Source organism: Monodelphis domestica, chromosome 8 (genome assembly GCF_027887165.1).
Source record: "Monodelphis domestica isolate mMonDom1 chromosome 8, mMonDom1.pri, whole genome shotgun sequence".
In the NCBI taxonomy this organism is placed as follows: domain Eukaryota; kingdom Metazoa; phylum Chordata; class Mammalia; order Didelphimorphia; family Didelphidae; genus Monodelphis; species Monodelphis domestica.
The window spans coordinates 4,150,217-4,293,601 of NC_077234.1; the positions used below are offsets into that span (position 1 = coordinate 4,150,217).

Below are 143,385 nucleotides of genomic sequence, written 5' to 3' on the forward strand. Positions count from 1 at the left end.
GCTCCCTTGTGGTTTGCATGTTGCCTCCCCCATTAGAATGGAATTTCCTTTGGGGATGGATATTTCTGACTTTTTATATATTCTCAGTGTTTAGCACAGTGCCTGGAACATAGTAGATGCTCAATAAATGTTTGCTTACTGACACTGTGGGGTAGTAGAATGAACACTGTACTGGATAACAGGAGTCCTAAGTTCAAGCCTTCAGTGGTTTCCTGCTTCCTTTCTCTATGATCTTCTACATACCACTTTCCTTCTATGGTCTCAGTTATCCTTTTTTAAAAAAAACTTAAATTTATTTGTTTTCACATTAAAATACCATGTTAACTCCTTCACTTCTCCTCTTCCCACATTAGAGAAGACATCATTTGACAAAAAGATATATGAATATATAAAACTATGTCTAACTCATTTCTGTTTCTCAGTTCTTTCTCTGGAGGTGGACATACACTCTTCAAACACTATTTCTATTGATGTACATAATGTTCTTTTTGTTCTGTTCATTTCACTCTTCATTACTTTATGTACATCTTTACATGTTTTTCCAAAATGATTTTCTTTGTTAGATGAAGGGGGTGGGCTGACTTCTAGACTTCTTTCCAACACCTTCTGTCATCCCATGTGGGACCCAGTTGCCTGTGATGAATGCCACCTATGTACAAGCTAATGTGCTGCTCCAGTGACTAGTGGTAATGTTGAGAGAGGCCATGGAGTGAGTGATTTGTGAAGAGGAATGTGGGATCAGAGACTGAGAAGTAAAGGTGCATTGAAATTTTTTTTATCCAATCCCTCACTCTGTGGAGTAGGAACCTGAGGTTTAGGGTGATGGAGAGATGACTCTCGCTCTTTTATATGTCTGTCAGATATCTTTTATCTTGAATATTAGACCTTTATGTAGAATATTTAATGCAAATATTTTTTCTCACTCAACAATTTGTCTTACAGCTACTTTGATTTTGTTTGTGGAAAGGCTTTTAATTAGAAAGTTGAATTTGTGTATTTTCTCTAACATAATTGTTATTTTGCGGGACTCACACTCCTTAGATGGAGAAATGAGGGTTGAAGGCAGTGAGGAAAGGGTTGGTGAAAATGGCTTCCCTCACTACTCCCTCACAGAGTCCCTAAATTACTTGAGGGAGACAAAATGGAGATCTCCCCTCCATGAAGACTTGCCCCTTGATGGCCCTGATGGCCCTCAAGGATGGTGGGAAAAGTCTTCTCTACAAGATGAGGTATGTGGGACCTTAATATAGATATATGTTGCTTTGGGGCACTCACAAGCCCCTTCCCCCCATATCTTCTTGAAAACTGGTAACAAGATGGAGTTTGCCAATGGGCTTACTCTCTAGATACAAATAAATGAAGATTGAATTCGCTATCTGACTGCTTATTTGATTTAATTGTTGATTGGGGCAAAGGGTAGAGGTTAGGGGGTTGTGGGTCACCCTAAATCTCTTTCTAAATAAAACTAATTACTGAAGTACAAAGTTTTCTTGTGGGCAGGGGAGAGGTAGAAAAAAGGGAAGAGAGTACTGCTCACTAATTTGAGTCCAGTATCTTAATAGTTCATGCAATAAAAGTCTTTGAAGAAATTAGGTGTCTTGATAGGAACCAGTGATGTTTTAAACAGGAATCCATGATGTTAAGCTTTCTGTCAGTGTCAGAAATCCCCAAAGTGTCTTGAATGGCCTCAAGAAACAGTTCTTCCTTCTACTCCCTTCTGTGTCTCAGTCCCCAAGACTCCCTCCTCAGAAGAATTTCCCAGAAGTCTTTGTCCAGTTTCCAACTGTTATTCCTGCCTCATGCAACTATAGAGCTCTCAACATTTCCATTTCCCCCAAAGGTTCTTTTGTCCTACTCCCCATCATTACATAATTATTCTTGTTGAGAGTGTGGCTAAGACTTTTCTATTTTAGCCATAGTTTAAATGATACTTTCTAATTTTTGCATGAAGTGACCTTTTCTCTTGATTTCCTTTATCCAATTGGACAATAGGGTGATCTGTGGCTTAAGATGTCAGTATAAACAGTATGATTTCTTCCAAACAGCTTTTCTTATAATTCTTATTTATTTGTTAAATAATACTTTATTAAACCAATAAAATGTGGGAACTTTAAACATTAAAATGGATTATCTTAAAGAGAAAACTTTTTAAAAAGTGGTAATTTGGGAATCATCAGGGGGAGGGGGCTCCCAGAGCTCCCATCCCTCAGACCCAGAAAATAAGCTGAGAATAACATCAAGCAAGGACTGAAGTTTAAAAGGGTACCCCAAATTCCTAGAAATCAGAGCCTACCTATAATTAGATAGGAAAAAATTAGGAAACAACCAAAAAAAGCAACTAACTGTAAAGAATTTTTATGGAGAAAAAGAGCAAGGTATAGGCACAGAAGGGGACAGTGAAAGCAAATGAAACACACACAAAGTCCAAAAGAAAAATATGGATTTGACACAAATTCTCAAAGAGCTCAAAAAAGACTTCAAAAACCAATTACGAGAGGCAGAGGAAAAGTGGAGAAGAGAAATGAAAGTGATGCAAGAAGAAAGGAAAGTGATGCAAGGAGAAAAGAAAGTGATGCAAGAAGAAATGGCCCAATTGAAAAAGGAGAACCAAAAACTGATGGAAGAAAATTGGGCCTTAAAAACCAGAATTGACCATCTAGAAACTATTTATCTCATGAGAAATCAAGAAACAATAAAGCAGAATCAAAGGAATAAAAAACAAAGGAAAACATGAAATCTCTTACTGAAAAATCACTGACATGGAAAATAGATCTAGGAGAGACAATTTGAGAATTATTCAACTACCTGAAAGCCATGATCAAGAAAAAACCCTGGACATCATATTACAAGAAATTATCAAAGATAACTGCCCAGAGATCCTTGAACAAGAAAATAAGATTGAAATTGAAAGAATTCACATATCACTTCCAGAAAGAAATCCTCAAAAGCCAACTTATAGGAATTTAATAGCTAAATTCAAGAGCCACCAAGCTAAGGAGAAAATTCTACAAGCAGTCAGAAAGAAACCATTCAAATACCATGGAGCTACAATCAGGATCATACAGGGCCTAGTAGCTTCTCCATTATAGGATCAAAAGACATGGAATATGATATTCAGGAAGGCAAAAGATTTGGGTTTACAATGCAGACTCAAGGGGAAAAATAGGCATTCAATAAGATAGAAGATTTCCAAGCATTCCTGCAGAAAAAGCCAAACCTAAACAAAAAAATCTGAAGTCCAAACACAAAACACAAGAGAAGTCCAAAAAGGTAAAGAAGAAAGAGAAAATTTAAGGGACTTATTAAGATTAAAAGGTTTATATGTCTACATGGAAAGAGGATTTCTGTAATTCCCCCAAATTACTCTGAATAGTAGAGAAGATAGAAGGAATTTCCTCAGAAAGAGGGTGGAGAAGTAAGCTTATTATGATGATATGATGTATATGATTTATATTTATGTGTGGTAATATGGGATGATATGATATATATGCATATGAATGATATGTAAAAATCAATCAAGGGCTAAAAATGGTAATTTGTTTTTTTCAAATTTATTTTCTATTTTTAATAACAAATTTTCACATAAATTTTCTGAAGTTATATGATTCATGTTGTCTCCTTCCCTTCTTCTGTCCTCCCTCCTAGAGCTGACAAGCAATTCAAACTGTGTTATACATGTATTATCACAAAAAAACTATTTCTATATCATTCATTTTTGTAAATGAATAATCTTATAAAACTCAAACCCCAAATCTCATACCCAAATAAACAAGTGATAAATCATATGTTTGTTTTCATCTGCATTTCTACTCCAGCAGTTCTTCCTCTGGAGGTAGATAACATTCTTTTTCATAAGTTCCTCAGAATTGTCCTGGATTGTTATATTGCTATTAGTAGCAAAGTCTATCACATTTGATTGTTCCACAATGTTTCAGTTACTGTGTATAATGTTCTGCCATTTCTGCTTATTTTACCTTGTATCAGTTCACATAGGTCTTTCCAATTCTTTCTGAAATTGTTCTGGTCATCATTCCTTATAGCACAATAGTATTCCAACATCATCATGTACCACAGTTTGTTCAGCCATTCCTCTTTGAGGGGCATCCCTTTAGCTTTCAATTCTTTGCCACCACAAAAAAAAAAAAAACAGCTATAAATATTTTTGTACAGTCAGGCCCTTTGCAATTATTTTTTATCTCTTTGGGATATAGACCTAGCATATTATTGAATCAAAAGATATGCATTCTTTTTACAGCCCTGTGGGCACAATTCTGAATTACTCTCCAGAATTGTTGGATCACCTCACAACTTCACCAGCAATGCATTAGTGTCCCAGTTTTGCTACATTCCCTCCAACATTTATTATTTTCCTTTACTGTCATATTGGTCAATCCAATAGGTCTGAGGTGGTACCTCAGAGTTCTTTAAATTTCCATTTCTCTAATCAAGAGGGATTTAGAACATTTTTCCATGTGATTAATGATAGCTTTGATTTCTTCATCTGAAAACTGCCTATTCATGTCCTTTGGTCATTTATCATTTAGGGAATGACTTGGATTTTTTTTAATAAATTTGACTTAGTTCTTTATATGTTTGAGAAATAAGACCTTTTAAGATCTTTATCAGAGAAATTTCTTATAAATTTCCACCCCTACCAGTTTGTTGTTTCGCTTCTAATCTTGGATGCATTGGTTGAGTTTGTACAAAATCTTTTAAAATTAATATAATCAAAATGATTCATATTACATCTTGTAATGTTCTTTACCTCTTGTTTGGTCATAAATTCTTCCCTTCTTCATAGATCTGACAGGCAAACTATTCTGTGTTCCCCTGATTTACTTATAGTATCACTCTTTATATTTAGATCCCATACACATTTTTGAGCTTATCTTGGTATGATGTGTGAGATATTGGTCTAAACCTAATTTTTGTCAGACTGTTTACAATTTTTCCCAGCATTTTAAAAATGATCAAATAGTGAATTCTTATTCCAAAAGCTGGAATCTCCAGTAGTTCTTGATGAACAGGTTGTCCTTTCTCCAGTAGTCTGTGTTCTTGTGTGCATTGAACACCAAGCTACTATGGTTACTGCCTGGATCTGGCTTCTCTAGTCTGCTGCATGAACCCCATGTTTCGATTTCTTTAACCAGGACAAACTATTTTTTAATTATAATTGCTTCCAAATCTGGTCTGAGGTTTGGAAACGTGATGCCTTCTTCATTTCTATTCCTCTCTCCCCATCACTGCCCTTGGGATTATGAGATTCCCAATGGGTGTTATTGTTTGCTATCACTACAGCGTCTTCCCCGTCTGACTGTCTCTAGACCATAACCTCTGCTTGTTACTATAACAGATACACTTGGACTGATGTCACGAGAGTCTTTCTTGACCCTGGCTTTTCCAGCTGGGTTTGGTAGAGACCCAGATCTCCACCATAGCCCCCTGGGCTGCTTTACAAGTGGGATTGGGCTTTTGAGTATGGCTCTTTTTTCCTTCTAAGTATAGGACTAGCTTATGTGAGAAGCTCTTTTTTTTCACTTCAATGAGGTAGAACCTGGAGTCAGAAGCACTAGATGTTTGGATGCCGGCTAGGCACTAGAACCTGGATTCTTCCCTGTGTAGACAGGGAGGAATGAAAACACATGAACTAGTGGCTACCAGAGTTGTGGTGAGGAAAGTGGGCTTAGCAGTCTCAGGGTTCTATGGTAAGAGGAAGTATTCTGATTTCCAAATCTTCTATCCTCTAGTAGTGTATTTGTTCCCCAGAACAGGCGAGGACTGAATAAAGGAGTACCCTGAAGTCCCTCTCATAGACTGGAACTTGAGTAGCTTCTATCCACTGACTCTCTTAGCAAATTGATGTCACTACCTGGATATAAGCGGTTTATTGACACAGCTGTTGTCTGACTTGAATTCCACTAGAGATATCAAGCAGCTGGGGTTCACAATCCCTTTCTTGTGCCTGGAAATGTTGCTTTATTTCCCAGGAATTTTTCTTCCTTGATTAAATAGTAAAATGATTCCCTCCAAGCACAAAATTCTGCACTTTTACTTTGTGTATTAAAATGCTATTTTGCAATAAAACCTCAATTTAATTTTCATTTTCTGATAATGAGAAGTTGTAAAGTTCAGAGAATGAATGTCATATAAAAGTTCCTAGAGAAAATTGTAATCATTACAAACCTTGCTTTATAGAGGACTTTTACACTGGCGTTTTTGTTCCCGATTCTGACACTTCCCCTACTTCCCAAACCCCTCGCTGGCACATAAACTCAAAGAGGCACCAGACTTCCAGATATCTAAGGCTTCTGGTTGGAGCCCCACGGGCCCTTTCCCCACCCAAGCCCATGGTCCTTTGGCCCTTTTCAACCCAAGGTCTTTTGGAGGACTGGAGGACAGTGGGAAAGGGCATGGAGTGGAAGCAGAGGATTTGGGCTCATAGTCCAGCTCACTCTCAGCCTCTGGTACAAAGGATGTACTTAATCAAAGTTTCTCAAATGATTGCTATGAATTATGTCATCTTTGGTCAGCTCCTTCCACCACCTTCGTCTCTTTCCTTTTCCATCACAAATCTCTCCTCTGGGCCAATTGCTGTCTCCCAATTTGCTACTCTGTACAATGAGCATCATGATGCCTACAGCACTGTGAGGGTCAAGTGAGACAATGTCTTCCAGACTCCATAAGAATACCAACTTTGGCCAAGATCAATTTCCCCTCCTCCAGTTGGCTTTGCTTAGCCATGCAGACCGAAACTCAAACCTGAAAGTCTGGGCAAGGTCCAACACTGGCAGTGAGAGAGAGCTCCAGCACCAGTGTTCCCAGAAGTTTGCTGGTGGGGAAATCTGTGCCAAGTCCCAGAATCAAAGGGACAAGACTCAAATTGGCCAATCTGCACAAAACCCTGGGTGACTTTGGGGGGGGGGAAATGAGGCATTATAGTGGATGGAGTGAGTTGGAATCAGTTAGACTTGGGTTGAAATTCTACCCCTGTCATGTTAATCAATCAATCAAAAATGGTTTAGTAGGCATCTGCCCCGAGTCAGGCTCCTCCCAGAGACCAGACATTTCAAAGCTTTGGGGGTGGGAGTTCCCTAGTTTAACAGACTCACACGTCGGGTTTTCCTCTCTTCCTCTCTTTCTTTGAGAATGTGCCAGGTCCCGGAGATGTAAAGGCAAAAACAAACCAGACCTTGCCTTCAAGGAACAGATTCTGGTCTCTTGAGGAAAACAATTCGTATGAATGCAGTGGTTGTCAGGACCACGTTTCATTTCTGTGAGACCCAGAGTGGCCTCGAAGGATCCTGAAGGACAGTGTCAGAGAAGGGGAGACCCCGAAGCAGAGCCCCCCAGGGATGTGAGGCTGAGGAATTAAGGAGATGAGAGAAACCCACACACAGAAGCCACAGTGGAGGTCTACTGTAGGATGCTGGGAAAATCTCAGGAGTTAGACCCGGCACCAATTCCAATCCCTGGTGCTTCCCCTTCTCCATTTCTCTAGGGTTTCATCAGCCCATTAGGAAATGGGCCCCTTCATAGTGATCATGACATGGAGGTATGGAAGAGAATGTGGGGAGTGGTTGGGCCTCAGGATTGTTTTGTGGCTTGATGGCATTTTAAGGAGGCAAGTAGCTCCTGACTGGAATGTCTTATGAATTCGGTTGGCCGAGGGAGGGCGAGGGAGGGACGGCATCTCAGGGTCATGGGCCGCCTGGCCACTTTTCCACATTTGGAATGTGACTTTAGTGCTGCTTCCCTAGACCAGCCTTGAATCCAGGCCAGGGCCGATTTGCAGCACATGGAGGAAGAGGGAGAGTCTGAAAGCTCAGTGTCCTCTGATGAGGATTCTGGAGCCTCTGGGAAACCTAGCCAGACCACGAGGTACCTGAAGCATCCCCTTGGCCCGCCGCACGATAGGGCATTCGTCCTGTATTATAAAATGAGGTGACAATCAACCTTTCTGCTGGCTTGCAAAAAGCAGGAAACAAGCCAGTGGAGGGTGCTAGTCCCCTCCGAGGGGCTGAGCTGCCAAAGGCACGCACATACATACAGGAGTCTCACCGAGGAGCGCGGGAGGGGGCACGGGGAGTGCTGGGACACGCGGGCCTCTCCTTGGAGCCTGGGAGGGACCAGAGGTGAAGGAGGCTATTCCAGGCATGGGCGTGGGGCTGGATGGTGCGTGTGAGGGAAAGGTTGGCACAAAAGGCTGCTGTGATCCCGTAACAGCCCCAAGGAGGGCTGGAGCTCAGGATGGGGGAGCGCTGGGGGTGGAAGCCTCGGCCCCTGCCATGGCAGACAGTGTTCTTTCGAAATGACACTGGGAGAAGGCAGAGGATCAAAGAAGGAGCAAACCTCTTGCTTGGAGGCGATGGCATGATAACAAGCCGTAACGGAGAGGAGGCCGGCTGCTTCTGTGTGCTCTGCCCAAGACAATGACCTTTGTCCAGCCGGGCAGGACAGGCTCACGCCATCTGCTTTGGGTTCCCAAATGCGCAGATCAGAGCACTCACGTTTTAGCAAACTTCTTGATGGCATCTTTTACTGTCCCAGTGCCTCGGGAAGACACTTCCCGGCTCCTTTCTAAAACGTGGAGCCCCAGTCGTCGTCCCCCTTCATCCCCCTTCACCCAGAAGGCCAACAACTTCATAGGGGCTACCCGTGTGCAGCCCTGCAAGACATATTTTCCTATTCGTCAGGTTGGGAAAGGAAACACAGAGCTCTCCGAACCACATCAGAGCAGATGGATAGCGTGAAGAGTGGGCTTTCATCCGCGCTCAGACTCCGGTTCTCTCTGGAGAGGCCAAGGCCTCCGAGTGCTCTTGGGTCCTCCTGCTGCCTTTCACAGGTGATCGGCGCACACTGACCATTGGCAGAGCTTTCGCGAAAGCATTTCGTCCTCATCCCATCAGCAAGAGGCAGGGATGTGGACCACACCTTTGTCCCCAGCCGGCATGCTCCGGCCTCTCCGTCTCCGAGCCGGCCCTGCCCTATCTCCCTGGGGTGGTTCTAGGGGGGCTCGCGCTGTCGGGGTGTCTTCTTTACTGCCCTCATGTTTCCCCCACAGTGCTGAGGGCCATGAGGCCACTTCTCATCCACGAGGGACATTTCTCTTTAGGAGCAGTACAGGATCTGCTCCCTCTCCAGCACCTCGGAGGCCCGCTCTCCTCTCTACCGCCCCGGTCTTGGGGGGAGCACAGAGACAGCAATCTCGGTTCCTTTGGCCCCACCGAGTCATGCCCAAATGGGGCCTGACGAGTCCATGTGTCAGCAGCCTGGGACCGGAGGCCACCCCTGAAGTGCTCTCCTTGCTCCTGGGTCAGGCTGGCTACAAAAGGCAGCTTAGACATGAGCTCCCGGCTTCCGGGGCTCCCTCGGTTAGACTCTGCTGTCTTCACCCAGGATGGAAAAGAACAGGCTGAGGCCAAGGCTGAGGCCCATTTCCTGGAGCACATGAGGGAAGGAGGGTCTCTCCCTGACCTCGTGGGGGACAGAAAGGCCAACCATGAATGGGGCAGCCAAAAGGACCGAGACAAGAGAGCTAGGACAGACGCCTAGAAGAGTCCCCAACCGCTGGGCCAGCTGATCCATCCCAGGGCTTCTTCGAGGCTTACCTGCCCCCCCAAAGTGGGCTTCTCAGGGCCCAGGTGGCTCTGCTCAGACCCCCAACACCAGTACAGCTAGTTGTGGCTGTGGTCCCCTTTGAGGGCCACCGATGGTCCCATGCCGATGGAGTAAGAGGCCTGGCAGCGCGGCCCAGGGGTCCGGGCTGCTTCCTGGCTGCTTCCTGGCTTTTCTCCAGGACGTGGAGAAGAGCAAAGAGGGCGTGCTTGTCCCCCGCACAGCGGAGGGGGCACCAGCAGAGTCAGGACCCAAGATCAGGACGCGCTAGATCACAGGAGCCAATCGCATAAGCTGAGAGGCAGCAGCTAGAAACGTCCTCAGGACAGAAGTATTCCTGTGCTACGGCAGCCAACAAAGCCACTGCGTTTCCTGAGAGGGGCCGAGCTCCCAGGGGTGGGGAGTGGGGAGGCGGGGGACCCTCGTGGTCTGTCTGCATCAGGATTCTGGGGCTCCATTCTGGCCCCTCAGATTAAGGCAGGTGGGGTCCAGAGAGGGGCCAGCAAAGTGGGAGAGGCTTTGAGTCTATGGCACGAGACCCTCTGCTGAAGGAACTAAGACTATTGAATCTGGAGACGACTGGAGGGGTGCTGGAGGGGGCTGGAGATAGCCGAACCATGAACAAATGATGTGGAGGCGTGGTATGTGCATGTCTGTATGTGTGTGTGCATGTGTGTGCGTGTGCGTGTGCCTGTGTGTGTGCGTGTGAGGGCTGCAGGCATGAGTCTTGCTCGATTTGGCCCCAAAAGGCAGAATCAGGATCAATGGGGGGGGGGAGCTGCAGGAGCCATTTTGGGGGCCTCTATGGGTGGGGGCTTCCCCTCCTTCAGGGTCTTTGAGTCAAGGCCAGATGGCCCCTCCTTGGACAGGTTACAATGGGGATGCCTCCGGTGACAGGTTAGACTAGATGGCCCTGGGACGCCTTCTGATCTTCACATTCTGTGTGATGTGTCCAGAGAGTGGAGTACCCAAAGGGAAGAAGTATGTCATGGCCTTGGGAGGGGGGGCCTGAGCTGGGTCACGAAGGACCTGAAGTAACAAAGGAGTTTATAGTTATACTTCTGAACCTCAGTTTCCTCATCTGTACAATTGAGGCAAGAACCCCACAAAGGGCTGGGAAGCTCAGTGAGAAAATATTTGTACAAACACTGCAGAGTTGGTTCCTGCTCTAACAAGGGGGCCAGACCTGAGGATGCCCGAGACCCCCTTCCCAGCCCAAATCTGCGATCTTGAGACCAGGCGTCCAGGGTAGGTAAGGGCGAGCCCCACTGCTGAGCCTGGACAGCTCCTGTGGTGCTGGCGTCCTAGGGAAGGGCTGAGACAACTCCCTAACGAAAGACCATCATTCTAATCTCCCCCATCCTTCGGTCCATCGGGAAGAACTTTCAAATGGAGGTGCCGGGCTCTGTGTGTGAGGTGCCGGGGATGCAGCATCAAGAGTGGGGCGATCCTTCTCCCAGGGAGCAGAGTCGGGGGGTTCTTGCTGTGGAATCGCTGACAATCCTAGCTGGCCTCCCTACAGCTTTTGCTTCATTCCCTTGGTGTTCCACAGTGCCCTTGGGAGGGATGGCTCCACAGGTAAGGGTTGGAAGCAGGATTCACACCCAGAGTCGTCTCGGCTCCCCCTCTGGGCCAGGGACAAGCTTCTCAGGCATGGCTGGCCCAGGGTTCTCTCTAAGCATCCCAACTGGCTCGGGCGAGGGATTCTGACTCTGGGCCTCCCCCCAGGTCCTGCTGTGGTGATGTGAGCCTTCCTTGGGAACGAGGGCAGCGTTCTGACTCTCAGGACGGCATCCCCCAGCCCCTTCCTCCCCCAGTGGAGCTCCTGGTGGCCTTCCCCTCGATCTGCCCTCCTCCCAGGCTTCCAGCCAGCTTTCTTCATTGTCTTGGCCTGGCAGCCCCGGCCTGCCTGGCATCGGAGCCCTGGCATTTGCCTGGAAAAAGCGTCCTGCTGGGCAGGCCCAGGGCTGGGGGAGTGCTGGAGAGCCCCGCGCCAGGTGGAAGCAGCAGGTCCTTCCAACCAAGGTGGGAGGAGCCTGAGCTTCTTAGCATTTCAATGCACCAGAGGAAGGGCTGAGTGTGAGTGAGTGTGTGTTGGTGCGCGCGTGTGAGAGCCTTGAACTTGGCTTCGGCTCATTAACCGTTTCAGCGGCGGACAGTGCCAGCCGGGCCCTCTATGAGGCGGCCCTGACAGCAGAGCTTCCCCAGAAGGCAGCGGAGCCCGAGCCCAGCACGCCTTCATGGGGGAGAAGTATGGGAAGGGCCACCACGCCGTGCTCAATAGAGGAGAGGACAATGAGATGGTAAGTCTTCTTCCCTTCGGGGTTTGCCCCAGGAGCTTCTCGGGGGAGCCCCGCCGCCCCGAGAGCACAGGGCTCGCGGGAGGCTGCCGGCAGCTGACCCGGGGCTCCGAGAGGTAGAGAGAGAAGAGGGAGAAGCCCCCGCCCAGCCCAGCCCCACCATCGGAGGATCAGCTTCTGAGTGTGCCTAGTAGAGCCGGCTGGTCCGCACACGTCGGGCTAGACTTCAGGGAGGGAGCAGCGAGCTCCCTGGAGACGGGTCGGGCTTCCCGCCTCGAGGACCATCAGGGTCCCCAGACAGCCTTTCCGAGCCTCCTCCGAGGAGTGAGGAAGGAGAAGGCAGGATGCCGTCGGGGCTCCCGAAGCTCCCAGTTCTTGGATGTCCAGGAGGATAGTATTAGAGCCGAGCCAGGTCCGGAGGGTTCCCTCTCCCCCATCTTGTTTGGGGCTTTTCTTGCAAGGTAAATAAAGTCCCAAGTGGGCACCAGGATGTTTTTCACGCCTGAGCCGGCCCCCCACGAGGGACCGCTTGGGTCCGAGGCTTCTGCGGGGACAGGTGGGTACTGGGGGGACTGCCCTGAGGTTCAGAGGTAGCCAGGACAGAGCAGGACGCAGCCAGGAATGATTGGAAATGTCTTCTTGGGTGATTACCCCAGCCCTGATGATTGCATTCTTTGCGAGTGCTTAAACTGGTCTTTCGAGTCTAATCTGCTTACCAGCTTCTATAGCAACAACCTTTTGGGGACTTCAGGAACAGATTCCCTTCTTGCAGCTGTCAGAGCAAAGAGATGGGGATGAGAGTCCCAACTGTGCCCTCCAGAAGCCCTGCCAGCTGTGGCTTGGAGGGTGCAAGGAGAGCACCGGCTCTTGTTTACTCTCCGGATCTTGTTCCCTCCTGAAATGCTGTTCTTGGTTTCATCCCCTCCTTCCTGCTCATCTTTGCCCTCCGGACTTTATCTTACCTCTGGGATCAGAGATCATAGGGAGCCAGGAGACCTGAGAGGCCACCTACTCCAACTCTCCCATTTTGCAGATGAGAAAACTGAGGAGGCCCTGAGTGTTCTGAGATCTAAGGCTGGAAGGGACTTCGAGCCCATCTCATCTGACCCTTTCATTTTATGGGTGAGGAAAGTGAGGCACATTGGAGTGTCTGCAGTCACACAAGATGAATAAATATGCATGTATGCACACACAGAACACATTCTATATACATGTATAGTTTGCATTTATAGCCTTTTGTATCACATACAAAATACATAATTATATATAACCTTTATATGCTCACATATGTTATATATATGTTTCTGGTAAGGGAGTAAGAAAGTTCTAGAGACACTGTCTCTGAAAACAAGCACTATTGACAGAAAGAATCCCAAACTTATGGATCAGATTCAAGAATCAGAGGGAAGATTTGAACCCAGACCCTCTGGCCCAAAGCCAGTCCCTTTGTAATGCCTTCCTCTGGCCCTGCTCGGGGCCCCTTGATTGGAGCAAGGTGGCCAGCCTGCTCTCCTCTGCTCTCTGTTTCCTCAGTCCAGCCGTACCCCTAAACCCCCAGCCTAGCAGGTCCATTGCATTCTTCTGAGTCTCAGGAAAGAAGACTTCAAGGACAGTCTACCTGGCTGGTGCTCCCAGCATCCCCATGACAAGGAGGGGTTTGGTGACTGTTGCCCTTGCTGGATGCCTCGGTGAGCCTGGCCCCAGGTGGACAAGGCATCCCCACTCTCTGCTCCACAGATGTCTCTTCTGCCTGGGGCCATGTTGCTTCTCTGTGGAGACTGAAGGCTGGGCAGCCTCTTCATCCCCTTTCCCTGAAAGGGATCCGTCCACCAGAACCCGGAGGTCTAAGCCCTGGCCTTGCATCAAGCCTGGGAGATGGTCTGAGCAGAAGTCCTGGTCCAGCAGCCTCCCCTTCCAAAGCATCCAAGTGTGTTTACTGAACTGAAACATGGTTGAGGGAAGAATCCATGCTTAGAGGGCGACCAATAGAGCCGCTTCCCTTTTTAAACACCGAAAGCATTTGGCTCGCCTCTCCCTCCTATCCCTGATAATGAAGAAAAGGGAAAACCAGTTGGTCAAACCAATGGAGTTCAACACTCCAGAGAACATTCTGTACCCATAATCCCCCACCTTGGCAAAGAAGGAAAAGGACAATTTTAGGATTTTCTAGTCGAGTGAGCCCAAATGAACCATAGTAGCCCTCTGAATCTCGGTTTACTAAGCTTCTAATTTCTAATAGTTTCTACCTTTAAAATCCTTCTTGGAACTTCATTCTCTATGCTGCTGGGGCCCCTTCTCCTTGGGTCCTAGCACCCACAAAGCCCCGGGCTTTTGGAACAGGAGCTCAGAAGGCACCAGGAAAAGTCTCCAAGGCTAATGAGGGTGACACTTGGTGTATCAGAGAGGGAATGAGTCCAGACAGGTTTGGGGAGAAGAGAGGGGAAGATGAGGAGGAAGAAGCAGCTAGGAAGCTGCTACTAGGAAGTGTTACTCTCTCCTTAGTCAGGTCTAGGGCAGACCTGAGATTCTCCCAGGCTCATTTTCCCTGAGGATGCTCCCAGTTCTAAACAAGCTCATCTTCCCTTTCACACGCCACCCCACCCCACCTCCTGACACTTTTTCCCACTACAAAAACCTCTGCAGCTATGGAACTAGAAGTGAATTCTTGCTTGAAAGGGGGTGGGAGGAGGATGCCCCAAGTTCCTGTCTGATGCTACCCCCAGGTTCCTGGTGATCTCATCAGCACAGGCCTTCCTCATGTGGCTCCCTAACCTGATGGTTCACTCATAATCCATCTTTATTGGCAGGGCCAGTGCCTCCCATGGCTCTGCTGTCACCACCCAGGCGTAGCTGTTCACCGTAAGGTGTCTGCCTGTTCCTAGGCAGGAGGGGAGAAGCAGGAGAGACTTTCACTCCCTTTTGAGGGTTTTTGGGAATGCTGCCAGCCCAGGGCTTTTGGAACAGGAGCTCAGAAGGCACCAGGAAAGGTCTCCAAGGCTAATGAGGGTGACCCTTGGTGCATCAGAGAGGGAACGAGTCCAGACAAGTTTGGGGAGAAGAGAGGGGGAGATGAGGAGGAAGAAGCAGCTCGCTTCCTAGGAAGCGCCACTCTCTCCTTAGTCAGTCAGCAAGCAATAATTGAGCACAATTGGGTGCCAGGCACTGTGCTAAATGCTGGAGATACAAAGAGGCCAAAGACAGTCCCTGCCCTGCAGAAGCTTCCAGTCTAATGGGAGAGGCAACAAGCAAACATACCAGAGGCAGAGTGGATGGAAGATGATCTCAGAAGGAAGGACATGCCAGGGGCCCTTCTGGGAAAGGTCAGCTCCCAAAGGAGGATCTGAGCTGAAACTTGAAGCTGTCGAGAGGAGGTAGAAGCCCCAAGGAGGAAGGAGGATTCAGGGCTTGCTTTGACCTTCTCCCAGGGAGATTCCTCCTTCCTGTATATGATGGCAGGAAAGGAAAAGTCAGTTTCCTTCTCCTAGTAAGTGTCCTGGAGACATTGAGCTTTAAGCTGACTTGGCCTTTGGGAACTGGAGGTGGGACCAGAGGGAGGTGTGATGCTGGATGTAGAGCAGAAAGATCTCAGAGCTCTGCTTGTCCATTTGACAGATGATGGCACTGAGTTCCAGGCTAGTGTAGTTCCTTGTCCAAGGACCCAAAGGTGACCCAGACATGCATCTGGGATTGACACTCATGTCCCCCGACTCCCAGTACCTTGTCCTCCCATTGACTCCCATCCACCACCCTGCCTGGGCTAAGTAAGGCATCTCAGTGTCTGTCTGACCTTCCTTCTCTAAGTCTCTTCTTCCTTCTCAGGACAATAACCAAGTTGCACCTGATGGATGGAGTCCTAGGGGATTCCAAGTCTCCCCACCAGGCGGGACTTTATTTTCCTCATCTTTAGAATGGGGGTGGGACAGGTTGACACATCAGGTGTCTCTTGGCTCTCACATTCTGTTTTCATGCTGTAAAAAGCCTTGGAAGAGCAAGCTTCCCCTTGGATCACATCCCGGGGAAAAGAACAGATCAGGACGATCTTGCTAGCTTGTCTTCTCTGTCCTCTTACGCCTTTTTCTGTTCTTAACCAAACGGAGAACAATCATTTTCACTCCTCAGAGACTGGGTCTTAAAGTAACATCTCCATCCCTTTGACGTCTTAAGTCGCTTGTCAATGAGAATCGCTATGGCATAGCAAACAGGGTAGCCCTGTGACCCTGGGCAAGTCCCCTGCAACGGCAGAAGGAGTTTCTACACTCGCAGCTCCTTAAATGCAGGATCTCTCATGTCTGGACGAGGAACACAGAAGTCAGCAAGGATTCCACAGTGGTGAGAGACATCCTAGAGAGCCTCTGATCTTCTCCAGGATTCAGAAGAACAGAAGGGCGGATGGATGGGGGATAGGAAGTGACTACCAGAGGGAAGACATCGAGAAAGGATGGGAGGAAAGAGGGAAACAAGCGTTTATGGAGTGCCTTCTCCAAGCCGGACGCTGTGCAGATATCATGTCATTGAGTCCTCCCAACAGTCCCAAAGGGTGGGGGCTCTTACGACCCCCATGGAAGGAAAAGCTACATTTCAATGAGAGCTTAGAGGACAGAAAAGGGTTCTTTCCCCCCTCAAACTTCACAGACACATGAAATCCATGGTCTATGGATCAGCCATTAAACACTGCTGGTCTCGTCCAATCTTTCATTTTACAAATGGGGAAACCAAGGCCCAGGAGGTCATGTGATCTGTCTCCAGCCGTTTTCCGCCTTCATCCCCAGACAGGACCGGGGGACGGGGGTCTCCCTAAGGCTCGCTCCCTCACTGGGGGCCCTGCCTTGTCTGCAGGCTCTCATTCGCCAGCAGTTTGGGACTCTGGGAATGAGAAAGGCTTCGCTGGGACGGATGGGAAGGCCGAAGAGCGTGGGAGGAGGCGCCTTTCCCATCCCAACCTGGGGCTGGCCTGTCTGCCTCTAAGGATTGCCAAAAGCAGGGAGGAGGCCCTGGAAGGTGTGTCAGAGCCGCCGAAGCCCAGGGCAAGGCCGGCCGGAGTCAGCAAGCTGGCAAGAGCTGGGAGGCCCACGGGCCGGAGACTGTGTTTGGGGTCCAGCCACCCGCCAGACCACGAAGAAGGCCCTTCTTCCAAGGCCTCAGGGACGGGACGGGGCGAGAACCCCCTCCGGGGCGTGACGCCCCTCTGCTGCCTGCTCCCAGAGAGCCTCCCTGGAGGCCGGTGGTGGAGGCTTCTGGAGGTCTCCACAGCTGACCGGCCCTGACCGGCCCAGCTGGGCTTATGGATTTGCCTTTTGCTGCATGAAGCTCTTGGGGTCCATGCAGAGGAAGCTGTCCGCAGCTGCTCAGCTGGCCAGGGAAGGCGGCTTCTCTTTGAGCAGGACTTGAGGTCTCCTGAACCCCGGAACCGTGCTGGGCTGCCATCCATTCAACAGCTCCTTTTCTCTTTGGTCAGCTATTGGCCTAGTCCTGTGCCACTGCTCAGACCACAGCTGAACTGGTGTCCACCTTGTATCCAAGGCTATACGAACCGACTTTGTCGATTGCTTTGCTGAAATCAAGAAGACCATTAGCGGCATCCTGGTGGCCAGTCAGAGTGGTCTAGAGGAGCTCAGAGAAGGGAGAGGGCTAGTTTGGGATCCTTTGAGTTTGTGGGCAAGGCTATTTTCCAAGTCCTCTCAGATCACCTGTCTAACAGTCTCTCTCTTAAGCCAATACAGTTATTAAGCACCTACTATGTGCAAGGCACTGTTTCTGTCTCCTTTTTATTATTTTTATCTGAACTTGTGATTTCACTAATGTATAGAACTCTTACTGAAGAACTTCCTAAGGCCACTGAAGGTTGGTGGTGGTTTTTTTTTTTTTTTTTTTGCATTGTGGCCTTAGGGAACTGCCTAGGGCCCTGGTAGAAAAGACTTGGCCAAAGTCACATTGTCAGTGTGGATCAGAGGCAGGACTTGAACTCAGATCTTACTGACTCTGAGGCTGAAAGAACCTTAGTCTGAAAGAGGCAGTTAGTCTAGGGAAGAAGACACAACTCTCTGTCCATTTAGACTTCTGCTATTTGCCCAGCAGGCTGTTCCAGATGAGTCTGCTCCTTCCAGAATCTGTGTTTGCAGACCTGGCTTTTTATAATATTAAGCCAATTGGGGAAGGACTACTGAGCACTCTTGTCTTCTGCTGGATGGGCCCAACATGCATGGTTTAAGCTGTTTTCCTACTCATCTCTTCTTTTCTGGATTCCTCTCATGGACACTCTATTGTTGGATAGGATTATGGCATGTTGGAAAGATCCCTGCATCTTGAATTAGATGTCCTGAGTTTGAATCCTGCTCCTGCCCTTGACTTTCCCCTTTGTGACTTTGGACTGATCACTTACTCTGTGTCAAATGATGGAGATGGATTTTGTGGTCTCTCAGGTCTCCTCCAGCCTCATATTGAGCATCTGGTGGTCTGTACTAGCATAAGCCATGGACCAAATTTATTCCCCCTTGTCAATGCACCAAATGACCACTTTGGACTCAGTCCATTGGTTCATCTATTTCCTGGGTATTTACACAGATCCCATGAATCTATCTGAGCTTGGTGAGTTCCTTGGCTACAGATGAGCTAAAGATACAAGATAACTCTGTGAGCTGAGTTCCTAAGAACTCACCCTGGATAAGGAAGATGGTGGTCTTTGGCTTGGATTTGGCATGCGACCTTGGAGGGGAGGGCATTTGTTCCCCTCCCTGTAGAAATGAAGGGACCAAGGCTCAGAGAGGTTAATTGACCAAAGTCACAAAGCTGACAACTGATGGTGTTTGCATCAAGGTCCTCTGCCTTCCATCAAACTGGGGTCTTTCCTGGGCCATTGGCCTTTTCTGTTGCTTTACCCACCAGTACGACCCACCCCCAGAGTTGAAACTTGGGATAAGGGAGGTAGCCAAGGCCATTTGGGTGTACCGGGCAGAATGTGCTGATATCTGTGAGGCATCCTGTCATTATAACCTCCTAATTGATCTCTTTGTCTTTGGTCCCTTCCCTTTCCATCTTTCCTGTACCTGTCAAATGAGATTATTACAGAGCAGATCTGAATACATCACTCCCCTCTTTACAAGGTTCATTGGCTCCCTATTGCCTCTAGGATAGAACAAATAAATGGCCATTTCTATGCCTTGCAGTGCGTGGTATGGGCTCTTTCCCATATCAGTCACCAGTTATTGTGGCATCCATTCCTGAGGCCCCTAGTTTCTTCTAGCCCTGGCTAGTCTGGTAGGGGATGGATTGTCTCTCTCCTGGTGTAGCTGGGTACATGATTGAATTATGCCATGGGTGCCAAGCTCTCACCATGTTCAGACCCTCTGTTCTGTAAGTAACTGCTGGCACTGACTCACCCCCCCCTTCCCCTTCTCCTCCCATCCCCCAGCTGTTTTCAGCCTGAGTAAAGGTTATTTCTTGCCCACCCTCCTACTAGTCAGGGCTTGGCTCCTCCAGGAGGCATCTCTGACTTGCTCCACCCTCATTGATCCCTGGTCCTCATTCTTTGAAGCCCTTTCCTTCGAAGATCCACGGGACTCCTCTCAGCCAGAGGCTGTTTTGCAGCGTTGGTGGTTTCCTTTCATGCCTGCCACTCTCCTTTCCTCACATAGGTGAGCAGGGAGCAGAAAATAGGTCCTTGGTTCCCAGCTGAGTCTGACTGTGAGTTCAGACTAGAGTTGGCACTCAATAAAATCATAACTGATGGAAGGGAGCAAGCAAGGAAGGAAGGAAAGAAAGAAAAAAGAATGGAAGGAAGGAGAGAAGGAAGGAGAGAAAGAGCAAAGAGAAGGAAAGAAAGGAGAAAGGGAGAAGAAAAAGAAGAAAGTGAAAAAAGAGAAGGGGAGGGAAGAAGAGAGAAGATGGAAGGGAAGAAGAAAGGAGGGAAGGAAGAAAGGAAAGAGGGATAGAAGGGAGGAAGAAAATAAGGAAGGGAAGAAGGAAGAAAGGATTTAGGGAAGGAAGGAAAGAAGGAAAGATGGATCAAAAGAAGGAAGGAAGGAAGGAAAGAAAGGAGGGAAGGAAGGAAGGAAATAAAAATGGAGGGAAGGAAAGAAGGAAGAAAGAAAAGAAGGAAGGAGGGAAAGAAAGAAGGAAGAAAGAAAAGAGGGAAGGAAGGTTGGAGGGAGGGAAGGAAAGAGGGAAAGAAGGAAGGAGAAAAGGATGGAAGGAATGAAGGAAGGAAGGAAGGAAAGAAAGAAGGAAGGAAGGAAATAAAAATGGAGGGAAGGAAAGAAGGAAGAAAGAAAAGAAGGAAGCAAGGAAAGAAAGAAGGAAGAAAGAAAAGAGGGAAGGAAGGTTGGAGGGAGGGAAGGAAAGAGGGAAGGAAGGAAGGAGAAAAGGATGGAAGGAATGAAGGAAGGAAGGAAGGAAGGAGAGAAAGAATTATTACTTATTTGGGAGCTGTTCTTGAATTTCAGTACAAGCCCTCTTGATTAGTGCTTGGGATGAGAGGGGGAAAAGATGTGAAACAGTGAGTCCTGTGGAGAGTCTTGCTGAATTTCATTGGCAATCAGTGTTCCTTGTTTCCTTCACATTCAAGTCTCGTGCTCAGTGTGCCCGCCCAATACTAATGAGTCCAGAGCCAAATTCCAGGTTTCTCTCTTTTGTGAGATTGGAAAACATGGAATCCTTCTAGCTCCCTATGTGCAGTCTGCAGGATGACTGAATTTCTCCTTCTCCTTTTCTAAACCTCTCTAAGCATTTAATGGCTGCTCCCAACGCCATATATGAAGGGCTGTCACATTTTCCAGTGAAGCAAGAGAGGAGGAGTGAGGAGAGGGCATGGAGCTGAGGGACCTGGCAGAGAGACTACTGCCTTTTGATGCTCTGGGCTGGTACCAGGCTTTGCCCAGCAAATGGGACTCGCATCGCTATTGGTTTGCCAACCTCCATCCTCAGACCTTATTGCCTTGGGTCCTTCCACAGTGGAGAGCAGGGCCTCCTCTCCGGCATCATCAGCCTAGGATGATTCTGCTTTGTTTTCTTTTGCAAGCTCCCCACATGGTCTTGTCAGATGTGTTGACTGGGACATGTCCCTATGACTTGTCAAGCCCAGGGACAAGGATATTGGCTCCAGAAACCATTGTTTTCTGTTCACCCCTAATTGTCACCTGGGTGGAGTCATCCCTGTTTGTTTGCTGACTTACTTGTTTAGTTTCAGCCCAGTGGAAGCCAGTTAAAGGAAGTGAGTCCAGTCTGCTCAGTACCTGGCTGAAGAGGTGTCTCTTGGGATTGTCGATTAAGGCAGTACCAGGCACCTGTCAAAACAGGGTTTGGAAGCTGGGAAGGCTGTACTGGCTTCAACATGCCAAAGAGTTCTGGAGTATTGGAGCCAGCTTGGAGATGGCTGGGTATCCAGAGGGTAAGAGTTACCACATCAGTTGTTGGCTGGCCTAGACCTGTGGGACTGGTTGCAATTCTGCAGCCTGACTGGCCTAACAAGGCTGGAGTTTCAGTCCTACAAGCATCTTCAGTCATTAACACACTAAGGGAACAATATCTTGGTCTGAACTAAGAAAAGAACAAACAAACAAAACAATAGTCTGGTCCTCTGTAGGCTACTACCTACATCAATGTGATGTGGACCTGTTATCACAACATGGAGCCTGGCAATCTCCTCTAGCCTCCGGCAGCTCCTTCCCCTTTTGAAGGGAAGCCTTTGGGTTGTGAACGTGGGTGTTTTCAAAGCACAGTCTCAGGGGTGAGAGAAATAGGTCATGTTTAGGAGGTGTCATTGGAGCTGGACCTTGAGGGGAGCCAGGAATTCCAAGATGGAGAATGGAGGAGAGAGTTCATTCCATGTCTAGGGGAAGGTCTATAGATAGGAGATGGAATGATGGGATGGCAGGGATGAAAGTCCAAAACTGTAGGACTGGAGAGTACATGAACCAAATTCATATGTTAGAAGCCTGGGAAAATAGAAAGGAGAGCTGGTGATTTTGATCTTAGAAGGGAGAGGGAGACACCTTGAGTGTGGGATGGTCAGAGCTGCGTTTTAGGAAGATCATTTTGGTGGCTGTTTGGAGGGTGGATTGGAGAGGGGTCAGGCTTCAGGTAGGGAGACTGATCAGAAGGTTCTTGCCATAGTCCTGGTGAGAGGTGGTAGCCTTGTGATGAGAGAGAGAATGAACAAGACTCAGAAGCATCTACCACAGGACAGGTGAGATCAATTCTCACACATGTCATGTTGATGTAGGTGGCGGCCTGCAGGGTACCAGATGGTTGTTTTTTTTCTTAGTTCAAGCCAAGATGTTGTTCCTTTGGCATGTTAATGACTGAAGATGCTTGAAGTTTTCCTATATGTTGGCGCCAGACTTGAGATCTCTTTACCAAACTCTTCATTTATTTCTTCTCTCTGGCCAAGTGGTCTGGGCTTTCCTCAAACAACAGCATTTTTTTCCCTTTCTCTTTCTCTTCACCCAAATTCCATGCCAGTCAATCAAGTCAATAAGTATTCATCAACTCCTATTAAATGCCAAACACTCTGCCATGTTTCTTTCTTTGGCTTCCTGGATTTCAATGAGCTGGTTCCTGGAATTAATTACCAATAAAACAAAAAGTTTGTGAGTTATGGTTTGATCTATTTTCTGAATAACTATCATGCATAACAGTAATGATCGTGTGTTCCAGTAATGGAGCAGATTAACTCTGTTGTAAGTTATATTTGCTTACAACACTAAATGGTTCCTGTAATCTGTATGTTTCATGATTAGTTGCTCTGATGACATAGTCTCTTACTCACAATTAAAAAAAAACAATTAGATACAACAGTGAGTAGCCAGAAGGTTCCTTGATCATGGTAGGAGCTACCTGGGGGATTAGTCCACTCTAGGTCATGGGATTTTACCAAATTTTTGCTAAGAGACAAAAAAAAAATAGCCAGAATTGTCTCACTGAGAGAAAGCTAAGTGGTTCAGGGGCTAGATACTGGGCCAGGAGTGAAAAAGTCTTGAGTTCAGATATGACTTTAGAGCTATGTGACCCCAGGCAAGTAACTTAGCCTCTACCTGCCTCAGTTTCCTCAATTATAAAATGGGGATAATAATAGCACCTACTTAACAAGGTTTTTGTGAGGGTTGAATGAGATAACGTTTGTAAAGCACTTAGTACAAAGTCTAGCACACAGTAGGTGCTTAATAAATTCTTGTTCCCTTCTTCCCTTCATTATAGTAATGCAAGTGGGTGCTAGGTCAGAGAAGTGATGGGGAATATACTCACATGGTCACACTTAGCTGACAAGTAGTCAATCAGATGAAGAGATTAGGATAGGGAAGGTCTCATAAGCCTTGGAATGAGAGGTGGCCTTGGAACTGACATCTTGACTTGGACTGCCTTCCTATTGGTGCTGCTGAGCAGAAAGCATTTTGTACTAACCTCAGTTATTGCTCAGGGAATCACCAAAACCTTCTATGGCTTGATGCTATTAAAGCTCCATTCAGTTATTTATTATTGTTTTTGCTGTTACTAGTCAAGTTATTAAAACTGAAAACTGCACCAAGACTTTTTGGGACACCCAATATGCATTTTTCCCATTCCCAGAATGGGTCAGTTCTATTTAACTCAACGATTAAATAACTGAACACTATTTGAGGAACATCCCGTGTTCAGATTCCCTCACTTATATGTACATATAATCACACATGTGCTCCCTTCTCTGCTCACTGTCCCCAGCTAGTAATCAGCCTCACATCCCTGGAGCCCATTGAAGGTTCCATTAAAGGCACAGAATTAAGGAAGCAAAGGGGGCAGAGATGTCCCAAATATCGGACTGCTCTAAGGTGCGCAGCTTGGGGGAGGAGGGTCATTTGGGCAGTGCCATGATTTTGGAAAACCCTGGAAAGTCCAGTATGTTCTTGCTGTAGGATATCCATGCCAGCCAGCCCGCCAATCACAGACTCGCCCCCTCAGTAGATGTTTTCAGTGCTTGTTTCCCATCTGGCACCCATCCTTTTGGGATGAGTCTTCCTGAATGTTCCAGGCAGATCCCTGGGCAGATGATTCCCAATCTGTCGATAAGACTTTACTTGAAGTCTTTCTGCCTTGATATGGCATCCCTGGCTTGAGCTCTTCTGGCACTACCTTGAAGAGAAGGAAGGGAAGAAATATACATTTATTAAGCACCTACTACATACCAGACCCTGTGCTAAGTGATTTACTAATGTTATCTCATTTTATCCTTATGACACCCCTGGGAGGTAAATGCTAATAATACTTGTTTGACAGAAGAAGAAACTGGGCAGAAAAAAGGTTAAGTGACTTGTTCAGGGTCACATAGCTAATAAGTATCTCAGAGCAGATTTGACCAGGTGTTCTAGACTCCAGGCCCCGCCCTCTCTTCACCATGCCTTGTATTATGATTGCTATTTCTCTGTACACTAACCATCCACATTTTGGCCATGTAGCTGAGCTGACCATCCCAGCCGAGCTGAAGCTTAGCCAGGCCCCATCAAGATGGCCAGGCTTTGAGCCTGACTTCAGAGGTCCGGCTCAGTCTATCAGTCTGTCAGCCCATTTGTAGTCAATTAGTCAGTCCATTAGTCAGTTAATCAACTTGCCTTTATTAAGTGCCAACAAATTGCTAAGTCCTGGGGTACAAAGAAAGGTCCTCGCCCTCAGAGCTTACATTCTAATGAACAGATGGAGGGAGGGAGGGAAGGAAGGGAGACAACTCGCTAATAACTACACACATACAAGATACGTGCAGTGTCTGTGGAGGACAACCTCCAGGGGAGGCATGAGCAGAGGGGATGGGGAAAGGTGAGTCTAGAAGGAAGCCAGAAAGCCGAGGTGAAGAGAGAGCTTTCCAGGCATGGGGGCCTGCAGTGTTAGTCCCAGAGCTGTTGGGGAGCCTCCTAGCCCGGCTTGCCACAGCCATGATGGATGGAGGAGCCTGCTAAGTCATGCAGGGGCGAAAGCTGCCCCAGAAGGGGCACGGTGCCCACCAATAGCATCCTTTGGAGCTCTTGGGGCAAGGCAGCTTTTAGGAGTTATTTTGTAAAAAGAACAAAAAGCTCTGGATGGTCTGGAGGGAGGAGAGAGCCTGGGAAGCTGTGGCAGGAGAATAGCTGGGACTGAAGAGAACCCAAGGGTGGACAAAGGAACCTGGGAGTGCAGAGAGTTGGCTGCCCTCAAGGGAAGGGAGTGGGACCTGAATTAGAATGAGAGAGAACACCAGAATGGGGACAAGGAGAGCCACAGCCATACTCAGTGGGCACCAGAACAGGAGCAACTTGGCAAATAGAGAGGGACAACTTGAACTCGACCTGGGAGGAGACATTGAACTCTGAGATCCAACATGGCCCAGCCCCTGTGGGAACAAGCCAGGGAGAGGGGACACTTTCTAGAGAACCCCAGGCTATCCCCGAGGAGCCCCTGGTCTATGTAGGTGCCCCTGGTAAGAGAAAGAAGGACTTCTGTGATGGGTCACAGTGGCCCTCAGCCAGAGGTAGCACAAGTCACCTTGGAGAGTTTCCAGAAAGAGAGAGAAGCCAGGAGGGTCATGCTGTGAATCCTCACTTCTAGGTTAACCAAAGAGACAAAAATACTGACCTGAGATCTGCCAACCAGAAACAAAAACAAACAAATAGACAAAAACGTGTGATTTGAAGCTTCCTCAAAGTAGGAGGAGGACGTGGCCATTGGTCAGCAATGGGAATTCCTAGTGTGGGAACTTCTTTCAGCAATGTGCATTGCCACCCTTTCATGATTCAGTAGGCTATAGATCTAGTTGAGTAAAGCTCAGAGTGGTAAATGACTTACCCAGGATCCCCCTGAGAGAGTGTTGGGTGCAGGTATTGAATCGGGGTCTTCCAGTGTTTAAATACGAGGGTATCTCATCATTCAAGAAGCGTAACCCAGTGAATGGGTCCCAGCCTGATAGGGGTATCACAGATACTCTGTGTTTCGGCCTACCTTCTTGCTAAGTGGTCAGCTCCATCCCCTTCCTCCATCTCCAGCTCCAGCGTTCTCAGAGTCAACCATCCCCAACTTGGCTGGGTGCTTTGCAGCAGGTCTTCGAAGAGTGAATGCCTATGGGAGCCTTCTATTTACCCTCAGGAGGGCCCAGCCCTTGGTTCTCTTCCTATGGACTTAGAAAGCGTATGCTCCTGGCACTGGGCTGCCCAATGGGCCATGGCATGGAGGAGACTTTAAAGACCACCCATTGTATCAATCAGCTGATCAACAATTACTAAGCACTTACCATGGGCTTTGTAATGCAGATTTAAAAAAGGGACAAAAGTCCCTTCATGAGGGCTGAGAAGGGACACAAGACACTTCCTGCATGTGGACTTGCCAGTGTCCTAGCCAGGATTCAAACCCGTGTTATGGGATTATAGATTGGAAGTGACCAGAGGCCATCCTTCACTCCTTCATTTTACTGGCGAGGAAACGGAGATGCAGGAAGTCAGTAAAATGCCTGAAGTACCCATAGTCCGAGTGAGGATCAGATTTAGCCTTCGGACTCCCAATGAGTTGTAAGTAAATGCCAGAATTCTCACAGAGTGGCGAGCACCATTCTGGCCTTGTACTGGGGCCCATGTGCATGGACGGAGCCCCTCAGCTGATTTTCAAATATGGCGCCCAAGGTGGAACTGAGATGAGAACATTTCTCAACTGTTGCATGCTTAGAACCATATTTTCTTCAAGCCCCAATGCAGTTGGAGACTTCCCTTGCTCCAGGAGTCCTGCTCTGTTGTGGAGTTCAAGAGTTTGTTGTGTTTGGCCTTGTGAGGTTATCTCATTATTGGTGTGTTGTGAGAGCGTCTTGTTTCCCCAGCCCGATGAACTCTACTGGGGCAGAGGCAAGAACACTGCCCTGGCAGTCTGAGGGCCAGGGCTCACTTGGAATCCTATTGCTTCCATTGGCAAGCTCCCCTCCCCCCTTGTGGGCCTGCATTTCCTCATCTGCAAAATGAAGGAGCTGGACTAGATGGGCTCTGAGGTCTGCAGACTTTCAGCCCCTCATGCACTCGTGCCCTATATCTTAGATGCCTTTATGCAGAGGCAATATGGTGCAATGGCTAGAACATGCAATTTTGAGTTAGGGAGCCAGGGTTAGGGCCCCATTTCAGATAATGAAGAGCTGTGTGACCCTGGGCAAGTCACAGGGTCCAAGATCCAGAGCTAGAAAGGGCTTCAGAGGCCATCCAGGACAGGGTCCTGAGACACAGGGAAGAGATCAACGAACCCGTTCTATTTCCTATTCCATGTATGAGTCCACTCTCCTCAATTGGTTTAGAAGATTCTCATGGGCAGGTACAGTACTGTCAAACTTGGCTAGCTGAGAGTCACTTCATCTGTCTCAGCCTCAGTTTCCTTATCTGCAAGATGGGCACAATGATCACAGACAGCTATGTCTCAGGATGCTTATGGAGCTCAGATGAAATAACGTAGGTGAGATGCTGTTATTTTTCTCTTCTCTACAGAGTACCAGCAGGCAATCAAACGATGACGTTAATCTTGTACTCGGGGTCTCTGGGTTGTATTTCAGGAGATATTTGGTTATCGCACCGAAGGCTGCCGGAAGACCCTGTGCATTGCAGGCTACGTGTTTTCCTGTGGAATCCTGCCATTGGTGTTTTACTGGCGACCAGCCTGGGACGTGTGGGCCAACTGTATCCCGTGTACCTTGAGAGAAGCTGACGTCATCCTTCTGAGGACCTCGGTAGGTGCCCCCAGGGCTGGCCTTGCCCCAGACACCGTGTCCAGGATGCATTTGTCACGAGAGGCACCATGCATGTAGTCAGACATCAGGGGCTGCTGGCCAAGGCTTTGAGAGCTGTTTGAGGGGAAAGGAGTGGTTGGGGCCCATGAACTTGGGCTGCTTCTCAGAGGAAATTGTGAGCATTAACCTCCGACCCAAGGAGACACAAGGATGTGCCTTGAGTCCCCGAGCCCTATAGTTCAGTGGAAATTCCCATTATTGGTGTCTATCCCAGAAACAGTGTTCCCAGAGTCCCAGAGCTTGGCTCTGTGCGGTGTGTGGATGACTCTATGTGGTGGCCATAAGAACATTCTTGCCCAGATTAAAGACTTTTTCTATTAACTGCTTTAGTAGTTCTGTGTTTTTTCAGCTTGACATATTTGGAAGTCCCACGGAAATCCAGGCAGGCTGTCTGCAGTATTAAATGCCCTTCACCCCATAACGAGCAATGGCTTCGAAGTTTCTTACACTTAGCTGGCTATCACAGAATATGAGTACTATCATCTTTTTTTGTTGGCGAGGCCTTTGTATGATCTCCTCAAGGACTCAGTCTCTAAGTCTCTGCTTTGGGGTACAGTCTCTAAGGCTGCTTTTGCTGACCTAAAATTGATCCTCTCGGGGCCCCCAGCCCTCCATTCCTTTCTTTTCCACTTCTTCCTGGTGGAGAGAAAAAAATGGCTAGACTTGATGTTTTGTGCCCAAAGCATGGGGACCAGGATTAGAAGTCAGCCCCCCTCCAAATCCATCTCTCCATCTTCACCCAGCCACTTGCTAGCCTGACACGGAGGACGGGGTATGCCCGAACTGGGAATTGTGATTGTATTGACCTTATTGATCCTATTCTAGCTCCAAGGGAGGGTCTGCAAGAGACTGAGCTAGAGAATCTAGACTATTGTTGGTCCACAGATGGTTCCTATCTCCATAACAAACTCTGGTGAACTGATGGATATGCAGAAGCCATTTAGATGAAACAGGTCCCCTCCCCTTGGCATTATCTGCCCAACAGGCTGGCCTCAAAGCTCTGACCTGAGCCTGTAACTTGGCATAAGAAAACCAGGCCAACCTATCCACAGATAGCATTTGGGGTGGCTCATGGTTTTGCAATACTATGGAAATACAGAGTATTCTTGATGCCCTCTGGAGCTCCTTAACTCTCTTGCTACCAAGGGCAGTGGCCATTGCCAAAATTCCAAGGCCCTCATATGAGAATGCTCCTCCTGCCAAGGAAGATGCCCTGGCTAACCTTACTGCCCCAGCATATAGTGCATCTGCCCAAGAAAGTGTGTCCCAGCTTGTCCAGAAAAGACTAGGAGGAGAGGAAGACTCAGGACTGTGGCATGGTCCTTCCTGACTCCCTGTGCCATTCCAGGATGGAGGGAGGATTTACGTACTCACTGGGGGCCTGATGAGTCCTTTAACATAGCCTGTAAATATGGGTGGGGAAACAAGAAACCAGCAGCCAATGACCTGAATTTGTAACGTGAAATCTAGTGGGATCTCTCCTGAGTGAGGTCCGGTTAAGACTGGCGATTCCTCTGACCCGAGACCTAGAAGTCAGCAAAGCAAAAAGCCAGTCCTCATAGCTAACTCCAGCAGGAAAGTTCCAAGTTCTGTTCCTTTGGACACTTCCAACCACTTGTCTGTCCAGAGGGCTTTCCCAAGTTCTGTTTGCATATGTTCCGTATCAATGGACAATTGCAGAATGTGATTACTTCTCAGTGTGATGTTAAAGAATTTAGGAAAAGAGTAGCGGAGCCGATAATCTTACAGGCATAGTTGTAGTGGGCAGGAGATAGTTCTATTCAATCCTAACCATGATTGGAGAAAACTGCCATTTGAGGGGGGAATTAGACTAGCTAAAATGCTATGGAGCAAATTGATCAGTGATACGAGCAGCCCTCTCAAGGACTAGAAAACTGGCCATGACCAGAGAAGAGAGGAAAATAAGTAAAACGAGGGAGAAGTGATTCCCTTGCTTGGAGCGTTACGTACTGCCAGGTAGGAGATGGCACGGATGCACAGCCATGAGTAGAACCTTGCAGGTGCTAAACTGAAGTTCCATTCTAGAGAAGCCCGGCGAGCATCCTCAGCTTTCCCACAAGACAACCCAACCTGCAGTTACCAGAAGACTCCATAGGGTGTCTGAAGATGCAGGGATGGGATGGAGAATCTCAAACAACCAGCAGATGAATACTGCGTTTGTCATCCATCTGTTACTCCTCATGAGCCTTGGAAACTAGAGGGGGTTATGAGAATAATTGGTGAAGGCTTTAATGGTTTGTGAAACCAAATCTGGGCTACTTAGTGAGATTTGTGAGGTTTAATTTTGGTTAGCTCAGTAGTTATCGCTAGTGAAGGATGGCCCATGAGCTTGTTCCCTAATCACTTGGATGTGCTCTTCCATTTGGGATTCATTCACAAAGAGATCCTGAAAGCCCAGTATACACGAGGTCACAGGATCCCAAGTAACCTTCCAATAGCATTAGTGTGACTAGAATGGCTGTCCCTTGAGCCTGGTGACGTTAAAAATGATTTAAAGTATATTGATTTTAGATCCTCAGCGTTTCCTTCTCCAGAAGGGAGAAGTGAAAAGTCTGAACTGAACTCCTGATTTTTAATTTGGAGAATTTAACCTCAAGATGATTTGAAACGGAAATCGTTATTCGGCAACTGTGAGCTGATAGTGCCTGAGCAGGTCTTTTTCAATATGGCAGTAGTTCCATAGACTGCAGTTGGCCTGCAAACGTCTCTGGGCAGGGGGCAGAAAGGGGGCATCTCTGATTCAGCAGGGGGATGCCGCAGCCCCAAATGGGCGACACTCACAGAGGAGTCACCAAGAGCTTCCAGGATGAGGGCTCTGCAGGTTGCACTTGACAGGCCCCATCTTGACTGTGTCATCAGTTCTCAATGAAAGGCTTCACTGAAGCCTGGGATGGTGTCCAGAGGAGTCCGCCAAGATGGTGAAGGACCTCGAGTCCGTGTTGTATAAAGATGGAATGAAGGAACTGGAGAAGACTCAGGAGCGACATGAGAGCTGCACTCCAGCTGTTATGGAAGCTGCCATGTGGAGGAGGGATGAGCACATTCTCGTTGGCCCTAGGGCAGAACAAAGAATGATGGGGGCAATCTGTGAAAAGATCAGGAGGCCCGCCATCATGAGAACTGTCCAAGCGTGGGAGGCTTTGGAAAGGGCTGGCTTCCTCGTGGGTGTCATTGAACAGATACTGGATGACCCCTGTTGCTAGGTTACAATGGCCATTCCTTCAGTATATGGGCTGGACTCTGTGGCTGCGAGGACATTCCAATCCCCTTCCATACATGGGTCTAGAATCCCCTGTCAAACTGACCCCTCAGAGCAGACTCGTTGGCAGTGAAGCCCTGAATTGCCAACAGGAGCTGGACAAGGGACAGTGGGGACAGCGAGTGGTCAGTCCACTGTGAGCTGGAACAAAGAAACCGGTGAGGCCAGTTTGGAGTTTGGAGACCAATTGAAAGCTGGCCTGAAGAATCACTAGGAATGATGACCCATCAAAGGGATCCCAGAGCAGAGCTAGCCTTGCTGATCTTTCCCAGCTGCCATACCCTCTCCCCCTCCCTCAGTCCTTCATAAAGAAGAGTTTTGAGGGTCAGAAGGATCAATCCTGCTTATGAGGATGAGACATTCACATGCAGAGGAAGATGACTGATTTGGAAATCTGAGCCCCCCTCTGTGGCTTCCCCTCTATGTGATCCTTCAATTCATTGGGCCTCAGTTTCCTCATCTGTAAAATGATCAAGTGGAGTGAGGAGATCCCTAGGGTCCCTTCTAGTTCTACTACTTGTCATTCTCTGTCATGCTATTGCTTGCAGGCCAATAAAACCCCCAGAATTTTTTCACAGGGTCTATGTGATGCAGTGGTTAGAGCATTGTGCCTGGAGTCAGGAAGACCTGAGTTTACTTTCAGCCTCAGATGAGTGTGTGACCTTGGAAAAGTCACTTCACCCCAACTTGCCTCTATCAAGAGGGGTAAGAATAGCTCAGGTGGGTTGTGAAGTCCAAATGAATGAGATCCTCATTGTAAAGTGCTTTGCTAACCCTAAGGTTCTCCATCACTGCTAGTTCTTTGTCTCAAGACTGGTGCTCAGTGGCACATCCCCCACTCCATTTGCAGGAGGACAAGTTTTTGAATCCATATAAAGGTCAACCTTCCTCCCTGTTCAAGTTCTTCTCAGGACCTGGGAGCTGGAAGAGACCCAAGAAGGGGCATTGTGAAGGGGCTGGAGCCCACACCACAGCTCATGAAGGGGAGAGGAATGTATTATTGCTGTTGGATTTGCTATTGTTATTATAGGCATCATTCAGCTGTGACGCTCAGCTGAAAACCACTTCCTAAATCAGGGTACAGTCAGTCTAAGAATGGGAATGAGCCATCCTTCAGATCCAGGCCTTCAGATGCAAATGTAGGGGAAGGAAGGAGAATTAACATTGCTGGACCTGGACCATGAGGGCTCCATGTTTAGCCCATGGCAGCCGTGGACCCTTTGCCTGGGAACTCCTCGAGGGCAGGGACAGTGTTTTTGCCTTTCTCTGATGCCATTCCCTCGTTCTGCTCCTCTTAATCAGCATCAGTTCATGGAGGTCGTTCCAGTTCACATGGAATCCCTCCAGTTCATCATTCCTTTGAGCACAAGAGTATTCCATCACAATCAGATACCACAATATATTCAGCCATTCCCCAATAGAAAGACTCCCCTCATTTTCCAGTTTTCTGCCACCACAAAGAGTGCAGCTATGAATATTCTTATACATGTCTTTTTCCTTATTATCTCTTTGGAGTACAAACTGTGGAAGAGAGAAATTATAAGGCATGCAAAAGGACAGAAGCAGTGACTGAGTGATGACCTGACTGTCAATCAAATGAAGATTCTGATTTGGAATGTTACTAGGAAAGCCAGTCACAAAACCCAGCAGTGCTATGGCTGGATCAAAGGGCAGACAGTCTTTTAGCACCCTGGGGCATAGTTCCAAATTGCCCTTCAGAATGGTTGGATCAATTCACAACTCCACCAGCAATGCATTAATGTCTTGACTTTGCCACATCCCCTCCAACATTCATTACTTTCCTTTGCTGTCATGTTAGCCAATCTGCTAGGTATGAGGTGATACCTCAGAGTTGTTTTGATTTGCATCTCTCTGATTATAAGAGATTTAGAATATGTTTTCATGTGCTTATTGATAGTTTTGATTTCTTTAACTGAAAATTGACTATTCATGTCCCTTGCCCATTTATCAATTAGGGAATAGCTGGATTTTCTTGTACAATTGATTTAGTTCCTTATACATTTGAGTGATTAGACCTTTGTCAGAGGTTTTTGTTATAAAGATTTTTCCCCCAATTTGTTGCTTCCCTTCTAATTTTGATTGCATTGGTTTTGTTTGTACAAAACCTTTTTAATTTAATGTAATCAAGGTTTGATTTTATCTGCTAATCCTATGTAGGGTGATAAATGAGTACTTGTTGGGGTTATTGTTCAGTCTGGAACAAATTTACCAATCCTATCTAGAGTTATGGGTGGGGAGCAAGGATCCTTGAAGGTTTCATAAAACAAGATTATCAGGTCTATAGATTTCACAAAGGGTTTCAGAACACAATAAAGGAAAAGAGGTAGTTGGGTGCTGCTAGGATAGAGGTCTAGACCTGAAGCAGGAACACCTGCCTCAGATCCTTATTAGCTGTGTGACTAGTCTCTTCATTGCTGCTGCCTCAGTTTCCTCATCTATAAAATTGGGATCATAATAGTATTTACCTCCCAGGGTTGCTGTGGGGAGTCCAATGAGATAAGAATTGTAAAATAGTTTGCATGCTTTAAATTACCATGGAAATGCTAGATATTATTATCAGTAAACCACTTCTACTCCAAATTCTTGAAAATCCTCTCTTTCCAAGTCCAGTTTTCCTCTACTTCTCTATCTCAGATCTTAGACAGTCATCACTTGTCCCCAGCATTTCCATGATTTTATTCCCAGTCATGTATTAGATCTAGGATAGAACTCCCACTTTGTGGTTTTTCCACCTTCTGAAGGGTGCAATTGTCATTGGGGAAAGCCAAGTTCTTGGCTGCGCTGCCTGTTCTGGGCAGACAAGATAGTGCTCTCCACTGCCGGGGGGATAGTTGAGATCTCCAAGTCCCCTGACTTTCTTGGACTGTGTCCTGTAGGCCTCATCTTTCCGTCTAGCTGCTCTGTGGTTTCCTTTGACCAAATTCTGAGCTTCAGCTCTCCTAACACCATTTCTAAAGAACTCTGGCTTGCTTGTATTAGCCAACATAAGTCAACAGTGTGATAGAAAACTAAGGCAATCTAAGATTGCCTTAAAATGAGCCTAGCCCTGAGGAATGAGCAGTTGCTTGCACTGCTGTGTGCTGCCTCTAAGCAGAACATAACTGGAATGCTATGCTTAGTCCTGGGAGCAAGAGCAAGAGGATACTGGTGAGTATGAGATCATACCGCGGAGGACAACCAAGACAGTACAGGTCCTCAAGTTCATGAAATACAAAGACGGGTAGGTGGTATAGTGAATAGAGTGCAGGCCTTGGAGTCAGGAAGAGCTAGGTTCAAAACCTGCTACATCAACTTAATAGGTATGTGTCCCTGGGCAAGTCACATAACCTCTGTCGACCTCAGTTTCCTCATCTATAAAATGGGCATGACAATAGTTCCCATCTCTTAAGATTGCTGTGAGGGCCAGTTGAGATGATAGTTGTAAGGTGCTTTGCAGATCTTAAAATGTTCTAAAAATGCTATTTTCATCATTATCATCATTATTCACTGATTTTTAAGAGATTAATGGAAAGGTATGTGAATATTTAGCCTTGGGAAGAAAAGACTTAAGAGAGAGATACTAGTTGAAGTAAGCTCTTTAGTTTTTGTTGTCTCCTTCCCCCACAGCTCACCTTTTCACTGAAATCAGAGAATTACATTCCTTTAATATGATCCTTTAACCTGGAAGGTCTTATTAGAATCAAAGAATGACAGAATTTCACAGGTGAAGAGATGATGATGATGACATTTAAATAGGATTTGAAGGTTTGCACAGGTTTTTTAAGGTTTGTATCCCACCTTATCTTATTTCATCCTCACAGCAATGGGTCAGGTTGGTGCCTATCATCTCCACTTAAATGAGGAAATGGAGCCTGAAAAAAGATTGTTAGTCCCCCAGGATTATGCACAGCTAGCCATTGAATCCAACCTTCCCCCAAAGAAATCCTCTTATATATACATGACAAATAATAATAATCATAAAAAAGCTAAAATTTATGTAACACCTACTATGTGTCAGACACTGTGCTAAGGGTTTTATAAATATTCTGTCATTTCATCTTCACTGCAAGCCTGGGCTGTAGGTGCCATTGTTATCCTGATTTTACAGTTTGGGAAATTAAGGCAGGTGGCAGTTAAATAATTTACCCAAAGTCACATAGCAGTATGTATCTGAGGCCAGATTTGGCCCACTGTTCTATTCACTATGCTACCATGCTCTTCTTGAGACAGTTTGGAGACATTCCATTTCCTTCTAAGGCAGTCTCTTTTACTTTTGGACAGCTCCTATCATTCAGAAGGTTTCCCCCAATATTATACCTAAACTGGTCTCTTTTCAACTTTTACCCTTTTCCCTTCTGGTTCTTCTCTTTGAGGTCAATCAAGGTGAGTCTAATCCTTACTCTACCCGACTTTCCTTCTTCAGGCACTTTCATTTGGCTATCATGCACCCCACCCCCCACCCAGACTTCTCTTCTCAGAATTAAATGACCTTCGCTTCTTTAATTATTCTCTTGTGGTTGGCCTGGTCTTCACCATCCTAGCTGCCCTCTTCTGGAAGCATTCAAGTCTCTGGATGGCCTTTCTAAACTGGGATGTTCTTTACTAAATCTGCTACTCATAATGTCTCCTGAACAGGGCAGACTCTCATGGTTTTCTCACTTTCTTATTCCTAGAAACAATATTTTTCTCAATGAAGCTTGAGATGCCGTCAGTCTTTTTGGTTGTCATATATCACTGCTGGCTCATTCTGAGGTCATGGTGTCCTGACACGAGATGCTTTGGAGAATTTTCACATTTCTTCTTCTGTAAAAACTAGCTTCCACTCACCCTGAGTTTTGTAAGGAATGATGGCCCAGCATCCTATTGATGTTGAGTAAATGCTAAAACCATCTCTGCTAATTCCTCAAATCTGTTTCCCAAAAAAGAACCCATTAGTCATCTTTCCATTTGACTGCAAATTTCTTGCATTACCTGGTTTCTTTTGGAAAATATCAATATAATGGATTCCTTAAATATGGTCATGGCAGTAGTATGGTCATTGGTTAGTCATTGGGTAGTGATGTCACAGTTAGATGAAGATAAGTTCAACCCATGTTTCTAGACGGCCTTTCCCCTTTCCTGCTGGATGCACCATTGGATCGAGCATCACATTATGTGTTTTCTTTGTATTTTTGATGAAGCCTCCCATAGAGTTCCTTACCTGGTGGTTGGCTCACTAAGGAGGATGGCTCTATTCTTTTAAAAATATTTATTCATTTAATTATTTAATTTAGAATATTTTCCCATGGTTACATGATTCATGTTCTTTCCCTCCCCTCCTCTCTCATCCCTCCCCAAGCCAATGAGCAATTCCACTGGGTTTTACGTGTATCTTTGATCAAGATCTATTTCCATATTATTAATATTTGCAATAGATTGATCATTTAGAGTCCACATGCCCAATCACATCCCCATAAAACCATGTGATTAAGCAAATGTACTTCTTATGTGTTTCTACTCCTACAGTTTTTTCTCTGTATGTGGTATAACCACGAAAATGTGGGTTTCAAGACTGTGAATTGCCAAACTGTAAAGATAATTTTTAGTCTCTTGATTTAAAATAAAAAATAAGTGGTCGCCATGGGAAAAATTCCCAAATATGAAAATACCCAAGTCAGCTGGGTTTTATGGAGATTTTAATTAATACAAATGAAGGAATTAAGGAAAGGGAGAGAGAATAAGAGAAAATAGTATGAAGGACCTAGGCCAAATGGCCTAGGTTTGAGCCTTAGGAGAGACTAGTCAGTCTTTAATCACTCACCACAAGATCATCCTAAAGCAAAACTCCAGTCCTTCACTGAAATCCTCAACTCCTGAACTGAGTTCAGAGACCTAGATCCTCCAACTAACTCCAAACTCCAACTAAGTTCAGAGAGCCAGCTCCTTTTAAAGAGAAATTTCTCTTATGTAACCTCCCCTAAATTTTCACATCTACCAATCCCAGTAGATGTTTTCCCCAGGACTATCCATTCTTAGTTCACATCTCCTTTTGTTATCACCTTCTCTGATTAGATTATATCTTCTGAGTATTTCATATCTCTTTGCTAAGCTTGCCCTTTGTAAGTTGCTTGACCTTCTAATGATTAATTTAACCTTTATAGGTACTTAGCACCCTTTTGTATTAGATCTAAAAATAGACCAAGTAGCTTAGGGTTTTTGCTTCACTATAAGTATGAGTTGGGGACTTTTCATTGTTCAGTAAGGAGTTTACAACTTTATCTTCCCCTAAAGTATGCTTAAGTATGGGTGGAGTAATGTTAAAATTCCCAATACATTCCTGATCAAGTACCTTCATTTGTTACAATAGGGGAATAGCTTAACCAAATCTTCTAAGGTGCAGTTTAAACAGTTTTAAGATTCATAGTGGATAGCGTTCTTTCTTGTAAGTTCCTCAGAATTATCCTGGAGCATTGTATTTCTGCTAGTAGAGAAATCCATTATGTTTGATTGTGCCACAGTGTATCAATCTCTGTGCACAATGTCCTCCTGGTTCTGCTCCTTTCTCTCTGTATCAATTCCTGGAGGTCATTCCAGTTCATATGGAATTCCTGCAGTTCATTATTCCTTTTAGCACAATAGTATTCCATCACCATCAGATATCACAATTTGTTCAGTCATTCCCTAATTGAATGGCAATCCCTCATTTTCCAATTTTTTGACACCACAAAGAGCGTGGCTATAAATATTTTCGTATACGTATTTTTCCTTATTATCTTTTTGGGGTACAAACCCAATAGTGGTATGGCTGGATCAAAGGGCAGGCAGTCTTTTAAAGACCTTTGGGAATAATTCCAAATTGCCTCCCAGAATGGTTGGATCAATTCACAATTCCATCAGCAATGCATGTGTCTCAATTTTGTCATGCCCCCTCCAATATTTATTACTTTTCTTTGCTATCATATTAGCTAATATTCTAGGTGTGAGATGGTACCTCAGAGTTGTTTTGATTTGCATTTCTCTAATTTTAAGAGATTTACAACACTTTTTAATGTGCTTATTGATAGTTTTGATTTCTTTATCTGAAAATTACCTATTCATGTTCCTTGCCAATTTATCAATTGGGGAGTGGCTTGCTTTTTTTTGTACAATTGATTTAGTTCCTTATAAATTGGAGAAATTAGAGCTTTGTCAGATGTTTTTGTTATAAAGGTTTTTTCCCAATTTGTTGATTCCCTTCTAATTTTGGTTGCATTGGTTTTGTTTGTACAAAATCTTTTTAATTTAATGTAATCAAAATTATTCATTTTACATTTTATAATATTCTCTATCTCTTGTTTGGTCTTAAATTATTTCATTTCTCATAAATATGACAAGTGCACTCTAATCTATGCTCACCTAATTTACTTATAGTTTCCTTCTTTATATTTTAAGTCATTTACCCATTCTGAATTTATCTTGATATAGGGTGTGAGATGTTGATCTAAACCTAATCTCTCTGTACTGTTGGCCAATTTTCCCAGTAGTTTTTGTCAAACAGGGTTCTTGTCCCAGAAGCTGGGATCTTTGGGTTTATTGTATACTATCTTGCCAAAGTCATTTACCCCTACTCTATTCCATTGATCCACCCTTCTGTCTCTTAGCCAGTACCATATTGTTTTGATGACCACTGTTTTTTACAGTTTAAGATTTTTTACTGGTAGGCCCCCATTCTTCTTCTTTTTTTCATTATTTCCCTTGATATACTTGATCTCTTTTTCTTCCTGATGAACTTTGTTATAACTTTTTCTAATTCCATAAAAATGTTTTTTTGGCAGTGTAATATTTATATGGAAAGATGGGTGGATAAGAAGAACAGGGGATACGGAAGGTTTGTAGCAGGGAATGGAGGAGTTGAAGGGAGAGAGGGAATATGATAAATTTTAATAACCAGTTTGGATTGGAGAGGTATCAGGGAAGAGGGAAGAAGGATCTCCCTAGATAAGATTTGAGTCTCTCTCAGCATTTGAGCTGAAGTCAGGCCTCACAGGCTTGTGGAGGGTTTCTCTTATTCCAGTCTATGCTATATCTGTGCTAGTTTTCTTAATTTCAAAATCTTAGCAGTAGACAGCAAGCAACAAGAAAGTTCTGACTTTCAGAGCTGGTTGGGCCTGTCTCTTCTGGCTGAAGAAAATAGAGGCACTTCTATCCAGAGACTGGAAAGAAAAGCTCCACACACTTCCAACCCAGGAAGTGCTAGTCACAAGACCAACTGCCATTCCCAGTTGCCCTTTCCCCCATCAACTGTCAGTCTTGTCAATTTCTTCTCTAATATCCCTGCTATTGCTTATTCCAACACAGTGGCAGAAAGTTCAGAACTCGTTTTAGTTTCCTTTCCACAGTAGTTTGATAGGTATGGCACTGAATAAGTAGATTAATTTGGGTAGGATTATCATTTTTATTATATTAGTTTATCCTACCCATGAGCAATTAATGTTTTCCCCAGTTATTTAGATCTAGTTTTAATTATGTGAAAAGTTGTAGTTGTGTTCATATAATTCCTGTGTTTGTGTTGGCAGATTCTTAAATATTTTGTGTTGTTTAGAGTAATTTTAAATGGAGTTTCTCTTTTTAACTCCTGCATCTGAATTTTGTTGGAAATATATAGAAATGCTAATGATTTATGTAGGTTTATCTTGTACCTAGCAACTTTGCTAAAGTTGTTAATTATTTCCACTGGTCTTTTAGTTGATTTTCTAGGATCCTTTAAGTATACCATCATATCTTCTGCAAAGAGTGATAGTTTAGTTTCCTCAATGTCTGCTTTAATCCCCTCAATTTCTTTTTCTTCTCTAATTGCTACTGCTAGCATTTCTAGTACAATATTAAATAATAGAGATAATAGACATCCTTGCTTCACTCCTGGTATTATTGCAGATGATACTTGCTTGTGGTTTTAAATAGAAACTGTTTATTATTTTTAGGAAAGGTCCTTCTATTCCTATACTTTCTAGTGTTTTCAATAGGAATGAGTGTTGTATTTTGTCAAAAGCTTTTTCTGAATCTATTGAGATAATCATGTGACTTCTCTTGGTTTGGTTGTTGATATGTTCAATTATGTGGATGGTTTTCCTAATATCAAACCATCCTTGCATTCCTGGTATAAATCCCACTAAATCATAGTGAATAATCCTTTTGATTACTTGCTGGAGTCTTTTTGCTAGTATTCTATTTAAGGTTTTTGCATTTAAGTTCATTAAGGAGATTGGTCTGTAGGTTTCTTTCTTTGTTTTTGGTCTGCCTGGCTTTTGAAATCAGTACCATATTTGTGTCATAAAACAAATTTGTTAAAACTCCTTCTTTGCTTGCCAAATAGTTTGTATAGAATTGGAATTAGTTGGTCTTTAAAAATTTGATGGAATTTACTTATGAATCCATCTGGCCCTGGCAATTTTTTCTTAGTGAGTTCGTTGATGGCTTGTTTAATTTCTTTTTCTGAGATGGGATTAAGTATTCAATTCCCTCATTTGTTAATCTAGTCAATTTGTATTTTTGTAAATATTCAAACATTTCATCTAGATTGTTATATTTATTGCCATATAATTGGGCAAAATAGTTTCTAATAATTACCTTAATTTCCTCTCCATTAGAGCTGAGGTTGCCTTTTTCATCTTTGATGCTATTAATTTGATTTTATTCTTTCATTTAAAAATTATATTAAGCAGTACTTTATTTTTGTTTTTCCAAAGTATCAGCTACTAGTCTTATTTATTAATTCAATGGTTCTTTTACTTTCAATTTTATTAATTTCTTGTTTGATTTTTATGATTTCCAGTTGAGTTTTTTTCTGGGGATTTTTAATTAGTTCTCTTTCTAGTTTTTTAATTTGCATGCCAAATTCATTGACCTCTTCTGTCTCTGATTTGTTGATATATGCACTGAGGGATATAAATTTCCCCCTGAGTACTGCTTTGGCCATATCCCATAAATTTTGATATGTTGTTTCCTCATTGTCATTCTCTTCAATGAAATAATTAATTGTTTCTATGATTTGTTCTTTAACCAACCAATTTTGAAGAGTAATATTATTTAATTTCAAATAAATTTTTATTTGCCTCTCCATGTACCCTTACTAATTAGAATTATTATTGCACTATGATCTGAAAAAGTTGCATTTATTATTCCTGCTTTTTTGCATTTGTTTGCAATGTTTTTATGCCCTATTATCTGGTCAATCTTTGTGAATGTACCATGTGCTGCTAAAAAGGTGTATTCCTTTTTGTCCCTATTTATTTTTCTCCCTATGTCTATTAATTCTAATTTTTCTAATATTTCATTCACATCTCTTATCTCTTTCTTATTTGATTTTTTGGTTTGATTTATCTAGATCTGATAGAGGAAGGTTCAGGTCTCCCACTAGTATAGTTTTACTATCTATTTCCTACTTAAGCTCCAATAGTTTCTCCTTTAAAAATCTGGTTGCTATGCCATTTGGTGCATACATTTTGATATTTCCTCATTGTCTATACTGCCTTTTATCAGGATGTAATTACCTTCCCTATCTCTTTTAATCAGATCTATTTTTACTTTGGCTTTGTCAGATAATGATTGCAACTCCTGCCTTCTTTTTCTTAGCTGATGTCCAATAAATTTTGCTCCAGCCTCTCATCTTTACCCTGTGTCATGGGTGTTTCTTGTAGACAATATATGTTAAGATTTTGGTTTCTAATCCACTTTGCTATCTGCTTCCCTTTTATGGGTGAATTCATCCCATTCCCATTCAGAGTTATGATTACCACCTGTGTATTCCCCATCATTTTGATTTCCTCTTTTAGTTCTGCCCTTTCTTCTTTCACTATTTTCTTCTACAACATTTTTTTGCTTTTAATCAGTTCCTGTATTGCCCGTCCTTATTTTACTTTCCTTCCCAACCCTCCCTTCTTATTCCCATCTTATTTTTCTTTAAGGTCTATTAAATACCCCCCTACCTTTCCCTCCCTTTTAATACTCCCCACTTCATTAGCCCCCCCTCCACCTTGGTTTTTCCCTCTCAACTACACTGTAGGGTAAGATAGAATTTTATATGCCAATAGATCTGGCTGCTCTTCCCTCTCAGAACTAATTCTACTGTGAGTAAGGTTTTAAGTATTACCTAATACCATTCTCTTCCTCTCCTTCTTATAATAGTATTCCCCTCCAACCCCCATCCACGTGCCTCTTTATGTGGTATAATTTATCCTATTTTTCTTCTTCCTTCAAATTTCTCTTGGTGCCATCTTTAATTTCACTAACTCCCCTTTTTTACATATCATCTTAAACAACTTAGTACCCCAACCTCTGCCTATGAATAATTCTTCTATATACTATGATAATGAAAATAATTTTTGAGATAACAAATATCATTTTTCCATATATGCATATAAAAAAATTGATGTTACTGAAGCCTTTAAATCCCCCCCTTTCTTAGTTATCTTTCCATGTTCCTCTTGAATTTTATATTTGGATATCAAATTTTCCATTTAGTTCTGGTCTTTTCTTTAGGAATGTTTGGAGATTTTCTGTTTTGTTAAATGCCCATACTTAATTGTCTCTCCTAGATCTGTTTTCTAGGTCAGTTGTCTTTTTAATGAGATCTTTCATGTTTCCTTCTATTTTGTCATTTTTTTTGACTTTGCTTTATTAATTCTTGCTGTCTCGTGAGATCATTAGCTTCTACTTGTCCAGTTCTAGTCTTTAAAGACTGGTTTTCAGCTATGATCTTTTGATTTCCCTTTTTGTTTTGGTCTAGCCTGCTTTTCATGGCTTACTGCAGGTTACTTCTTATCTTCAATTTGCTTTTTACTTCATTTGATTTCTGTGCTTCTTTTTCCAAGTGGGAAATTTTGTCTTTTAAACTATAATTTTCCCTTTGAATTACTTTCAGTTCTTTCCCCCACATTTCTTCCCATTTTCTTCTGTCTTTCTTACTTGGTCCTTGAACTTCTTGAGTTCCTTGAGAGCTTGTGACCCATTTCCATTTTTTTTTGAAAGTTTGGATGTATTTGCTTTTTTGTCATTCTCTGCGGATGCTTCTGTATTTTGCCTTTTTTTCTCCATAGAAATTATCCAGGGTCACAAGCTTTTTCTGCTGGAGCTTATTGCTTTTGATACTTGTGGCCTGTTGTTCCTATATGTTGGTGGCCATTGCTGCCTTAATTTCTGTTTCTGTATTATCTTCCCTTCCCAGCCAGAAGTCTGAGTGAGGAGGGCAGGCAGTTCTTTGTGTAGTGAGCTTTAAAGCATTTTGTCCTGAGGCTATTTTTCCAGTCTCCCTTGTATCTGTTGTGGCCAGCCTATCTCTGAGCCCAGGCTTCAAGCTCTACAGCCCTGGGTCCCAAATCTTGCTGCCAAGTCCTTGCACAGCCCTCAGGGTTAAGTCTGTGGTACCCTCAGCCAGCACCTGAGAATTTAGAGATTGCCCTGGCCCTCTCTCTGATTCCTTCCTACCTTTAAGACTGCGCCCCTTGGTACAGCCCCTTTACTCATCTGATTTTGATTTTTGTCCTTTTGAGATGTTTTGTAGTGATCAATTGCAAGGAGAGTCCACCAGTTCCTGCTACTCTGTGGCCATCTTAGTGCCACCTCCCAGCATCTCCTTTTTTTTACCAAGCTAGTCCTTAGAAATCAGATGTTGGTCTGTGGCTAGATTTAAGGGAAAACCTTTTCCATTTGTCAGGACCTAGTCTGGTCCCAGATCATAGGTCAAGACTTTAGAGCTCAAAGGGACAAGAGAAATCATTGCATTCAATTCTCTCACTTTCCAGTTAACAAAACAGATCTTTGGAGTTTTAGTGATTGTCCCAGAGTCACACAACTCAAGCCTGTCTGAAGGGAGATTTGAATCGAGGCCTTTCTACCCCCAAATCTATCCCTTTGTGCACGATAATGCACTCCCTTTCTCCATCTGAGCTTGAGGCTGGCTGTAATAGCCCTTAGACATCCAGGGTCCCCCTACCCCCATCATCATGAAGCATTAGAATGGGCCTTCGGTGGACGCTCTTCTTGTGTAGGACATTAGCAGGTGTCCTGCTGCTACCCCACTTCTCTGAGGGGCATTGTTCTTCCCAGGAGACTCTCCGGTCATCTATCCTACTGCATAAAAGTCTCCAGTCTACCCTCATTCCTTGGCATGAGGGTAGGCTTGGTTGGCTCTGTTTTTTGGCACATTTACTGGAAAGACTAGAAAAACAGTTAGGCCACAAAGATCTTTGCCTGAAGCAAAACTGCCCAGTGGCTTCCTGTCTTTTTCCTCCTACAGTTACAACTTTGAAAAGTCACAAAGGTCCCCTAATCTGTCTTCCCTGTCCTGCCCCCAACTAATCAGAGCAGTCTGAGCTGGCTTCAATCTTGCCTTCTTCGTCTTGATTTCAGCTTTAATTTTTAATTACCTTCTCTCATGTGTCATTTTGGATGGATTTGCTATGCTAGAAACTCTCCAAATAAATGAGTTTCTAAATTAGCCTTTATGTAATTAGACAAGAACTCAATTATTCCTAGCATTCGTATTATCAGAGCCTTGGGGGGAAAATAGGCTTTGGGAGCCCATGGTTTTCAGACTCCCAGCTAGGTCATTTGCATTAAAATGACACCAGAAAAAAAGCATTTCATCAGATTCCATCACAATGGCTGGACTGGAAAGACTTTCCCATTAAAGGAGCCTGAAAGGTGCCTGGCAGCCCAGATGCTAGCTACCTGTTCTTTATGTCAGGAAATCAGCTTCGGGGATTTCTCATCAGACTCACTGTTGACAGCTTATAGATCATTATCACTGAGGCTGATTAACGAAGCCATTAAAAAAACAGCCCTGCATGTCTCTTCTTATTACCTGGGGTTCAGAGAGGTGGATTTCCCCAAAAGATAAGAGATGCCAGAATGATTATTTTTGAAATCTTCTCATTTCCAGGCATTTTTATTCATTATCCACATACCAGTGAATTTTAACCAATGAAGACTTGGCTTGGATGCCGCATTTCTATGCAAATAGCATGATTTGCATTCACTGGTGATTTGGATTCAAAGGCTGAACATGATTTGTGTGGCTTAGCTCTGCATTATAATTACAGCTCTGTCTCTTTCTCCTTGAGCTTCCCTGCCCTGGCACACGCTATTGAAGGACTTGAGTGGCTCCTAGGCTGGGACCAGTCCTGGACTCACGTGTCCTGGGTCAGATGTTTGACTTGGGCTGGCACATGGAAGCAAGGGTCTTTGAGGGTCTTTCCTTCATGTGGGCTTAGTTTCAGGTTTAGGAGCAGGCATATGGGGGAGCTTTTGGTAAATCCATCTCTCACTCACCAGAGCTGTTAAAAAGTCCCCAGTTCCCCTTCAGGTCCACTCGGGGTGCACCCCAGGCTTTTCCTGTCCAAGTGGCTGCCCCACTTCCCTGCCCATCCTGGTCGCCTCTTATCTCGACATTTGGGCCAGGAGAGTATCAACACCGGTCACACTTGTGGTGTCCTCTGGACCGCCTTGCATGGTTAGCAAAGATCTCAGAGGAAGGGGGGCATTTCCTTTGGGGCACCTGAGAATCTTTGTCCTCCAGGATAAGGGTTAGCGGGACAAGCTCCCCTTCCAGGGTCCCACAATAGGGAACCTTTTCTGGCCTCAGGACCAAGTATTTGTGCCTCTCTTGACAAACCTAAAGAGTTGGTGATACAAGGTGCAGACTGTCCAGGGTAATCTCCGGGGAGACTGGTTTCTGTATGGGGTAGTTTCTGTTCTAGGGGGTCTCAATGGTTACTGATGAGCTCAGCACCCTTCTCTGGATACTTCCACTGCCTTAGGAGTCTGGAAATCCTGTTAAAGCTGGGTCTTTAGGAGCTATGAAGGAATGGAGTGCACCTTGGGCAGGTGGACAGAGCCAATACGAATCCTGCCTTGGCCCATATGACTGCTCATGGTGCAGAAACTCAGGCAAACTATTATCAGGGAAATTCCTTTGCTCCCTTACATCCTCATGACTCCTGATCCAAAACATCTAAGAACCCCTATAAAACCCTGAGAGGTTTACCTTCTTTGATCTTCCTTTAGATTTAAGATGGACAGAGAGATGCACCTCCAGGCTACACCTCGATACCATCGGGCTGTATCTTCGACATCCATCTGTTCCCTAAACTAAAGAATCTTTTATGAGGATCATCCTCTATGTCTCCAGGCAGACCTCAGTCAGATGACCAAACCCGTCACCCAATGCCTGAGGATTTATCACGGTAGAGTCATGTCCTCACCATGACACAGCAGTTGTAAAGAGTATATAATCCCCAGAATTGATGTCGTCTGGGGGACAGCTTTTCCATCCATGCTGTCCTCCCAAGGAGCAGCCATCCATCTTGCTGCTCACCTGTACTATCCTCCTGACCATTCTCAGCATTACTTTTTAAATTCATAAATTTCTTTTTTTATTTTTAAGCTAAGTTTCAGGTTCTTGCATTCTTATGAAAGGTGTGCTTCCCGAACCCCAGGGGTTCATCTCTATGCCCCACAACAATGGGGGCCATGAAGATACTTGGAATTGAGGAATGCTGGCCAAATCCAGTGATTCTCAAAGTATTTTTAATAATAATTCTTAGTCATTTTTATTTTAGTATGGTAAGTATCAATAGATATAACCCATATAAGAAGAAAGCTCTGGATAGAGGAGGGGCTTGGTAAGTCTTAAGAATGTAAAGGGTTCTTGAATCCCTACTATTTGAGAACTGCTGATTGAGTGACTATGATGGTGACCCAGTTATGGCCGCTAGAGAGCTAGGCTATCAATGCCTGCTCTGTGAGATAATACTATGATGAGTGATATTAGTCACGTGGGAGTGCTCCCCTCCTGCTGACAGTGATGGAAATGGAAACCCATAATTGCCTATCCAACCCAGACAACTTTTATCCATTCCCTCCCAGGAGTTCCCCAAAGTCCATTTACTCTGCTGGTGACCTTCCTTGTGTTGTCTTCCATTACAATGGCATACCTGAGCTGTCGTCCCTTCTTCCCACTAGGCCACTGGTCCATTTTAGTTTTGGTCATATAGTTCTTTGATAACACCTTTTATCCTGCTTCTCCTACAGAATTCCTCTTTTGTTTGCTGTTACAATCAGCTCACAGCCACCATGTCTCTGTTGTCTTTTGACATTGTGAAATATGATCATTCTATACTGGATACAACTGCTTTGGCCATAGAAATACCCCAAGAAAGAATGGGAGAATTGAGGCTATTATCCAGATAATTAAGGCACAAAAACCAAACCCAAACTGTGACCACCACCAGGAAAAACAACCACAAAGTTATGAATGACTCAGACAGTCCTTCAGTTCTCCATTTCATCTTACAAGTAGATACACAACTTTCTCACTTGGGATGAGGCAGTATTTCCTATGGACATTAGGAATATACATGGTATCATGCCCCTTGTCGTCTGTATGACCTAGATTTATAACATCCATACATGTGAGCTCTTTCATTATGTGTGTTTTAAACATGTAGGCAGATATCTATGTGTACTACATGTTCTACACCGATATGTCCACATGGCTTATAAGCAATGCAAAGATTCTTCACTGACTCTGAGCTTCCTATTAGAGCAAAGGTCCATTTTTTCAACTCATCTCTCTATTCATCAGAGCTACGGTGGGGAACAGAATCCAGAGAATTTAACATTCAATATCACTGGCATCAGCTACTTGCTAAGACCTGGGTTCTTTCTTCTCTTGTCCAAAGCTCCACCTCCCAGCTCCACGCCATGTTCAAAATCTACCCCAGCGATGTCCAATTTAAATAGAGTTATGCCCACAAATCCACTTGCATCGATCTTAGCTGGTTTATATTCTCTTAGAAAGCCACACATTTTTAAATCCATTTTTGTTCTACTTTGGCTTATTTTCTTAAATATCCCCTATTATACTGTCATCTGGGAAGTGTTGTGAGTGGGGCCTGCAGTCACATTTGACACCTCTGATTCATAATTTTATCCAATTTGCTGATAAAAGTATTTAACAAGAAGAGGCCAAGAATATTGGATTCTTGAGATGCTCTTCTGGAGATTCTTTCTGGACTGAAATCAGCCTATTGATCAATACCATCTTGTCAAGACTTTCTAAACCTACCTATTGAGGTCCTGCCACTCCATCAAGTCCACAAGGACACTGGGAAGAATTTTGTCAGAGGACTGGATGAAATCATGCCCGGTGGTATGTGGAGAGCATAGTCCTGGCCCACTGGTCGTTCTTGGGTCATTGCCATAGTCCGGGCAGGCTTGGCAGTCTTCATTGCAAAATTGAACGACTTTTTCTCAATCTCCAACTCTCTTCTTGGCTTCTCTGTAGTCGTTGGACTTGCTGATTCCCCTCTTTTCCTGGATATTCTTTCTTCTCTAGGGTTTCATGACTACTTTCTATTGGCTCTCTTCCCGACTGCCTGACCACTCATTGATTTCCTTGCTGAATCTTCATCGGGGTTTGGCCCACTGAACTTACATGTCCCCCAGGGTATGCCCTTCACCTTCTCTCTCCTCTCCTTCTGTGATAGTTCACTTGGTGAGAGCAGCTCCCACGCAGTCAGTTATCCTCTCCATTCAGGTAGTGCCTTGCTCTTTGTACATAGCCCTAATGTCTACTGAGCTCCAGTCATGGGCATCTCAACTCAACATGTCTAAGAATGGACTCATTATCTTTCCCCTGAATCCTTCCCTCTAACGAATTGGCCTGTTACTGTGGAGGCCATCTTGCCACGCAGTCCTCATCACTCAGCCTCCCACCTTCTCGCTCTCAGCCCACATATCCAGTCTGTTACCAAATCCTGGCACTTCCGCCTTACTAGCTCTTCTCTTGTGTCTGCATCCCCTCTTCACTCACATAGCCGCCATGGCGGGTCAGGCTCTTATCACCTCCTGCCTGGCGTATTGGAGCCGAATTTGGCTTGATCTTTCTGCTTCGATCCCTTCCTTATTCCAGTCCACCCTCTACTCAGCTGCCAAAATGAGCTTCCTAACGCCCAGGCGGAACCATGTCACTTCCTGTTCAGTCAGTTCCAATGGCTGCTGATGACCTCTGGGCCCAAATATAAGAACCCAGTTAGCCTTTGAAGCCCTTCATGGCTTGCTTCTTCCTACCTGTCTGGTTCTGCTGAGGCACAATGTAGCCCTTTTGTGTTCTTGAAGTCTCTGTACAGACATTGCTGTGGTCAGGAAGCTTCAAAGGGATCGAAAAGGGTTCTCCAAGGACATCCATGGCATGGAAACTTCCCAGTCCCGAAGTCTAAGAAACTGTGCCCTGCTGTCGTTCACCAACTGGGTGGCTCTGGGCAATAGACTTCACTAGTCTTAGCCTCAATTTCCTCATCTTTTTTAAATAATAACACCTTCCTCATGGGGTTGTTGTGAGCAGCAAATGAGAATATATTTAGTCAAGTCAACCAGCATTTAATATCCTCCTTATTATGTGCCAGGCATTGTGTTAAGGTAGAATAGACAGTCTCTGCCCTCTCCTGGGGAAGACAGCAAGCAAATAGCCATGTATAAACAAGCTACAAATGGGAGAGATTGGAGCTAATCTATGGAGAAGGCAACATGGCAGTAGAGATTGGGAAAGACTTCCTATAGAAGGTGACTTGGAGCTACGGTTTGAAGGAACCCAGCAGTGGAGTATGCCAGGCATGGTGGCAGTCAGGGAAAAGGTATAAAGTCAGGAGATGGAGGGTAATTTGCCAAGAACAGCCAAAAGGCCAGTGTTGCTAAATCCTTCAGTGAGGTGTAAGAAGCCTGGAAAGGTAGGCACAGGCTGGCTCATGAAGGGCAGTAAAAGCCAAATGGAGGGTTTTACAGCTGATCCTGGAGACAACTGGGAGCCACTGGAAATTAATAAATAGGGTCATGACAAGGCCAGATCTATGCCTTAGGGAGGTCATTTTGATCTCTGAGTGGAGGACTGGGTTTGGGAAAGCCGAGACTAAAACCTACATAAATTCTAGCTATTATTATTGTTGTTGTTGTCGTCATCACCGTGTTCTTCTTCCTCCTCCTCATTCTAAAAATCATACCTACTTTCTTCTTTGTCCTTCCACGGGTGCTTTTCACTTCAAAAGGAAGCTCCACAACCTAACTCACAGGGAAAACTGCCAATTTATGTTATCTAATCTGAACTCAGACTTCATTGCTTCAAGACAACCTATTTAATTTCCCCTGATTTACTGTGAATCCTCCTCCTCTGAGTGGCTGTGCCAAATCTTGTCTTCTCACCTAAAGACTCCAATGATGCCCACTCTTCTCACCCAGGACCTCAACAAATACTTGGCCAAGAAAATAGAGGTCATCCCTCTTGAATTCCTTTTCTCCTCAATTCGGCACCTCAATTATCCTCTTTTCTTTTGTTCTAGTCTCCTGACAAAGTTGTAGCCTTTCTCTCCAAGTCCAGCCTTTTACTTGTGCTCTGACCTTCTCCTCTCTTTTCTCATCCATGAGTTTGCCCCTTCAGTCACTTCTCAATCCTAATCTTCCATCTCCCTAGGTGGTATAGTGGATTGACAACTAGACTTGAGTTCTAATGCTTCCCAAGATGCCTATTAGCTGTGTGCCCCTGTGAGATCATCATGAGGCCACTTTCTCTCAGCCTCAGTTTCCTCATGTGTAAAATGGAGATAAAAATAGCTCCTCCTTCCCTCATCAGATTTTTGTAAGGATCAAAATGAGATAACATTTGCAGAGTGCAAGGTAAACTGGAAAGCAGTCTGAACTCATGACTTACTCTATTCACTCTTGTCATTGCCAGGTTCAGTCATTTTTGAGCCGTGTCCAACTCTTCCTGACCCCATTTTGAGAAACACAAATAAAAATCAGTGCAACCCTTTCCAGCATCCCCAAGACAATTTTCCATATGAGCCAAGAGCCTCCTGCTCTGTGTAAATCCCAACTGCTTGCTCACAGCTAAGTCCTTCAATAGATAATTAGGAGATCTTCCTTTCGAAGTCTCTGAATTGAGCAGTTGCAATTTCTATTTAGGAAAAAAAAGAAAAGAAAAAACTCTCATCAGCCCTCTATCAAAGAATAAGAAAAAACCAACTGGGGAACTTTGAGGACGGTGATGATAGCACTTCTGGGCTGATCTTTGGGCTGACTGCTTTTCCTTTCTCCTTGGTGGCTGGGTGTCTATTTCACCAGGATGAATTTCAAATATATTCTCGAAAAAAGGTCATGTGGATCTACTTGTCAGCCCTGGACAGCTCCGCGGGCCTCACCCCAGACCATCCCCTCATTGCTGATGAGGACTGCATCATAAACCGAGCCATCATGAAACCTGATTTAAAGGTGAGCATCAGTGGCACCAGCTGAAGACACGGTGGCTGGGGGTGGGGAGTATCGGAGCCTCTTGGGTCCTTAGGTGTTCTAGGGATCAGAGGATTCTGTAGTGGGTGATTTGCTGGGGACTCAGGAGATGAGTTTGGAGCTCCACTTGAAAAAGATTATCCTTCCCAGGCCAACCTATTACTCAGACCAAAGGTCCTTAGAGTCCAGACACCTTCATAGTCTATTTCTAATCCCCCAAACAACGTCAAAAAGTGAGGAGAGCACTGGCTCTTGAGTCAAAGGAACTGAGTTCAAATCCTACTTTTGAGAATGGCCACTTGAGCGATCTTGGATAAGTCCTTTAGGTTCTTTGGGTTTTGATTTCCTCCTTTGAAAAATAAAGGAGTTGAGCTTGATGACTGTTGGGATTTCTCATTCCTAGTTGGGTGAGTCTATCCACTTTGGTGGAATGTACCAGCATTTGTACCGTATTGTGCATTAACTGAAACTGAGAACTGCTAGATGCCAAAACTGATTGGCAGGGCATGGATATGGAATCGAATTCCCTGAAATCTTTCAGGGCATTTATTCTTTTTTTTTTAAACCCTTACCTTCCATCTTGGAGTCAATACTGTGTATTGGCTCCAAGGCAGAAGAGTGGTCAGGGCTAGGCAATGGGGGTCAAGTGACTTGCCCAGGGTCACCCAGCTGGGAAGTGTCTGAGGCTAGATTTGAACCTAGGATCTCCCATCTCTAGGCCTGGCTCTCAATCCACTGAGCTACCCAGCTGCCCCCTTTATTAATTATTCTTTAAAAAATCCCTTCTGAAATTAAGGATTCTGCAAGCAAATGTCTTCTGTGGATTCACACACTTGACCCCAGGCAAAAAATGGAGGAGGTTTGTGGAGACTTAAGCCAAGATGGGAGTTTTGGGCATCTCCTTCCAGTGGAAGAGGTCAAGTGTGCTAAGGGGAAGGCGGAGGAGTAAAGCTTGGTGGCCTGCAAACACAGAGGAACAGCAGTGGGAATGAACTGATTTCTGCTTTTGCCTCTGTGGTGCTGGGGATCACGAATTTCCATTCCTTCTAAAATCATGTTCATTGAGTGTATGGTTCTCTGCTGATTCAGTGCTAGGGGTACCAAGAAGGAAAGCAACCAGCTCCTGCCTTCAAGGAACGTCTGTTCTAGTGGGCAGAAATTGTATGCACGTAGCTGGGTGTAGACAAGATGAAGACTAAGGAAATAAAAAAGGGCTCATTCTGCATCCTGGAGGCAGCTGGGGTCCCCAGAAACTTCCTGAGCAAGGAAGGGAGATGCTTAGACTTTTGCTTTTGGATGGTCACTTTTGCCACTCTGGCAAGTGAATTAGTGAGTGGAGACAATGGAGGCAGAGGAGAGAACAATTAGGAGGCCATTGACATGGTCCAGAGGGGAGGGATGAAGGCCTGAGCTAGGGTGGTGGCCAGGTGATGGAAGAATGGGACGGATGCAGAGATGCTGGGGCCTCTGCCTCTCATCTGCAGTGCCAGAGGAGGCTGCAGGCTCTTCTCAGGACACCTATACGAACGAATGGTGAGCCGGACCTTTGTCTTTCCTGAGTAGGGCAGTGGCTGCCTGTGGCTACCTGCTACCTCCCTCACAGTGACATGGACCCTGCTAAGAGTGGGTGGTGGTGGTAGTGGACCAAGCCCTGTTTCCATCTTGAGACCCAGGACCCATTCCATGAAAAGATGCAGAAGGAGACCTTTCTGCGCCCTTCCTGTTTCCTCTAGGACAGATTAGAGTATGGCTTCCCAGTGGGACACATGGCCAGTCCTACTTCAGGGTCCTTCCTCTTCATTACCCATTTTTCCCTACAGTGAAGAGTCCCTACTCCGCCCCCCCCCCCATGACACTAGAGGCTGTGAGATAGAGGGACTGGGCATCACATTTGGGGTTAGGATGTCCTGGGTTCACATCCTGCCTCACCCATTACTCGCTGTGTGACTCACCCCCTGTACCAGGATGGATGAGGGCACCGAGATGCCTCTCAGCTCTGTGACAAGGACGGTATTCCTTAGGGGCTTCCCCTGGTTTTCTCCAAGGTTATGATAATTGGCAGCAGTCCCTGGGGGGACTGCCCCAATGCACAGAGCCAAGTTTGGGGAATTCATCCCCAGGACTTCCCTGGAGTGATGAGCCCCCGAGGATGCTAAAGTCTGAGAACCAGGAGGGGCTTTTGAGCTCATCTAGTTCAGTGCCCTACGTTTGTAGGGGAGGAAAGCAAGGACCAGGGAGGGCATGCAAACTGTGAGAGGTCTTCTGAATCCATACTCTGGACTGTAGGGGTGGAGGGACGATCCCCAATCAGCGCAGACCCTCAGGACCCCCGAGGACAGTCCTCCAGGGACCGAGCACTGCCTGAGCTGTGATTTGGTAGAACTCCGAGAGTGTTTCCCCTTTTTATTATCAGCCCATGTTAGTACCAAGAGGCTGCCTCAGTAGGCTCAGAATGACAATCGCAGATGTTCCAAGAGCTGCCTCCCTCTGGCTGAGAGCCGTCGGGCCCCGGGGACCCTGCTGGGGAGCGAGGGAGGCCCTTCTAGAGGCCAGCCTAAGAAGGGCTGGCAGAGCCCCGTCTAGACCTGTCTTGTCTGCTCTAGGGCCCCTGGCACAGAACTGCGCCTGGTGGCGGGCAGCTCGCTCAGAATTCCCCCAGCTCCACGGCTGTGCTTCTGAGGTCCACATCGGGAAGCAGAAAGCATCGTTCTCCACAGCTGAGCCCCAGGCTTTTGCCTCGAAGCCACATTGGGAATGAACTGACTCAACACGACTTAATTCTGATAGGATGGGGGGATCCCGGGGCCAGTTCTAGACACCTAGACAGACACAGGGTCTGCTTGGGGTGGTCTTCAGTGAGAGAAGGGTGAGGAAGCTGAGCCCCGCGCCTGCCAGGCCCCTGGACCCCTTGATGGGATTGAGTGGACGGGCCTCGTGCTGGGGAGCAGCTACTCCAAGGTCGAGGTTCTTTCTGGTAGGAAGCAGAGGATGTCATGGCTGATGGGCGGCTCTGGCCATTGCCAAGAAGCAAATGGCGCCACGCTGGCTAAACGACCAACTTGGCTGCCTCCTGTGTGACAAAAAAAAGAGAGAAGGAAAAGGGAATCCTGTGAAGTGGGAGATGGTTGGGGTTCTCTTCGAGGTTGGGGTTGCCGCTCTGTTCCTACAAAAAAGCAGGGGAGACGCAGCAGAGATGATGGGATCCTAGCCCTACCGGGCAGAGGGGCCTCAGAGGCCGTTGAGTGCATCAGATAAGGAAACAGATCTAGGGACTTGATATGACTTCACCCCAGGACTGTCGATGGAGGAGTGGAAGGGGCCTTGGAGGCTTGGTCCTCGCCGGCCATCTTAGAATCAAAATTCCCTATTGGTTCTGGGGTAGAAGAGAGGTAAGGGCCATTGGAGTTAAATGACTCGACCAGGGTCACACAGCTAGGAAACGTTCTCTCTGAGAACTCCTCTGAGTGAGAATCTCATAGTCTTTCCACTGCCCCACATGGCCGGCGGGTCACTCGAGTTTTGACTCGATGGGATTCAGTATTCAGTAACTTCCGTCACTGGGGGGCCTCTGGAATGTCCCCATGGAGGCTGGAGGGTTACCAGGGAGCCTAGAGAATGGCTCGAGAGCAGCCGATGGCTGACCAAAGCCCTCCAAGAGGAATCTTTGGATGTTCCAATTCCCAACTACTGCCCATTCCGGCATTCCAACGAAACAACGCGTTCCCCCCAACCCCACCTCTGGGAAAAGCTGGAGGAGGTGGCCTTGGACCCTTCTCAGCCGTCTGCTGTGGGTGGGTCGCTGATGAAGCCTCCGGCGAAAAGCAGAACCGTTGGCTTTCCTGGGGCAGCCAGGGCTTCCGATGCGGCCCCAGAGGACTGGCCAAAGGCCTGCGCCCAAACGGACGCCATGACTAGCCTGCTTGCCAAGCAGCGAACGTCCCGCAGGCTCTTGGAATGGGCCCCTCGTCTGCCCCTCGTCCGGCCCACAATTCTGCTCCCGTGTTCCTGGCCCCGGCCGTGGCCTTGGCCAAGAGAGCGGCTTGGAGTCGGGGTGGGGGGCATGTGCAGGCCTTGCAGCCGCTTCCTGGCAAAGGTCCTGCAGGGGCCGTTTGTAGAAGTCGTAAACGTTGGTGTAGTTGGAAAACGATTCAGCCCAGCCAGCAATTTACTGACTGCCTCCCCGCCATGTGGGACCGTCTGCGAGGAGCCGAGGATGGAGGATGGGGAGGAAGGACAAAGCACCTACTGCGTGCCCGGCACTGTCTAGGCTCTACACCGTCCTGTGAGGGGTTACCGGAGAGCCAGGGAGCTCCTCCTCCCTGAAAGATAATCACACGGAGCCCAAAGTGACACAGACTAGACGGAGCCACAGGACGGAGGGGACGAGGGGTACCAGGCCAGCTAGCCTCGGCCAGCCAAGGATGCCGCCACCGGAGAGCCGAGCTGAGCAGCACCACGGCAGCTTAGGGATGGCTAAGTGCCAGGGAATAGGGCCTCCCTCTGACCTCCAGCTGTCTGTAGAGGCTGGACGCCTTCCTCAGGGCTCAGCCCAGGGGCTGCCTTTTCTGGAAGCCTCCCTAAGTTCCCTTTCCGGAAGAGGATTTTTTCCTCCTTAAGGCTTCCGAGAGTCCTTTGTCCAGAGGTCCCCTCGCCTCGCCTCGCCTCGCCTCGCCTCGCCTCGCCTCGCCTCATGCTTACTGTCCTTCGTCCATTCTCTCAAGAACACTTAACGAGTGTTTCAGTGAAGGTGGTCGGGCCATCTTGGGCTCTTGGAGCAAGTGTCTGCTCTTCATCACAAGGGATCCTTTCGTTTTCTTTGTGCCAGTGAGGTTCTGGGGTTCTTTTCTCTTGTGGCATCGCTAGACCTCCTAGCTCAGAGTATATGGGAAGCAGCCCCGAGCACTTTCAGAGTTGAATGATTCAGCCACAGTCACCCAGCAATTATGTGTTCTTAGAGGAATTTGAACTCAGGTCTTCCTGTCTCCAAGGACGGCTCTCTCCCTCCTGTGTCCCAATGCCTGTCTTCTGGTTACGCCCATGTCTGAATGGTGTGTCCTCTGGTCCATGCCTCCTCCTCTCCACACAGTAGGCATAAGCCTGGTGGAGTCAGGACTGAGCTCCAGCCATCATCTCCAGCCATCCTCTCCAGCCATCCTCTCCAGCCATCCTCTCCAGCCATCCTCTCCAGCCATCCTCTCCAGCCATCCTCTCCAGCCATCCTCTCTAGCCATCCTCTCCTTCCATCCTCTGCTGCCATCCTCTGCTGCCATCCTCTCCTGCCATCCTCTCCAGCCATCCTCTGCTGCCATCCTCTCCAGCCATCCTCTGCTGCCATCCTCTCCTTCCATCCTCTCCAGCCATCCTCTGCTGCCATCCTCTCCAGCCATCCTCTCCTTCCATCCTCTCCTGCCATCCTCTGCTGCCATCCTCTCCTGCCATCCTCTCCTGCCATCCTCTCCTGCCATCCTCTCCAGCCATCCTCTCCAGCCATCCTCTCCTTCCATCCTCTCCAGCCATCCTCTCCAGCCATCCTCTCCTGCCATCCTCTCCTTCCATCCTCTCCAGCCATCCTCTCCAGCCATCCTCTCCTTCCATCCTCTCCAGCCATCCTCTCCTGCCATCCTCTCCTTCCATCCTCTCCAGCCATCCTCTCCTGCCATCCTCTCCTTCCATCCTCTCCAGCCATCCTCTCCTTCCATCCTCTCCTGCCATCCTCTCCAGCCATCCTCTGCTGCCATCCTCTCCTGCCATCCTCTGCTGCCATCCTCTCCAGCCATCCTCTCCAGCCATCCTCTCCAGCCATCCTCTCCTTCCATCCTCTCCTGCCATCCTCTCCAGCCATCCTCTCCTGCCATCCTCTCCTTCCATCCTCTCCAGCCATCCTCTCCAGCCATCCTCTCCTGCCATCCTCTCCTTCCATCCTCTCCAGCCATCCTCTCCTTCCATCCTCTCCAGCCATCCTCTCCAGCCATCCTCTCCTGCCATCCTCTCCAGCCATCCTCTCCTGCCATCCTCTCCAGCCATCCTCTCCTGCCATCCTCTCCAGCCATCCTCTCCAGCCATCCTCTGCTGCCATCCTCTCCTTCCATCCTCTCCAGCCATCCTCTCCAGCCATCCTCTCCTGCCATCCTCTCCAGCCATCCTCTCCAGCCATCCTCTCCTTCCATCCTCTCCAGCCATCCTCTCCAGCCATCCTCTCCTGCCATCCTCTCCTGCCATCCTCTGCTGCCATCCTCTCCAGCCATCCTCTCCTGCCATCCTCTCCAGCCATCCTCTCCAGCCATCCTCTCCTTCCATCCTCTCCAGCCATCCTCTCCAGCCATCCTCTCCTGCCATCCTCTCCTGCCATCCTCTGCTGCCATCCTCTCCAGCCATCCTCTCCTTCCATCCTCTCCAGCCATCCTCTCCTTCCATCCTCTCCAGCCATCCTCTCCAGCCATCCTCTGCTGCCATCCTCTCCTGCCATCCTCTGCTGCCATCCTCTCCAGCCATCCTCTCCAGCCATCCTCTCCTTCCATCCTCTCCAGCCATCCTCTCCAGCCATCCTCTCCTGCCATCCTCTCCTGCCATCCTCTCCAGCCATCCTCTCCAGCCATCCTCTCCTGCCATCCTCTCCTGCCATCCTCTCCAGCCATCCTCTCCAGCCATCCTCTGCTGCCATCCTCTCCTGCCATCCTCTCCAGCCATCCTCTCCAGCCATCCTCTGCTGCCATCCTCTCCTGCCATCCTCTGCTGGCATCCTCTCCAGCCATCCTCTCCAGCCATCCTCTCCTTCCATCCTCTCCAGCCATCCTCTCCAGCCATCCTCTCCTGCCATCCTCTCCTGCCATCCTCTCCAGCCATCCTCTCCAGCCATCCTCTGCTGCCATCCTCTCCTGCCATCCTCTCCTTCCATCCTCTCCAGCCATCCTCTCCAGCCATCCTCTCCTTCCATCCTCTCCAGCCATCCTCTCCTTCCATCCTCTCCAGCCATCCTCTCCAGCCATCCTCTGCTGCCATCCTCTCCAGCCATCCTCTCCAGCCATCCTCTCCAGCCATCCTCTCCAGCCATCCTCTCCAGCCATCCTCTGCTGCCATCCTCTCCTGCCATCCTCTGCTGCCATCCTCTCCAGCCATCCTCTCCAGCCATCCTCTCCTTCCATCCTCTCCAGCCATCCTCTCCTGCCATCCTCTCCAGCCATCCTCTCCTGCCATCCTCTCCAGCCATCCTCTCCAGCCATCCTCTGCTGCCATCCTCTCCTTCCATCCTCTCCAGCCATCCTCTCCAGCCATCCTCTCCTGCCATCCTCTCCAGCCATCCTCTCCAGCCATCCTCTCCTTCCATCCTCTCCAGCCATCCTCTCCAGCCATCCTCTCCTGCCATCCTCTCCTGCCATCCTCTGCTGCCATCCTCTCCAGCCATCCTCTCCTGCCATCCTCTCCAGCCATCCTCTCCTTCCATCCTCTCCAGCCATCCTCTGCTGCCATCCTCTCCTGCCATCCTCTGCTGCCATCCTCTCCAGCCATCCTCTCCAGCCATCCTCTCCTTCCATCCTCTCCAGCCATCCTCTCCAGCCATCCTCTCCAGCCATCCTCTCCTGCCATCCTCTCCAGCCATCCTCTCCAGCCATCCTCTGCTGCCATCCTCTCCTGCCATCCTCTGCTGCCATCCTCTCCAGCCATCCTCTCCAGCCATCCTCTCCTTCCATCCTCTCCAGCCATCCTCTCCAGCCATCCTCTCCTGCCATCCTCTGCTGCCATCCTCTCCAGCTATCCTCTCCAGCCATCCTCTCCAGCCATCCTCTCCTTCCATCCTCTCCTGCCATCCTCTCCAGCCATCCTCTCCTGCCATCCTCTCCTTCCATCCTCTCCAGCCATCCTCTCCAGCCATCCTCTCCTGCCATCCTCTGCTGCCATCCTCTCCTGCCATCCTCTCCAGCCATCCTCTCCTGCCATCCTCTCCAGCCATCCTCTCCAGCCATCCTCTCCTTCCATCCTCTCCAGCCATCCTCTCCAGCCATCCTCTCCTGCCATCCTCTCCTGCCATCCTCTCCAGCCATCCTCTCCAGCCATCCTCTGCTGCCATCCTCTCCTGCCATCCTCTCCAGCCATCCTCTCCAGCCATCCTCTCCAGCCATCCTCTCCAGCCATCCTCTCCTGCCATCCTCTCCAGCCATCCTCTCCAGCCATCCTCTCCTTCCATCCTCTCCAGCCATCCTCTCCAGCCATCCTCTCCTGCCATCCTCTCCAGCCATCCTCTCCAGCCATCCTCTCCAGCCATCCTCTGCTGCCATCCTCTCCTGCCATCCTCTGCTGCCATCCTCTCCAGCCATCCTCTCCAGCCATCCTCTCCTTCCATCCTCTCCAGCCATCCTCTCCTGCCATCCTCTGCTGCCATCCTCTCCAGCCATCCTCTCCTTCCATCCTCTGCTGCCATCCTCTCCAGCCATCCTCTCCTGCCATCCTCTCCAGCCATCCTCTCCAGCCATCCTCTGCTGCCATCCTCTCCAGCCATCCTCTCCTTCCATCCTCTCCAGCCATCCTCTCCTGCCATCCTCTGCTGCCATCCTCTCCAGCCATCCTCTCCTTCCATCCTCTCCAGCCATCCTCTCCTGCCATCCTCTGCTGCCATCCTCTCCAGCCATCCTCTCCTGCCATCCTCTCCAGCCATCCTCTGCTGCCATCCTCTCCAGCCATCCTCTCCTGCCATCCTCTCCAGCCATCCTCTGCTGCCATCCTCTCCAGCCATCCTCTCCAGCCATCCTCTCCTTCCATCCTCTCCAGCCATCCTCTCCAGCCATCCTCTGCTGCCATCCTCTCCAGCCATCCTCTCCTGCCATCCTCTGCTGCCATCCTCTCCAGCCATCCTCTCCAGCCATCCTCTCCTTCCATCCTCTCCAGCCATCCTCTCCTGCCATCCTCTGCTGCCATCCTCTCCAGCCATCCTCTCCAGCCATCCTCTGCTGCCATCCTCTCCAGCCATCCTCTCCTTCCATCCTCTCCAGCCATCCTCTCCTGCCATCCTCTCCAGCCATCCTCTCCTTCCATCCTCTCCAGCCATCCTCTCCTGCCATCCTCTGCTGCCATCCTCTCCAGCCATCCTCTCCTGCCATCCTCTCCAGCCATCCTCTGCTGCCATCCTCTCCAGCCATCCTCTCCTGCCATCCTCTCCAGCCATCCTCTCCTGCCATCCTCTCCAGCCATCCTCTCCAGCCATCCTCTCCTTCCATCCTCTCCAGCCATCCTCTCCAGCCATCCTCTGCTGCCATCCTCTCCAGCCATCCTCTGCTGCCATCCTCTCCAGCCATCCTCTCCTGCCATCCTCTCCAGCCATCCTCTGCTGCCATCCTCTCCAGCCATCCTCTCCTTCCATCCTCTGCTGCCATCCTCTCCAGCCATCCTCTGCTGCCATCCTCTCCAGCCATCCTCTCCTTCCATCCTCTGCTGCCATCCTCTCCAGCCATCCTCTGCTGCCATCCTCTCCAGCCATCCTCTCCAGCCATCCTCTCCTTCCATCCTCTGCTGCCATCCTCTCCTGCCATCCTCTCCTTCCATCCTCTCCTGCCATCCTCTCCAGGCAGGAAAGTCAGAGAGCCACGTTTGGCCCAGAGTGGCTGTGCTGGCTGCCCGTCTGGATGGGACTCACTGCTTGTCTGGGCCTCTTTCTTGGCAGGTGAGGTGCATCCAGGTGCAGAAGATCAGGTATGTCTGGAACAACTCAGAGGAGCACTTCCAGAAGGTCGGGTGAGTTGACGCCACAATTGCCCCAAGCCGAGCCCTCCTCTCGCTGGGCTCCACAGTGAGGCTTTTCTCTCTCCTTCTAGTTGCCTGGAGGACGGCTTCACCTCTGCCAAGATCCACCTGAAGTTTGGATCCGGCCTGACCCGAGAAGAGCAAGAGATTCGGTATGAAGGAGCCCCTGCAGCACCCTGGCTGAGGAAGGGTGCTGGGGAGCCCCTGCAGCACCCTGGCTGAGGAAGGGTGTTGGGGAGCCCCTGCAGCACCCTGGTTGAAGAAGGGTGTTGGGGAGCCCCTGCAGCACCCTGGCTGAGGAAGGGTGTTGGGGAGCCCCTGCAGCACCCTGGCTGAGGAAGGGTGTTGGGGAGCCCCTGCAGCACCCTGGTTGAAGAAGGGTGTTGGGGAGCCCCTGCAGCACCCTGGCTGAGGAAGGGTGCTGGGGAGCCCCTGCAGCACCCTGGCTGAGGAAGGGTGTTGGGGAGCCCATGCGGGGGGCTGGGCCATCAGAGGAGCCAGGACCAGCTGAGCCGAGGCTCCTCCTGTCAGGGACCAGAAAGGAGCTTTGTGTTAGTGGGAGCTCCGGAGAGTGTATTCTGGGAGAGTCCAAAGCCTAGAAGAGCTCTTCACCCCCCTGCTCTGCTCTGTTCTCCCCCAAGCCCAGGAGCCGCCCCACAAGCCTAGATGGTCCTATTGGTTCTAGAAGACAGAGATGGGAAGGGAAGGTGGTGACGGTAACCCTCCCCGCCTCCCCCAGCCGGGATCCCAGACCCGGCCCAAGCCTAGGAGAGAGACTGGCTGACAGCAGCACACAGGCTTCCCTTGCCTCCTCTGGGGACTCCCAGCTCGCCCCGGCTTTGACCCAAAGGCAGACAGTGGCCTCTGCTTCCAGACAGCTTCCATGGCAGTGTGGATGAGAACGTGCATGTCCTGACCAGCCCAAGACAACAACTTGGGCTACAAATGCTTCTGCCCCTTCGTGGGGGGGGGTCTGTGGGAGCCCTTCCAAGGTCCAGGGGGAGCATGACTGAGAATGGGCCAAGCGGCCCATAGGAGGAGCGAGCTCATTTACCTTATGAAATACGTGCCTGCAACCAGGGAACACTGAGGTCTGAGGGGAACCCAGGGCAACAGAGGCGGCGGTGCCATCCTGGCCGTTGTCATCGGCGCCATTCTTGTCCTTTCCCCACTTGGTCTTGGCCAATGAAGGGGACTCCTTCTTAGTGTGGGAGAATTTTAATCAGAGAGGGACTGACTCTGACTTCGGCAGCCTCCACTGACTCAGAAGCATAAACCCCTGAATGAAGCCTTTGATTCATTTGCAATTAATCTTCACTCTTTCCCACAGAAGGCTAATATGTGGGCCTAATGCCATTGATGTGGAAATCACGCCCATCTGGAAACTTCTCATCAAGGAGGTAACTTGGTGCCTTCTCTCCTTTTCTCATTTGGCCACAAAGTACATAAAATGGATTTTTGTCTTGAAAAGCAGATCACAGGTCAAGATAATAATAGTAGTAGTAGTAGTAGTAGTAGTAGTAGTAGTAGTAGTAGTAGTAGTAGTAGTAGTAGTAGTAGTAGTAGTAGTAGAGGCAGTCTCATCTCTCTTTTTCTTCTAGTTCCTTCTAGTTTCTTCTCTTTTATTTTTTTCTCTTCTCTTTCCTTTTTTCCAATTTCTCTCTCCCTCCCTCCCTCTCTCTCTCCCTCTCCCTCTCCCTCTCCCTCTCCCTCTCCCTCTCCCTCTCCCTCTTCCTCTCCCTTCCTCTCTCTCTCTCTCTCTCTCTCTCTCTCTCTCTCTCTCTCTCCCTCCCTCCCTCCCTCCCTCCCTCCCTCCCTTCCTTCCTTCCTTCCTTCCTTCCTTCCTTCCTTCCTTCCTTCCTTCCTTCCTTCCTTCCTTCCTTCCTTCCTTCCTTCCTTCCTTCCTTCCTTCCTTCCTTCCTTCCTTCCTTCCTTCCTTCCTTCCTTCCCTTTCTTTATATATATATATTTTATATTTGGTTATGTCCCATCTCTCATAAATCTGTCAATCAACATTGACTAATTGTCTACTATGAACCAGGCACTGTGCTAAGTGCTGGGGCAGCAAAAAGAGACAAAAGACAATCCCTGCCCTGGAGGAGCTTACCATCTAATGGGAGCAATAACAAGGAAATAGATAACAAGCTATATGCAAGGGAAAAAGGAAATAATGAAAAGCTGGGAAGTAGTGGAAGAATTTTGAGAGCTTGAGAAAGGATTCATGTAGAAGATATGCTTTTATTTGAAATTTAAAGGAAGCAAGGAAATCTAGGAAAGCAAACTGGCAGATATGAGGAAGGAGAGCATTGTAGGCATGAAATGGCCAGAAAAGAGGTCCAGTGCTGAGAGAGGAAGTGTCTTGTGAGTGGAATAACTAGGAGTCTGGTGTGACTGGACTAGAATATGTGGTGCGATAGAAAAGGTAAAGAGACATCTCTTTAAGAAAAGGGAGGGTTAGGGTTAGGATGACCTTCGGATGCCAGTCAGAAGATTACGTAGTTGATCCTAGAAGGGATTACTGAGTAGGAGGTGCTAGGATCAGAAATGGACTTTAGGAAAATCGCTTTGGTGACTGAATGGAGGATGGGTTGGAGTAGGGAAAACATAGAGCAGTCAGACTCCCAGCAGGGTATTGCATGCATCTAGGAATGAGGTGACGAGAGCCTTACCCAGAGTAATAGCAGTATCAGAGGAGAGAAGGACGTATATTCTAGAGATGCAGTAAAGATAAAATCAATAGGTCTATGTTAGGGGGAGGAATAGTGAAAAGTTGATGCTAATTCCCAGTTTGTGAGACTGACTGAGGAAAGAGGAGGGTAGTGTTTTCAGCTATAGTAATAGTGATGTGGGAGAGCTTTGAAGTAAAACCCTGGATCTGGACAGGTACCCTTGTAAGGAATGATAGAGTCCAAAAGTTAGCTTAAAAATAAAAGAGATGCCTTGATTGTTGTTAGAAAGTATGATCTGGATGATAATGAGGAATGGTCAGATAGGTAGGTACAGAACCAGCAGAGATGGATGTTCCAAAGACCTGGAAAGAAGAAAGTAGTAAGGAGGGGAGAGTGATCCACAGTGTCAAAAGCCTCAGAGATGTCTAGGAGAATGAGGACTGGGGAAAGGTCTTCCTTTGTTACAATATAAGGTCTTGGAGGTTTTTTATATTTATTTGTACTTTCAAGGCTTAGCACACAGTAAGTGGTGAATAAATGTGGGTTTTTTTGAGTCATGATTACTAATTCCTGTTTGCCAGTATTAGACATAGGAAAAGGATCCATTTAACTTAACTGAATTTCCTTTGATGACACAACCATTTCCCCAAGAGGCAGCTTGAAATGGTGGATAGAGCTTTGGAATTGTAGTCAGGAAGACTTTTAGCTCTGAAACTTCTTAGCATTGAGACCTGGCAAGTCAGCTAACCCCTCTGACTTAATTTATCATGGAAATGAAGGTGTTGGCTTTGAAGACCAGCTCTTAGTTACTGGTCTTGTGGCCAGCCCTGGAGGAATAGGAAAAGATGCCTTCCATGGGCACTGGATGCCTCTCCCGCTTCACTTTAGCTAGACTGTGCTGTAACCAGTTTGCTGTAGCAGATGGGATTTTAGTTGACATTCATAGACATTTACAGACATCCTCAATCCTAACTCCTATTTCCCAACTAAATTTGCATCCTTTTACTAGTCTTGCCCTTCTCATCTCCTTTAACTATGGAGCCACAATTCCCAGGGGTCTTCCTGCTTCCTCTTCCTGTAACATTGCCTCAAGGAATAACAGTATCTCAATGCACCAGAAATGTGTCTCTGCATTTCCCCTGAGGTTTCAAGCTTGGAAGAAAACTACTACCACCAACACAGACTGATAGGAAAGAGGCTCTGGCTCTATAATGAGCTTTTCTCTATCTGGTGGTAACTTTCACAGTTCCTAATTTAAATCTGGGGACCTCAAGTAGAGGGCATGGACATGAGGACCTAAGGGTGGTGGGCACCTCAGGGAGGAACTGATCTTTAATGTCAGTGGATCCCCACAGAGGTTCTAACAGCTGATGAAAATGTGACATTTTTAACTCTGCCCTGCTTATGAGAAAAAATCATCTTTAATCAATGCATTTTGATAAGTAGACTTACCAGCTACCTTAGAGATGAAAACCAGCATGGCCCAGTTGGCAGCCAGCCACGGGTGCTCTTCTTCTCATAATTAGGGAATGTCGCTAATGTCCCAATCATGGGAGATGTCCTCCATGTCATGGGAGAGTGTCGCTGCTGTTCCAATGGTGGGATGTCTCTCTTGTCTTGATGGGAGAATGCCATTGGTATACCACTAGAGGGACGCCCTTCTTGTCATTGTTGTCATAGCTTCTTTTTATCTGTGGACACCAACAGGTTCTCAATCCATTCTACGTGTTCCAGCTCTTTAGTGTCTGCCTGTGGTTCAGTGAGGACTACAAGGAGTATGCCGTGGCCATCATCATCATGTCCATCATCTCTATCACCTTAACTGTGTATGACCTCAGAGAGGTGAGTCACCCACTGAGTGAGCCTGGGGGCTCAGGAGGGGAGGCAGCAGTGCAGGTCTGGAATCAAGGAGATGAGCTTACTGTCTACTTCTCCAAAGAGCTGGGATTTTGTCGTTTCCTAAGTGGCTGCTCTATGTCAGGCCCTTGGGCTAAGAGCTGGGGAGGCCCATAGAGGCAAAAGACAGTTCCTGACCTCACAGAGGTCACAGTCTTCTGTGAGCGACAACATCTAACTGACAACGTGGCGGGCTAATTCATATTTCTTAATTCCCTACTATGTGCCCGGTGATAGATAAGCTAAGCACTGCACAGATTTACAGATAATCAGCAAAGAGAAGGCACACCCATGAAGGGGGATCAGGAAAGGCTTCCTGTAGAAGATATGATCTTATCTGGAGTGTCTGAAACCACAAGGAGAGAAAGGAAGGGTGGGAGAAAAGAACCCGAGCCCCAAACCCTTTGGGGCTCCATTCTGGAAGGTTGACTTTAGGCCACTGCACGAACGTAAGCCCAGCTGCCAACTGTGTGCTTGGAAAGATGACATAGAAGTGGAGACATTTAGTAGAATGTAGATTTCTTGAGAGAAAGAATTCAAACTCCAAACTGCTTTATGGGTCCTTCTTCTGGAAACTTGATTTGGAGATAGCAGCACTGATGTGAGACTAGTGGCTCCTGGAGCTTGTGCTCTAGGAGGATTATCAGTAAAATCCAATCAACATTCATTAAGCACCCACTCTGGCCCAGATCGGCTGCTAAATGCTAAGGATACAAAAAGAGGCAAACGACAGTCTCTACCTTCAAGGAGCTTATAGTCTACGAGGGGAGACAACACGGAAACAAATAGATACAAGGAGAGCCGTATACAATAGAAGTGGGAAGAAATTAGCTGAGGAAAGCATGAAGAGAGCTTGAGGAAGGCTGTAGAAGGTGGGATTTTAATTAGGACTAAAAGGAAACCTGATAGGTCAGGAGTTAGAGAAAGGAGGGAGAGTGTCCCAGGAATGAGGGAAGGCCAGAGAGAATGCCCAGAGCAGAGGCGGAGTGAGCTGTTTGTGGAATAATCAAGAGGCTAGTGTGTAGTGAACCTTTCATGACCTCATGGGAATAGAGTTCCTCTTTACCATTATTGTAAGTAGAGGAAGGGTATTGTACTGAATTGTATTTCATCCTCATGACAAGCCCTTCTTGATTTCAGGGCTGGTCAAATTTGTCTTGTTAAGGATATACAGTTTGCATATCATATACCCTTAAATTTCTTCCTATACATTGTATACATATTTAAAAGCAATTCATATAACCTTAGTCAAAGACAACACCGTTTGGAAATTCCCTTTTGAAAAATATCAAATTCTAGTACTTGTATTATTAAATCCCATTCACAGATTAATCACTTTAAAAACTTCTTGTGTTTCATATGATTTCTTGTTGCTAGTTCTGATAGCACATGCATTAAAAGAAATCTGATTAGAAAATTCCCAAATTTAAATTCTAGAATAAGTTCTTCTCAACAACATAACAACTTTTTCTGGATGACTTTTACATCTATAAAGTGGCCAGTACAATTTCTGTCCTTATAGAATAAAACATTCCCTCTCTGTGTCAGACTATCAGTCACATTTAGACAATTCTCCAATTCACTTAAACCATTATGCATAGCAAGATCTAACAAAACAACCCTCTAACCATGAGTTTTGTTGTGCTCAATAAAATCTGGTTAACATTTCACATTTAACTGACAAATAGTTACCATAATACATGGAATTACATTTGTACCATATCAAAGTCATTAGCAATCCTCCCAAATTGCATACATCAAACCATTGATCTTAAGTGAAAAGTAGCCTCTAATTAAGAAGTAAAAATATCCCTTTTTCTGCTCTGCCTTTTTCTCTTTTTCCCTCCTTTGGGGGCCCATCCAAAGGAAGAAAGAGGAAAAAATCATTGAGCAGGTATTTGCTTTTGTCCTCTGCTGAGGATTTTTGATAGTGGGAAGTTCAATCTTGCAACTCCCCATCTTTTTTTTTCTTTTTGTGAGTGTCCAATTTAAGAATACATAGAGAGCAAGACTGTGACAAAGACAACGACAAACAGAAACATACAACATTGTGACAAGCGTGCTTTGAAAGGAAAAAAATCAGTGTTTTAGCATCCATTCTTAAGAAGAAATATTTGCAGGGAGAAAAATCATTAAAACCGTTTCAGTGTATGTACTGCCCCTTTAACTGAGGCAGCCGTGCTGAACTAAGCTACTGAGAGTAGCCATTTGCTTGGGTGAGCTGACTTTCTGGTTCCCTAAGTTTCCCTGAACTCTACATGCTGATCTGTCTAAACTTTCTCCCTTTTTTGGTCCGGGAACCACAGTGCTAATCTCTGGACATATCGGACGGCATCTTTTAACTGTCTCCCTTTTACTTTAACTCCATGTAGCCCTAGGATGGTTCTGAGTAGCGTTCCTGCATCCTGATCTTCATCTGAGATGAATACCAGAGTGTTACCCATCCTATTTATGCCAAACCAATGCAATTGTCAGGGGGAAATAGCAGCAACAAAAAACAATACTAGCAAAAGACCAAGACCTATTCCTATTAAAATACAAATTAGAAGACCTGAAATATAATTTCCCTCCCACCCTTAGAGTATCATATACTCACCACCGAGGGGATCTCCATAGCATCAGAACTCTGCATGACCAGCACACAGAGGTGGGGGTTCTTGAAAGAAACGGACAAGTCAGGGGTTCTCCAAAAAGAACTGGGGGTTCCAATAAAAGAACTGGGGAGAAGGGGTGTCCCTGTTCCAGGTGCTACTTGCCAGGGACATCTATGGAGTCGCAATAGGGGACTCTAAGGAGTTGCAAGAATGAAAGACTAGAACATTATCAAAGCAGGGATAATGAATGTTTATTGTATGCACAACCAACCCTCCCTAGAATGTGAACAGGGGAGTTACCCCTTCTCAGGAGTTCTTGGAACTGTTTATGCAGCCCTGAACTGAGATTTCTATGTTTTGGCGTACTCAGCAGGAATGGTATATCACAAACACCTGGGAAGAGGAACTGTATTCCCATGAAGTCATGGAAGGTTCACTACACTAGTGTACTTGGCAGTAGTGGAAAGGTCTAATAGAATGCAAACTCCTTGAAGGCAGGGCCTTGATTGCTTTTGTCTCTGTACTGTCCCATCTAGCACATGGACAGGCACAGAATAGGTGTGCTTAGGGAGAGCTGAATTGAATCAGGTTGAATTAATTCAGCATAACTTGCCTAATTCCAGATCTCTGAAAAGCTTTCAAGGGTAGAGGGAATGCTGGGGGATTCCTCTCTATGATCAGTCCTAGTTCTATCTCTTCCTTGATCCCCACAGAAAGACTTGATCAGACTTAGTGTCAGAATTGTGGGACTTCTGTCCTGATCCTTGGGGAGAGTTGACTCAGTTGCTTGGCACATAATATTCCACCTTGGCATGCCAAGGCCAACTACTAGAATGAACATCCAAAGCATTAACACTATTTCCTGTGTCCACCTCTGCATTTCTAGCAATCCATAAAGCTCCACCGATTAGTTGAATCTCATAATAGCATCCTGGTCACTGTGTGCAGGAGAAAAGGTGAGTCTCTCTTAGTTATTCCTATTTACCTTCTAGATTGGAATGACCCAGTCATCCCATCTCTTGGAAAACAGGACAGAAATTGGGATGTAAATGTTGATGCAGGGACAAGCTTCATCTTCACCCTGTTCCTCGCCACGTAGTCTTCTATTAGCTTTTAGGGGTGAGCAGTCATAGCCTTTCCTTTCACTTTTTCTGTCCTAATAACTGTCATTGACTCTGGTTGGGTGGGTGATCAATGCTTCCTTTGGGAGAAGAAAGCCATCCAGACCCAATATCTGTCCCTTCCAACTTTCAGAAGATATCCAAGAAGTAGAATCCCGCCACCTGGTCCCTGGAGATCTATTATCATTGAGTGGGAACAAGATGCAGCTGCCCTGTGATGCTATTCTCATCGAAGGGGGATGTGTTGTGAATGAAAGCATGCTGACAGGTGGGAAAGCCCTTCTGGTGCTTAAAGCCTTGGACTGTTGGGGACTGTGTGAAGCCGCAGGCCTCTTTCCATCCCATGACGACTGGTGACAACTCATGAGATGGCTCCTGAGCCAGGATTTTGATCTCAGGGGACCCTCACACTTGGGTCCTTTTGAGAATAATCTTGATTTAGTGGTGCTGGTGGTGGTCCCAGGAATAAAAGGCCTCTGGGGGAAGGATATGAACCTGGATGAACCACAGACCTCACTAAACCTGGGACTGAGGAATTAGAGAGTCTCAGTGAAAACCTTTCCAAGTCTCATTCTCTCATTTCATGATAAGGAAACAGATCAGAAGAATGAAGTGAGTTGTTGAAGGTCCCACACAGACTGGAACTAGGAGGTCAGGATTTGAATTGCTCCTTTAGAGCTCTTTTTGCTTCTTTTGCAATATTTTATACTGGGTTTTCCTGTTGTGACAATAATTTTTTACAGAAATATTGCCTATACTCCGCCAAGATGACTTTGCCCACAGGCAAAATGGCCATTATGAGCAGTAACTCCTAATGGTCTTTTTCATAATCATAGTTGTATATATAGAAATAACAGAAGCCAGAGAAGCATAGGAAGAGCTTTGGTTTTGGGGTCAGAGGACCTGGGTTCAAATAATGGCTCTACCACTGTGTGTCATTGTGTGACCTTTGGCAACTCATTTCTTCTCCCTCTCCTCATCTATAATTCAATCTCCCATATCTTTAGCAATTGCCTATTATGTGAAAGATGGAGAAATAGGGTAGCCTAGTGGCTGGATTCAGAGGGTTGGAGTCAAAAGGTACTGGGTTCAATTCTACTTCTGATATTTGTTGGCTTTCTGAATCAAGTCATGTAACTTCTGTGACTCAGGCAACTCCCAGGGCTTCTTTTCTACTATTAGAATGCAAGCTCCTTCAGAATTGGAATTGTGTTCTTTGTCTTTACATCTCTAGAACTAAGCACAGTGTCTCACATGTAGTATGTGTTTAATAAATGCTGACGGATTGATTAAGCCACACTCAGGCTCCAATCCATTTGCTCACAAGGTACTGTCCAAGGTGCTGGCTGGGCTTTTTTTTTTTTTTTGTGGGAATGGTGAAGAACTTGTGATTTTACCAGTGTGGGAGAAGTCTTGGTGCGGAAACTTGCTCCACTGATGCAGACTGACAACTCACTTATAAATTGCACTCTTGGAATATTGCCTGAGGCCTTAAGAACTCAAATGACAGGCTCATACCTCTCATATGTGTCAGAAGTGAGACTTGAACTCAGCATCCTACTCTAATATTAACCTCTGAGGAGAGGACAGCTTTTGCTTCACTGTGTCTTCTCTAGGATTGTTGTTGTTCAAGCTCTCTATTTATATAACCCCTGTCCTCAGAGAAACTCTTATTCCTTTCACTGGTGCCTCCCATGGCCTCTGGCCTGTCTGAACAACTGTCTGCTTCTGAAGCTGGTCTAGAAAGGAGGATGATTCATATCCTAGCATAGGGTGTGCCAATGCTAGAAACACAGAAGGAGGTGTCCTTGTTGCCTGTCTAAGAAATACTCATCTATTATTAGGAGCAGAATTAGGTGGTCCACTGAGGCTGGGGGCTCTCCTCTGCCTATGTGGGGTTCTAAATGAACTCTAGATCTGCCAGTGGCCAGACTAGGAACATATAGAATGAAGATAGACATGTCATACCCACTTGCACCCTTCTCAGCTGCTTGGTGGTCATGAGGAGGCTGAGGGTAGAGAGTTCTCAGAGAAGTATGTAGACAGCCAGGTCCCTATCCCTTAAAGGTGTTCCTTGGGACCATCAACCTTTTTGGTCCATTGTTTGGAGGCTGCTAAATCTCATTCACCAAATGAAGAGAGTTGGCACTACTGGCATGTGACATGAGCCTCTTCCACTTCTGTCAGATGGATGAACCAAGGGCACCATTGAATTTCACCCAATGAGAGCTTTTTCTTCTTCAGGGGAGAGTATTCCTGTCATCAAAACAGCCCTGCCCAAGGTGGGGGACACCATGCCCTGGAAGCTGCATGGCCAAGAGGACTATAAGAGGCACATTCTCTTCTGTGGCACCGAGGTCATCCAGACCAAATCAGCTGGCTCTGGAACAGTGAGGGCTGTTGTCCTTCAGACTGGTCAGTACCTGGGGCCCTCCTGCAGCTTCTGCCCCTGAAAACCTCCTTTGTTGAGCCTGGCACTGTCTTTAGGAATTCCCCAAGTGTCAAAAAGTCTTTGGGCCTGACCTAGCTCATGTGTGTGTGTATGTTTGTGTGGGCATATCCATGGCTGTGAGCTCATATGTATACATAGGTATGTATAAGTAAATTATGTGTGCCCATGAGCATTTGTTTAGTGTGTGTACATATATGTGTGTATCCATGTGCATGTGTGTGTACAAGTCAAGAATTATAAATCCATAAGGTACAAAAGTCTTTGAGTACCTTCTAAGTGCTCTTGTGGAGATAACCTGAGTGGCAATTGTTGCCATCAGGACAATGAGGAATTGGTTGAAGAACTGAGCCAAATATGGAGGAATCTTCCCTCTGCTCTCCTCCCCAGCACCTTCCAAATATTTCTCCAGGAATCCAGGCCCTGAGTGCCCTGGGGCCTGTGCAGGTGTGGGGAGGGGCTGAGGAGCCTCAGGTGAGCAGTCATTAACAGGTCAGATGGAGTCAAGGGCCCTGAGGAGATGGGGCTCCAGACAGGTCTGGGCAGAGCTCAGGCCCCAAAGGAATTCCTGGACCCAGGCCAGATTCAAAGCCAGGAGTCCTTGGAATATCTGAGCCACGGGGTTATTCTGGGAAGCCAAGTCTCAGTTTGAGATCTGGGGGTCCAAAGACCAGGGAATGAGCACAGAGCAAGATTGGGGAGATGGGCCCAAAGAGGGGTGGGGGAGCATTTTGCATCAAGATCTCCTTGGACCAGAATCATTGGGAGCCAGGTCTGTATTAGAGTGAGAGTGTGGGAGGGAGGAATGACCCAGATGGACTGAAATCTGTATAACTATAAGGCACACTCAGAGACCAGGCCATAGTGCCATAGTGCCCTTAGCAAGTTGGAACAGGTAATCATAGCAATTAGGGGCACTACTTGGGCTACAAAGTGCTTTTTGTTGTTGTCTCACTTGATGCTCACAACAGTTCAGAGAGGAACATGCTTTTACTAAGCCCATTTTATAATAGGGAAACCAAGGCAGACATTGAAGTCTTTCCCAGGGTTACACAGCTAGGAAGTGTTTGGGGCTTCCTGACTTTGATACTCTCCATCATGCCATTTAACTGTCTCTTAAGCATGCCCTGGTGCTTCGAACCAAAGGGAGAGCAAGTGGCCTGAGAGGCTTTCAGACAAAGGGGTCCTGGGGGTGCTTGTCGCCTTAGGTTTCAACACTGCAAAGGGGGACCTAGTGAGGTCTATCCTCTACCCAAAGCCAGTGAATTTCCGCCTCTACAGAGATGCCGTCAGGTTCCTCCTGTGCCTCATCGGGACGGCCACCATCGGCATGATCTACACCGTGTGTGTTTATGTGCTCAGTGGTGTAAGTGCTTTATCCTTCTCATTAGTTGATACAATGACCATGTAACCCTGGGAGTATTTATGGAGTACTTGAGAGGGTGAACAGCAGCCAATGGAACCTGAAGCCTGGTTGTCCAATATATATGTCCAGGGATTCTGGGAAGGAGAGTCAGTAGCCCCTTTAGGGACTTCCCCTCTAGCCTCCTCCTTTCACAGGGGAGGAAAATAAAGCCCAGAGCAATTGAGTGCCTTCCCTGAGATACCAATGCCACAGATTCTACCCTCTTGGGCCCACAAACAAGAGGCAGGGAGTTGGACTTGAGTTTCCTGAGACAGGTAACTCCCCCTCTCCCCTTGGGCTAGGGGAGTTTTGATCTCCAAGGAGACCTTGGAATTCTTCCTCTGGAGCCTCACTGGGGTTTGGGGGGACCCTGATGGGGGTGAGTGGTGGCTAGTTTAGTCAAGCCAGGAAGATTTGGAAGACAGACCCAGGGACAGACACGCAGAAGGACAGACGAATGGTTGGATGGATGGATAGAGTGGCTGTGGTCCCCAATTTGGCCTGCTCCATTCAGAGAGGCTCATAGTCAGCTGGGCTACTGAGTAACCAGTATTTCAGCCTCAGTCATTCTGAAAGACCTTCTACTCAGTTAGCAAGTTCTGATGCTCTGTGCTGGTGGGCAGAACTTCCCCTGCTGGGAAACTGTTGCTTGCCAGACCACAAGCTTCATCTTCATCATTAAACAAGTGTGTGCCCATGCACATGTTGGGTGCCACAATCATAGCACATGTTAATACAGCACGTTCAAATTGGGCTTTCTGTTTATTTTCATTCCCCAGTACAGAGTCTAGAACATGGAAGGGACTTAGTCACTGTTTAATTACAGTCAGTCAGTCAGAACTTACTAAGCACCTTCTGTATGCTAAGTTCTGGAGATCCAAAGAAAGACAAACTCATGATCCCTGACCTCGGAGAACTCCCATTTTAATGGGAACAACAGCATAATCAAACACTTGGCTCGCTATGACTCTGGGGGGACAGGTGCTAGGACCCACACCTGGAGTTGGAAGGCACCTAAGAGGTCAATGAGTCCACTCCCTTCCATTTTACAGTTGAGTAATTGAGATGGCCCATTTACACATGAAGATCCCGAGACTCTGAGCAGTGACTTTCCCATGGTCACACAGGTGTCATTTGGCAGGTCAAGACAGGACAAATGCAGGTCTCCTAGCTCTATCTCTATCCATTAGGATACACTGCTTCTCAAAAGCAATATAAAAGAACAGCACACCTCCAGAGAATGGCTAAAGTAAGGCATTTGAGGAAATATTGACAAGTGGCAAGATCTGGGCAGATCAGAGGAGGGATGGCTAGGAAGATGCAGTCTGGATTTCTCCATGACTTCCATTGCTCTTGGGGGAAAACCCCAGAAAACAAGCAATTATTTCTAATTCCATTCCTACCAAGCATTTACTGCGAACTTTTCTCTCCCCTTAGCTGCTGCAGGTATGGGATGATAGGTCAGGTTGAGTGTGCTGTGGGAAGGGGTGAACAGTCATCCCTCCAACCTGGAAGAGCTTGGTTGCACTTCCAGACATGCCCTCCCCAAGGCTTCAGTTCCATTTTGAGAAGGCATGGCTTCCCTAAGCAGGGCTGGGGGAATCCTTTCCTAGGAGCCTGCAGAAGATGTAGTGAAGAAGGCCTTAGATGTCATTACCATTGCTGTCCCCCCTGCACTGCCTGCTGCCCTGACAACAGGAATCATTTATGCCCAGCGGAGGCTGAAAAAAAATGGCATCTTCTGCATCAGTCCCCAGAGGATCAACATCTGTGGCCAGCTCAACCTTGTCTGCTTTGACAAGGTATATAGACCTCATTCCCCTTCCCACTCATCTGTCCCCACCCCTCCTCCTCCTCCTCCTCCTCCTCCTCCTCCTCCTCCTCCTCCTCCTCCTCCTCCTCCTCTATCATTACAGGATGTAAATGGCCAGACCAAAACCAAGGGGTTTAGTGCCTGTACATGCCTTTAATAAACAAGTACTGTGCAGTAAGACTGCTGCTGTATTAGGTCAGATTGGAGGAGGCCAAGTGTCCAGGCCCTGAGAACAGAGAGTTGGGCTCTGTTGTGTCCCAGCCAGTCAGACGGGATCTGGAGCCTTGTCTTTAATTCTGGCTGCTGTAGGTTAGAAAGGCTGCTTGGAAGTTGGAGAGCAGCCAGAAGAAGGCAGCTAGGAGGGTGACATTGTAATAATAATAGCAACAACTGTAATAATAACTAGTGTTTATAAAGTGCTTTAAAGTTTACAAAGCACTTAAAATAAAATTTCCTTTTGTCCTCACAACAACCCTGAAAGGTGGGTGCTATTATTATCCATGTCTTACTGATGAGGAAACTGAGGTAAACACAAAGGTTAAGTGACTTGTCCAGGGTTACAGAACTAGTACCTGAGGTTTCTTGACTTCAGGTCTATTTCTCCACACTGTGGCACCTTCCAGCTGCCTCAAGGCTATGCCACAGGATGTTATGTTGAAAGAGCCAGAGCTAATTCTTTAAGCAGGAGAAGAGATTTGGCTTGGGGCATGAGAGTCCTATTTAAATAAGAAGCACTCAATTTTTTTGTTCTGTTTTGTTTGAGTTCCAGAGGGGAGAACTAGGAACAATATTGTGTTAATTGAAAATGGTGGAAGTTGCAAAAGCAGATTTAGACTTGACCAAAACCCAATACTATCATTTGGAGTTGTCTCAAAGTGGCATGGACCACCTCCGAAGGTAACAGGGTCTTTTTCACTGAAAGTTTTTAAGTAGATGTTGGATGACCGTTGTAGGGAATCATGCAGAAGGGGTTTTGTTCTTAGTTATGGTTTCGTGTACTCCTCATCTTCCTCACTAGTGTCATTGTTTATATGACTGGATTCAAGTCCCAGATCTATCTCTAAAAGCACATAGATACTCTAATGTCACACATGATATCCCTTTCACCTAAGACGTATAATTGATTCCACCCAAAGAAAGAAGCAAAGACAAATTCTTGAATTTTTGAGAAGAGCTCAGTCAAACCACAGACACAGGATCACAGAGTATGGAGCTAGGGAGGCCCTTAGAGATGGATAACCTACAAGACTTTTCTCCAAAACCTTCACTTCAGAATTTTATTTCCCTCTAGTCGAAAGGTGAGACTTCAGGTCCATGGACACCCACCCACTCACAGCATCACTGCCTTTTATTTAGAACATTTTCTTGTTTTGTGGAAACAACCATATGGAGGCAGTAGGGCTCCAGGGGTAGAAGAATGTAGTCTAGTTGGGTCACACATGCCTTAATGTAGCTTTAATGTTAGATGAAAAGGCTAGAGAATGGAAATGAAGTCGGTGCCATGTCTGAGAAAAAGGTGAGAAGCATTTTTATAGTGGGAAGCTCAGAAAACACTGTCCAAGGTACTGATAGGCCAGACAGGGAGATAGAGGTGGCAAGGTGTTGAGAAGAATTTAGTCCTCCGTAACTCTCAGGAAGCAAGCATCAAACATGGAAGAGAAACATAACTGAGGAAGAATCTCTCCTGTCAATTCCACTCTCATTTTGTGCCATCATTCTACCTTTGCAACCATTTTATTCTTGGCCTTGGATGCTTGTTGTTCGACCCTGGTCAAGACATTGTTGACTTTTCAGTGCTCCAGACAACTCTCTCTGACTCTAAAACCCAGTGGCAGATCTGAGATGGAGAAAAAGCGACATAATCTCAGAATAAAACAGCAAAGAAATTGGAACCCTCTCCAGCTCCTCATTGTGTCATAGCATATTAGTGCTCCTTTTAAGGGACAAATTAATTCCTGAAGGCATTCATTCCCGGGTCCAGGGACTGAATCAGGAATCTCTGCCCTTTTTAATACCTTTATGGCACATGGGAAGTACTTTCTAATTACATTTCCTCTGGAGTGCTCAGCTCTTCAAAGTGAATTGAAGTGTTTCTTTTCCTCTAGACTGGTACCTTAACCAAGGATGGTTTGGATCTCTGGGGTGTGGTCCCTTCTGATAGAAATGGGTGAGTACCTTGGAGGAATTATGGGAATGATGGCATGCAGCTCTCTTCTCTCAACATTGTGCATCTGCCCCTCAACACTGACTAGGAATGGAAAAGACTGGGCTTTTTGGACTTTGAATCACAAGTATTTTTTCCCTCCAGTGGGCTTCCTCTTTTTATTTACTTTTATAATAATTCTTCCTATGGAGGATCAAGAAGAGATAGGCATGGCTGTTGATAACAGTTTGTCTTTTCAATGTGATCTAGCCCTCTGGTCATATCAAGGGGAAACCCAATTCTAGGGGGAAATGTGAGGAGGCAGGAACTCCTGGACCTCATTCCTGCAATTAAACAAAACCATTCACCATAGGGAAAGTATCTGATAAGACCTGCAGCATTCTGAACCCAGGGGCCCCATTTCCCACCTCACTAAGGAAATAAGGGCCTTCTTGAAACTCCCCTCACCACCACCCCATTTTTGCCAGCAACCTGAAGCTATCTTGTGGGCTCCCCTTCTTATTTCTAGAAGTCAATTCCTTTCCCTTTTCAGTCTGAGTGTTCTAAATCTCACGTATGTTCTGGTCCATGGAAAAGGATATAAACCTTTTTCTTTAGCTCTGATTCCTGGAAAGAACATGCTGCCATTCTCTGAGTTATCTTTAAAGGAGTTTCTTCTAAAGTATTATAGGATTTTAGCCTCAACTAGAGGGGAGGGATATAAGGCACATGAATAAATGAATGAAAAAAGCATCAATTAAGCACTTGCTGTGTGTAAACCACTGAGTTAAATGCTAGGCATAAAAATAGCAAAACCAGAGAGTTCTTGATCCTAAGAAGCTCATGCTTTAACAGTGGGAGTAAATATCTATAAGAAAGCTCAGTCATAAATCAGAGGAAAGATTCCATGGTCCTTAGTGTGTGGTGACAAGGTGGATGCATCTTCATGATGTGTCCTTTCCGTTGATAAGATCATGTCCATTTCTGAAGTTGAGCCATTTTCCAATGCCAAAGACTTTTGGTGGGGCTGATTTTTGTTTTGGAGGCCTTTGGCAACTGACTAACCTCCCCTTGATGACCTCTAGTAAAGGAGAACTTTTATCTTCTAAGGTGGCTCCTGGCCCTTTGGGACACTTCTTTGGAAGTGACTTCTGGGGAGATGGAGGCAGCAACAGTAGCAGGATCAGTTGTAAGATTCCATCTTCACTGGGCTTCCTTGCCTGGATGGTGGCTGCTGGGGTTTGCTGTTCTTCTCTGGGTCTTGGCATTTCTGGTATTCCTGGGACCCTTTAACTCAGGCTCCTGGCTTGTTTCCATTGGGTCCTGAGTGGTCAAAGTGGAGGCAATGGTTTGATTCACTTGGCACATGTGCTTCTCCTTTAGGGGGTTTTGGATGTTTCAGCAAGGCTTACCATCTACTCTATGAGTGGAGGTTGGTGGGAAGTTCCTTCTTCACGTGGGATGGTGGTTTTAGAGACTAACCTTAAAGCAGAACTGGTGGTCTGGGTGGAAGAGAGGGAAAGCCATCATGCCCATGACCAGGGGAGTCTCCATTAGGCAAGGTGATGATTGTGGTTGGGGTCACAGCATTTTCATTTGCGTTTGGCTTTCTATGCAAGCTCATTGGGGATAAAGCTTAACTCTTTATTAGACCTTCTCTTTCTCCTCCTCACCTTCAGTCTTATTCCAAGAGTCAGCCCTCCCTCCAGTGATCACATCATTTTTCAGATTCAGGCTTTGCAAACTCTCAATGACTTAACCCTTGATGCAAACAAGTCTGCCTGGGACCTGTGTCTTTTATTCTGACTTCTGTGTTTTAACGTGGGTACTGGTGAATCAGAGTGAGTCAGATGAAAGTGAAACATCTCTAAACCAAGTTGGATGAGAGCTGGTAGGAGGAATTGGAGGTGGTTAGCTTGGAGAGGAGGAACAAAGGACAACCATCTTCAAGGAACAATAATATAGAAAGGGAAATAGCCTTGTCTTGTATTCTGTGATCACATGAAATTACACGTTTAACTACCAACATGAAAGGACTATAGAAATGCCAGCTATTATTAGCATTAGTAATTAGGGTTCAAGAAATATTTATCAATGTGCCTATTAGGTGTGATATACTATGCTGGTCACTGGAGATTCATAGGTGAAATAAGTTGCATAGATTAAATATGAGCTCCTACCCTAAGGAGTTTGCTCCCTGGTGGGGAAAATGAAAGAGACCTCTACCTTTCACTTCTGTCTCCACACAACATTCGAGTCATGCCAGTATCATCTCCTCATCTGTGCTTCTTTAAGACTTGACTCGAGATTCACCTCCTCCAGGAAGACTTCAAGCCTCACTCATCCTTTTCCAGTGACCCAAGTCCTTTCTGACTTCTGACACTTAGTAGACACTGTGCTCTAGCAGAGCCTCCAACTTCTCCATCTACAAGCATTTTTATAGTGCTTACTTTGAACTGGGCACTGTACTCCAAGCCTCAAAGAGGTTATCCAGTGGCAACAGGCAGGGGAAGTCCAGACACCCACACAGATACTTTGTTTTCCCCTTTGACATAACCAGGTATTGCTTAAAAAAAGGAGGGTTGAGGGAAGAGATGGAGTTTGGACTCCAAGAAAACCCCTGTCTTTAATAGGGCACACAATTCCATTTGAAATTTTACTCTTCTTTACAGTTTTACAAAATTAGAATCAGCTTTTCCTAAAGAGATGGAATACTTCAGGCCTCTCTTGCTTGTCAGCTAGGATCAATAGGCTAAAGTTACAAATCTCCGGGGGTTGTGGAAGCTCAATTTGGGCTCAGCTTTAAGAATAAATTCTGTAGTGATTAGAGTGAGATGCTACCATGTGACTTTAGGCAAGTTCCATGACTTCCCTAGGTCTCAGCTTCCTCATTTATAAAATGTTGGGAATAGATCAGGTGGCTTCGGAGGGTCTAGATTTATGAGCTCAACATTTCTTGGTCAGTAGAAAATGTCACTATGCTACCTAAATGTGGTTGGTTCAGAGCCCCCATATCAGCAGTGGAGACCTTGCCACCTCCCAGGGAAGAGGTACAAAGGCTTATTCCATCAGGTGGGGGAGAAGTTGGTGATGATTATGATCCCCACTTCCTATTCCCAATGAATCTCAAGTCAAGTCTTAAAGAAGCATGGATAAAGTGATGACACGGTTCTGTGTTTCACATTTGCTCAGTACCTACTTGAGCAGAGAGAAGCTACTTGGGCTCTGGAGAAAGAGAGCTTGAGGGAGACTTTGTGTATGTGTGCCATGTGCTTGAGGCTTCCCAGGAAAGCATCTGCTCTCACCATGAGACCCCTCCTCATGGGGAATCTGGATGGGTTGTTGTCTACATCCTGTAGATAGCTGAGACCTTCCAGCTAACAAACTGCATTTAGGGAACATGGTGACATTTTTGCCAGAATGAACATGACACCCAAATGGAACTCACTAGATTCATGATCCATGATGTGGTCTTTGAACAGCATGAGTTAATGGCAGCTGGGAAGGAGTAACAAATCAGCTCTGGCTTAATTTCAGAGAAGCTTGTAGATTCTTCAGTGTGATGAAGAAGAGATGGTGAGCATCATGTTTTTCAACCTACTTGGGACATCTGAACTTGGGAAAGAAATGTGTCCAATAGGCTCTCCCCTATGACCTCAGACGAATGCCTTTCTGGGAGGCCAGGAGATTGTTCCTCAAGTCATTTTGAGGAGTTGGGCCCAGTTAGAGAGGAATCTCCAGCTTTGCAAGGGTCAAATTATAGAAACTCGCTGACTTGTTTTCCCTTCTGTGAAGAGAGAGGATTACATGAGCTGGTGTATCATCTGAGATACCCTTCCAGCTCTAAATGGGTGATTCCTGAGTTACCTAAGGAAGGACAAAGGAGCAAAGGGCAGGAGATCTAAAAAAAAGGAGGTGGGGGGCAGCACGTAGGAATTTACTCAGGAGTTTGGTTTGGGGAGAATCCATTTCCAGGTTCCTCATTTCTCAAGTAGCCGATCTCAGCAGCTCTGCATGTAGCCAACTTCTGGAGTTGGGCAAGTTGAGAGGTTTTTGGAGCTGAGGTTCTTGGTGATTCTGGGCTTGGATGCTACATCTTCTTCAGAGTAGGTATAGGACCATGTGTTAGTGAACCCATTTCCAAAGACCAAGGACTAACGACTCCATGTAGATGCTCTTACTCTACGGAAGGTCCCAGCCCCTCACCTCTCCTTGGCCAGCTTGTTGACATGCCACATATGCAGTTGGCAAATTCCTTCTTCATGTTAAAAATTTTGTGAGGCACTGGGGGTATGAAGACATGACTGTATCAGGTCCTGCCCTCAGGGGACTCACTGTCTAGGCCAGGAAGATGTTATATATGTGAGTCAATTAATCTATCCCCAAAAAGTTCTTAAGGGCCTGCTATTTGCCAAACATATGTAGTCTCTGGGGCTGAAAGGATAAAAATGAGACCATTCTTGCCTGCAAGAGCTTTCCTTCTATGGAACCTGCACTCGAAGCACTTAGAAGGTAACTGGAACAGACAGCACTCTCCAGGTCACCACATGCTATGTTTAGACATTTATGGAAAACTTTGTTGGCACAAAGGAATATTGAAAGGAATTGGGCATAAGGAGGAGATTGGCATATGTCATTGGCACTTTTTTGCTCTCCTTTCTTGAAAGTCTACTTATTAAGAGCATAAAGTATAGATTGATCCCTGACATACATCATCAGCAAGAAGCAACCAGCCTCTAGAAGGGAATAAATTTCACAAATCCCAGAGATTCTGTCTTTACTAGAGGTCTTAACCCAGAGCAACATTGGGCCCATCAAAGGAATCAGTCCATTTCCTTTTTCTCCATTAGTTTCCAGGAGGTCCACAGCTTCACCTCTGGCAGTGCTCTGCCCTGGGGTCCCCTTTGTGGAGCCATGGCCAGTTGCCACTCCCTCATCATTCTAGATGGGACCATCCAAGGAGACCCTCTGGATGTCAAGATGTTTGAAGCCACCAAGTGGGTAAGCCTCTCTTGGGTTGTTGCTCAGAATGTCTATAGAGCCTTGGAATTGTCCTTGAATGAAGAAGCAAGGAACTATTCTCCAAATTGTTCTCTGTGTATTTGGCAAAGGAAAGCCTTTGGATTTTTGGTAGCCCTCATGGCTACACCATCTGCCTTGTCCTGTTTGAACAAAGAATGGAGAGCAGAGCTTGTTAGGGGCCACACTTGAACAAGTACTTAAAGCCAATTCATGCAGCGGCTCCCTATCAGCTCCAGGATTCAAAATTCAGTTCTCTGGTATTCAAAACCCTTCAGAACCTTTCCTCCCTCCTCATTTTTCCAATCTTCTTCCATCTTCTTCCTGTTCATGTATTCTGCAATCCAATGACACTGGCCTCCTCATTGTTTCTCACATGTAACACTCCTCTCACCTGACCCTTTTCCCTGGCCAACTGCCCCCATGCTTACAGTCCTTTTGATCCTCATCTCTATCTCCCACCTCCCCTGGTTTTCTTCAAATATCAGCTCAAGTCCCACCTTCAATGAGAAATACTTCTTAGCTCTCGCTAATGTTTCCCTCTGAGATTATCTCACATACCCTGTCAATCCCTTTTTTGAACACAGTTCTTTGCATGCTGTCTCCTCAAATAGACCTCGTTGAGAGTAGAGACTGTTTTTGCTTTTGTTTCTCCCCCCTCCCCCCATTTTTTGCATTCCCAGAGCACATAGTGGGCAAAAACCAAGGGTATACTAGAGAGAGAGGAAGATGGGGCAAAGAGGTGCTTTGGCAATGTCATGTCAAGTCAATGTCATGATTGCACTTGAATGAGACTGGAAAGGTCCTTGTTCTGCCTCATTACTGTTTGCTTCTCTAAAAATCATAGCCTTCTGCTGACTTGCCCTGGCTAGGAGACACCTGCTGAATAAGATGCTTTCAGAGAACTTGGGCATCTTGGGGTCAAAAATATTGGGTAGAATTGGGGTGATCAGGATAGTTCCTGAAGGCTTACATTAGTCATGAATGAAGGTCCTGTGCCTCTGGGGCCAACAATCACAATTAGAAAGTTTGTGAGGAAGGAGGAGAGAAATGTTACTGAAGGAAAAATTCATGGTACCCACCACTGAGACATAGACCAGAAGTCTAGTCCTCTCTGTAAATTGCTTTGAGCTGTTCTACCTTTTTGGTAGAGAAAGAGGGACAAATCACATGAATGATGAATGAATTGTCTGTTCTCTCTAGGGTGATGGCCACCTCATCTATGGCACTTGCTAGATTTTTTTGCCCTAGGCTAATCGCCCCTCCAGCTGCCAGTCTGGTCATGCCCTCCACAGCATCTGATGCTTTGAGATTTACTCTCAGGAGGATTGGCCTGTGTTCTCAAGAGATTAGCAAGACAGGGTAAAATCTGTGCAGTGAAATATCTCCTTTTGAAACAGGAAATAGAGATCTCTGGGAAAGATTTCCACAATAGAGGAGTTCCGACGCAAGCCATGATCGTGAAGCCAAACCAAGCATCCTGTCAAGTAAGAGTCCATTGGATGGTCTTCCTAGGCATCCTCTAGCCTTCATATTGTTTGAAAGCAGTAAGAGAAAATACATCCAAATGGGGTATAGACAGAAAGATCTGATTATCCAGGAATCAGGAGAGACCCAGGTTTGAATCCTGTTGCTAACACTTATGAGTTACTGGATAAGTAACTTCACCCCTCTGAGACTCAATTTATCCATATGTAAAATGGAGAAAAAACACCTGTGATCATGGATTCAATGCACCATTGAGAGAATGGAAGGAGAATATATATGTGTACAGTTCTTTGGAAATCTCAATGAGCAAGAGAAAAGTCAGACCCTAGGGTGGTGTCTAAAATTATTTCTTCCTAGTCTCAATAAGACTTTGTGATATCCTCACCCATTAGGAACATAGAGCCTTGATTTTCCTTTCACCCCTAATGTGGCTTGAGAGCCATTTCTCTCTGGCCCAGGCTGGTTGGGGGGCCAGACAGCTGAGGGCACTGTGGTGTTTCCTCAGATCCCAGTGGGAGGGATGGCCATCTTGCACCAGTTTCCATTCTCATCGGCCCTGCAGAGGATGTCCGTCATTGTGCAAGAGATGGAAGGCGACCAGATGGTCTTCATGAAGGGGGCACCAGAAAGGGTGGCTAGCTTTTGCCAGCCTGACACTGGTAACTACCTAAATCTGTTAACTTGGATTACAGCTGGCAACCTGGGTAACCCTCCTGAAAGTTGTCTACCATCTCCCTTTCTTATTTGGTGGAGGGATCTTCCCTGTTCAACCTTTCCAGCCATACCCCAATCCCAAAGGCAAAGACTACTTGTTTTTTGTTCAGTTTGAGGTGTTCCGGGACAAGAATTGTTTATTTCCCCCCAGAATATCAAAGTTTTTTGAGTAACTCTGACATATTGATCCTTTGTTTTTCCTCAACAGTGCCAAGCAATTTTACCAGTGAACTTCAGATTTATACCACACAGGGCTTTCGGGTTATTGGATTGGCATACAAAAGGCTGGAGATTTATCACCACGTCACTGCCTTGACAAGGTAAATAAGTCACATTGTCTTGTCACCCCCCCCCCCCCATTCTCAGTCCTTAATCTTTTCAGAACCTGGCCAGGAGAGTGTAGAGTTCAGGCCATGTTCCCATTTGGAAAGAACTGTCTGCATTCTCCATCATTCTGTGCCCACTGAACAGGCAGAATGGTATGTGCTTGTGTGGATATAACCAAACATCTGATAATAAATTCACAGATTAATCAGACAAAGTAGTATAGCTTGTACTTATGGAAAACCTGACTGATGTCTTCAGACATCAAAGCTCTTGAGAGGCAATTTGAGAAATGACTTTTTAACATTTTTTAATTGGCATGCTTGGGATCTAAAATGCCTTGAAGTATCTGTAGGTAGAAATCTGATTGAGCTGGTTCTCCTCCCTCCCTCCATTTAATTCGAGTCTCTCCAGTCAGTTTCATTTGTCAGTCCTGGGTTGTGGAAGATGGCCACCAAATTCTTTCCATCGTTGGTCCCAGTTAGAGATGTAACCAAGTAGAGAGCAAATTGTCCCCACACTGGAAAGTGAATAAATGTTAGGACTATGGCAACTTAAAAAAAGTGCTTAGGGAGGAAATGTCAGTATTTGATTTCCTCTTGAGAGTCCCTTTCCCCTCCATATCTCCCCTCTCGCTTCTCCTTTTCTTTTCTCTCTCTTCTTTTTCCTCTTCCCCATCCATCCTCCTCCTTACTTCTTCCTCCTCTCATTTCCTTCCCTCCTTCCAGCAATGACATCAGTGACCAAACATGTACTAAGCATCTATCGCTGTCCTGGGGATATGATGACCCAAGTGCTTCACTTCCATCTTGAAGCCATATCCCTCATCCTATGTCGTTCACAAGGAAATCCACAGAATATGCTTGGGCTGTTCTAATGATTATCTTTAACAGGGGGATGGGGCAAGGGTGAGGAGGGAGAACAGAATCAAAGACTTCTCTTTTCTTGGGTTTCCTCCCTCCCATCTCTTGTTCCTTACAGCCACCCAAACTTTCAGGCAGCAGCAGGTGGTGATGCTTGGTATATCTGGTTGTTAGAGGTCTCTAGGACTCAGAGAAATCAATCAGGAAAGTTTTGCTTCCCAGCATCCAGGTGTAATGGCTTCCCTGGGTGCTTGATCTTATGCTAGATCTTGAAAATATTCTTGTGATGGATGTCAGTTTTTGATGCACTGCTGTGTGTATGAAAACACACACACACACACACACACACACACACTCCTTGAATAGACTGGAAATGCCACAAAGACACTGAAAGATAGGGATGGAGAATGTCTTGGTTAATGTATGCCTGGTTACTGGGGCTTTGATCTTAGATCTAATGTTCTTATTCCTGATATTTCTTAGAGCCCACTATGGCTAATACTACAGCTGTAACTTCTTTTAGGATGATGATTACTAAGCCTTCAAGGCCACAAAAGCCAGGTCACCACCTTCAGGTGCCAGAAACCTTAAAGGTTCTTCAGCTCCTCTGACAGATGAAAGCGAATTCAGAGAACAGTGAATCTTCCAGACCTTAGATCAATCAGTCTTCTTTTGAATTTCTTCCTCATTCATCTCTCTCTACTTTGCAAAGGATGCTACTCTCATTCCTTGTCTGATAGAGCCCAAGACATTTCCTTTTTTACTCTCTCACGCATTTCAAGGGAGAAGGTGGAATCAGACCTGATCTTCCTGGGACTCTTGATCTTGGAGAATAGCCTGAAGGAAGAGACCAAGCCAGTCTTGGAGGAGCTCACTTCTGCCCACATACGGACAGTGATGGTCACAGGTACAGGGGAGGCTTGGCTTCCGAAGGCAGGCTGCTGTGGAAAAAGAAAAGAAAGAATTCTAGTGGGAGCATGTAACTTCGAATTGTCATTGGATGGGAAAGATGGACCCTTTCCCTCCAAATCCGGACTTGTTAATGCATTGCTAGATCAAGAAAATAATTATTGGAGAGACCTTCCCCTAAATTGCGGGAGGACTTTCCAGTCAATTAACAAAAATGCGTTTAGTAACTGCAGTGTGAGGTGCTGTCCTAGGTGCCAGGATTACAAAGACAAAGAATGAGCTAGGTCCTGACTTAAGGAACTTCCATTCTGTTGGGAAGACACTTGCACTTAGACTGAGAGATACAAAGTACATCAATCAATCAATACACATTTATTAAGCACCCACTGTATGCTGGAGTCTGAGTCAGGCACCAGGGTTACAAAGATTCAAGGCAAAGTAGCCTCTGCTCTCAAAGGGCTTATCCTCAAATAGGGAGAGAGGAGTATGCAACCAACATATAAATGGACCCCCCCCCCCATAATGTGACTCAGCAATCCCTCACCCCTCAGAGCTCCAGGCAATGTTCCAGGAAATGGGAAATTTTCAGAGCCCACTAATCGGTATTGACAAAGCAAGCTCCTATGCAGATCAAATCTCAGGGCCAGTTGAAAACAACCCAACCTATGTACAGTATAGGCTGGCCACAGACTGATGTCGATATACATGTGTTTACATAAATGTACACTATATAAATATATGCATATATATTGATGTATACCCACATATAGGGTATATGCATACATTATTGATCTGGCTATAAGCCCTCTGAGGGGAGGAAAGTGGCTGCTGATTTCCTTACTGCTTGTAGTGCTCAGCTTGACATCTCTCTGAAGGCATCTCATCTGCCTTCAGTAGGTAATCTTGGTCTCTTTCTTCATCAGACCTTTACTTAAAGCTGGACTAATCCCTGCAGCAAGGCAGTCAGTCCTCTTACACTTCCCTAACTGACTCACTATCCCATTCTCCACAGCAACTTTCCCATGTCTTTTTGGTCCTTCTCAAAGACCTCGTGGCTCCCTTCACTGCATCCTCTCATCTGAGAACCTCGCCTCCTCCTGTTTCACTGATATTGAGGCTCTTCTCTCCTCACCCTCTCCCTCCACCCCAGGTGCCACGTGCCACTGTATCCTCTTTCACCCTTGTCTTCCAAGGAGAAGGTGGCCTTTCTCCTTGCCACAGCGAACCTGTCTACTAGCTCTGTGAGCAATCCCATTCCATCTGCTCTGGCAGATTTCCCCCTCTATCATCCTTGCTCTCACTAGTCTTAAGTCTCTCTCTATTATCTCATTCTCTGCTGCCTACAGACATTTCCCTATCTTCCCCACACGCAAAAACTAAACCCTTCCCTCCACGCAATTATCTCTTCTCCCTTTTCTGACTACACTTCTTGAGAAGCCCATCTAAATGTCTTATTAAACATCTTACATTCCCCATTCCCCAAACTGAATTCATTACCTTTTCTCCCAAACTCTCCCTTCTGCTAAACTTCCCTCTTACTTTAGAGAGCATCACCATCCTCCCAGTCCCTCAGGTACTCAACGTTGATGTTATTTTTTTTAAAGCCTAACCTTCCACCTTAGAATCAATACTACATATTGGTTCCCAGGCAGAAGGGTGGTAAGGGCTAGGCAATGGGAGTTAAATGACTTGTCCAGGGTCACCCAGCTAGGAAATGTCTGAGGCCAGATTTGAACCCAGGACATCCCATCCAACTGCCCTCTTTTACTTTGAACTCTCCCTTAAGTCCCCACATCCAATATAGTGCCAAAGCCTGTGAGTTTCCATTTTCAGCATCTCTTACTGCCCCTCTTCCTTGAACCCTTACTTAGTATAGGTTCTAAGACAGAAGGGAAGGGTTTGAAAAATGCTTATGCTCTCCTTCTGTTGGTTATCTCCCATTTCTCTTGTATATATTTTCTTTTTATATAGTTTACATGTTGAAGGGCTTGAACTCAAGGGATTCTAGGCCCCTTCCAAGTCTACATCTGTTCTTATGCCTAGGCCTGTGATACCTCACACACATTCACTTGGCCCAGAGGTAAGAATGCCAAGGGATCATGTGGCAGACTTTTTTTGCAGGTGACAACCTGCAGACTGCAGTCACTGTGGCCAAGAAATCAGGGATGATTGCAGAAAACACGAGGGTCATCCTCATCGAGGCCAATGAAGCTTCTGGATCCTCTCCAGCCTCAGTCACTTGGAAACTTGTAGAAGACAGAAAATGCCTTGGCTACAGACACCAGGTATGTGGCTAGAGGCCGCCCTTGTAGAGTAGTCAGGGAGACATTTGGTACAGGGAGGGTTCCGCCCCAAGAAGGGACTCAGGGCATTCTGTAGTGAACCTCAGCACCTGACTCCCAAAGGCAGAGCAGGGAAGTGGAAAGGGAAGAGGGTGGGACCTGGAGTCAGAGGACCTGGGTTCCAGTCTTGGCTTTGCCAGTTACCATCTGCATGACACCATGAAGGTAGAATACCCCTGTGGGCCCCTAGTTCTTCAGCTAAAAAAGAAGGTTGAACTTGACATTGTCTGTGGTCTCTTCTGACTCTCAGTTTAGGATCCTACCAGCTAATTGAGTCCTATAAGAGCCCCTCAGTCAATTGAGATTTCTTAATCAACTACTGTGTGCCAGGCACCGTGTTGAGTCATACACAATTCACAAGAGGCATCCCTAGTGTTGAATTTTGTTCCGCAGCTAGAAAAAATACCCTTTCTTGTTTTTCTGAAAGAAATGTATGCCTTGCACCCGAAGGTAAGGTAAAAGAAAAATCATTTCTGCAATTTCTCATGTTTCAAAATGACCCTTGAGCCAATGGGGATACATGTGTGCGTGTGTGTGTGCGCGCGCATACATACACACACACACACACACACACCCTACTGAAAAATGTTCCAATCTGCCGTGTTGTCAGTTGTCCATTTCTGTCTTGTCCATGTGGAATCCCACCAAGCTGGGCCAGGAGAACAAAATATAGGTGACTAAAATGCTAGTAGTCTTCCCTTTGGGGAGACTAGAGGAACCCTGGATTAACTAGGAAAGGAGGAACATAGATTTAGAGCTAGAAGGAACCTTGAGGTCCACTGAGTCCAATTCTCTTATTTGACAGATAAGAAAACTGAGGCCCACAAAGGTGAAGTGACTTTCCCAGGGTCACATAGCTAGTGAATATCTAAGGTAGGATTTGAACCCAAGTCTTCTCCATTCCAAGTTCAATGCTATATCTCTTAAGCCCATGCTGAGACTCATCCAGGAAGTGTGATAATTGACCTTCTAAGAGTTATACTAATGGCAGCCTAATTGCTGAACCTCTGTTTGGCTAAGCTAATGTCATTATGGGAAGCCCAGGATCCGGTGGGAGGCAGGGTTGGAGAATGTTATTTTCTTTCCTGTAAGTGGGCAGCTGTCCTGGAGTCAGGGAGACCTGAGTTTCGATCTGACTTCAGATGCTGGGTGACCCTGGGCAAGTCACTTCACCCATTTGCTTCAGTTTCCTTATCCCTAAAATGAGCTGGAGAAAGACATGGCAAACCATTCCAGTATCTTTGCCAAGAAAACCCCAAATGGGGTCATGGAGAGTCAGACACAGCTGGAATGACCAAAGTGCCCCAACCAAGGGCTGTGCAGGGCGTGCTTGGCTAGCAAGGGGAGTTCACACCATTCAGCTGGAGTGGGAATGGCTGAGGAGGATCATAAGGCAGCCTGTGCCCCTCAGGCTCCGAGGAAGGTGCTTATGATTGTGACCAATTAATGTTTCAGTTGCAAGTTCAGAAATAACCATGGCCTGGCTTGCAGGACAGCTACATTAACATCGGGGACGACGCCAGCCAACTCAGAGACGAAGAAGGAGGTTTTCACTTTGCCATGACTGGGAAATCCTATCAGGTGATAAGCCAACATTTCAGCAGTCTGCTGCCCAAAGTAAGTTTGGCCACTAGATTCTCGGGGTTTCCCCCAATGCTCTTACTCGCTCATAGTGGCCAGTTCCTGGACAATGGGTCAGTCGGTGGCCGAGATCTGCCAGGTCGGCAATTTTGGCTAAAGACCCAGGAGCCATTTGGAGCAAATGTATGGGTGACGCAGAGTTAAGAGGGTGAAGGTCGGCGTCCCACCCGCTTCGAGTAAGCCAGAGGGATAACTTCAATAGAATCTGATGAATGTCTTTGGGGCAAATGTGAAGTCATGACCAAGTAATCAACTCCCCAAGATGAGTGAGAGACAGAGGCAGAGGCGTGTCTAGTCAGCAGAGTGACAGAATGTGAAGGGATTGCAGGCTGGATGTCAAGCAACAATTGGGGATATAACAAGCAACAAAGCTAAGGCAGTCGTGCTGCTTTAATGTGACAACTTTCAGGAACCAGAGGAAAATCCCTCTGTAGTCCACTGGCCTCCTTTCTGGGCTCTGTATCTTAGAAAAGACACCAGCAAACTGGCGAGCCTGCAGAGCACAGCGAAAGGCCCTGCTGTCAGGGGTTGGGTTGGAGGAAATGGGAATGGCCATCTTGAAGACGTTTTAGCAAGAACCTGATGGCTTTCTTCAAGTAGATGGAAGGCTGCCATGTTGGGAAGGGATCAGGCCTGTCTCCTCTCGCACAAGAGGGAGGAGCTAGGAACAATGGGGTGAGGCTAGAGAAATGAATGTCTGAAAGTGGTCTGTACTGCCCTGGAAAGTGCTGAGTTCCCTCCTTGGAGGTCTCCAAGCAATAGATAGATGCCACTTGTCAGAGATGTCATGGAGGGCATCTTGTGCAGTTGTGGCTCAAAGTTAATGGCCACTGAGGTCTCTGGTAGCTCTGCCAAGATGTGAATCTGGGATTTCAGTCATCATTTAGGCATTCTTTTACAAATGTTTTTAGTTATATTTTCCCCAAACTTGCATAAAGTATCCTTGATTAGTCAAGTTCCAGTGCTCCAACTTCCCATTAGGTTAAGAGGGTCATCACTATTCATACCATACTTGAAAGGCAGTGCAGTCCAATGGAAAGAGCAATGGGTTTGAAGCCAGGAAAAAACAACAACTTGTGATTAAATTCTGCCTCTGCTATTTGCTAGCTGTGTAGGTGAGTTACCTATCATATATCTTGTTTATACCCAAATCATTTAACATACATGTCCATATGTAACCATACATACATATATATCACTTGGATACTAGTTACCCTATCTACATATCTATGTCTTGTTTCCATCCAGATGTTTGCATGTTGCCCCTCCCATTAGAATATGAGCTCCTTGAGACCAAGGACTGGTTTGTCTTTCTTTTATTTATTTGTTTACTCATTTATTTATTCATTTGTTTATTTATTTATTTTAGACTATTTTTCCTTGGTTACATGATTCATGAACTTTCCCTCCCCTCTTCCCTCCTCCCTCCCAGAGCTGATGAGCAATTCCACTGGGTTAGACATATATCATAGTTTAAAACTATTTCCATGTTATTCATATTTTCAGTAGAGTGATCTTTTAATATCAAACCCCCAATCATAGCCCCGTTGAACCACGTGATAAATCCTATGTTTTTCTTCTGAATTTTTGCTCCCAAAGTTCTTTTGATGGATGTGGAGAGCATCTTTCTCATAAGTCCCTCAGAATTGTCCTGGGTCATTGCATTGCTGCTAGTAGAGAAGTCTATTACATTCCATCGTGCCATAATGTACCAGTCTCTGAGTACAACATTCTCCTGGTTCTGCTCCTTTTGTTCTGCATCAATTCCTGGAGGTCATTACAATTCACATGGAATTCCTCCAGTTCATCATTCCTTTCAATACAATAGTATTTCATCACCATTAGATACCACAATTTGCTTAGCCATTCCCCAATTGAGAGACAACCCTTCATTTTTCCAGATTTTTTTTGCCACCACAAAGAGCACAGCTCTTTGAATGAATATTTTTATACAAGTCTTTTTCCTTATTATCTCTTTGGGGTACAAACCCAGCAGTGCTATGGTTGGATCAAAGGGCAGACAGTCTTTTAGTGCCCTTTGGGCATAGTTCCAAATTGCCCTCCAGAATGGTTGGATCAATTCACAACTCCACCAACAATGCATTAATATCCCAATTTTGCCACATCCCTTCCAACATTTATGATTTTCCTTTACTGTCATATTGGCCAATCTTCTAGGTGTGAGGTGGCACTTCAATGTTGTTAAAATTAACATTTCTTTAATTATGAGAGATTTAGAACACTTTTTTTCTTGTGCTTATTGATAGTTTTGATTTCTTTATCTGAAAACTGTCTATTCATGTCCCTTGACCATTTGTCAATTAGGCAATGGCTTGATTTTCTGTATAATTTACTTAGATCCTTATACATTTGAGGAATTGGACCTTTATCAGAGGTTTTTGTTATAAATCCCCCCCCAATTTGTTGCTTCCCTTCTAATTTTGGTTGCATTGCTTTTGTTTGTGCAAAATCTTTTTTAATGTAATCAAAAATATTAATTTTACATTTTGTAATATTCTCTATTTCTTGCTTGGTCTTAAATTCTTTCCTTTCCCATAGATCTGACAGGTATACTATTCTATGTTCACCCAACTTATAATTTCCCTCTTTATATTTAAGTCATTTATCTATTCTGAATTTATCTTGGTATAGGATGTGAGATGTAGACCTAAACCTAATCTCAATCATACTGTTTTCCAATTTTCCCAGCAGTTTTTGTCAAATAGTTGGTTTATCTTTCTCATTATCCCCAACACTTAACATAATACCTGGCACATAATAGAAAATTAGTAAATGCTGATTGGGGATAGAGGATAGGGTGCCATGTCCAGAACTAGGAAAACTCATCTTCCTGAGCTCAAATCTAGCCTCAGTAATTTACTAGCTGGATGACCCTGGGCAAATCACATCACCTGTTTGCCCGTTTCCTTATCAGTCAAACAAGCTGGAGAAGAAAATGTTAAACTACTCCAGTATCTTTGCCAAAAAACAAACAAACAAACAAACAAACCCAAATGGGATCACAAAGAGGGTTTCATGACTGAAAATGACTGAATTATTTGATGTCTAATATCTACTTGCCACAGTATTCTCACCTATAAAATGGAGGTTGTTGGGGAGGTTAGATATGAGGTTCAAATGAGAAAATGAGTGCAAAGGACTTTTCAAACCTTAAAGAGCCCAAGGAACAAAACCAAATGATTATTGCTATTGTTATTCATATTATTGTTGGCAGTACTACTACTACTACTACTACTACTTGAGCTTGGAAATCCAAAGTTTAAGCCATTTCTGAGGCAACTCAGGCTCCAGAGGCAGTGATTCAAGGACCTGAAAAGTTGGGTCCTGACTCTTGCTGAGAGATTACCTACATAGGCAATCACTGTTCTTTATGCCATTTTATTCCTGGTCTATAATTGTAGTTGTTGGAGAGGACATAGAATGCACTGTCCTAGGTCCTGAGAAAACCTCAAAGGAATCCTTGCCACATTTCTGTCCACTAAAGGTTTGCAATCTGATTAAAATCCCAGGGTTTATGGCCCATATGGAAAGGAAGTCAGAGTGTAGGGAGGATCAAGTGTTAAAGGCAGACAGTGAGTATTTGATTAGTGCAGAGAATGGGTTGACAACCCTGGGTTTGAGCCATTGGGCAAAGACTTATGGAGCTTGAATTAAACCTTGAAGGATGGACAAGATTTGGAAAAGTGGAACAGAAAAGCAAAGGAACTGGGTGGGGGAGTTGGAATTGATTACCATGAGAAAAGACCTAGAGTTGCCAATGAACTTGCCTTATTCTGTGGACACTGAATAGATGGTTTATCTTGGGGAGCAGTGGGATCCCTGATTGTATAAATAGATGGGGACTGATTTCTAAGGTCCTTGAATGGCAAACGCCATTCTGTAACTCCTAGAGGTTGACACTTTCCACTGGTGAGTGAATCATAATAGTGGACCCTCATCCAGAAAAAGAGATAAAGAGGCCATAGAGGTGGGTAAATAAACAGCTTGATTAGTCAGTCAGAAGCATTTATTAGGGGGCAGCTGGGTAGCCCAGTGGATTGAGAGCCAGGCCTAGAGATGGGAGGTCCTAGGTTCAAATCTGGCCTCAGACACTTCCCAGCTGTGTGGTCCTGGGCAACTCCAAGATGGAAGGTAAGGGTTTAAAAAAAAACAAAACAAACAAACAAACAAACAAAACCCCAAGAAGCATTTATTAGATGGTATGTTCACAGTAGGATAACCAGAAAAAGATACAAAATCAATACAAAGTGATCGGTGAGACATTTTTGCTGAGTGCAACGAAACAAGAGGTTCTGAAATGTGAAGGTGAGGAGGGACTCATTCCAGGCATGGGGGACAGCCTGGGCAAAGGCACAGAGATGGGAGATTGAGAGCAGTAGGAAAGGGATGCAAGACCAAATGTATACAAAGAGAGGAATGGCAAGAGAACCCACAGCTTGAGTTGACATGTGTCTGCATGTGTTGTCCTACTGTATGGTGGGCATTGCATTCTTTTCCCTTTTTAAGGCCCCAATCCTTTTCCTCCTGGCCTATGACCACCAGGGAAGTTCCATTAAGCTCAGCCCAGTCTGTTATCTTAGCGTAGTTGGTGTCTCTCTGGGCCCTACATCCTTCTTGTCAGTCCTAGCTGACACCTCGTGGGTGAGCCAGTCACCAAAGATGATCAGATCCTATGTGAGTATTGGACAATTAGACCAGCTGAACTCCCTGGGGCCAGCCAATGGGCTGGCTTGCCCTCATCTGCTTCTAACTCACTCAAGGGAACTTCTCATGTTTAATGGTAATTCCCAGAGTACACGAGCTTGGCAAATCTTAAAGTGTAATATGGTGAAGTCTGTGCAAAGCTAGCATTGATATCAGACAGATAGTTGGCGTGGTGCATGGTAGAGCTCTAGTCTTATAGTAAGGAGGAACCGAGTTTGAATCTTGCCTCAGACGCTTATTAGCTATGTGACTCTGGGCATATCACTTAGCCTTTCAGCCTCAGTTTCCTCGTCTGCAAGATGCAGCTAAATAATAACTATCAAGCACTTATTAAACACTGACTACATACCAGCTACTCTGCTACGTGCTAGGCATGCAGAAAGAGCAAAAGACAGTCCCTGCCCTCAAGGAGCTTACGTTCTGCTGGGAGAGGCCCCATGCCCACAAGTATGTAGAAAGCATGCTCAGGACAGGGTAAATAGGAATGATTAAAAGAAGGAAAGGACTGGAATTAAGAGAGGTGGAGAAGGTTTCTGGGGGAAGCTGGGGCTTTCCTTGGGACTTCAAAGAAGCCGAGAGGGTCAGTAGAGTCAGGTTGGAAGACACAGAGAATTCCAGAAATGGGAAACAGCCAGGGAAATGCCTGAGTTGAGAGGTTTTTAGTTAAAGGGCTTTGCTGGCTTTAAAGCACCCTAGTGGCTTTGGTGACACTACCTGTATCACTGCTGGCCTCAAGTCAATTGGACATTTATTAAGCACTTTATATATACACATGTAAATGTACATGTGTATGTATATCGGCATGTATGCCTACACACACATCTCTACTGGCAAGGGAGGGAAGAAGCTGTGCATTCCCACTGCTGAAACCATCAAGTACCGACTCAGTGACACGTAGAGGGAGGGATCAGGGATGATTTCCAGGCTCTGCGTCCCGGGCCGTGGTCCAGTGGTCATGAATAGAGGCCAGATCTCCACTGCAGCCTCCAGGGAAGAGAAATGAACTGCAAACTTGAACTTGAACCTAATTGGTGCGAATCGCCAAGGCAGTCTCCTGATGTGACGCCGCCTGGCTTCCACCTCCGCCTCGCGATGGGATGTGACCGACTCTTCCCTTTTTCCTCTTAACAGATCCTGATAAACGCCACGGTTTTTGCCAGAATGTCTCCTGGGCAGAAATCCAGCCTGGTGGAAGAGTTTCAGAAGCTGGAGTAGGTTCTTTGCAAGCACAGGCTGGTGGGGAGTCAGGAGGCGGATGGTTTGGAGCTCGCCCTACAGTAGATTTTCCTTTGGGGTCCCCAGCTTGCATAGGGAGAGTGTGCGCTGCCAGGCAGCAGCTGGCATGAGTGCTGGAGCCTCAGCCGCTAGCCCCGGGATCTCCATCCCTGCATCCATTTCCCGGAGGATTTCTCCCTCCAGGGGCCTCAGGGAGCACGGGAGGGCTGGATAACCCCAGCGGAACTTGTTTATCTTACCATGCTGCTTGACTCATGCTAGCAAGCCAGTGCTTTGCCCAGGATTGATGCTCCTGCGCATACTCGCTTATCCCACACGGCTCTCCCACTTTGGCAGCAAACTCAATGGGTGTCTCATTACTCAACTAAAAATCTACGATAAAGTTTAGGGCCCCTTCTGGGAGTCAGACGAGTGAGCACTAAGCCTTGAAATGGCAGCGGTGTGGCCAAGAGTTTCAGCCTGTTGAGATGCCTCCTGAGCGCTCGGCTTCTGGATTGGGGGCTAAAGATGGATCTGGTTTTGGGAGACCCGATTCTAGGGAGAAGCTTGGCTGGTTTGCCGTCTCTTGCCTTCTTAGCTTCAGATGGGCTTTCTGAGCCGGACAACAAGCATGTTTCCACCCCCAAAATGCTTGTCCTCGGGGGCAGCTGGGTGGCTCAGTGCATTGAGAGTCAGACCTAGAGAGGAGAGCTCCTGGGGTCAAATCTAGACTCAGGTACTTCCTGGCTGTGTGACCCTGGGCAAGTCACTTAACCCCCATTGCCTGACCCTTACCACTCTTCTGTCTTGGAATCAATACACAGTATTGATTCTAAGATGGAAGAAAAGGGTTAAAAAACAGATACTGATCCTTCTGGTCCTGGCCTGAACTTTGTGGGTTCTATCTCAGCACCCCAATTTTACAGCCAGGAAAACTGGGGCTGCCCCAAGGCTTAGATGAATTGTTCATGATTGCGTGGGAATACCCCAGTCAGGAGGAGCACCCAGCCCTCGTCTCCACTGCCTGAGCTGCAGTCCTGCTCACTGGTCTGCTCTGGGATCTTAGACTAACTCCCTGAAGAGAATCTGGGGGTTCCCAGGCCCAGACCGCTGCTGACCTTGCTGTGTGCTCCCACCCGAGTTTCTGTGAACTTGAGGCACGCCCAGGCCAGGCTGCTTTGCTTTAAGACTTCTACTGACTTTACCCTCTGTAGTTACTTTGTAGGTATGTGTGGCGACGGAGCTAATGACTGTGGGGTAAGTGGGGCGCGCTCCTGGCATGGCCTGAATCCCCAGTCACGGGGCCCCCGGATGCTGCCATGCTGGGCAGGGTCGCCGTTGGCCCCCGATTCCCCCCCAGATTCATTCTCCCAAAGCCTCCTTCCCCACTGAGCCACACGCAGGCTGACTATGTCAATCCCTGTCCTCCTCTCCCACTGTATTTCCTCCATGGCTGCTCTGTATTTCTGGAGCTGTGCACGCCTCCCCTCCCAGGAGAGCAGGAGCTCCTGGACCGGAGGATCTGTGCCCTTCTGACGGTGTCCCAACCGATGAACACTTATTATGCACCTACTGTGTGCCAAGGACTCTGCTAAGTGCTGGGGATCCTAAAAGAGGCAAAAGCCTGTCCCTGCCCTCAAGAACGAGGGCGCCAACATGCCAACAAGTAGACAAAGCAAGCTTGCCCCATGCCCAGGGTACATGGGGACTGATGGGCACAGGGAGGCACCGCACTCAGGAGGTTGGGAAGGGGGCCCTGTGGAAGGTGGGAGCCAAGCCCTTTAAAGGCGGCAAACACGGCAGCAAGCGGCCATTGCAGGGACGCGGCATCTGTCTGTATGTGGGCTCCTCTGGCGTCTTGTCCATCCGGTGAAGCCTGTGGATCGTGATTGCTGATGCATACAGTAGACAACACGGGGTTCAGGGAAGAATCTAGAGTTTATCGAGGTTTAGAATTGGACCCCAATCCTAAATTAAAGCCCAAAATATTAATTTAGGGCAATAAAGGAAATCAGTTATGTTGAAATACCAATATTGGGGGCAGCTGGGTGGCTCAGTGGATGGAGAACCAGACTCAGAGATGGGAGGTCCTGGGTTTCAATCTGGCCTCAGACCCTTCCCAGCTGTGTGACCCTGGGCAAGTCACTTGACCCCCATTGCCTGGCCCTTAGAGCTCTTCTGCCTTGGAGCCAATACACAGCATTGATTCCAAGACGGAAGGGAAGGGCTTAAAAAAGAGAAATACCGATATCAAATATATTTGAACAAAAAGAAGCCCCTAAACCTCAGATTAAGAGTCCTAGAGATACTGCTATTGTTCAGTCATTTCAGCCATGTCCAACTCTTCATACCCCATTTGGGGTATTTTTGGGCAAAGATACTGGAGTGATTTACCATTTTCTTCTCCAGCTCATTTTACAAATGAGGAAATTGAGGCAAACAAGATTCAGTGACTTGTCCAGGGTTACACAGCTAGTAGATATCTGAGGATGGATTTGAACTCAGGTCTTCCTGACTCTAGGCCAGGCACACTATCCATTGCATCATCTAGCTCCCCAGGTGCCAAAGATTCCAAGATCCAAATGACAATCTGTGTCCCCAAGGAGCTTACCTGCTGCTGAGAGAAAGAAATGCAAGTCGATGTTGAAGTCGACAGCGCTAATAACAATTAGGGCTGTCAGGGAAGGCTTCCTGCAGGAGGTGGTCCTTCAGCTGAACTTTATAAGGAAGGAGAGGCCAAGGGGAGGGGGGAGAGCATTCTGGGTGAGGGGAGCAGCCTTGGCCAAAGGGTGAAGGTAGAGGAGAAGGAAAGAAGAGACCGTTTCGGTCAGTGGCCAGAAGGACTGCCAGCCCCTTCGGTGCTTGTGTAGGACAGACGATGCTTTTCTTTGCATTGCAGGCTTTGAAAATGGCTCACGTGGGCATCTCCCTGTCAGAACAGGAGGCCTCGGTGGCTTCCCCATTCACCTCGAAAGCCCCCAATATAGAGTGCGTGCCCCGGCTCATCAAGTAAGTTGGCCTCTTCCCGCAGCCTTGGCTTTCCCAGCTCCCAGCCTACGTGGCCCCGCGGGCACGGGCGGAAAGCCGAGAAGGGGCTCCAAACCTGCTGCCTGGCTGGGAGGGCCCAGCGATGTCCTCCGGACGCACTGACCTCCATGTCTTTTCCTGCAACAGGGAAGGGCGTGCGGCTCTGGTCACCTCGTTCTGCATGTTCAAATACATGGCGCTCTACAGCATGATCCAGTACATCGGCGTTCTTCTGCTTTACTGGGTATGGCGTGGCCCTGCCCCTGGGCAGTAAGAGACAGAAGCAGGCTGCGGCCTCCTCCCTGGCCTCCCTGGAGCACAGAGCAGAGGCCCCCACGTCTAGAAGGGCCCTCAGGGCTCAGCAGGTCCAACCGGGCACATTTCAGGTCAGGAAACCGCCTAGAGAAGAAAAGGGAGGGAGAGGACCCAAGACTTAGCTTTGAAGGACAGACCTTGGAGGGCTCCTCCCATTGGCGCATCTCATCGTAGGCCTGGGGCTGGAGGAGGCTGTGGAGGCCACCTAGTCACAGAACCTCAGCTTTGGAAGGGAGACGGAGGGCCTCAGACATCCTGCGGTCCAACGGGCTGGGAGAGGGAAGCCCACAATTCATAGACCTAGAATGAGAAGGACGTTGGAGGTTAAGTGGTTCGTTCCTTTCATTTGCCATGTGAGGAAACTCAACCCTGAATGGGGAGGGGACTGAAAGCAAGACCACAAAGCTGGTGGGGGACAAGTCAGGCCCTGAATTCAGGTGCTACCACCAGAGAGATCAGATAAGGAGTCCCCAGCAGGATACTGCTGCCAGCGTCCCTCCTGGAACTCCACTCGATTCTATGAAGGAAAACAAGAACCTGGAAAGGCTGGAAGGGAGAGGCCTTTTTCAGCCATTCTAGCCTTCTCCTTTGGGGGATCGTAGCATCGTGACTTCTGGAATCCCCACGTTCCTTCTGCGCTGGCCTCGGCCACATCTGCAGAGGTCTCACCTGGGTGAAAGGTTCATGCTTTTAAAGATGCCTTGGGAGGAGGGGCTTGGGCCACTGAGGCAGCATTGCTGAAGGAAGCAGCTAACACACAGCTGTGCCTAAACAGAGGTCATTAAAGGCAAGACCTTTACTAGGGAGTCACGCTCCCTGGCGCCTGGACACTGTTCTTCCAGTTCTGCCCTTGCAGTCCAGCTCCCTGTCCTCCAAACCACTGGCTCATCGAGGATGGAACATCCCAAGTTTTTTCCAGGGAGGTTTGCTTGGGAAGCAGCGGAGCTAGTCTATTAGCCACGTGTGCCCCCAAGACCTTTCTGTGGGCACTGGGCAGCCTGTGTCCGGAGTCTTCCCTGGATGGGCTTCGAGGTCATTCATCCTTCGCGTCCCCAGTGGATTCTGGACATTTTTACTAGAACAGATGCATTGTATTGGCCAAATGCCTCGCTGATACACTTTGCCACTCGAAGAAAGATATTTAATTCTTTGAGACGTGGCCCAGCCTGACTCTGAGCTTACCTCACAAGCATGAGAGCTGAGCTCAACTGGTTTTCTTCCGGCCATTGCCATGTCCTCACTTGGACATTCAGTTTACACACTCTTTATTCGAAATAACATGGGCTTCCATTTATAGTCTTTTCACGTTTTAAGAGAGGTTTCTTCCCAGTAACTCATGAGGAAAGAGAGGGAGATTGAATATTATTATTCCTATTTGACAGATGAGGAAACAGAGGCCTGGAGAGGCAAGACTTGCCCAAAGTTAGAGTTAGTGTCAAAAGTTGGAATAGAACTGAGCACAAAGACCATTTTTCCTCATTGCCTTTCCTCCTGTACCAAAATCCTTGGACTGAGAAAACACCTCTGTTGGCAGTGGCTTTTGTGGAATGGCTTTGTTCCTCCCCCTGGAGGCCGAACAGCTCTTGAGATAACCTTGAAGTTTAAGAAGGCTCAAAAGAAGATGAACCAAGATGGCGGCTCTGTGGGTATATTCCAATAGGTCTGAACTTTCACCCCAAAGCCGCTTCAGTTGAGCTGAACCTTTTAAAGGCTGAGTGAGGGTGGAAGTCATCTCTGTGGGAGTGTCTGTATCACACTCCGAGCAGCCACTGCATTTTCCAACCACTGGCCAAGGCCATAAGAAAGAGAGGTCATTTGCTGCAAATGTGATTCGAGCTTTTAAAAACTTTGAGGACTTCTATATAAAAAAGGGCAGTAAAAAGTGACTCACCGGCCTCAAATAGACTACAAAACTCTAATAGCAAAAAGGGATTCTCATTTGTATTTTCCACAAAGACAAATTGGGGCTCTCCCTTCACTGTTTCAACCTCATTGGAGATCGAGTGCTCCTGTGTGGCCCTGACACCAAAGCTGCAAATGACAAAGCGATGCAGGAGAAGAGAGAGGAGAACAAAGGCTCCTCTAGTCCAAGGCTCAGCTTACATTCTATTCTGGGCAAGGTTTCATCTGGGGGCACAAATGGCCTCTACAGAAAGGGCCAAGCACTGAAAGGACTGCCAATAGGCTGCTCCCCTTCTGTCTGGGTCTGTCAGAGACTGCCAGCACTCCCACCACCACCACCACCACCACCTCCTCTCACAGACCCTGAGAGCCGGGTGACGGAAAGGCTCCTTCTGTCGCCATCTCCCTTGACAAGCTCCTGGCTAGAAATCAGCCCGTTGGCTTGCTGCAAACCCATTTTGTAGTTCCAGGCATGTTAGCTTTTTTCCTAATGGCAAGAGATTGCGTTCGCCAATCAATGCTTCCCTTTTTCTTTTCAGAAAACAAACAGCCTTTCCAATTACCAGTTCTTGTTCCAGGATCTGGCCATCACTACCCTCATTGGGATAACAAGTAAGCATCTTGTAAGACTGTCTGCCTACAGAGCCACCCTCAGGCGGATTCCCCTCTAGGAACTGCTTCTTTCAGAGTCAGTGCTCTCAGAGCAGGGGTGATCCTGGGGGGTGGTGGGGGGTGAGAGGAAGAACAAAGGGCTTGTCCGTCTGTCCGTAATAAAAGCTACTGTTAAAATGAGATAGGGATGAGGGTAGGATCTGCTGGCTGCCCTCTCTTGTTCTGCTCTCTTCTCCGTGGAATATGGTAGAACACAATCCAGGGAACTGTAAAACCCTTGAGGGCAAGATCTACTTCATCTTTTCCTTCACCCCCCCCCCCCCCAAGCCTAGCCCAGTGCCTGGCACACAGCAGGAGTACTTTGGAAATGATTTTTGGTCCTCTAATATACTGGATGATAAGTACTACCTTGAAATGAAAACACTGTGTGAGTAGACTTGGGGGCTCAAGTGGACCACAAGCTCCTTGTGGGGCAGCAGTGCATATAATGGAGTAGCTTTGAAAGCCAAGGGAATCTTGCACTACTTTGAGAGAGGCATGGCTTCCAGGAAGAGGGAAGTGACTGTCCTATTGTGCTTTCCCCTTGTTAAGCCTCATCTTTGTTTTGAAATCATTTATTCCGATTTGGGCACTGACTGATAAAGGATATTGATAACCTGGAGTGCCTAGTGGAGGACAACCATAATGGCGAGGGGCTTTGAATCTGTGACATAAAAGGAATGGTAAGGACTGGTTGAAGGAACCAGGCAAATTTAGCTTGAAGACTCATGGTGGAAGGAGTGAGGGAAGAGTGCTGTTGAGGGGCAGCATGGAGAAGGGGAGAGAGCCTGAACTTGGTATCAGGAAGATCTGGCTCTGAACTCTGTCTCAGATACGTACAAGCTGTGTATCCCTGGACCAGTCACTTAATTTTCTTATCTGTAAAATGAGACATTGAACCAAGTGCTATGGAGGTCTCTAAGATCACTTCTAGCTTTACATCTACGACCCCATGATCAGTGAGAGCTTTGGGCAAGGATCTGAAGGGCTGTCAGAGGGAGGAGGATAAATCACTTCTGGTTTGACTCCAGAGGGCAGGATTGGGAAGAAAGAGTGAAAGTTTCAAGGAGGCTGGATTAGACTTCAGACTAATTCAAAGCTTCCTAACCATGAGAGCTGTCTGAAACTAGAATGAGTTGCCTGGAGAGAGGGTGGGTTCTTTCCTCTCTGGAGGTCTTGAAGCAGAGGCTGGATGACCACTTGTTGGGTATATTATTGTGGCATTCATGTCTAGGGATGAATTGGACTAGATGGCCACTAAAATCGCTTTGAATTCTCTAATTATGTTAAAACTGTGAGAATATATATTTCATATATTGAATTGCTTCCTGTATATTAAGAAAAATTACTATGTATCCCTGTGTCTGGGGTTGGGGTCAGATATGCCATCTAGTCTGATACTTTTTGCATTTTCTTTGTCCTTGGGAACTCCAAGAAATGTCTTCTTTTAAAATTTTATTTATTTAGAGTATTTTTCCATTATTCCATGATTCATGTTCTTTCCCTCCTCTCTTTCTCCCCCTCCCAAAGCTGACAATCAGTTCTGGTGGGTTTTACATGTATCATAGTTCAAAACCTATTTCCATGTTATTCATATTTGCAGTAGAGTGATCCTTTATAGCCAAAACCTTAATTATATCCCTATTGAACCATGTGATCGATTCTATGTTTTTCTTCTGTGTTTCTGCTCCCACGGTTCTTTCTCTGGATGTGGATACTTTCTTTCTCATAAGTCCCTCAGGATTGTCCTGGGTCCTTCCTTGCTGCTAGTAGTGAAGTCAATTACATTCAATTGTGCTACAATGTATCCGTCTCTGTGTACAATGTTCTCCTGGTTCTGCTCATTTTGCTCTGCATCAGTTCCTGGAGGTCTTTCCAATTCACATAGACATCCTTCAGTTGGAAGTCTTCCTTTTAAACAGAATTTTGTTAATAATTGAAGGGAACAAGGTGGGCATGTGTTCCCCATGATGCATAGATATGGGGTGGGGCGGGTAGGTTGATGGACCACCTCTTAATTGCTATCACCAATTAAAGATGCCTTGAGATATTCAAGGGAGGCACTGAATAATGAGCTTCAAAAAAATCTATTTATTAAGCCACCTGATCTGGCTCAGGTCATCCCTGGTCCCAAGAAAGCCATTGGAGGTCTATGTCACTTTAATGGTTGTGACGCTGGCCTACCCAATAAACCGGATATAATCAACAAATTTCTATTGTTGCCCAAAAATCAGTTTCTTAAAATAATTTTAATTGTAACAAAACACTGTGGAAAACCTAATTGGAATAGATGTATTTTCTAGAAATGGTCCTTTTATTCTACCTTCCAGAGAAGAAGGTAGCATCTTTCCACCATCCGGAGTGCATCCTAAGCATTTTCCTCTTCCCTTTTTGTCTTTCAGTGAGTTTGAATGGTGCCTACCCCAAGCTGGTTCCTTACAGACCCCCAGGCAGGCTCATCTCCCCTCCTCTGCTCTTATCTGTGCTCCTCAATGTGCTTTTCAGCCTGGTCATGCACATGTTGGGCTTCATTCTTGTTCGGCAGCAGCCCTGGTACTCTGCTACTGATGTCTTCAGGTACATCCTCATTCACTGTAATGCAGTATAATTCCATTACAAGATCCATTAAGTATCTACCATGGGCCAGGTCCCATGGCAGGTTCTGGTGATACAAAAGGAAAATGGACACAGTCCCTGCCCTCAGGGGCCTCACATTTTTTTCTGGGGAGAGGCCTGGGTGATAAGAGGCACCCACATCAGTAAACTTCAAAGTGAAGCCCAAGGCATTTGCAGAGGGACAGAGTGCTAATTGCCTGGAGGATCAGGAAATCCTGGTGTTGGAAGTGGGACCTGAGCAGTGCCTTGTGGAAGTTAGGGATGTCTCCAAGAAGCAGAGATGGGGAGGGAATATATTCTAGACATGAGAGATCACTTGTGCAAAGGGAGAAGCAGAGTGCCCTGCCTGGGAATCTCTAGCAGGTGTGTTTGAGTGGAAGAGAGAACCAATATTCATTTAAGAGGGAAGGGCAGGGAAATAATATTCATATTAATATTAATTTCAATTCAATCAAGTCAAAACTTTTTAAGTGTGCATTAGAGTTAAAACATCATTCTAGGTAAACTGAGAGAAGAAAATATAATAGTCCCTGTCCTCAGGAGGTTTCTATTTTACCTCTTTTACTTCCATTTGCTATTTTTGATCTGAGTCAATTAGCATTAGAGCAGGGAGGCTTTGTCAAAGACCTTCTCTTTGGGGGCAAAGAGGCATTGCTTATCTCTCTTTGAAATCCTGGGGCTCTCACTCTTGGAGCCTCCCTTTTTTCACATAGTCACCCTTGCCTTTTCTACCCGGTGCCTCAGCAAGATGGGCTCTTCTTGAGGCCAAGCCTAGGATGCCTTCTCTTTGCCCAGGGTACCTGGTGCTGCACCCCGTACATGCTCTCTTTTTATCAAGTGATGAGTGTTCCTCTTCTGGCCCCCTTTTCAGTGCCTGTTCCCTGCCAAAAGCAAACATCTCTAGGACAACAGCTTCACTGATACCAGGGAAGGTTGGCCCTGACAACTTCATGAGTTATGAGAATACCACCATCTGGTTCTTGGGGACCCTCAATTGCATCATTGTCGCATTGGTGTTTTCCAAAGGAAAGCCTTTCAGGCAGCCTATTTACACCAACTGTAAGTATTGTTGGTTCTGTCCATCCATGTGGTAGAACCACAAAGGGGTTCGTGGCTACATTTACATTATTGGGGAACCTGAAGTCCGTGGCTGGAGATATCTTAGGATATTGCTCATGATTTATAGCTCACCCATAAGTTATTAAGAAATAAACACTTTTTTTGGCCTTCCTATTTCTGAGGCGAGGGAGCCTCATGTCAATTGTTTCAACTATCTCGAAAACCAACTCAATTATTTGACATCTTCAGCTTTATTCATTGAATAATATACTTCCTGAAACCAAATACAAAAGCATCTGTGATTTCATCTGCGGGGGATAGAATTGGTTTTCAGTTAGGAAGATTGCAGCCCATCTTTGACTAAGTAGATGAGATCTAGGGGTTTGCCAGGGGCATCTTTCTAGGGCAGGAAAAAGATCTTAGAGTTCATCTAGCGTCTTTTAAAGATGAAGTGTTGAGGGTTTGCGAGCTACATTGGTAGAGAGCATATCCACATGGATGAGAGCAACCAGCCTGGAAGTATAGAAGCAAAGTTTCCAATTAAAACTCAAATATTCCATGTGGATACTTTGATTTACTTTTAGGAAATAATAAACAAGAGCTATTGCAGAGGGAGCTGAAAGGATGAAGATCATGCACCCTCTTGGTTGTTTTGTTTTGTTTTTTTGCCTTAAGTACTCTGCATTTTACAGTGTGTGTCATGTGGACATCCAATGACTAACATCAGGACTGATTTAGGACCAGTGGCCAAGGTTAGTAACATCAGAGAGATGCTCAGAATTCTAAGAGCTTTCTCCTGTTTGGTCCCTTCAGATATCTTTGTCTTTGTGCTGGTGATCCAGATGGGGGTGTGTCTCTTCCTCCTCTTTGCAAATATACCTGGTCTCTATCACCGGATGGATGTAAGTATCATTGGTCCCTGGAGCTGATGGTGCCTTATTGTGCAGTGGTCCTCCAAGATACCATCAGCACTATTTTTGTATCCAAACCCTCCCAAGTGGATGGCAACTTCCAGCAGTGGCCTTGGCCCATCAGTGCTTGTCACTGATGCTGGACAGGATAAAAAACCCAGCTTGATCTTCCTACTTTCCTGATCTTTAAAATGTCTTGTGAGTTTTTCTCCTAAAAGATCTTGATATGCTTGGCAAACCTTGGGCTTCACCCCCTTCAAAGCCTGACAAGTTGTTTTTCAAATGCTTTGGTTTCCAAACAGCTTTGCCTAGAGCTTGTTTTCTGTTAATTCTCAAGCCTATTTGCAATTTCAGACAAAATGAATATGTATTTTTCCTATTTGCTTACACTTCACCTCTTGAAATTACTTTCAAAGGGCCAATTGCTATGCTTGTCAGGTATCTTATTTCCCTTACTTTCCCCTCCACCACATATTTCAATGTTTAGATACCTTTGAAACCCCAGAGAGAAATCTGAGATACACAAGATTTGGAAAAACATTGCCCCTAATTCCCACTTCTGAGCCAGGGTGGCTCATTTTCATGCTTTCATAGATCAGTGAATTTATCCCTTCGGATGCTCCTTCCAAAAAGGGATGCAGGTATAATCTTTTCAGGCTTGCTCATTCCATGTACCTCTTGTCCACGTCCTCCCATCAATCAACAAGCATCCCTCAAATGTCTACTGTGTGCCAAGCACCAACCTCAAAGAGCTAACACTCTTCAAGAATTGCTAACATGTCCCCATATACTGTTATATGTACAATATAAGCATATGCTATTCACACACATACATACAGTAATTTGGGGCTGGGAAGACAAGGAAGACTTTATTGAGGAGGATTCTAAAAGCTGCAAGTGAGAAAAGAAAGCATTCTGAGCAGGAGGGGCAGCCTGTGCAAAGACTTGAAGACAACAGATGGGAAGACACAAGTGAAGGGCATCGACTTCAGGATGGCTGGACCCTAGGGGGCCTGTAAGAGACAGATTAGAGGTAGTCTGTGAAAGGCTTTTAATGTCAAAAGAAGCATTTGCATTTGATCCTAGAAGCAATAGTTTGATCCAAGAGTCAAGGAGTTTACTGAAGAGGGGAGTGTTATGGTATAGGATACCACTGGCAGCTGTGATTGGAATGGGTGGGTGGGAATGGACAGAACACTGAAGCAAGAAGACCAGTTAGGTGTCTATGGTAATATTCCAAGTCATTATCTATATTCTATCAATACATTTATTCATTCAGCATCTATCTATCTATCTATCTATCTATCTATCTATCTATCTATCTATCTATCTATCTATCTATCCATCTATCTATCTATCTATCTATCTATCTATCTATCTATCTACCTATCTATCTATCTAATCTATGTCTATCTATTGGTTGATCAATCTATTGATCTATCTATCTATCTATCTATCCATCTGTCTATATCTTTCCATCTGTCTGTCTAGCCATTGGTTGATCAATCTATTGATCTATTTATCATCCATTCATCCATCTGTCTATTCATCCACCCATCTATCCATCTATCTTTCCATTTGTCTGTCTGTCTGTCTGTCTGTCTATCTATCCACCCATCCATCTATCTTTCCATCTGTCTGTCTGTCTATCTATCTATCTATCTATCTATCTATCTATCTATCTATCTATCTATCTATCTATCTATCTACCTGTCTGTCTGTCTATCTATCTATCTATCTATCTATCTATCTATCTATCTATCTATCTATTCATCCACCGATCCATTGAAGATTGTGATCTCCAAAACTAAACAGATCCTTTTGGATGTGGTCTGCCTAGGCAGAAGGCCATAGGCCTCATCTATCCTCCTGTGCTGGACTGAGGGATTCTCTCAGTGTGGGGGCCAGCAGGAGCATTACCTTGAGTTGGACCTGAATTAGTGAGGATCTTTTGGGTAAGAGCAAATGGTTCACTACTGCTGAGACTCTTCAGACCAAAATGGAAGTGGCAAGAACAAATGCAATGTGCATAAATGTAGAAAAGGGGAACCATAAGAAAAAAATGGGCTAATGAGAGGATAGGAAGCTTCCTTTTTCCCCATTACCCTCCAGATTACCTTGACTTTACCTCTTTTGTGCCATTGGGCTAAGGTTTGGGTTCTCTTTATAGTTCTTATATATGTTCTTACAGTTGGACGTGTTTTATCCCAGGGAACATTAACTCCTTGTGAGGAGGGAATGCCTTATTCTTTGCCTGTTGTAGCTCAGGCTCTAACATAGTGTCTGGAATACAACAGGTGCTTAATAAATGCTTGTACATTGATTATTGGATTGAGGGTGTCTCTCATGGGGCATAGTGGATAAATGAGTTAGGACCAGATTGAGCAGACTTTTAATGACAGGCAGAGGAGTTTGAACAATCAGAAGAGTAATGGGGAGTCATTGTGGGGTCTAGAGTGGGAACATAATGCCATAAAAATGCATTTTGTGGAAGATCAATCTGGCACTAGGGTACAAGAGAGCTTTATACAGGTAAGGAATTCAAGAAGCAGAGTCTACTCACTGTTCCTCACCCAAAGTCCTCCATCTTCCATCTCTGAGCCTGTGCACTGTCTGTCCTTTCTTATTGAAATATATTCTCTCTCCTTCATCTCTTAGTTCCTTTCAAGAAAAATAGTCATGGGGCAACAGCTAGGTGGCTCATTAGATCAAGAGCAAGGCCTATAGATGGGAGGTCCTGGGGTCAAATGTGGCCTGAGACATTTCTTAGCTGTGTGACCCTGGGCAAGTCACTTACCCCCAATTGCCTAGCCCTTATCACTCACTCTTCTACCTTGGAACCAATACTCAGTATTGATTCTAAGACAGAAGGTAAGGGTTAAAAAAAGAAACATTCACAAATTAGAGAAGAGAGGTTCCATATCTGGATGCAATTGGCAGACTAGGGAAATTGTCTTGAGGAGATCTCTGCTCCTCTTTCTTACTGACTACTTCTATTTCTGGGTCTTTCCTAGCTCATTTGCACACCCACCTCTTGGAGGATCTACCTTGTCGTTATGCTTGCTGTCAATCTGATCCTGTCCCTGGTTGTGGAGGTAAGTGCCCTTGGGTTATTGGAGATGTTAATGGCTACTCAACAAATGTTTAGAAAATGCCAATGGGAAGCTCTAAAGGACAAAGGTCCAACAGTCCAGTCTTCCAGAGTGCTCCTCATCAATAATGATGGGTGTGCGTCGGAGGGAGAATGTTTCCTGTCAGGCTTTGTGACCCTGACTCTGGCTGGGAAATCCAAGATAGTTATTTCATCTCAGAACTCCTGTTTCATGTTCCCCAGTTCAAGAGGCCATTTCTCCTTTTCTTTCTTCCTTCTCCTTCCTCTCTTCCTGCTCTCAATTCTGATCTTCCTTCTCAACAACTTCTCACATCTGGGCTGATCGCCTACCAATCCATCTTTTGGAAACCCTGTTACCTAAGGACAAATTCCTCAGTAGAGTAGAAGGGAACTTTAGAATCCTACCTGATTCTCACCCTTCTGGGACTGCTACATTCCCCTTTCTTTGCTATTAGAATGCAGCCTCTCACTTTTCCGTGGTGCCCTGTATGGTCTCTGGGGGTCTGATGACATTGAGGGGGGAAGATTTAGGGAGACTCTTATGATGGTTTGCCTGTATGAACTTAGAGTGAGCAGTGAAAAGGCTGGGAATGTGACCTTGGTCTCCTACTTTGACGTTATCCAATGAGGAGCCGGTATTCCAAATGTTCAGAACCACAGACAGCTCAGAACCACAGAAGCACAGACAAGCAGGTCTCCTTGATGAGGGCTCTCCAGAAGGACCTAGATGCAGTCACTCCTGCCCTCCTGAATGGTGGCACCCAGAGGTGCCCGGTGCCCTGGCAGTGTGGGTGCTAATACAGCAAGTGATTTTTAGAGGGCTTTATGATGTGCCAGGAACTAGTTATAGGTTTGCTGACCAAATTCTGATAATAACCCCCACTATTAGACCGTTGTTCAGCCGCCCAGACTCCAAATCCAGTGGTTTTGCCATTGCACTAAGCCCGTTCCCTTATTTTGTCCTTGGGCTGAGGAGGAAATGGAAGAGCAAATGCATGGCATTAAGGACGCCATGGAGTCTCTTTCCTCTGCTGAGGCGTGTGGATGACACTGGGGTCTCTGACGCAGCAGAATCAGAGGACCACAAGCTCACTGGATAGAACTATGCGGCTAGGCCGGCTTCTAGGGAGCAGGCCCTGGCACAGGCCAAAGCTACAACTCTCAGGTCCTTCACCTGGGGTGCTCCATGAGCCTGGCCTTGGAATCCCCCCTGAGATGTGGCACTTTCCTGGTCTGAGCCTAAATGTCCTCATTGCAAAATGAGAACAACAATACCCATGGTGCCTACTTCCCAGAGATGCTGCCACACTCTATGGCTTCATGGTTAATAAAAATAATGATGGTGATGATGACAACTAGCATTCATGAGCCTTATAAGGTCTGCAAAGCATCTACGTTATAGCTCTCTCTCTTTTTTTAAACCCTCACCTTCCATCTTGGAGTCAATACTGTGTATTGGCTCCAATGGGAGGGAACGGTAGGTTAAGCAGTGGATAGAGGGTTAACTTGGAGTCAGAGAGACCTGAGTTCAAATCCTACCTCAGGCATTTTATAGCTGTGTAATCCTGGATACATCACATTTCTCTCTGCCTTTGTTTCCTCACCTCTAAAATGGGGGTAATAACACCAAATTCAATAGGATTGTTGTGAAGATTAAATGAGTTCTTCTAACAGTTACACTAATCAAAAATGTAATAGTCTTGGCTCAGTGGATTGAGAGCCAGGCCTAGAGACAGGAGGTCCTAGGTTCAAATCTGGCCTCAGATACTTCCCAGCTGGGTGACCCTGGGCAAGTCACTTGACCCCCATGGCCTAGCCCTTACCACTCTTCTGCCTTGGAGCCAATACACAGTATTGACTCCAAGACAGAAGGTAAGGCTTAAAAAAATGTAATAGTCTGCCTCTCTGAACGTAATGTATTGAAATGAAAATGTAGCAGTCTGTTTCTCTTTTCTTCCTTTTTTTTTTAAACACCTTCTGTCTTGCAATCAATACTGTGTATTGGTTACAAGGCGGAAGAGCGGTAAGGGCTAGGCCATGGGGGTTAAATGACTTGCCCAGGGTCATACAGCTGGGAAGTGTCTGAGGTCAAATTTGAACCCAGGACGTTCTATCTCTAGGCTTGGCTCTCAACTGTTTCTCTTTTCCAGGCATCCTGGGAAAGCTGATGCTGGGATTATTCCAGCTGAGACTGAGTGACTAAATTTCAGAGATTTTATGGACAGGATTCCTTCTCTGATTAGTGATTGGACCCCCGACTCCATACAATTCTGACATTCCAATTAGGTTTTATTCACTGGGCATAACCTGGACAGGGACAGGGAGAGGGTGGCTACTTGGGGACTGTGAGAAACTAGACGAGTTTAAGTGTTTAAAGCCTCCGGCAGTGGATTAGTGTACAGAGTTGTCTATAATTTGTATTTGGGAAACTGTTACTTTGCGAGAGCGTTTAATTCACCCAACAGCCCAAATGTCCGAGCCCTGTGGACTGAGAGAGAGCCGAGGAGAGCTTTGCTCCCCGGCACTCTAAGGGACCGCTCTGACTGCCACCATTCTGTTTTGCAGGAGGCCATCATTGAAAACCGAGCCCTGTGGCTGGCCATCAAGCGAGTTTTTGGATATCAGTCCAAAAGCCAGTACAGAAAATGGCAGAGGGCGGTGGCCAACGAGCCAGCCTGGCCACCCCTGAACCACACTTCTTACTCTGACAGGCCCGAGAGTGCCAGAGGGGTGTCTTACAGTAACCCCGTGTTTGAGAGTCACGAAGAGACGTCGTGAAGGACCCACACCGTGGGGGTCTGGAGTCAGTATGGCCTGACAAGACCGAAGGGGATAAATGGACCCACTTTAGGAACTGTTTAGCCCCAGAAAGTCCCTTCTCATGGAAACTAGAGCTTTTGATGAACAGAGCAAATCATGATTATCAATTAAAGTCTTTTTGTCCAAGTCATGTGTATGTGGTGGGCCTGAAGCTCTTTCTAGTTCTCTTTCTTCTCTCTTCCCTGGTCCGTGGACGTTTCTTGGCTATTCAGCTCCCTGAGGATTCCCAGAGGAGGAGATGAATACTTAGGTCCCGAGGCTTTCAGAGAGGAAGAGAGCAAAAGCACCCCCAGATCTGATGAAAAAGTTCAATTTCTCTCCTTCCTCCCTTCCTTCCTTTCTTCCTCTCTTTTCTCTCTTCCTTTCCTCCCTCTCTCCTTCCTTCCTTTCTTCCTCTTTTCTCTCTTCCTTTCCTCCCTCTCTCCTTCCTTCCTTTCTTCCTCTCTTTTCTCTCCTCCTTTCCTTCCTCTCCTTCCTTCCCTCCCTTCCTCCCTTTCTTCCTCCCTTTTCTCTCCTTCCCTCCCTCTCTCCTTCCTTCCCTCCCTCTCTCCTTCCTTCCCTCCCTCTCTCCTTCCTTCCCTCCATCACTTCCTCCCTCCCTCCCCTCACACTCAGCCCACTGCAACAGCTGCTCCCCCACCCCACCCCCTGCTCTAACTCCTGACCTTCCCAGCTTCCTTTAAGTCCCAGTTAAACCCCCAGCATCCATGAGAAGCTGTCGCAGCACCAGCATTCCAGGGTCTTCCCCTTGTTCCTCATTCCCTGTTTCTCCTGTCTACTGAAAATTTGTACCTAGACCACGAGCTCTCTTTCCTTCCCTCCCTCCTTCCTCCTTCCTTCCTTCCTTCCTTCCTTCCTTCCTTCCTTCCTTCCTTCCTTCCTTCCTTCCTTCCTTCCTTCCTTCCTTCCTTCCTTCCTTCCTCTACTTTCTCTCCTTCTCCTTTCCTCCCTCTCTCCTTTCTTCCTTTCTGATGCCTCTTCTGTCTTCTCAGCCTAACTAGGGAGTAACTTTTCATAAGAAAGCCTGAAAAACCAACCCATCCAACCCTAGCCAACACATTCATGGAATCTAACAGCATGTTCATTGTCTATGTAGCCTTCCGTTCCCTTCGTTGTGAAGAAGATGCATCGCTTTCCTCGCTCCTTTTTTCATGATCTTCTCACTCCTATTCCTGGTCTTTTCTGTGCCTTTTGTCATCTCGCCAATGCCTGGAGGCCAAGGCATTTCCGTACTTCTGCGGCAGGTATGCTACTTGGTCGATATTTTCCATGTTCTTAAAGGTGTCCGTGTTGTCTCCTCATGATGACTGTAAGCCCCGTGAGGTCGGGGGATGCTTCGCTGTCGTCTTTTATCTTCAGCACCAAGCATGGTGCCAGGCATAGAGAATGTGACTAATAAATGCTTGTGGATTGATAGACGTAAGAGAATGGATGATACAGAGGCTGCCCTCATTGAGCTGATGCTTTTGGGGGGGGGGAGATGACTCCAATACTGGAAACAATTTAATGGCGACCACGAGGCAGAAGTCGAAGACAACAGGCCAGACGATGCTCAGTTTAGTGAGGTCGAGTGCCATTGTAGAGGCCACATGAGGCAACGTGGTTTTGGAGTCATTAGGACCTAGGTTCAGATTGCATCCCTGAGCTTAGCTAATTGGGCAAACCTTGGGAAGTCCATTGTCCATTCTAAGGCTCAGGACACTCCAAGACCATAGTTATGGATTGTTGACTCTCTTGGAATGCCTGCTTTGAGGATGCTCTGGGTCCTGGCATCACTGACCCATGATGGATGGTGCTCATGACAGGCCATGGGGCATAGGGAAAAGGCTTCTGGCCATAGAGCCAAGGAGGCCTTCAGACACATCTTGTTGCCCATGAATATGGCCCTTTGGCCTTGAGAGAGAGCGAGGTGCTTCGCTTTGGTGCCTGAAAGATGCAGAGAAGATGCTACCCTTCATTAGTGGAGAGCTTCCTCATCTAAGTTGCCCACCATTAGTCAGTCTCAAATTCAGTCCCCATCCTGTGATCCAGACACACGCTTTGCCCTCCCAGGATAAGAGAGGACAAACCTGGTTGGGATTATCCAGGGAGGACATCAAGAACATTGAATCTGAAGTCAATCGGGACAACAGAAGGTCGAGCCACTTTTCTGGGATGCCTCAATTTACCTCTCTGTGGCATGTGGGGACTCAACGATCACGAAGGTCCCCTCCACCTCTGAGTTCTCTCATGGACCCTGGGCCTGCAGGCCTTTAGCATTGGCACAATTTGGGCAACAGGTGCCCAGATAAGATCCAAGGCATAAGTAGAAGCCAAGACGAGAAGGATCATGACCCAGGCAGGGCTGACTGGGAGGGAGGACACCTTTCTGGGTAAGTGAGGGCTATGTCTGGGGAGCCCAGGTGAGGCCTGGGTCTAAGGGACTACATTGAGGAGGTCCTCATAGCTGCTGGAACAAGGGAATGGAGCAAAGAAGTGGTGCTGCTGGTAAATTATTCTGGCAATGATGGTGGGTAGGACACCAGACACCTTGGGGAATTTCATCCTATATTTTATTCTGATGCCCATTTGTTGCCATGGATGCCATGCCTCCTGCCTGGGAAATCACAGGACCAAGACAGATGCCAAAACGAGGCTGGCAAAGTCATGCCCATCAGTGCCACCTGGTGGGGAGAAATGAAAGCTCAGCACTTCAGAGCTGGAGAGGACTTTAGAGAGGGCAAGACTCCTTTCTGAAGCACCCTTTCTGGCTAGGGGTCAGCCAGACTTGGCTTCCAGTGCCAGGGAGCCCGTGGTGCCCCAGGGCAGTTCATTCCACTCATCTCCTTATCTCCAGCCTACATCTTCCTCTGGGCACCCCCCTCTCTTGGCCCCTCATTCTGTCCTTAAACTGGGGTGAGTTTCAGAGAGAGACAGACCAATAGCAAGAGAGCAGTCTTCCCGCCGTTTTTCTCTCCTCTGGGGATGGAGGCATTTTAGCACCTGGATAAACAAACAGAGAGAAGAAGGAGAACCCAAACCCATCCACTAACAACCTTCATCAGATCTCGGGACTTAAGAGAGCTGAGTCCTGCAGTCTCCTTTTACTGATGAGGAAACCGAGAGCAAAAGAATGGAAATGACTTGGCCAGAATCACACAGTTTGTTTCTGGGATGGGATTTGAATGCTGATCTTCCTGATGCCAAGTTCAGAATTCTACTGTTTGCTGTTCCATTGTGTCTGACTCTGTGACCCCATTTGGGGTTTTCTTGGTAGTGATACTGGAGAGGTTTGCCCTGTCCTTCTCCAGCTCATTTTACAGATGAGGAAATGGAGGCAAGCAGGGTTAAGTGACTTGCCCAGGGTCACGGTGTCCAAGGCCAGGTTTGAACTTACAAGAATGAGTCTTCCTGGCTCCAGGCCTGGCACTCTATCCACTAGGCCACCTAGCTGCTCGCAGACTTCTAAGCTGCCTCTATTAAGCATTTTCATGCCCCTGAGTCCAATTCCACACATTTGTTGAATGCCAGGCTTGTGTGACACCTCATGCTGTCCTAGGGGCACGAAAAGACAAAATGAAAATCATCTCCGTCCTCTACAAGCTGACATTTTACTGGTGGAAGGACCATCCCCAAATAGGCGAGCCAGAAAAAGGGAGAACACTGCCCCTTCGGGAATCTGAGCAGGCCACTCCTAGGGTGTCTTTTCGTCTTAATCCTTATCTTTCATATTGGTTCTGAGGCAAAAGAGTGGTAAGAGCCAGGCAATTGGGATTAAGTGACTCATCTAGGGCAATGCACAGCTAGGAAGTGCCTAAGGCCCTGTTCGAACCCAGGACTGCCTGACTCCAGGTCCGCTGAAGGCGGCTAGCTGCCTTTGCTAGGTTGACTCTTGAAATAAGAGGATTCTGAAATCTGGGCAGGAGGAGAGAACACATGGCAGACAGTGGGCACAAAAGCCCCGAAATGGGGCCACAGAGAGTCAGCCACAACTGAAGCAAGTGAACAACAGCAAAGAGGAGGAAGCGTGTGTGTGTGTGTGTGTGTGTGTGTGTGCTGAAGTCACCTCCACACGCGCTGGGCTTGCAGTGTCCAGAGAACTCACACCATTTGGGAAGAGCATCTCTTCTCCCCCCAAGCTGGGTTTGGCGACCACAGTGAGAGACCTCCTCTCTCCAGGGTCCTGGGTCACTCCATGGTCCTACCAAGATGGCGCCTCTCTCCTCTTCTTGGGCAGCCTGACTCCGTTCTCTGCCTTCGCCTAGGCAGGAAAGCCCTTCCTGAATCCTTACGGATGGCCTGAGGGATCACGGTCGTGGGCAGATGGTGGAGCAGGAGCCCAGGTATGCCCGGCAGAGCTGCCGCCCCTTCCGAGCCTGCTGGCCTCTCTTCTAATCTGAGAGATGGCTGAGATACAGGGACGGAGAGTGAGCGCCCAAGCGAAAGCCAAAGCTTGCTTGCTGGACGACTCTCTCCTTCCCAGGGCCGAGCCTTCGCCAGGGCCGGCTGTCAAGGACAGCACAAGAGAGTTTTCCCTCAAAGCCACAGAATGCTAGATCTGGACGGGAGTTCAAAGAGCCTCTAGTCAAACTCTTTGGTCCTGTTAAGAAGGTCTATCAAAGTAGGGTGACTTGCCCAAGGTCAGTTCTCCTGGTATTGGGAAGGAAAACAGCCCACAGCCCTTCTATGGGGGAGGGAGGATAATCCTGGTTACACCCGTCATGGCGGAGTCTCACCTAATTATCCTGCTCCCTGCCTGCTAAGGGAGCAGCCCTTGATGCCGGAGGCACGTGTGTCCTGGGCTAGTCTCTATCCTCCGTGCCCTGTGCGGCCGAAAGCTCCTTCCGCCTTGTTCTAGGCAGGACCCCGGTGGACGGGGCTGCGATGGCCTTTCGTCGAGATCTGCGCTAGAAGATCCCATCCAAAGCCAGTCATTTTCACTGCGGCTTGGCCTTTGGCCATCTACCCAGATCTTGTCTTGGGGATGACGCTCTCCGTGTTCTCTCGGGTCCCTTCTGCTAATGAGTCAGGGAAAGTTTATTTGGAACTCACTACCTGGGGAAAGGTTGCCTTTAATGGCTCCTTTGACCTTTGGTGAAAAGAAGGAAAGGCTCAGAATGTCAAGGATGCCGCTGTTGCCGACATCATGGCACACATGCAGAAGGCACAGGAAAACCTGAACTCATACCCAGCCACAGGCATTTTCTAGCTGTATGATCTTGGGTAAGTCATTTAACTTCCATTTGCCTTGGTTTCCTTAAATGGGAGTAATGAACAACACCTACCTTTCAGGGCTGAAGTGAGGACCAAAAGAGGTGATATTTATGTTTAAAAGCACTTAACATTGTGCTTAGCACACAGTAGGGGTTATATAAATGTCCCCTTCTCTTCCTCATTTTGGTTTTCCAGCTCAGCCCTGAGCAGGAACCACCTGCAGAACCCTGGCTTAGGGGAGGGAAGAGAGGTCTTGGCTAAGACGGGGCTCTTCTGGACCTCACTTTGGGCTATGGCAGCTTTCCAAGGGTCTGGAGTGCGTTGGCCTGGCCCGTCTTCCCTGTGGGTCCCAGCCACAGACACTGCAGGGCAGCAGGAACTCCCATGTTCCCCTCAGTGCCCTCCATGATGTCCCCCAGGCATTTGGCTGCAGTGACTGCACTCCTGGGACTCTGCAAGGACTAGACAAAGACCTCCAAAGAGACCTCCTGGGAATTGCTTCGAGCCCCCATAAACGAGGGAAAAGTACTTCTGGCAAAAGCAGGAGCTGTGAGCCTGCCCTGCCGGGGCCCCGGGAGCCCGTGTTTCCCGGGACTCAGCGCTGGAGGTAACCGTGTAGCCGCCTCGTCTTTGGGTCTGTGGTTTGTATGACTGATCAGAGTGTCAGCGCCACAAAGACCTTTTTCCGGCAGCCGCTGAAGGCTAGCCACCCCAAACAGTGCGGGGCCGGCTCCGATGGGGGCTCCGAGGGCTGCTTCAGAAGATCTCTCCCAACGCAGCAGGCACATCCCGAGAATATGGAGGGAGCAGGAGATGCGGCTGGTCTGCAGAGCTTGAACAAGGGTGGCCCAGAGCTGACGTGGTCGAAGTGGCCCCTGGGATCCCTTCTCACTCGGATGGCCTCTCACTGTGCAATGGAGCTGGCACATCCTGCCAGCCATTCTATTCCCTCCTCTTCTGGGTGCCAGGGCGAGGGTGCTAAGTGCCCACGCCCCAGACAGTGAACCTATGGAAGAACGTGTGGGGTTCAGCCAGTAGGATCGAAACTCAAGCCAGGAAGGTAGCTGCCTAAGCACAAGTCTAAATGGTGGCCTGGACAGCACCAGGGAGATGGGCTGGACTTCCCAGGGACCAGGGACCCCTTTTGGGATTTTGGTCCAGGCTGAAGGTCCCAGTGGTGCTCCAGCCAACAGTTAATGACCTTAACAACGGCAGCCAAGGCAGCCCCTGGACCAGGCATGGAGAAATGTTGGGTCATGGGATTGTAAACGTCACCCGAAACCAGGAGACGGTGCAATCTTATGCCAACACCCATCCCTTACCAGGAATGCATAAAAACCGAGAAGCCATATAGGGCAGAAACATCTGTGACTCGGTCCAGCCCCATTCCCATCATTCCACCCAAACCGCATTTGCCTGCTCCCCAGTTTCCTCTTGGAGCAAGCATAGAACACCAAGATGGCGTCTTTGCCAAGTCCTCCCACCCAGTAAAGCTTGACAGCAGGATTACAATTTCATGGTCATTTTAAGTTTGCACACAGGTCTCTATTCTGCCTCCTCTAGACAATGGAATGGCCTCTGCCCGGCTTCCTGGGCATATCTTTCCTCCTCCATCCGTTTGCACAGGGCTGCCCCAAACCTTCTATGGCTCCCCATCATGTGCAGGACAAGAAGGCAAACTCAGTTTCCGGGAACTCGAGGCCTTGGGTAGCCCGGCTCCAACCTCCTTCCTAGGCTTATTTCCAACCCCTCTGTTCATTCATTCTTAATGACATTCCAGGGGGATGGACGGACGAATAAATGAAAAAGTGCATTTCTGAAGAGCGTTCTATGCTCCGCACACTGTGAGATACGCCTGGAAACTGCACACAGTTCCTGCACTGCAGTAGCTTACGCTGACAGGGGCTGGGCAGGCAGGGATACCTTGGTTGGAAGCAACAGGGATGGGGAAGAGAGCAAGCAAAGGTCATGTGGGTTGGATTCCAATTCTGAGCTCCAAGCAGAAGGAGGAGCAGGACGCCGAGGTCAGAGGCATGGCAGGAAGGCAGCCTGAAAGGAGGGTCCGAGGGGGAGCTCTCACCAGGCACCTGATGTCAGCCTGCCTCGTCCTGCTCTGGGAGTTTGCCCATGTCGCATTCCATGCTTAGAACGGCCCTCCCACTCCCTCGAGGCTGGCTTGCTGGAATCTTCCTCTTCCTTCAAGGGCTGCTTCTTCCAGGAAGTCTCCCTCCCAGGACATCCTCCAGCCAGGACTGACTGCCTTCCCCAAGTTTTCATGCATTACATTTTGTCTCGGGTCACAGTTGTTGTGCAGTTCACGTGTGGTAGGTCTAATCCTTCTGGATTCTGCGTGCGCTCGCTATAGGCGGGACGCCTCTGCTATCTGTGCCTCCTGGCCATATGCATGGGCTTGATCAGTTATATCTCCCAGAAGCCTCTGGTGAATCAAGCCGTGGGCAGAGAGCGTCAGTGGCCAAAAGCCTGAATTCCATCCCGGCCGCTCACTTCACGTCTCCTGCCTGTAAAAGTGCAATAACAGAGGCCCCGCCTCAAAGGGCTGCTTTGGATCAAGTGAGAGAACAACGTCCAGGGCTTTGGAACTCTCAGCGTGCCATAGAAGTACTGGCTGCCTCTCTTAGTAGCCTTCCTGGACCTCAGTCTCCTCGTCTATAAAAGGGGGATGATGGCTGCTGAGAAGCTCTCCAAGAGCCGGTCTGCGTGTCTCTTTACAAGCCCGAGTAAATCTGCTGAAAGATGTCCTTGTCCAGAGGCTGGGGCTGTCTATGGGCGGCCCATTGGCCAGAGGCGTGGAGGGTGCCTGCTCCAGGCCCCCTCTGGGCTTGGGCATTTCATTTGGCTGCCTAAAGGAAACAGCTGCTCTTCTAGAGAAGGGAAGAGTTGGGCTTGCATCCCAACACATTGTATTAATTGCATGGCCCTGGGCAGGTCCCTTTACCTCTCGGGGCTTCAGAGTCCTTCTCCATGCGGCCAAGGTGTCCAGCTGGGTTAGGCTAGTTGATCTCCAACATCTTCTGGACCCCCAATTGCATGGATCTTGACTAAATAAAAAACTAAAGGAAAGGAAAGGACAAGGTTGCAGCCTTTGGCCCCGAGATCCAGGAACGCCAAGGTTAGGGCCTATGATGAGTCTCTCCCATTTGGGGCCTCGACTATCTCCCTTAGGCAGTTGGGTGGTGCCATAGTGCCTAGAGCACTGGGCCTGGAGGCAGGTGGACCTAAGTTCAAATCTGGCCTTGGACCCTTACTAGTTGTGTGACTCCAAGCAAGTTGCTGAATGCTTTTGGCCTCAGTTTCCTCATCTGTAAAATGAGCTGGAGAAGCAAATGGCAAGTCATTCCAGTATCTTCCCCAAGAAAACTCCAAATGGGGTCATGATGAGGGAGACAGGATTGAAATGAAGCACCTGCCTGAGCTTTCTTTCTTGGGAAATGAAGGGCTCAGACTAGATGATGTGGTCTCAGTTCTTTGATTATGTGAAATCTCTGTCCATGGTGGCCTCATTTCAGCTCGGACTTTGCTGCCTTGGCACCTTTCTTTCTCCAGTCTTTTTTGGGCTATCCAAGGGCCTGGCGACCAATGAGCGAGTGAGTGCCCTTTAGGGAGGAGCCCAGCGGTGAAGTCTGCCAAGTCAACGCTAAGCGGTTCTTGAACTTTGCTTGGGGAACTCCGTGTCAGGCAACGGGGTAGCCCCGACAGCCTGGGCCAGGAGGCTTTTGCCATTGACCGTCTCACAGATGGAGGCTCTGAGGCATCGTCACAGCCAGAAGGTCAGTTTCATGGTAGGTGGCACCTCTCAGAGCACCCTCGTGATGCAGCCCCAGAAAGTCAACAGCATCTTCGGGCTTTGGCCCCCCAGGAGAGTATAAGCTCCGTGAGGGTGGATCCAATTGTCTGGTCATGTGCTCCTAGATTATATGTCTCGGTTAAGGGTCTCTGAACCAGAAAACCAGCATTTCCTTTGGAATGTAGACCATAAGCTCCCTGAAGGCAGGACCTAGTTTATGTTCGTCCTTAGCTCGCACACCCAGAACACCTCCTGGCATATCGCAGATGCCCATTGAATTGGACTGGCTGCATCTAACAGGCCCTGAGAAACCAGCTTCGTGTGGGGCTCATGTTAGGCAAAGAAGTCTTTGCTTTGGGTGGGGAGTGATCTTCACTTTGGTCTGAAACCTCCTGGGCCCATTCGGACCTCCGAACCCTTCTGCCCCCCCTCAAACTGTCTTGGGGATGAGAGACCAGGAAGGTCTCCTCTTTTCCACGCTCCCCCAGCGCTCTTGGGACCATGTGATCTCCTTAGGGAAGATGAAAGAAAGTGGGACCAGGACCTTCCTGGGTCAGAAGACCTAGCGCGGTGGCTCAGATCCACGACCCACCTGCCTGTCACAATGGCACCAAGGGACGTGCCATGGCATCAAGAGCAGTGACTCACCTGAGGGAGCACCTTTCTTCCACCTACTCTGTGCAAGAGGCAACATACACACCACTGTCCTCATTTTACAGATGAGCAAACTAAGGGCAGAGAGGCAGTGGGCTTGCACACGATCATGTGGCTAATCCTCGGCAGGGCAGGGGCAACTTTTCTTTTTCCATGCCACTAGCGCTATCTTGATAAAATAAACCCCAAATTAGTATCCTCCCCCCCCTGCCCCCCCCCCCAGTTATTCTGATTCAACTCTTATGGAGCTCTCAGCATGGCTGGATCTAAACTTATTGAGGTGGTGCAATGTGGGTGGGGAAGCTCTCAGTTGTCACCCTCTCTCTCCTTAGTTTTCCTATCTGCTGAATGGGGATAATAAGAGCACTTACCTCCCACATCCATTGGGAGGAGCGGCTGAAATTCCTAATGATCAACCCTTTTACATCTACATTTTTACATCCTTTTGTGGTACCATATTCTGTAACTATCTTGTCCATGACGTCAAGGATTCCCTTTTCATTTGTTCTCAGTTTACCTCTTCGAAGATTCCAGGAATGCCCAATAATCTTACTCTCTCTAGACTAGGGAAACGAGTTCCCTTTCGACTTAATCCCAACTCTTGTGATTTTACAGATTTGGGTCCCATTGTCAGTCAGTCGTCATCTGATTTAACCCAATAAAATTCAATAAACATTTATTAAACACCTACTGTGTTCCAGGCACCATGCTGAGTTTTAATCTCATTCGGAATTCTGCTGGCTACACTGATCATTTGTAATCGACTTAGCTGTTCTCAGCAATGCAATGATCCAAGAGGATTCAGAAGGCTTCATGCCCAGAGAGAACGGATGGAATCGGAAGGCAGACGGAAGCTTGCTGGCTTTTACTTCCAATTTTTTGCCTCTGTTTTCTTCCCCAACATGACTGATGTGGAAATCTGTTTTGTATGACTGCACATGTAAAACCTCTATCAGACTGCTTGCCAGGAGAGAATATGGAATGTCAAAATGATTTTTCCATGTGGGTGGAAAAATAAGATACTTTAAAAGAGGAAATTCTGCTACAAAGGTTTGGATCTCTTTTCCAGAGGTCAACGTGTTCCACTTTCCATTTCCAATCCCGAGATTCTGTCTACGTCTTCCTTTTAAAACATTAAAAGAGCAACAGAACTAAAAGGCAGATATCCAAATGATGACTGCTCGGCCTCTAAGTTCCCATAGCTTAACAATGTAGAAAAAAAGAAAATTGGGTAGATTTTACTATTAAACCATTTTTCCATCTTAGAAGCAATCAATGTGTATTGGTTCCAAGGCAGAAGAGTGGTAAGAGTTAGGCAATGGGGGGTAAAGTGACTTGCTCAGGGTCACACAACTAGGAAGTGTTTTGAGTCCAGATTTGAATGAAAATAACTTTTTAATGGTCAAGGAGTATATATAGAATCCAACTGAGTTTTAGTCATGAGCTAAGAGACAGCATTGCAATGCACTGTCAATAACAGGGAACTCTTCCACCAAAATAGTTGGAGGACGTCAACGGGCAGATTCAGACCCAGGTATCTGTGTCTTCCCCCTCTCCCCCATCACTGAGTGGCCTCTGACTAATTCCTCACCCATCAGCTTGACATTCCTTATTGTAGCTAGGTGGCCCAATGGATAGAGTCCTGGCGTTGGGGTTAGGAAGGAAGGCTTGAGTTGAATGTAGCCTCAGACACTGACTAGGCTGCGCAATCCCTGGCAAGTCCCTTCATCTCTCCTAGTCTCTATTTACTCACATTGGCCTGATAATAAGAGCGCTTCCCTCAAGACGTTGTGAGGATGCAGTGAGACAGATAGGTGTCGAAGGCTCTGCAAACATGAAGGCGTCTCCTCGATGGTCATCTGCAAACCAGGTGACATTACAGGTCCTTGATAGGTACTCCAGAGGATTTGGGGTTTTAAAATTTTGTTTGCTTTTATTTTTTTTTCAATGGACAAACATTTATCTTCTCTCCCTCCCATCTCCCTCTCCCTTCTCTGAATCTCAATTTCTTTTTTCTAAACCTTTGCAACCAATAGGTATAGTCAAGCAAAAAGAATGTCCCACAAGGGGTGTCTTGCTCTGCTCATTGAGTCCATGACTTCTCTGTCATAAGGGGGGCCTCTGGCTTCATCACTGTTCCTCCAGCTGACTTTAAACGATGGTCAATAAGGCCCTGATGATGACTTCTCCTTGGAAAATCCTTCTGCCCCTATTCTAAAATGCCTGATCAGTCCTACCATTTGGTCTCCTGCCCTTCAGACAGTGTCTTATCAATGGCAAAATGGGCTCTTCAGTTTCATGATGAGTCCTATCAGCTGGGAAAACAGCACCATGAGACAAGGGCAGGAAGCAGAGAAGACAGCCTATTCTGGTTGAACTTGGTGGTTGTCAGTCTCTGGGAATCCAGCAGGCCTCCCTCCATGAAGGGTGAACCCCCATTCTCGGCATCTATGGGATGAATTAGTTAGCTCTGTCCCTCACTTGATCGTGAAGGCCTCCTACTAGGGTTCAGATCCATTGAGCTGAAGCAACTTCCAGACCCTTCTCCGGGGATAGGGGAGCCCAGTGGTGAGCCAAGGTTTTAGCAGAGGTCAGAGGTTTTCAGAAATATTCCAGACTTCCAAGTGGGTTAGAGATTTTATTGGACTCTGTGGTGCTCAATGTGCTCAGTGTTGAGGACAGGGATCGATTGTTGCTCTCCAAGGTTTTGACCCTATGGCATCTGGCCATTTGGCGACCAGCTACAGACTCAAGTTGTGGGGGGATCTCTTGATGGGCTGTGGAATCTGTTGGCAAGTGAGGCTTGCAGAGACTGACCATGAGAGATTTGGTTTTGTCTGCAAACCTCCATTAACGTTAGCTCCAACAGACCCGTCCTTGGGGAGCCAAGTACACAGGTCTCAGGAGAGGTGTGTGCTTAGCATGGCTGATCATCTAGGTTCATGAAGGGGATGACATTTGACATTTCAGATGGGTCTCAAGCAGGGCTGAGATTTCCACAGAATGGGCCATCGTTTTATGCACGTCTACAGATGTGCCATTGAATTCTACTGGAAGAGAATCCAAATCTCTGGGTACAAAGGCTGGCAGAATCCAGCTTCTGGGAGGAAACCTCCAGCTCTGGTAAAGACCATACTGGTGCTACCCAGTGGAGTCAGAGTTGTGTCTCAGTGTGAGGAGATAAAAGGGATGCTCTGGGCTCATACCTTTGCTCCTGCTACTTGCTTTGCCTACAATGACCTCATGATGAAATCTTGGAGGATATGCAATATTCAAGGAGGACACATCTGGTTCCAGGGCTTGCTGAGACCTTTTCATGGCTGCCCATCCACCTTCTTCTCATCACCAACACTGTTTTCCATTTGTCCAAACATGATAAAACTTTGTGGATGTGTCCTTGAAGCATTTAAAGATTCTGTCATTGTAGGAGGCCACAGGATGTGAGAAGGAGGAAGGGGAAGTGGGGTGCATTATGCTAGATAGATTGTGGACTTATCCTCTTCCAGCAAAATATTCAAATCCAGCAAAGGCAGCAGCCCTAAGGCAAAATGGAAGACTCCATGTCAGTGGATTGGAACACCCCGGTGGGAGAAGAGTTTGGTGCTGACTTGAAGGGAAAGCTTTGCCAACGTACTCTGGGCACCAATGAAGCAGAAAAGGAGTGGGCAAGCTTCTAGAGACCTGGTGTGCAGCGCCACGTTTATTTATGTGACCCAGAACACTTGTGAACACTTGATGAAAATCCTGGGGAAATTCAGAGGCAACTAAATGAAAAACGAGAACTCCACAGAGTTTACTGGCAGGGTATTTTTTCTGTCTCTAAGAAGGCGGCTCTTTAGTCTATGGAAAGTAAGGTGCAAACAAAGCTTAGAGAGATGCAGGATTCTTGGCTCAGTAAGAAGGCAGGGGAATTTCAGTTTTATGTTGACAGTGACAATGTAAAGGCCTTCTATGGTGCCTTGAGGACTACTAATGGGTCCGAGACATGTGGGGAATCTCAACTAAGTCCTGATGGAAGCACACTGGTCAGTGATAAGGATGTGATCCTGGAGAGATGGGATGACCACTTCCGTAATGTTCTCAACAGATCATCAGCAATGACTGCTGAAATCATTGATTATATATTTCAGGTTGAAGTCAGTCTTTCTTTCATTGAACTTCCACTTGAAGAAGAGGTTTGGACCCTTACCACCTCCCATCTTAGAATGTGTACTGATTCTTAGGCAGAAGGGCAGTCATGGCTAGGCAATGGGGGTTAAGTGACTTGCCCAGGGTCACCCAGTTAGGAAGTGTCTGAGGCCAGATTGAAACCCAAGACCTCTTGCCTCTAGGCCTGGCTCTCAATCCACTGAGTCACCCAGCTGGCTGTCTAGGAAGTTTAAAAAAAATTTTTTTTGTTAGCATTTCTCATGCTCTTGGCCATTTACATCAAGTCTCAGGAGCTCCTTTCTAGCGTGAGGAGAGAATTGGACTTTCTTAATTTATTTTTAAATGGAATCAATCAGCAACCTTTAATTTAATCAAAGCCACTCAGGGGGTCATTAAGCTTTCCTGGGTCTCGGTCCAACAACACCAACGACTGATTGCCTGTCTGAACTGGATTCTCTAGAGGTAGCACACACTCAGCCTGTCTCAGAGGGAAGACATTCTCTTTTCCCCGAGACCCTCCTCTTTCCCAGCTTTTTTGAGTGGTGTGAGCCCTGAGGACGGAGCAGGCACATGGCATGCCAGGTGTGGCCAAGCAGTGAACAGAAGAGGATGATCAGATGGCTCTTTGCTTTGGCACCATGAGGGAGCTGCTGTGCCAGGAGGGAGGTTGGTCAGAGGTGGGATGCGCTCTCCCCCTTCCTGTTCCCTTCTGAGTCCTGCATTCAGGAGGCCCAGGCTCCTTGTCCCAGGTGACAGGAAGCTGGGAGGTTCGGGTGTCCTTTAGGCACAGAAGGATCTTCTTCACTCTCTTTGCCCACTGAACCCACCTGGAGACGGGTTAAGAAACTGACATTCAGGGCAGCAGGGAGAGGGGAAAGACCATCATGCCACAAGATGGGGCCTGAGAGTCATTCGGGTTTCTAAACACTTTCTGCACATTCTGTTCTTCGTGGCCTGCTGGCCTGCTGGAAAACAACTGGCCCTCCGGCTTTCAAATCTGGATATATCTGAAGTTTCTCTGAAGTACAGACCAGTTTAGGGTGTTCATAGAAGGGCAACATGTCATGCCATCCTCGTGGCAGGATTCACGTATCCATCTGCTGGACTAACTTTCTCTTTAAGGTCCAGCTAGGTTTAGCAGCAAGGCCCCTGCTCACCTCTGGTAGCCCAATGAGGAAGGGGGGAGACAGGACACTTAAACCTCAGGGCTTGGGCCATATGAGAAGTCTTGGGGGCTCAGCCTTCCAGCCACTCCTGGAGAGGCGCTCTTGGAGGGATTAATCGGGAGCAGACCCAGAGGCAGGCAGGAGCATCCACAGGGAGGAGCACCACAAGGGAAGTCACTGGGCCCTGCTCAACTGGGAGAGGACAATGAACGGGTACGTGGGCTCAGGGAGCAGTTCAGCCTCCTGGAGGGATTAAAAAGACGGCAGGCACAGAGGCTTCCCAGACTCCCCAGGGCTCAAGAGGCCACCTTCAAGATGGGTCATTGTTGGGGACCTTGGGGTTCACTCAGGAGAGGGTAGGGGTTGGAGTGAAAGGATTGGGTGCTGGTCCCAGGGGCGCTCTGCTGCTGACTCTCTGGAAGCAAAGAATCCTGGCTCTGAAGCCAGAGGACCAGACTGGGATGCATATTGTCTGTTTGTGCAACCATCCAGCCCTGAAGCTTGCCTTTGAGCCAGTCTTCTGTAAAATGGGGGAGGGGGACCAGTCCACATCTACCTACCTTCTAGCTCTCAGCTCTCACTCCAGTGGTCCGTCTGGGGCCTCCTTTCCACCAGGCAGTGAGTGAAGGAAGTCCTTGGCAAAGGCAAAGCCCCTGGTCCATGACTGGGGTGGGGGGGCTCCCTTCCTCCATCCTGGTGTTTGGAGATCAGTGGTGGGTACATAGTGTTCCAGGTCATGGGAGCAGGGTCATTTAGTGCGGGGAGCCAACAGATGCCCCCTGGTTGACAGTCACAGTGGGAAGCCAGGAAACTTCAAAGCAGCTCCCCCCCTCCCGAGAACACAGTCCCTTGCTAACCTCCTTCTGTGACTTCTCTCTCTCCTACTTTCCCTACTAATGGACTTGTTATGATTATTGCTTCCTCCCCAATATAGGAGAAATAATATGAGAGCAAATACTTATAGGATCAATATATATATATATATCCCACATTAATCCCCCTAGGTTATTGCCCCCAAAGATTACATTCACAGAATTAAAACCTAAAGATCATTACCCATTACCCCTCCTTTCCCTCTCCACAGAGTTACATTCACTCCCATTATAAGCCAGGCCAGCCAAGAATATCAATCACCTTCAAGCCCAACTCTACAGGACACACTTCACTGATTTGTTATATAACAACCAAGCAACCTTGCCAGGTGCCTGAATCAAGCACAAGAAATATACAACTTGGAAATTGAGGAAAACCCCAAATCTGGTCTGTCTTAAATTACCCTCTAACCATGTACCTAGCTGAAATGTTTTGTTACTCATCTCCTAAGTAATTGTGATTGATTGTGAAAGCTGACCAAAAGTAACAATGTTTCTCCTAGGTCAGGGAGAACTAACCTCTAGATCACCCTGTTTATGTCATTCATCTATAGCAACAATGTTTCATTGACTATCTCCTTAGGCTAGGCATCTGTTGTTAAGTTCCATGGAAACATATATGTAGAAAATTGTGTGCCAAAGAAGTGTGTAGAGAGAAGGAATTAAGGGAAGGAGAGAGAGAGAGAGAGAGAGAGAGAGAGAGAGAGAGAATTAATTTAAACTGCTCTGGCTCAGGCTGAACCAAGCAGTAGAAAAAGGCCTAGCCTGAGCCTAAGGGAGAGTGAGTCAGTCTTTATTACTCACCACAAGACCATCTCCAAGCTGGGTTCTTCCACTCCAAACTGAAATTCCTCTCCAAACTAAATTACCTCAACTGACTTTTTATCCCTTCCTTTAAAAGAAATTTTCTCTTATGTCACCTCCCCTAAATTTTCACATCTACCAATCATAATAGACACTTTTTTCCAGGACTGCCAATTCTTAGTTTTCACCTTCTTTGGTTTTCACTTTCTCTGGTTAGATTAAATCTTCAGAGTACTTCACACCTCTTTGTTAAGTTTGCCTTTTGTAAGTTACTTGACCTTTTTAGGTACTAATTTAACCTTTACAGGTACTTAACACCTTTTTGTATTAGATCTAAAAATAGACCTATCTTAAGGTTCCAGTTTTACTATAAGGTATGAGTTAGGGACTTTCATTGTTTAATCAGAAGTTTACAACTTTTATCTTCCCCTAAGGCACTGTCTGAGTAGGGTGGAGTAATTTTAAAAGTTCCCAATACATTCCTAATTCTTGTTAGACCAAGTATCTCCATTGTTACAATATAAAAATAGCTAAAGTACAGTCTGAGTAGTTTTTAAAATGCACAGCAGAGAGATCCTAAGCAGTGAAATTTTGCTGTTGTGATGTACAGAAATGGAGAAGAGTATGCAACCATATTGAAGAATAAAAAAATTCTCTCAGTTCCATAGCCTTCCCTCTGTTGACTATTTCCTACTTATCCTGCCTATCCCTTGTTTTACCCATAGTTCTTTTCATGTCATTTCTTCCATTCAAACATAAGCCTCTTGAGGACAGGATGTTCTTTGGCTTCTTTTTGCATCCCTCCTGTTTGGCACAGTGCCTGGAGCTTGGAAGGCCCTTAATAAATAGTAATTCATCGATTGAAGAAATAGTACATAGACAATGAGGGAAAACCAGGGCAGAATTGCAGTATCAGGAGGCACGTAAGCTCTGCCTGTAAGGTGTTTAGAGGAGAGGTGGGCACACAGTGTGGGCATAGAGGGCAGCATCCTGTGCAAAGGCAAGGAGATAGGAGTTAAGATGTCAGGTTTAGATAACAGCATGGAGAATGGCAGAAAAAACCTTTCCGTTCATTCTGTATAAAGGTCAGCATCTCCAGGAGAAAGAATGTTTGATCTAGTGCCAGAAGCACTTATTGGGTCAAATGATTTTTCGAAATCCTGAGGGGGGAAGGGGTAGAAGGTTCACTGGGAGAAATGATGGACATACCTTCAAAAGGCATCAAACCTCTTTTATTTTAATAGGAAGAGGCCACAGAACCATTCACCAAAGAAGGGCAAGCTGAAGAGTATATGTCTTATCCTACCTCAGTATAACTTCTCTGCATTCTACTTCCAGTAACAAAACATTTAATAATGTCCTTCCAGGTTCCGTCCCAAGTCTCTTTCTCTTCTACCTCAATATCATTTCACTTAGTGATCTCATCATTTTTCACAGACCAAATGCTCATCACTATGCTGATGGCTCTGTTATGTTTATCCAGCTTTAGTCTCACTCCTGGCTCCATTATTACCGCTATTACTCAGTATTGTTCTAGAGATGCTTGTAATGATCAGAGTAACCTTGTGCTTGAGAAACCCAAAGGTCCAACCAAGCTTTTGGAATGAGAAGGCTCTATTTGACAAAAATTCCTGGGAAAATTGGAAAGAAGTTTGGCAGAAACAGGTATAGACCAACATTTCACACAATATAACAAGATATGATCAAAATGGGTACATAACTTAGACATCAAGGGTGACACGATAAGCAAATTAGGGGAGCGTGAATATTATACTTGCATCTATGGATAAAGGAAGAACTTATTACTGCACAAGATATAGAGAGCATTATGGGATATAAAATGGATCTTTTGGATTTTATCAAATTAAGAAAGCAACTTTCAGAATGGATCAAAGCTATCTTCTACATCACTGCCTATCAGAGGAATGCAAATGAAAACATCTCTGAAGTATTGCACATCACAGAGCAGTTTGGCCAATATAATAGAAAAGGAAAATGGCAAGTGTTGGAGAGGATGTGGGTAAATTGAAGCACCAATACACCTTTGGTGGAGTTGTGACATGATCCAACAATTACAGAGAGCAATTTAGAAATATGGCCAAAGAGCTATAAAACTGCGTGTCCTTTTGAGCCAGAAATAGCACTATTGGGTCTATATCTCAAAGTGATTAACAAAGGAAAAATAAAAAAGGAGGGGCAGCTAGATAGGAAAGTGGATAGAGGGTCAGACCTAGAGTTGGGAGGACCTGGGTTCAGATCTGACCTCCGACATTCCCTTAGTTATGTAACCCTGGGCAAAGCATTTTATTCCAGCTGCCTAGTTCTGTCCACTCTACTCTTAGAACTGATATTAGGACAGAACATTAGAGTTAAAAAAGAAAGAAAAAGAACCCGTATGTACAAGAATATTCATAGCAGCCCTTTTTGTGGTGACAAAGATTAGAAATTGAGAAGATACCCATCAATTGGGAAATGGCTGAACTATTTGTGGTATATGGCTGCGATGGTGTAAACCTTAAAATTTCTTAGACTTATAAATGTTGGAAATTTCACCATTGGGAAATTTCATACTTGAAAAATTTCCTATTGAGAGTGGGAACTCTATTGGAATGTGAACCCCATTGGCATGAGAGGTTCCTCCTCCTCCCTTCTTAAGATTACTTTAGGACAGAAACCTTTTGCTGAACAATGGAAAGGGCTTTGACCTATGCTTAAGCATAGAACAGGAATTTCTTTGAGTCATGATTGATTTTAGAATTGATACAATGGAGATACTTGGAATGACAGAACCAGGTCTTGGAAATTGCAATCTCCACCCTACTCAGTCCTAACAGGATTTAGGAAGGGCTGCAGCATAGATCAAAATTTAATTATTCCAATCTCTACCCTACTCAGGGTAACAGGATTTAGGAAGGGCTGTAGCAAAAGATCACGATTTAATTATTTGAGAATATGACCTTCAACAGACATGTGCAAAGCCACAGACCTCTGGGCGGTCCTGGGTTAAGCTAGAGCCACCATTGGCACAGGGAAGACATGGACAGTGATTGGTAGATGTGAGAACTGAGGGGAGGGAACTTGGATGGTTTCTTTAAAGATAGAGGGGTCTGAGGACGGGGGTGGTTGGTTGGAGAGTTTTTTGGCTCTGAGAGGTTGTGCTGCTCTGAAGGAAGCTGGAGGTGGAGGCCCCTGAGACTGTTTCTCCATTTTGGTCACGTGAGTGATAGGGACTGATCTCCTTTCATTGCCCCAGCTATCTAAGGGCTTGGGCCTTTTGGCCCAGCCTAAACAGAAGGGGTATTTAAGCCCTATTCCCTTCTCTCCCCTTTCTCTCTCTCTATCTCTAATTCCTTTCTTCCTCCTGTTTGTAATTAAACTCTATGTATAAAAGGTTGACGGCTGACTTGAGTTTTCATTTAGGAATTACATAGCTGAATTCCTTGGTGACCTTAAATTAATATATATCAGTCTTTTAAAGTGATTTCCTTGTCACAATGGAATACTATTGTGCTATAAGAAAAGACAAGCAGGATACTTCCAGAAAATCCTGGAAAGACCTATAAACTGATGCAAAGTGAGCTGAGCAGAACCAGGAGAACTTGTACAGTGCAACAGCAATCCCATACAAATGATGAACTGTGAAAGCAGTACGATGGTTTAAAATATTTCTGAAGGACTCATGATGAAGAATGCTATCCACCTCAGGAATAGAGGGGTGCATTTGATGGTACATGAGAGAGGGGGGAGGGAGAGAGAGAGAAGGAGGAAAGGAGAGAGAGAAGGAGGGAGGGAGGGAGAGACGAGGGAGGGAGGGAGGGAGAGAGAAGGAGGGAGGGAGAGAGGGAGAGACAGAGACAGAGACAGAGAGAGAGACAGAGAGAGACAGAGAGAATGGAATCTTCTCCCCCTCGAGGCAAGCAAAGGAGGGGTGTCTGATATTGAAGTCTGGCCAGGAAAGATGAGGGTGACTGTGGTTTCCCCCCCTTCAGCCTTCAGCCTATGATGGCTCCTCACTAAATCTGCCTTGTCACTCCCCATAGCTAAGTTGTTTCTACTCAACAACGTTCTTTCTTTAGGGGAAGAGGAAGATTCCCTCACATCTTCCCCCAATTATAACTGCCCTTTAGTTAGTCTTTAGCCAGTTGTAGTGGATAACAGAATTTATTCTAAGGTAATAGGAATGTAGGATGAAGTTAGGAAAGGCTGGTAAGTTGAGGCAAAGGAAGGAGGAGTCCCTCACTGTCTAAACCCTCCCCTCAAAATTGAGGTGACTTGGGCTTAATGTCCTCAAGCCCCTGAGGGGTTCAGAGTGATGAACCCTGACTTTAGCCCTGCCCAGCAGGTGCCTCAGTTCAGGTGAGGAGACTGATGATTCTCCTTGTGGACTCTCTTCAGTTTCTGTCCACTTGTTGGAGGGTTTTAGGGGGATAGAGTTCAGGAGTCAATGAAAGAAGAGGTTTTCTTGGGATTGGGACCCAGGCCAAGACTGGACCATCTCAGTAGCTGGGTCAAACAAAGCCGGAGACCCTGGCTCCACCTGCCCCTCTGGGTTCCTTTCCTCAGGATTCCAAATCTTCTCCTCCCATCCCCTGCTGCTGCTGCTGGAATCTTGGCAGCCATGTCAGGCTTTTTCCATTTCCAAAAAGGCTCTGGCCTTTCTTCTCTCACACGTCTCCCTGTTTTGTCTTGTCCGGTGGTGCCATCTTGATCCCACGTGAATTACTTCCCTTCCTTCTATTCCTGTGCTGTTCTATTTGATATTCCCATCTAGCATCCCCCTCCCCAAATAACACATTTTAGCCTAACCTATCTGTGAGCTATACTTGAACCTATTCTAAGCTAAGATCTGGGTTGCGGGAAAATGGATGAGGTTAGGTGTGTGCCATAAGGGGTTCGGACAATGTAACAATTTCCTCTCATACGCAACAATTTCTTGGGTGACGTTATGTACAATTCTTGTCCGTATGCAAAGCAGCGTCATATGCAAGTTAACAGAAGCTTTCTTATACTGTATCTCTCTAATGCTTGTTTACAATTAATCTTTTCTAGAACCTTCTAGATATATACTCTTCTTAGGGTTCATTCTCTCCCTAATGCTACTCTTTGTTTATGAATTTCCCTTTTCTCCCTATCTATTCTCTCCCTGTCTGTTACAGGTTAATACATTAGTCCTGTACTATTGTAAGTTAGTTTATTAGCCCATTGGTACCCTACATATGTTCACGTATGTTTCCTATACAAATATGACACATTACATATATGTTCATAGGCTCTGTTCTGAAGTCATCCAGACAGAAGTGATTATCCCTTTTTGCCTGTATGAGTTCTGCCAGACTTGGCATATTTTTGTCTTTGTGTATGTCCTAAGTATGTAGTGAGGATGCATACGCTCACAACTCTCTGGAAGTCCTCTTCTCACGTTGCCCGATGAGCTGGATCGTCTTCGTTCTTCTTCTGCCAGATTTCTGTGCACGTGTGTGCATGTTCCCAAGTGTGCTGTTGACATGCACGACGATTGACCCTGTAATGGAAGCTCGTTCTCCATCAGGTCCTTGATCGAAAGTTCTTTGGCTGTAAGCAAAGTTCCTTTGCGTTCTTTGGTGCTGACTGGGGTGTTCGCAGGTCCTGAGCTCTTCTCCTTTTCTGGTACTTTCTGGTCCTTTTCTGGTTTTGTCTGTTGTCTCACCTTGAGTGTCGAACTCTGGTCAGGTTAACCACAAATACAGGACCGAGCGTGCGTGTGTGTAATGGTTTTATCGTCGTGTGCGTGCCGTAAGAGTGATTTTGTGTGGGGTGTGGGGTGTGCGCCAGGGCGATTTTCGGTAAAGATTGCCCGTGTTCTTCACGAGGGAGCGTACGCTGTTTTTCTAGAGGGCTTTGGTGATGTGAAGAACTTTACATTTGGCTTTCCCATTTGTCGACTTCATATTGGCTGTCATGTGGGCTTTCTGCATTCAGTGTTCTCAGGTGGTTGTTCCTTTATGGGTTGTGGTAATGACGAATCAGATCGGCCTCCCTCCTCCCTGTTGTCTCCCTCCCACTTTGTTACTCTCTTCAGTTGGTGTCAAGCTGGGATCCAGTTCTGAGTAAGTTGCCTGAAATATCTGACAGGCAACTCACTCCTTACGCTGTTGGAACAAGGGTTTATTTAAGGAAGGGAAATTGGCTAGGAGAGGGCCAGGGCTTCCCCGATCTTCAACAGAGGGATAAAATGACCGTCTTGGGGGAGGGATGTGGCTAACAGGTTTGCGGAGCTTCTTCTTGATGAGGTCGAGAGAAAAGCAGCAACCAGCCAACAGGGAAAGGATGTGCTTGGTTGTTCCTCTTTCAAGTGCCCGGCGCCAGCCAGGGCGAGCTTTTTTCAGCACTTTGGGCGCTTCTTTTTACTGCCTTCTCCGGCTGCCCATCGCATTCTCCTCCGGATGCTCCTGAATGGACAGCTCTGCAGACTTCCACCCCATTGCCTCAGTTGGCAGGTTTCCTTCCATTCTACGCGTTCACCATAGCTCTTCTACTACTCCTGGGCATCTTGTGGGGACGTATGGGTTTGCTGATGGTTTTGTAGGGACAACTCTTGTTCCATGGGCTGTGTGTGTCTGCCTGGATGCTGGGCTGTTTCTCTACTTTGGCCTGGCGTTTCAGTGAGCGCATAGTGATGTTTGACGTGAGAAGCGGGGTACTCTGTTGGCATCTTCCTCTCTCACTTCAGATAATTTGGACTCTTTGCACTGTCTCTCAGGGATGGCCTTTTGCCTTCTTCTTGAGATGCTGTCGGTAGGTCTCCGCACTAAGCGCGATCTTCTCTGTCTGTCTTTGCCATCTTTGGCAGTTTCCCTCCATGGCTAACTTGGGGTTCGATGTTGTATTCCTCTGGATTGAGTCAGAGCCTGTTCTTGCAGCACCCTCAGTACAGTGTCCCTGTTTGCTGGCCAGTGTCTCCGTGGGGTGCCCTCCCTTACTTCCTCCTCCTGGAAAAGCCATGCTTTAGGGGGAGGATGAGGGATATTGGTGGCCTGCTGCAGCTTTTCTGCTGTCTTGGTGCATTAGAATCTTCTAGACGGAACTGAACTCTCATGGTGTTCTTTTGTTCCCAGATCCGTGGCACCATGCAATGGATGTCCCTCGGGTAAGGTGCTCCAGTGGCATTCCTGGTGCTGCTCACTTTTATTCACTGGGGATCTGGGGACTGTTTGAATCATGGCAGCCAGGGTCTGTCAGCCTGGATCACTTGAGTCAGCTGGCTTTCCAGTGCTGCTTTCTGTCTAGTGTCTCCGGTTTCTCTGACTGGACTAAGGCTTCTTCATAGCCTGAGTTTTGGAGGTCTTTGCTCTAGTCCCACTCTGGGTCAGAACAAACTCTCTTGTGTGCTTCCCTGTGGAACTTGCACCCGTCATGGTATAACGTGTCCTCAATAGGTGCTGCACTTTGGCTTGTGATGGGTTCTAAGTTGGAGAAAGGAGGATGAGATCTTCCTCAGTTTGTTTCCTGTCATAGTTCTGTAATGCAGCCCAGGGTCCCCTTCCCCAACCTCGGACTTCTCACAAAGCTCCTGCTAGCTGTGGACCCCTAGTGCAGACAACATCTCCTCCACTGATTTTGTGTCTTCTATGCCGTGACCTACTCTTCAGGCAGGATCAGTTGTTCTGGATTCACGGTGTTGGCGAGCCTACCTCTTTCCCTCTCTTCCAAAGCATTGTGGCCTTTTCTGTAGAGCTGGATGGTTCTTGGTCTTCATCACTTACACATACACACCTCCAAAGGAACAACTGTGGAGTTGAATTCAGATCAAAGAATATGTTTTGAGGGGAGGATGGGAGAAGGGATTTGTGGTTTCTTTCACAACATGAATAAGATGAAAATGGATTTTACACATGCATAATCTGTGTCAAATTGCTTACCGTCTCAGTGGGGGGGGGGGTAGAAGGGAAGGAGGGAGAAAATCTGGGGCTCGAAATTGTAAGAATGATTGTTAAAAATTATTACATATAATTGGAAAAAATAAAAAATTCACCACTTTCTGACCTTCGCTTTCACTTGTCTAACTACTGGAATCCCCCAAGTGGCTGATCCGTAAACATCCCAAACTCTAAATGTTCAAACCCAAACTCCTTCTCATTCTTCTGAAGCCCTCTTAGTTTTCTGAGCTTCCTGTTACTACTGAGGGCCCCACCACCCTTTCAGGCACTAGTTCCAGGCAGGGGAGACCATCAGAGAAAATGCCTGGTGTTGGGAGATGGAGCCTGGTGTGCCAGGAACGGTCCAGGTCAGTGTCACCAGGTCACAGAGTAGGTGTAGGAAGACTAGACAGGGGAAAGGACCCGGTTATTAAGGGCTTTGAGTGCTGGTACAGGACTTCTATCTGGTCGGCAAGGCATTAGGGAACTCCTGGAATTTGTGGAGTGGGCAGTGGCATTGGCATTAGGTGATGGGGACTGGTGATGGCCTCAGACATAAGAGGGAGCTAATGAGGTCAGTTTGGACAAGCTGAGCTCAAGATGCTTATGGGACATCTAGCTCAAGAATTCTAATGGATGGCTGGACGTGTGAGGCTGGCGGACAGGAGAGAAGTTAAGAATAGATCAGATAAATAGATACGCGAGAACTAGTGTCGTAGAAGTGATCCCTGAATCCCTGGGAGCTTATCACATGGCCTAGTGGAAGAGAATAGAGGGGACCCCAGCAGAGCCTTCGGGGAAACCCACGGTTAGCAGGCATGGCCTGAATAAAAAGCACAGCGCAGGAGACTGTCAAAGAATGGCTAGAAAGGCAGGAGGCGAGTCAGGGGCACGAAACCTGGGAGAAGAGAATGATGGTGAAAAGGGCTGCAGAGAGGCCAGAGTGGATGAGGACTGGGGAAAGGTCATTCTTGTTATTGTTCAGTCATTCAGGCATGTCCAACTCTGCGACCCCTGGACTAGAGCCCGACAGGGTCTGTGATCCTCCATTATCTCCCCAAGTCTGTCCAAGCTCACGGGCATTGCTCCTTAGTTGGCCGCTTCTCCTTTTGTCTCCCGTCTTCCCCAGCATCAGGGCTTTCCCAACCAATCCTGTCTTCTCGTCATGTGGCCAAAGTAGCTCAGCTTCAGCGTTTACCCTTCCACTGAGGAGTCTGAATTAATTTCTTCAAGTACGTTGCTGTCCGAGGGAGTCTCGGACTTCTTCTTCAGCCTCATCATTCCCAAGTATTCATTGTGCAGTGCTCAGCTGTCCTCATGGTCCAACTCACCCGGCCATACAGCGTTACTGGGAAAACCCTAGCTTCGACTGTACAGACCTTTGCTGGCAGGGTGCCGCCTCTGCTTCTTAGTATGCTGGCCGGTTTTGCCATAGCTCTCCTTCCAAGGGGCAAGAGCCTTTTTTTAAACCGTGTCTTTTGTGGGATCAACCATGCATTGGTTCTAAGGCAGAAGAGTGGTTGAGGGCTAGGCAATGGGGGTCAAGTGACTTGCCCAGGGTCACATAGTCTCTAGGCCTGGCTCTTTACCCACTGAGCCACCTAGCTGCCCCCATGGTAAGCATCTTTGACCTTCATGGCTGCAGAGGCGGTTTGCAGTGATCTCTGAGCCCAAGAATATACAATCTCACACTACTTCCATTTTTTTTCCTCCCTCTTTTCCGGGAAGTGATGGCACCAGCGACCCTGATCTTAGCTTTTTGGATGGAAAGCTTCAAGCCAGCACGTACACTCTGGTCTTTCACCCTTCTCAAGAGGCTTCTTGCTTCCTTCCTTTCTGCTCTCGGAATGGTATTGTCTGCATCCCTGAGACCGGCGCTATTTCACCTTAGTTTGGGCGCGCGATTGATCTGGTCTGGCATTTCTCACGATGGCCTCTGCGTCTAAGTTAACCTCGGTGCCATCATAAGCCTTGTCATGCTCCTTTGCCGGTCACTCGTTCTAGGCTCCGTTCTACCTGTTGCTCAGGAGACAGGTAAGATGCTCTGGAACGCCCATCTCTTGGAGGACTTGCCCCATTTTTGGGGTGAACCATATAGTTAAAGGCTTTAGTGTAATCAATGAAGCAGAAATAGATATTTTTCTGGAATTCCCTTGTTTTCTCTATAATCCAGCAAACATTTCATTGATCTCCACAATGACAAGGCAGTGATCTGGCGGGGGAGGGAGGTGACTACTGTTGTCCATTAAGAGCCTGGGGGGGCTCGGTGGCTCAGCAGCTAGAGCACCACCCCTGGAGTCAGGGAGACTCAGCTTCCTGAGTTCCAATTTGGCCTTAGACACTTACATAGCTTTGTGATCCTAACCAAGTCACTCAAGCCACGTTGCTTAGTTTCCTCATTTGTAAAATGATCCAAGGAAGGAAATGGCAAACCACTTCAGTGTCCGCCAAGAAAGCCCCAAATGGGGGCACAAAGAGTTGAACATAGCTCAAATGATTCAATAACAAAGTTTCCTTTGAATGATGGGATCGGAAGCTAGACTGTAGAGAGTTAATAAGACCATGAACCGAAGGGAATGAAAGGGGCAGCTAAGTGGCTCAGTGGGTAGATCGCTGGGCCTGGAGAGGGGAAGTTTTAGGTTCAAATCTGGCCTCAGACACTTCCTAATTGGGTGACTCTGGGCAAGTCACTTAAGCCCTTACTGCTCTTCTGCTTTGGAACCAATATTTTTGGTCAATTCTAGGACTGAAGGTACAGATTTAAAACAAATGGAAAGGAAGTGCAAGCCCCTATCGTGGATGACTTTCTCAAGGAGTTCAGCCCCGAATGGAAGGGCAGTTAAAGGACAATAGGGAGTAGGTATGAAAGGATCTAGTGAGGGTCTTCTGAAGATGAGGGAGACACGGGGATATCTGGAGGCAGTGGGGAAGCAGCCCATACCCAGAGAAAGATTGCAGAAAAGCAAGAGTGGTGATGGCAGAGGGTACAACCTTCAGTATTCTGGCTCCCAGGGGTGCTTCTGGCTGGGCTCTTGTCTTTCCTTCCTCCTTGCACTTCTGGCCGAGGGGGATGCTCATTTTCAGTCATGTGGGACTGTTTGGCCCGAAAGGCTGAGCAGCCTTCCAGGGAGCTTCTTTTGGAGGTTGTCTGTATATATTAGGTCAGGGCTGGATTCAATAGACCTGGAAGGACTGCAGGGATCTCGAGGCATTTGCTACTAGTGGGGTGTGTGTGTGTGTGTAAGATAGGGAAGGTCAGAGTTCCCGTGAGTATGACATTTGATTCTCATGGTAGCCTTTTGGGGGAGAGTGGGTGCTATGTGTATTGTGATCTCTGCTTTTGAGATTGGGGCACTGAGGCTCACAGCTTAGGGGACTTGTCCAGGGTCACGTAACTCTCTCCCCTCTCTCTAGAGGAAGACGGTCAGCCAAAGCTTAAAGGGGTTTGTTTGCTGCTCGCCTTACACTCTCTTCATTCCAGGCTCAGCCCTTTTCCTAGGGACCGGGCTGTTCTCAAAGAAAGGCACAAGATTAGGGTTGTCTTCCCACCAGCGACCAGCCTTGCCTTTCCCGGCATCTTTGAAACTCACTGGAAAGAAGATGAGAAGCATCCTGATGCCAGCATCGCCTCTTATGCCCCAGGCCCTTGGGCAGACCTTTGGTGGGCCAGAACTCAGCTGCCTCTTCAAAGAAAAGCATTTAAACTCAATGATCCGTGAAGGGGGAGTCAAGACACTTGAGTTCATGTCCCACTAGTGACTTAAAGGGAAAGTCTGGTTGGTTCCTTTTCCCTTTCTTGGCCTCAGTTTGAAAGCTGTGTGAAACGAGGATAATTCGATGATTTCAAACACTTCGGCACTTGGACAGCATGAACAGTCTGCATTTCCCTCTGCCTTTCCATATTGAAAATGTTGTTAGAATTACCCATCACTCTCCAAATGGGGACTTGAGCACACATGTGACACACACACATGCGACACACACACACACACACACACACACACACACACACACACCCTCTTATACTCTGACTTTCCTCTGTTCTTCTGTGCATTCCACCAGGGAATTAAGAGCATCTGCCTGGAGGAGATGGGTCAGACTTCACCCAGTCTGGAGAAAAGGCAGAGACTATTGGGAAAAATCTAATTGGGTTTAAGGGTAATTGGGCCAAAGGGAAGCAGACAGTGACATCGAATAAATCAAGTCCCGTGGCCAATGAAGGATCATTCAATTACTGAGAATCTGCCCTGGAAGGGTCCCAGGTCCAACCAAATATTCCAAATCTTCTTCCCAGGCATGCCTTTCTGGGCAAACTGATAAACGATCCAGAAGGGAGTGTTACAAAGCATGAAGAGGGCCATCTATCAAGGACAAGAGCATCGTCATCCCCGGTCATCTTTTCTCATCAGACAATGAAGCTCAGAAAGTGACTTTGGCATTGACAAGCCTGTGCGCTTTCCTAACAGATGGCAGAAAAATCTGGCACCAGTTTGGTAATGATGCGTCCTCCACCATTACCCTCCCTCTCAATTACCACCCAAAGATTCTCATTATCTGGACACATCTTCAGGATGTGCATGCCTTAGGCATTCAGGGACTCTTCTGCTGGCATGTCACGCACACTGCCATTAGAAGGAGCCACGACTGCAGTCCTTGGTGGCATACAACAGTCATTGCCTAGGTCACGGGGGTGGGGGTGGGGGGATGCTGCCCCTTATTATCATAAACAAGCATGAATGATGGAGTCACTCACTACCTCTGGGTCTCCTCCTCTTGCTTCTCTGCCTCCTCAGAGTCCTGTATTCATGTCACTCATCTCCAATTAGAGATCGTCGAGGTAAGAAATCATGGAATTTCAGATGTTGGCTATAGATGACCTTGAAAAGGTCCTCAATGTCTGTCCAGTCCAACCTGTTCCTGGATAGCAACCTTCTTGACAGCATCCCTGACAAATGGAGGACCACCAAGAAGAGCCTGTTATAGCTGGAAACAACCCAGTTCACTTTGGCATCTCTGGGATAGTCAGAAAGGTTTTTCCTTCTCTCTAACATTCGAATATTCCAATGTATTTATGACCTCATCAACATGGGCATTCTTTCTAGATGGATCATCATCTCCACCATGTGCGTGGAGTGCTGGCCTAGATTCAGGAAGACTCTAGTTCAAATCCAACCTCAGACATTTAATAGTTCATTGACTTTGGGGAAATCACTTCACCTTGTCTGCCTCAGTGTTCTCAAATTTAAAATAGAAGTAATAATAGCATTGTTGTGAGAATCAAATATGATACTTTTTTTTAAAACCTCTAGTTTCTGTCTTAGTGTCAGGCCTAAGACAGAACAGCAATAAGGGCTAGGCAGTTGGGGTTAAGTGACTTGTCCAGGGTCACAAAGACAGAAAATCTCTGAGTCCAGATTTGAACCTAGGTTCTTCTAACTCTAGGCCTGATATTCTATCTACTGTGCTACCTAGGTGACCTAAGATAATACTCACCAAAAAACATGCTCATCATGTTCCTGGCACATCAGCCTGTGGGCTACATTCATCAGCTATTTTTCACTTTTATCTTGTGGCCAGCTAGGAACTCCAGAAACTCCCTTGGAAATGAGATTGGTGTCAGATTACATTCACATATTCATTTAGGTAATGTCACAATGACTCTTATATTAGTAAAAACTTCTTCTGGATCAATAAATATTCTTCCATTGGTGGCCAGTTTTTACTTTGCAAAGTTGTGCTTTGATATTGTATTTATATGAGTCTCGAGTTGACCTTGGTAATTTCACTCCCAGATATTTTTAGGAATTGGTGATTATTTTTTAATGGGATTTCATTTTCCATATTGCGGCTGGATTTTATTATTGCTAGACATGAATGGTGGTGATTTGGGGGCAATTTCTTATATTGCTATTTTGCTGATCTTATTAATTGTCTCAATTAGTTTCTTGGCAAGTTCTTGAGTTTTCTAAATAAACCATAATGTCTGCAAATAGGGCTAATTCTTTCTCCTCTTTGACAATGTTTATGTCTTTAATTTTTTTTCTCTTCTCCTTTTTCTGCTATATTTTTTAGAGCTGTGTCAAATTATAGCAGAGAAACGGGGCATCTCTGGTCCTTTGTTTATTGGTAGAACTCCA

At 46.6% G+C, this 143,385-nt stretch overlaps 1 protein-coding gene and 1 long non-coding RNA gene across 2 annotated transcripts; one reads left to right on the forward strand and one right to left on the reverse strand.

The window, feature by feature from the left end:
• Positions 1–11,553: 11,553 nt before the first annotated feature.
• LOC100013946 (probable cation-transporting ATPase 13A4) lies at positions 11,554–112,840 on the forward strand. The gene is made up of 30 exons (XM_007502446.3): positions 11,554–11,918; positions 27,427–27,600; positions 51,071–51,217; positions 60,888–60,958; positions 61,039–61,119; positions 62,298–62,367; positions 65,344–65,478; positions 69,013–69,082; positions 69,381–69,515; positions 71,492–71,662; positions 72,905–73,062; positions 74,715–74,903; positions 77,020–77,081; positions 81,908–82,058; positions 83,477–83,563; positions 84,070–84,223; positions 84,487–84,598; positions 86,248–86,372; positions 88,496–88,659; positions 90,208–90,333; positions 96,214–96,293; positions 97,512–97,554; positions 99,197–99,306; positions 99,472–99,568; positions 102,081–102,153; positions 104,595–104,769; positions 105,680–105,867; positions 106,681–106,769; positions 109,793–109,873; positions 112,456–112,840. The coding sequence occupies exons 1-30, from the start codon at positions 11,856–11,858 to the stop codon at positions 112,666–112,668; spliced, it is 3,594 nt and encodes a 1,197-aa protein (XP_007502508.1). The 5' UTR covers positions 11,554–11,855; the 3' UTR covers positions 112,669–112,840.
• Positions 112,841–133,495: 20,655 nt separating this feature from the next.
• On the reverse strand, positions 133,496–142,291 carry LOC103095592 (uncharacterized). Its single transcript, XR_472144.3, has 2 exons — positions 142,005–142,291; positions 133,496–137,119 (listed from the first exon to the last, which is right to left on the reverse strand). It is a non-coding gene; the product is annotated as an uncharacterized LOC103095592 (long non-coding RNA).
• Between the last annotated feature and the right edge of the window lie 1,094 nt (positions 142,292–143,385).

Coding starts and splice junctions, on each gene's coding strand:
- LOC100013946 (XM_007502446.3), top strand. CDS start 11,856: ATGGGGGAGAAGTATGGGAAGGGCCACCACGCCGTGCTCAATAGAGGA. Junction 60,959..61,038: donor GAGCACTTCCAGAAGGTCGG/GTGAGTTGACGC, acceptor CTCTCCTTCTAG/TTGCCTGGAGGACGGCTTCA. Junction 65,479..69,012: donor CTGTGTATGACCTCAGAGAG/GTGAGTCACCCA, acceptor CTGCATTTCTAG/CAATCCATAAAGCTCCACCG.